The sequence below is a fragment of the Epinephelus lanceolatus genome, chromosome 24 (assembly GCF_041903045.1).
Source record: "Epinephelus lanceolatus isolate andai-2023 chromosome 24, ASM4190304v1, whole genome shotgun sequence".
Lineage (NCBI taxonomy): Eukaryota > Metazoa > Chordata > Actinopteri > Perciformes > Serranidae > Epinephelus > Epinephelus lanceolatus.
Window position 1 is genome coordinate 5,655,888 of NC_135757.1, and position 117,946 is coordinate 5,773,833.

At 41.1% G+C, this 117,946-nt stretch overlaps 2 protein-coding genes across 3 annotated transcripts; one reads left to right on the forward strand and one right to left on the reverse strand.

Moving 5' to 3' along the window:
- The first annotated feature begins 8,048 nt into the window (after window positions 1–8,048).
- Window positions 8,049–99,336, forward strand: LOC117250242 (inactive dipeptidyl peptidase 10-like). 2 transcript variants are annotated; one of them, XM_078165934.1, is made up of 27 exons: window positions 8,049–8,413; window positions 45,692–45,806; window positions 45,922–46,017; window positions 62,094–62,188; window positions 66,251–66,325; window positions 74,360–74,412; window positions 74,516–74,597; window positions 77,448–77,568; window positions 80,553–80,707; window positions 83,030–83,127; window positions 83,204–83,327; window positions 83,472–83,510; window positions 83,666–83,773; window positions 83,890–83,981; window positions 84,240–84,287; window positions 84,404–84,522; window positions 87,810–87,857; window positions 88,537–88,635; window positions 88,737–88,806; window positions 91,457–91,585; window positions 91,683–91,748; window positions 92,827–92,881; window positions 93,088–93,187; window positions 93,689–93,747; window positions 97,287–97,359; window positions 97,605–97,678; window positions 97,897–99,336. In XM_078165934.1, exons 1-27 carry the CDS (start codon window positions 8,354–8,356, stop codon window positions 98,029–98,031), a joined length of 2,388 nt encoding a protein of 795 aa, XP_078022060.1. In that variant the 5' UTR covers window positions 8,049–8,353; the 3' UTR covers window positions 98,032–99,336. The 2 variants fall into 2 exon arrangements, with proteins under 2 accessions (XP_078022060.1, XP_078022061.1); XM_078165935.1 differs by lacking the exon at window positions 8,049–8,413 and adding an exon at window positions 35,874–36,011.
- Window positions 99,337–107,656: 8,320 nt separating this feature from the next.
- Window positions 107,657–115,103, reverse strand: LOC117249918 (tubulin alpha-1C chain-like). The gene is made up of 4 exons (XM_033615783.2): window positions 114,951–115,103; window positions 110,627–110,849; window positions 109,161–109,309; window positions 107,657–108,890 (listed from the first exon to the last, which is right to left on the reverse strand). Exons 1-4 carry the CDS (start codon window positions 114,951–114,953, stop codon window positions 107,916–107,918), a joined length of 1,350 nt encoding a protein of 449 aa, XP_033471674.1. The 5' UTR covers window positions 114,954–115,103; the 3' UTR covers window positions 107,657–107,915.
- Window positions 115,104–117,946: the final 2,843 nt, after the last annotated feature.

A 117,946-nucleotide genomic window follows, 5' to 3' on the forward strand; every position in this document is an offset into this window, starting at 1 on the left:
TTTTTTAACATTTATTGGGACCTGACCTTGTAACAGGCCTCTTGTTAAAGTATCAAAATGGCTATTATAAATAATTATAAATTATTATTGAAAATAATAATTATTATCAATTATGTTAAATAATGTGACTTAATTCACATTAAATCACCTCATGGTAGCCAGTTAATGATGTCAGTGTCATAAAATACACTAAACTATCAATGTGGAACTCTGATTAATAGTTGAATTAAAAACTATTAAAGACTATTATTCACTCTTGTACAATATTAAACGGCCAGCAGGTATGATTCCACTGAACACACAAATTCTAACTAACTCTCTACGTACAAGCATGGGTGTGTATATGTGTGTGTGGGTGTGTATATGCGAGAGAGAGGGAGACAAAAAGGTGGGTGTGTGAAACAAAGCGCCGTCTGGCCTACAAAATAAAATGGTTGACAACAATTTCTGTTTTTCTAATGATATTTGCTAAGTATAAAAACAGTATTGGTAGCGTGCTGTAAATCTGAGCACATGTGATGGGGACACAGCACCTCTGCTCCACCTCTGCCTCGTTCTCCTCTTGCTCCTCGTCTTTGTCCTCCTCTTCCTCTAACGCTCTCTCCAAAACTGTCCTCCACTGTTGTGCACAGAGCCGAGCTATGGGAAAACTAATAAACGGACAAGGCCAAGCGAGGCCAAGGCAGCTGTCATTGTTCGGCAGCTCAAAAAAGGTTTGGAAATTGTGTAAAGCCAATGAAAAAGTGTTGAGAAGTTTGTAAGAGACGACTTGTGCTGCGCTAAAAAGGTGAGTTAGATCAAGTGGATCCTAGATTCACAAAGCGTTTCTTAGCAATCGCAAAAAACTGCAGGTCCAGGTCTATTTTATTCACCGTTATTTGGTTAGAAATTAACAGTTCAGAGCTTCACAGACGTGCAACACAACAGTTACACTTATTATTAGAGCTTATTAGTGATGCACTCCTCTCTGTCTCTCTGAAACTGTATCTGCTCTCTGACTGTGCATCAGCTCAATGCATAAAACCAAATCTAATTTGGCTCCAGCTGATGATGCTGTTTTCCTCATCAGATGGAAATCTTCATCCCATCCTAATCGCCGACTAACTTAATGTCAACAGCAATAAGGAAACATTTCAGCAACATTCACTCTTCATTGCTCTCACCTCCTCTTATCAGCGACGAGAGGAAGGAGGCGCCTCTGCCCGGGGAGACGTTCCTGGCTGCTGATGTGAGGAAAATGCTCGACATCCTGTCAAAGAACATGTACAAGATCAGACAGAAGGTGACCTCACGTGCAGGAGAAACTTTCCAGTGCAAAAGAAACACATTAGATAAAGGTGTCACACCACAGCCCAGTTTGTAGTGCCAAAGCTGGGTGTTTTTAATGGCACGTCTGGGCATTTTCCAGCAGCGTTTGAGGTGCTGAACCTGGACATTTTTAGCAGCACATCCTGGTGTTTTCCAGCAGCGTTTGCGGCGCTGAACCTGGACATTTTTAGCAGCGCATCCTGGTGTTTTCCAGCAGCGTTTGAGGCGCTGAACCTGGACATTTTTAGCAGCACATCCTGGTGTTTTCCAGCTGCATTTACAGCACTGAACCTGGACATTTTTAGCAGCACATCCTGGTGTTTTCCAGCTGCATTTACAGCACTGAACCTGGACATTTTTAGCAGCACATCCTGGTGTTTTCCAGCTGCATTTACAGCATTGAACCTGGACATTTTTAGCAGCACATCCTGGTGTTTTCCAGCTGCATTTGCAGCGCTGAACCTGGACATTTTTAGCAGCACATCCTGGTGTTTTCCAGCAGCATTTGCGGCACTGAACCTGGACATTTTTAGCAGCACATCCTGGTGTTTTCCAGCAGCGTTTGAGGCGCTGAGCCTGGACATTTTTAGCAGCACATCCTGGTGTTTTCCAGCTGCATTTACAGCACTGAACCTGGACATTTTTAGCAGCACATCCTGGTGTTTTCCAGCTGCATTTACAGCACTGAACCTGGACATTTTTAGCAGCACATCCTGGTGTTTTCCAGCTGCATTTACAGCACTGAACCTGGACATTTTTAGCAGCACATCCTGGTGTTTTCCAGCAGTGTTTGCGGCGCTGAACCTGGACATTTTTAGCAGCACATCCTGGTGTTTTCCAGCTGCATTTGCAGCACTGAACCTGGACATTTTTAGCAGCACATCCTGGTGTTTTCCAGCAGCATTTGCGGCGCTGAACCTGGACATTTTTAGCAGCACATCCTGGTGTTTTCCAGCTGCATTTACAGCACTGAACCTGGACATTTTTAGCAGCACATCCTGGTGTTTTCCAGCAGCGTTTGAGGCGCTGAACCTGGACATTTTTAGCAGCACATCCTGGTGTTTTCCAGCTGCATTTACAGCACTGAACCTGGACATTTTTAGCAGCACATCCTGGTGTTTTCCAGCAGCGTTTGAGGCGCTGAGCCTGGACATTTTTAGCAGCACATCCTGGTGTTTTCCAGCTGCATTTACAGCACTGAACCTGGACATTTTTAGCAGCACATCCTGGTGTTTTCCAGCTGCATTTACAGCACTGAACCTGGACATTTTTAGCAGCACATCCTGGTGTTTTCCAGCTGCATTTACAGCACTGAACCTGGACATTTTTAGCAGCACATCCTGGTGTTTTCCAGCAGTGTTTGCGGCGCTGAACCTGGACATTTTTAGCAGCACATCCTGGTGTTTTCCAGCTGCATTTGCAGCACTGAACCTGGACATTTTTAGCAGCACATCCTGGTGTTTTCCAGCAGCATTTGCGGCGCTGAACCTGGACATTTTTAGCAGCACATCCTGGTGTTTTCCAGCTGCATTTACAGCACTGAACCTGGACATTTTTAGCAGCACATCCTGGTGTTTTCCAGCAGCGTTTGAGGCGCTGAACCTGGACATTTTTAGCAGCACATCCTGGTGTTTTCCAGCAGCGTTTGAGGCGCTGAGCCTGGACATTTTTAGCAGCACATCCTGGTGTTTTCCAGCTGCATTTGCAGCACTGAGCCTGGACATTTTTAGCAGCACATCCTGGTGTTTTCCAGCTGCATTTACAGCACTGAACCTGGACATTTTTAGCAGCACATCCTGGTGTTTTCCAGCAGCGTTTGCGGCGCTGAACCTGGACATTTTTAGCAGCACATCCTGGTGTTTTCCAGCAGCGTTTGAGGCGCTGAACCTGGACATTTTTAGCAGCACATCCTGGTGTTTTCCAGCTGCATTTGCAGCACTGAACCTGGGTGTTTTAAGTAGCATATTGCAGTGTTTTCTAGACACCAAACCTGGGTGTTTTTGGTGGCATATTGTGGTATTTCCCAGCACAGTTTGTGGCACCGAACCTGTGTGTTTTTTGAGGCACATTGCTGCATTTCCCAGTGGCGTTAGATGTACTGAACCTGGGTGTTTTTAATGTCCCTCAACAATGTCTGAGGCACTGAGCCTTGGTCTTTTTTTGCCACTAAACTCAGCTCATACACATGTAATCTGACCTTCAGAAACATTGATATGATGCGCATGAAATGTGGTTTGCAGACACGTACAATGCCAGCATTTAATTCTGCAGGCTGAGAGATTTTTTACAGTGTACTCATGGTCGCAGGCCCCATTTTGTCTTGGCATTTCTTGCAAATTGTTGTCTATGAACTAACAAGGAGCAAAAGCAGCTCCTCATGAACTGAACTGTCCCCAGCAGCCTGCAGGCTCATTGCCCTCCACTCTGCTTTGGAAAGTGTTTGTCTTGATTACTCTGCTCAGCTGCTCTGATTAAAGATGCTCCACTGCGATTAGTGGCATTTCATTATTTACTTAAAATCACCACAGTATGAAATTAACTGATTTTGTGAATGGGTAAAGAATAAAATGAACTCATGATGAATGCACACATTTGAAATATCACGATTAGTGGAACTTATGCTGATAAATATGCCAGATAGAGCAGAGGAGAGAGCTGCTACAGTGACTTTATGTGGTCCATGTACGGCCATTTGTCTGTGTCAGTTAATCTGTCCACAGACATTTATTTTGAAGGTTTATTAGTGTGCCTGATTAAAAGAGGATGGAAATGCCTCAATTCTCATCTTCATTTCCCCAAACTGAGGTAAAGTTTCACGTAAAGGAGTTCTGAAGTTGTAGAGACGCATAAGAAGATGCTGGTAAGAAGCTATGGAAAAAACTCTTCAGTAAATACTGGAGGGAAAATTCACAAGGGCTACCGAGCAGGATGGAAATGTCTGGCACAGCAGTGGAGTTATGACCACGCTTATATGGAGGGAGAAGGTCCAGTTGATCAAAATATTTTCTTAAAACACATTTTTACACCTATAGATATCCACAAACTGCTATTACGTTGTTTCAAATATTCATATTTCTCCTCATATTATCCATATTTTCATTTAGAAATGCCAGTTCCTTCCTATCACTATAATGGCTTAACTCCTGACCTTTTGATTGACACCTTATTTGAGCCAATAGGAGCCTCAATGCTCTCCTTTTAGGCTACAATAGCCAACAAGGGCTTGTCTTTAAACACACTGGGCCTGTCCCATTATGCGCGCTTGATCACAGTTACGCACTTGGACACTTGACGTGCGCGTCCATGTGCTTAGTGTAAGTGCGCAAGTGTATCCCATTTCTACGACGACCAAAAGTGCAGTGCGCTTGATTTGTACATTACCCACGCTTACGGTAAGAAGGAATGGAATTATTTACGAACCACAGAATTGATCTGAAATAGGGACCACGGAACAAACGTTTCAATTCGGGAAACGATTACCTGTTTACCGGGGCTAAAAATACTGCAGCTGATGGATACAGGTGAGTAGTTTGCTCCGTCATTTCTTTTGACTGATGTCTTTATTTTGAACAGTAGTTAACTTAATTAACCCTACCCCTTTTATTCACTAATTAATAACCTTTAACTTTCCTTTAGATATCCAACGTAGTGTTATATATGCTTATACATGTTAGAATCGACAATGTATGCAGTTTTAACATTGCAAAATAACATCAGAGCTGTCCTGGCTGATGTCCGTTTTATCTCCATGGTAACATATATATGCGTAATAGGGTCAAAGTTTAAGGTATAAAGTTACGAGACAGTACAGTGTTCTATTTGTGCAGTACGTACTTTTTAGGGCAGCTGTAATACATACTAAAAGTAAAAAGCAAAAGTATGCGATTCAGAATGCACCCAAAGGGCCTGCCTTATTTTCTGAGGCCTCATAGCCTATCAATAGCCAGCGACTGGCCCAGTGGCTTATGGGTCTTGTAGTCAATGGCACTCCTGACCTCCAGAGGCGTTTGTAACTCTTTCTTGGCATCACAGGCTGTTATAACCTTATATAAACGATAAACAAATGGTTCCTCTGTTGTCTCAAGAGACAAAAAAGTCTTCTTATAAGCTCCGAAATGGACATTTCTATCTGTTTTGATGAGTTTGACTGACAGAAGCGTTTATTGAACCAGCTATGGTTGTATCCTGAACTGGTCTGCATCAATCGAGCGTAGCTTTCGAGGGCTGGGTTGTATTTGAGGCAGAACTTTCTTTTATCGGAGATTAAACGAACAAGTTTGACAAATAAAAATGTGAAATCCAAAGCCTCATATTCACCAAACCCTCACTAAAATGAACTTTCATGTGCACCTATTTCCATATCTTTTAATATAAAGACTCCACACCAGCATCTGATCAATTAACTGTACACTTATCAATAAAGATCTGGAAATAGAACATCGGAGATCTGATAGAAAGTGGGCCGATGAGACTTTCTAATGTTAAAAGTGCTCAATGAAAGCAGTCATCCTCGACAATAAATATGATTTGCGGCACGGAAAATATAGCCGGCTCATCAAATATGAATAATGGTCATACATTTTTAATGGGGGCAACATTTTACTGAAACAAATGAGTACAAGTCTGAGAAATGGGATGGAGATTTAACATGTGCGCACGTGTGAGGCTTGTAGTCCACAGGGACAACCGGAGGGTTGTCGGCAGCGATTTTTGACAGGCAAATGCAGCTGTTGTATCACTGCCAGACTCCATTGAAAAAAACAGTAATTTTGGCTCACTGAACACAGGAGCTGCTGGTCTACTGCTGCCTCTATCAGTTAGTTTGTGTGTGCTACTGTGTGACTTTGGTGTTTCAAGGGGTTCATTCGAACTCACCAAAGTCCCGAAATAACTGAAACAAACTAACCAACTGAGGCAGCAGCTTCTGTGGTCAGCGAGCCAAAGTAGCTGTTTTTGTCAGTGGAGTCTGGTGGCTTTGATCAGCGCAAAGACGACGACCTGAAGCCGTTAATGGCTTTCGAACAGGCCGTCTGACAGAAATAAATACTCTCAATACAGCGTACACTTAAAGTGATATTGATTTTATTAGTTTAGCGTCTGTGTTGGCCACTTCTTTCCAAACTGAGGGCACGCTGACCGCCATCTACTGTAGGTAACATGCTGACATGAGTACGCCATACACGCCATCCCTTAGAGAGAAGACTTTATTGATCCCAGGAGCTAAATTCACCCAGCTAAAGCTACCCAGCAGTACTGTAGAGCCGTTACATGAGCTGCACCTTTACCATCTGCAACATTAGAGTGATGAACACATAAAAGCATCAATAATTAGAATCCAATAGTAAATATTATTCTGAAATGTTCCATTCTGCACGATGAGTATTATATTCTCCTCACTGACTTGGTCAATCCATGTGAAATTTGGCACAGTGGTAGAGGGTCATGGAGGATGCCAATGAAGCAATATTACATCAATTGGCCAAAGGGGGGCGCTATAGCAACCGATTGAAATGTCAAACTTTGAATGGGCATATCTCATGCCCCGTATGTCGTAGAGACATGAAACTTTGCACAGAGATGCCTCTCCTCATGAGGAACACATTTGCCTCAAGAACCCATAACTTCCGCTTATATAGATTTTCCGCCATTTTGAATGTTTTGAAAAACACTTCAAATGGATCTCTTCTTATGAAGTTTGAGCGATCTGCATGAAACTGGGTGAACATAATCTAGGGACCAATATCTAAAGTTCCCTCTTGGCAAAAGTCGGAAAACTTACTAAAACTGAGCTTCTATAAGGCAATGAATATTGCGGAGGGCGTGGCTCATCACATAAAGGTGTATAACATCTCAAGGGTTTCACCCATCACCACGCAACTTTGTAGGCATATGACCACACATAATCTGAGGGGACCCCTCCATTATTGACCCCATCAAACAAAATGGGGGCGCTAGAGAGCTCATTTCTTATCTAGGCCTAACCACCATATGGATTTTTACTAAACTTGGTAGATATGTAGAACAGGACGCCTCAAGGTGACTGGAGAAATTTAACTCTAATTGGCAACTGGGTGGCGCTATAACAACAGAAAAATGCTTCAAAATGGCTAAAATGCGACCGATCGCTGTGGCTCCCCCTGTGGACCAATGTTGTTGTTTTCTTCTAATTTTTGGTATGACTAAGTCATGGTATGGTATGCTGTACATAATCACAGAAACTGTCAGTGTGTCATTCTGTCTGTCCCACGTTTTTCTACTCACTGACGTGGTCAATCTATGTGAAACTGCACATAGGCATTGAGGATTGGCATAGGTAGAAGGTGACAAAGCTACCAATGGGTATGGACTAGTTGTATATGAAGTAAAAGATCTGAGTATTTTCTCCGTCACTGTGCATAAAAATCTCTTCCAATTAACTAATTTCTCCCTTGATGCTTTTTAATAGAACAAACAGCAGCAGGCTCTTTTAGGGTCAAGGTTTGAGCTCAACATTCATTCATCAGTGTGAACTCCTGTCAAAACATCTTTCATCCAAACACTAAACCTCCTGCTGCTGAGACACTTTTGAGTAAAGAACGTCAGCTTTCAGATGTAAAAAAAAAAAAAAGCTCAAACCAAACACCTGCAAATATCTTTGCCTCGGGCACATTTGCATTTTGATGAAGAACCGTCTTGGTATGTGGGAGGCACTGGCAAACATCCTGGTTTATGAACTGTCTGTCAGCTGCATATGAAGCAGCGCACACTCGCTTTAGTGGGGAAGAAGAAGAGGAAGAAGAGAGGGACGAAGAGAGAGCATTTACAGCCAGAGAGAGAGAGACAAAGGAGGGAAAACAGATTGTGTGTTTGAATGCATCGCCTCTGGTGGAGCCTCAATAAGGACGAGGAAGAGCAGCTCTGCAGTCTTTAGTGTGACAGCATCACTTTCTGCTTCGGCCAGTTTGGAGCAGAGGAGCAGGAGGAAGTCAGAGGAAAACTTTAAGCAGCTTTGGGGATTTTATTTGATCAGATAAAAGGAGCATCTCGCTGAAACTGAGGAGCAAAGATGAACCAAACTGCGTCCGTCTCTCATCAGATTGAGTGTCAGCCAATCAAGGATACCAAGGTAGAATGGATTTGATCATGTTGTGGCTCCTCTCCCACACTGCACCACAAACAGCATGTTAACAAAGTTTTGATTTTATTTGAGCTTTTACAGTCTTTAAATCGTCTGTGTATGATGTCTGACATTTGGTTACTGCTTCTCACAAGGCTTGTGAACCAATAGTATAATAGTATCACGTGCTACGTTGGCGTCGTCAGCGTTCAAGAGTCTTCATAGTCGTAGTTTTTGATCCATGGAGGTTGTATATTTTTAAAACGTTTCTCAAGCTGAGAAAAGCGTCTTTAAAATCCAGGACGTCATCACAAGTCTGTAAGGCGGGCGAGAGCTCACGGGCGGGGCCAGTGGGAGAAACTCGGACTTTCACCCCCTTAACTTACGTTCTTGTCCCACCACATTTCCCCCTGACGCTGCTCGGCGCAGTTACACAATAACAGTGACGGGCTGTGTATCACGCTGACATGAAAGGACAGCTTTCTTGTCTGTGTCTGACGCCGGAAGTCACTGCCACTGCGTCAGGATTTGATGACTGGGTTGTGAGAAGAGTAGCTTTCGAATGATATATTATATGAGTAAGCACGTGGTTGGGTTTAGGCAACAGAATCACGTCGTTAGGTTGAGGAAAAAAGAACAGGGTTTGGCTTTAGAACCTTACAGGACACAAACACCGCTCTCCTGGGTGAAAGCTGGTGGTTGTTGGACCTATCCACTACCCGTCCCGCCCACCATACTCAGACTTTCGCAACCTTAACTTTAGTTGTTGTCCTGCCACGTTTCCCCCTGACGCCCGCCAGGCACCGTTAAACTATAATGGCGACCGACCGCGTATCATGCCGACATTAAAGCTGCGTTCAAGCCCGGAAAAGCCCCTACTTCCGGAAGAAGTGCGTTTGCCGCCTCACATCAGATCTTGGACGTAAACAAACACAGCTGTACAAGGCTATCTTTGTTGTAGCCCAATGGAGCTGGACTGATGTTGTTAGCCTTTTTGGCTAAATGAAGACGTTTTGCTAATGTATGGTGTTGGCAACTTCTGCGTGTAATTATACACGGAATGTTCAAATTATGTGTAGCAGTGGAGAATTTGCTTAAAGACGTCTTTGGGATGCATTTTTTTTACCTAAGAAAAATTATTTGACTCGCCGGTAGCGAAGGGGGGCGCCATTGCTGTAATGTCATACCACGTCAACTCGGGGAACTCGTGTTGCTACACTTGCGCACGATGTTCCAAGCAAAAAATTCTGCTCCGACCATGTATTCAAAGCACTTTGAATGGAGTTAATGGTCGGGACCTTGGAACCTCCGACCTTATGAACGCCGCTTAAAGGATGGCTTTTTTCGTCAGTGTGTGACGCTGCAAGTCACGGCCCAAGCGCTGGATTTTGACGACTTCGGAGTGAGACTGGGTTGCCTAAAATGTCCAACATTTTATGTCCACTGTATTTGACAGGTTGGGCCGAGAACGCATTGGGTAATGTGAGTACAATGGAAAGGGTTGGCGGAGTGCGACATCTAGTGGCCAATGTTAGCATCATTAAAAAGGCTTAAAAGTAAATGTTCAGTAAATACCTACGTGTTAAACTGGGTATTTTTTTTCATAGGATGAAAATACCTTATTGTTTTATACAGTTTATGGATCTCTGCTTTTAACAGCTCTTATTGGAGTGATGAATTACACAGCACTATATTCACCACTCTTTTATTTATTACCTCACAGGGAAACTGATCAATAAAATAATTAAGAAATTGAAATAGGATGAATATTTATCAAACTGGATCATCAACCATTGTGACAGATCAAAGAATATTTATGGACTTTGTGACCTCTTCATGTTTTATGGATGATATTAACAGTAAAATACAGAGACACAGTGACAGCAGTGAGCAGAATAAAGGCTCCGACATTAAAGAGCTTCGTTATTGCTCACAGTTTATGCAAAGCTGCAAGACAGGAAGACGAAAGCCTAATCCCGTACAATCTTGTGCTGCAGCAGGACAGGAATAATCTGGCAGAAGCGAGCTTCCATAACTCATGCAAAGAAAACATTACACTTTTGAAGGCTGTTTTTTGGCGCGTGAGGGACTCTTTGCTTTCATCCATTGCCTTTTGAAGAACTTAAAGGCTTAGGAAATCACCCCAAAATAGCTATAAAACAAACAGGGATGCTTTGTTGTTTTTCATGTGCATTATTTAGTGAGAGGGTTTAGCCGTGTCATAAATCACAGCTCGATAATTCACCGTCTGGTTTCAGCTGCTTTATAAATAAGCCGCTGCCTCCTGAGATACATTAGCTGCATATGAGAATTTACCCACCACAAGGCTGTTGATGCTAATGACTAGATTTTTGTTGTTGTTGGATTTGTTGGTGGGGATTTAAGCCTTCCCCTGATGTACTGTAATACTGGCACTGACATTGTTTTTATCAGCAAATTAGCATCATTTTGTGCTGGTGTTTAATCGCTTTAATCCGGACCATGTTTGTGCTGAAACAATATGATACAGTGTTGTCAGTCGGTCATTGGCGGAGACTAAAACTTTCTTTTCTTTTTCAGTTTCTTTAACTGCAGATGTTCAACTCCTGATCAGATTTTAAACACCTTTTCTCATTTTATGACTCTTTAACGTCCACTTTTGCTGCCATTTCTTAGCAGTCACCATTATTATCACTTGAGGCAACCCAAGTTGCAAGTTGCTGCTTTGAGACTCCTGCTTCACAGGCTCTCCTTGCCAGATTGTTCTTTGTCACTCAGATGCAAGACTTTCCAGCATTTATTCCTGGACTGCTTCCTCGTGTCCGACCTCGCCTGCCTCTGACTCTCCTGCTTTGTGTGCTCCCCGGTAAACCACTCAGCCTTCTGTCCCCAACCGAGAGCTTTGCTTCTACGCTCCTGGTTTGCCTGTTCCCTGTGGCTGTGTGGAGGGACTGCCAGTCAACTCTACGTTGTGAGTTTACCTGTATCTGCTGCGTGGGATTTCCTGTGCTGTGGATTACAGATGTGTAATTTGTGTGCTCCTAGTTACGGACTTCCTGCTCATCAGCCTGAAAGCCCGGTGCATCTCATACAGATGCTAAAGGCTGCATTGTGTGTTCATGTGTGACCCTGAAGGCCACTTCCCAAGCCGTGTTTTTCAACACCCTAGGAGTGAGACTACACTACCTGCAAGGTGTAAAACACATTTTGGGGACATTACATATCCCCTCCAGACATGCTTTGAGGCATATAGTTTCTGGGAAACATCACCAGATAAAGAAAAACCAAGGTAAAAGAAAACTGAAAAGAAAAAAGGAATGAAAAGCATTTGAAGGCAATATAAATGTTTCCATTCAGGATGTGTCGAGCTGTCTGCCCACACAGGACCTGCTGGGGTTGAAAAGTGTCCCCCGAGTTAATTCACCTCCTGTGAACGCTGCACACTGAAAACAGAGCAGCTGTATTGACCCTCGATTCATTAGCCGCCACAAAAACAGCCACCAAACAGCTTTGCAGCATGTCAATCATCTCACTCAACACAAATCAAAAGGTGCTCTGGAGGCGTGAAATCTAAACATAGTCATCGCTTAAGCAGACATAGCAAATGGAAACTGATCCAGACTCAACTAAGGATAAGAAACATGGCAAACTGTCACATTTCAAAGGCTGGAAACAGCAAACATTTTGGATTTTTCCTTGATAAATGACTTAAATGAATATTTTGTAAGATTAAAATTGCCCATTGCCACTGACCTGTAGTTTCCCCAAAGCTTTAAACGTGAGGCCATAGATGCAGTTTCACCGTGGGTCTGATTATCGTCCAAATCATGGCTAAGAATTATACATTTTTCCTTTGAGACAAGACTTTTGATGTGTTGTACATATGAAGCTGTCATTTTCTGTCCTGTCTATACCATACAATCCACAATAGACACAACACAAGAATCACTATTTAAAATCAATGCATATTCATGAAGATATAGTAGAATAGAAATACTAAACGTGTGAAAAGATCCATTCATTATGGTCATCTCTCCCTCCTCCTTCTGTTGCAGTTGCTGCCATCATCATGCTGGTTGTTGCTAAGTAACTTGTTATTCCAGGAAACTTGTATCATACATATATGTGTAGTGTGTACTTATACCGTGTGCTCGTACGCTAGTGTTTGCAGCACTGTTTTAAAATGTCACAACATGCTCATTCGCCAAAACGTCTCCTTTCATCTCCGCAGATATACTATGGAAATTTTGGTGTCAATCTATTGACATCCTAAACTGGGATGCATGATTTAAAAAGAGCCTAAAATTGTCTTTTAAAAAAGTTTTACCTTGAACTCAAAGATTGAATCATAACACAGAATAGAGACAGTAAGATTAAATGTATGTACGAACTGTGCAATGCAGTAGCAGCCAATGAGTTAAAGGTAACCTGGGGGGTGGGGGTGGGGGGGGGGGCATTAAAAGGTCCATGGTTGAGCCTTAAATTGGATGAAGTACAATAATTTACTTACTGATTTAAATCACTGACAATAAAAGTTACATGTGCCATCTGATACTCCCACCCCCCCCCCCCGCAGGTGTTGTGAAATGGCGTGGTCTATCTGGCATGGGTCAGGTGCCTGATGTGCAGAGCTCACAAGTGCTGCTAATGTCGGAGTCAGAGTGCCTCACCCAAAATCAGGGGCTCCTAAAGGAAAAGTCAGGGTACACAGAGAACAAGAAAAAGGAGCATTTTTTAAGTAAATGAAACCCTCTGTATCAGACTCAGTGTGTCAAGTGAAGATACAGGTATCATATAGGACCTGATGCATCCATAACCATGTTGTGTTATCGTATTGGAAAGGTGGCCAAATAATGCTCCAAAGTTACACTTAATATTGGTGAGGGAAAAAGGAATTATGGAATTATTACCAGTATATTATGCTTATGGCTGTCTCGCTCCTGGGGGAACTCAGAGTGCGGGGACAGAGTTTGAGGAAGACAGTGAAGGAAATGTCAGATGAAGCAGCTAGATCTGGTCAGTGGATTTGGATGAGGAGGAATAATGTCAGTTGGGAGCCAGCAGGGGGAACTACTAAGCAGGGTACATAACTCCTTGAGATCAGGGTGAGAGATCCACCAATCAGTCCTCTCAGGAGAAAATCCAGGAAGAGGAAGGTTATTTAAGTGTGGGAGTGGCCTATTTGAATCCCTTTTGTTTGAGACCATGCTGCAAGGTGAGTGTGTTTGCTGATTCTGTGAGTTATCTATCTCCTTTAACTTTTGCTTATACTGGAGTTATGCTATGTAGCGTGTGAAATAGAGTATGGTGAATGTGCTAGGAAAGGTAGTATCAGCACGGTCGCTACCTGGAGCTCGCATAAACGGAGCCTGGGTTTGTTGAAGGTGGCAGTGCTGTTTGGGCTGAGAAAGCCTGTGAGTTTATCTTCTCTATCTCCTTTAACTTCAGCTTATATTGGAGTTATGATATGTAGCGTGTGAAATAGAGTATGGTGAATGTGCTAGGAAAGGTAGTATCGGCATTGTCTCTACCTGGAGCTCGCATAAACGGAGCCTGGGTTTGTTGAAGGTGGCAGTGCTGTTTGGGCTGAGAAAGCCTGTGAGTTTATCTTCTCTATCTCCTTTAACTTCAGCTTATATTGGAGTTATGATATGTAGCGTGTGAAATAGAGTGTGGTGAATGTGCTAGGAAAGGTAGTATCGGCACTGTCACTACCTGGAGCTCGCATAAACGGAGCCTGGGTTTGTTGAAGGTGGCAGTGCTGTTTGGGCTGAGAAAGCCATGTGTAAGTAAGGTAAAGGCGGTTGTTGGGTTGGTGCGGACCTGGCATTAGGGGAGTGTCTCTGGGACGCCAGAGATCACTGTCTAGCCTCCTGGAGGTGTCGTGGGACCAACTAGACGAAACACTGGTGAAAGGAGGTTCCCACCTGATGACCCCAAAGACGTGTTAGTTATCACTGCTTACTGGTCTGTATAGTAAAGCTTTGCCATAATAGCTTATCATAGGGCTTAGGAGGCTATTCACTGAGCACTGATCCTTTCTCTAGAGCACAAACTTTTTGTGTTTATTTGAACTTAAAGTTTTTCAGCCCAGGACACCTGTCTACCTCTGTTTTTCAAAATAAGATGACAAGGTCTTAACAGTTGATACAAGTACAAGTAGATACAAAATACATGTGGAAGTATGATTAATTGGACTATATTCGCAGGAATGAGGGGCCCTGTTTTGAAAATGTCCCTGCCCCTAAAGTTACACACAGAGCCTTTAAGTTACAAACTGAAAATGCAAAATATTGAAACCGCTTCCTGTCTTTTGACACGTTTTATCCTTTTGAAGCAACAGCTGACCCTAAACCTGTGAAACTCAACAGATTGTCACCACAACAGGGTTTAGCAACCTGTTCAGGTTCCAATCACAGTCAGAAATCACTGAATATTAATATTGTGTTGTCACTGCCATCTGTTACCGTGGAGATGGATGTGGAGTAAAGAAGATCATAGCATGTTAGCTGTGAGCATTCATATGCATCAGTTTCTTATTTAACCCCCGTCCCACTTACTCCGCAAAACAGATAACCTTAAGCAATACTGTATTATAATACATGTATTGAATGCTTCAGTGAGTCAGATTTGTTGTGTAGAAATGCTAAATGCAGAGCGGAGCCGGTTGCATTTGCACAGCCTACACTGGTATGAAAGCCAGGCTGTGTGTGAGAGGAGACATCACGCTGCCAAATTTCAAACTTGGCTAACTACCACTTTACATGACCACGAATCTCTAAAAAAAATATTCATTATATTTATTCATCACATTTCATACATTATTCATCAGTTAATCTTTCCAGTCATGCCTGGTTTTCTTTTGTGCTTCTCCATATCTATGCATATTCATGGGTGTATGTATTACATGTGCACAGTCAATAATATATGATATATCAGGTTGAGATTGAGAACTCTAATCTTTGGTTGTGAACTTTGGGTTGTGACTGAAAGAATGAGATTGCAGACACAAGTTCTGGTGAGCACCACAAACTAACCTGTGTTACATGTTACAGTTGAACTACAGTCAGATTAAGTGGTGATGCTGGCATGTATGGTTTCTATGACAATCTGGACACTTGAACAGATGGCGATGGGGAGAACTTGTTACATACAATCTGTGCTCTCAACACTGCTGACAGTTGATTTTGTATTTATATGTTGGCGTGTGTGGGTGGGACGGCTTGTCAATCTGAGATGTGTACTAGAAGGGAACATCATAGATTTTTTTTTTTTCAAACATTTGTCCAGAGGACAGAATTACTGTATTTTTACTGGGATAAGACACTCTGTATAATCCTCTGCTGAAATAATCACTCTTGAGTGGTTACTCTTACAACACGGCAATCTTAACCAAATATGTTTTATCAAAATTGACAGACGATTTTGCTGTCATAGGTCATGGTCACTGTGACCTCATCAGTCTCGTTGTCTTGAACACAATTTCTCAAGAATGCCTGGAGCATTTAAAAGAACAACAACAACAACAACTTGTCTTTTAATTTTAGTTTGGCACAAATTTAAACTATGAATCAAGGACGACCTGATTAGACTTGTGGTCAAAGGTCATGGTCACTGTGACCTCATCAGTCTCATTCACTTGAACACAATTTCTCAAGAATGCCTGGAGCGTTTCTTTTTTTAAAAAATCTTTTTTATTTTATTTTAGTTTGGCACAAATTTATACTATGAATCAAGAATGACCTGATTAGACTCTTGTGGCCAAAGGTCAAGGTCACTGTGACCTCATCAGTCTCATTGTCTTGAACAGAATTTCTCAAGAATGCCTGGAGTGTTTTTTTTTTTCTTTTTAATTTGGCACAAATTTAAACTATGAATCAAGGATGACCTGATTAGACTCTTGCGGTCAAAGGTCATGGTCACTGTGACCTCATCAGTCACATTGTCTTGAACACAATTTCTCAAGAATGCCTGGAGTGTTTTTTTTTTCTTTTTAATTTGGCACAAATTTATACTATGAATCAAGGATGACCTGATTAGACTCTTGCAGTCAAAGGTCAAGGTCACTGTGACCTCATCAGTCTCATTGTCTTGAGCACAATTTCTCAAGAATGCCTGGAGCATTTTTTTTTAATCTTTTTTTTTTTTTTTTTTTAGTTTGGCACAAATTTATACTATGAATCAAGGATGACCTGATTAGACTCTTGTGGCCAAAGGTCAAGGTCACTGTGACCTCATCAGTCTCATTGCCTTGAACACAATTTCTCAAGAATGCCTGGAGCGTTTCTTTTTTTTTTTTTTTTCGTCTTTATTTTTCTTTCAGTTTGGCACAGAATTATACTATGAATCACGGATGACCTGATTAGATTCTTGTTGTCAAAGGTCAAGATCACTGTGACCTTGCATCCTTCTCATTCTCGTAAATGCAATATCTCAAGAATGCCTTGCGGAAATTTCTTTAAATTTAGCCCAAACTTCCAGTTTAATTAAACAATGACCTGATAAGTTTTTGGCGGTGGAAGGTTTAGGTCACTGTGACCTTGTCTGTCTCATTCTTGTAAACACATTATCTCACAAATACCTTGTGGGATATTTTTTTTTCAAATTGAGCATTTCAATCAGAAGAGACTCGTTTTGAAAGAAGAGAATATTTATTTACATGTACACATGAGAAATATGAAAAGTCTTTGGCGATTAGACCCCATCGTAATGTCATATATTCTAGGAGGGTGGTAAAGACATGGTAGATTTGAGAAGCCCCACATGGAGTCTGGACGCTGGTGGTGGTAATGGTGGTGATGACGTGAGATGAAGAGCAAGCTGAGGATGAATGGGGTGAAAAAGAAGAAGAAGGGGTGAAGAAGGGCGCGACATTTTGACATGGCAATCTTAGGGCAAACTGTTCTTTTGGATCATATTCTGCAGAGTAGATAACTCAAATTACTAAAAAACTAACTGACACTTAATAAATCTGCAGCTTTTAGGAGCCCTGATGGACAATGTGGCTACATTCATTTACAATCAGAGCATGCAGTCTATAGATGACTGTAAGTCCATGTTTTTTCCACTAGAGAGCAGTCTTACACAATAAAAGTCTGCGCTACTGCCAAGGCGTGTGGATGTGCTTGTTCTGGCATCCTGTGACGTAAGGAGAAATTGCAAATGCAGTCAGTGTAGAGACAGAAAGAGTTAACAGAAAACATTTTGCTTCATATCACTTAATAGTTGTCATAAATAGATATTTTACTCAAGATACTGGCAATACTGCAGTGTAGAAATATTGCACTCAAAATGTTACTTGCAATACAAAAGCATATTCATTAAAATATCATGTAACCTGTGCAGAAAATCCCATTTATAATCACAAATAAGGCAACCATGGATATAAAACCAAGGATTTCCTTTTAAAACTCCAGCATGCTCCCCACCTTTATATATTGCAGTAACCTAGAAATCTCTTAAATACAGTTTTGTTTTATTAATTTACTTGAAATGATGTTCTAGTTGCACATGCCGGCGTTCACTCAGATGTGCTTTTTTTTCGTGGCACACATCCCTACACAGGGAGAAACTCCTGTATTTCTCTTCATTCAGCTACAGCTGCTACACTCTCGCATGTAACAGAATATCAGGCCTGTAGAGTGGATAAGTCGTAGTCAAGGTCAAGGTTGCTTTTATTGTTTCCCAAAAGAAAAACTTGTCATTAATTGTGTATGTATTTAAATGCGTGTGTATTTTTTTTTTCAATCTAATACAGTAGCATACTGTAAATTTGTATTTTAGACCTCAGGAAAATCATGTCTCCCCTCTCCAAAGACACTGAAGATTACATTTTTTCTTGCAGCAATTAACAGCTATTAACATACAGTGAAAAGCATCATTAGCAATGTAAGCATTCATCACTGAAAACAGCGGGTGCCTTCAATTTGTTAATTGGGTCTTTATCACCACAAGATTAACCTCATTTCAATCAGGAGAGACTCGTTTTTTATAGTAAAAGGCTATTTTTTAACATGTGCCCATAGGAATGCAAAATGTGAAAGGTTTATTGGCGATTAGACCCCGTAGAGATGGTATGATTTAAGGAGAGAGATTAGGGCATTTCCAGCTGTGTTTGTAGCGACAAAAGTGGGAATTTTGAAACGAAAATTGATCATTTTTCAAGAGAGTACAGAATGTTATCAGCAGTTTCTGTAGCAACAAAAGCGTGTTATATTTGATAACAGTTGAGAACAATTCCAGCCGTGTTTGTAGCAAAACAGTGCTTTCTTAAAATGTATTTTATTATTTTTGTATGAGAGTTTGGGACATTTCCAGCTGTGTTTGTAACAACAAAAGTGGGTATTTTTTAATGAGAGGTCGGGGCATTTCCAGCTGTGTTTGCAGTGACAAAATTGAGATTTTTTTTCTTTTATGAGAGTTTGGGACATTTCCAGCTGTGTTTGTAACAACAAAAGCAGGTATTTTAAAAGAGAGGTTGGGATATTTCCAGCCGCGTTTGTAGCAAAAAAACATTTTTTATTTTATTTTATTTTATTATTTTGGTATGAGAGTTTGGGACATTTCCAGCTGTGTTTGTAACAACAAAAGCAGGTATTTTTTCATGAGAGATTGGGACCTTTCTAGCTGTATTTGTACCGACAAAAGCCGATATTTTTAGACGACAGTTCAGGACATTTCCAGACATGTTTGAAGCGACAAAAGTGGGTATTTTTTAATGAGAGGTCGGGGCATTTCCAGCTGTGTTTGTAGTGTTACAACCCGGCTCTTAGGCTGCAACAAAAAACGGGAGGGAAGACGAGGTTCAAACTAATCAATGCGTTTATTAACATAAACTTAAGAAATACGTGAGAATCAGTGTCAGTAATCAGTAGTGTAGGCGTGTGTGGATGCGTGTGTGTGTGTGTGTAAGCGTGCCAAAACAAAAGCAACAGAAAAGGCCCCAGGTGCAGCGCATCAGCTGATGACAGTCCCTCCTGAAAGACAAAGCAGACCAACCAGCAACCAGCAAGCCCACACACCTCCAGAGTAAAGGGAGGGGCCATCACAGTAGTGACAAAATTGAGATTTTTTTTTTCTTTTACGAGAGTTTGGGACATTTCCAGCTGTGTTTGTAACAACAAAAGCAGGTATTTTTTTCAGGAGAGATTGGAACCTTTCTAGCTGTGTTTGTAGCGACAAAAGCCAATATTTTTAGACGACAGTTCAGGACATTTCCAGACATGTTTGACGCGACAAAAGTGGGTATTTTTTAATGAGAGGTCGGGGCATTTCCAGCTGTGTTTGCAGTGACAAAATTGAGACTTTTTTTTTTTCTTTTACGAGAGTTTGGGACATTTCCAGCTGTGTTTGTAACAACAAAAGCAGGTATTTTTTTCATGAGAGATTGGGACCTTTGTAGCTGTGTTTGTAGCGACAAAAGCAGATATTTTTAGACGACAGTTCAGGACATTTCCAGACATGTTTGACGCAACAAAAGTGGGTATTTTTTAATGAGAGTTTGGGACATTTCCAGCTGTGTTTGTAACAATAAAAGCAGGTATTTTTTCATGAGAGTTTGGGACCTTTCTAGCTGTGTTTGTAGCGACAAAAGCCGATATTTGTAGACAACAGTTGAGGACATTTCCAGACATGTTTGACGCGACAAAAGTGGGTATTTTTTAATGAGAGGTCAGGGCATTTCCAGCTCTGTTTGCAGTGACAAAATTGCGATTTTTCTTTTTTTGTATGACAGTTTGGGACATTTCCAGCTGTTAGTAACAACAAAAGCAGGTATATTAAATGAGAGGTTGGGATATTTCCAGCCATGTTTGTAGCAAGAAGTGTTTTTTATTTTATTTTATTAGTTTTGTACAACAGTTTGGGACATTTCCAGCTGTGTATTTTAGACAAAAGCAGAAATATTTTAACAGGGTTCGGGACATCTCCAGATGTATTTGTAGCATCAAAAAATAGGTATTTTGCAAGAGTGCAGGATATTTCCAGCGGTTACTGAAAGTGACAAAAGCAGGTATATTTTGACAAGAGTATGGAACATTTCTTGCCATGTTTGTAGCGACAAAAGGTAATATTTTTTAATGAGAGGTCGGGGCATTTCCAGCTGAGTTTGTAACAACAAAAGTGGGCATTCTTCAAGAGAGTACAGGATATTTCCAACGGTTTTTGTAGTGGCACTGGTTTAGATTGAAGAACAGTTCAGGACATTTCCAGCTGTGTTTTTAGAAACAAAAGCAGGTATTATAAAGGAAGGCATGATGTTTTCATAACCCTAACCAAAGGGTTTATGTGCCTAAACCTAACCATGTGTTAACCACAGCTTTGATATGTAGAGAAACTACAGACACAGTTTCAGCATATCTGCTACATACAATACCAACATTTTTTTCTGGCACTTAGGTACCAAAATAAAACAGAAAACCTTGAAGATAATGAGATTTACAAAACAAATTGCATTGTTTCTGGAGTTTCTTCTGTTTGTTGAGTGTGGAAGCACATATGGAGAAAGCTGGAAAAAGAACAAGCAGATGTTCAGTTAATTGCCACTGGTGGTCAGTCACAGTTGGTTCAGTGTGGAACTAAATAAAAAGCACTGAGCGAGAGATAAGGGAGGTCTGAGCAGCTTTGTAAAGCCCTCGACTAATAAAAGCTTTTCTCTTAATCAGTAATGAACCCTGTGATCCATGGCGTCCCTCCAGGTGGTAATATAGGATGTTGGAGAGTAAATGTGAAAATGTGGAGACAGTGAAGAGCACTTACTGTGAAAAAGTAATTTCACATTTTTAAATCCTGCTCACCCAGAAGCTTTGATTACACCTTGTTTGACATTGAAGAAATCTTCACTTTCTTGCTGAGAATTTGCTGAAAAGATTTTTTACAACAGTCACATATGTTTGGCCTTGTAAACATTTGTTTTGCTTTTCTTATATTTATTTTTTTTGCAAGTTGCAGACAGCTTCATCACAGAGTGTGGGGCTTTATAGGTGACTTTAAGAGTCTAATGGGCTTTAATTCATACAGGCTTTAGTTCATGGTGTCTCCTCCGGCGCAGCAGCACCTCTTACTTTAATTTTAATCTGTCTAAGCAGGTTGAGTTGACTTTGAACTCCTGCTGTGCTGCAGAGTCGAGGGTATGGTTTGAATCCCTCCCTCCAGGCTGAAACTGTCTGTCAACCTTCCGTCTGCTCGCTGATGATTTATAGATGTCAGAAAATGTGCAGCTCTTAATCTTCTTACAGGCAAATTTAGATCTTTGAACAGCGGGTTTATGCTGTATCATGCATAGGGTTCGGTCTCATAAAGGTCCAGTGTGTAGGATTTAAGGGGGGTATATTTGGCCCTGTTGCTAAGTATGATGCATTCTTTTAACAGATGTGATTGGCTGACAGGTGAGGCCATGCAGCTGAAATAAAACGAACTGTCATTGTCATTGTTGGTGTGATGATCACTCTGCTGACAGAAGGTCGAGACAGATCCAAGTCATCACTGCTGCACCGTTGCATTTTTCCCGTTCTCCAAATATCTTACTTTTGTGATCATGTTATTTCTGGTGTTACAGCTGTATTGCGTTGGGTGGGAGATATGAGTGCATCTCTTATGAGATCCACCACAAATATTATCCCGTGGCATTTCATTTACTCACTGTCATAGAGTGTTAAGACTTTTAAGCCCCGAAGTCTTCAACTTGCCAACCTAGGAGCTCTTTTAAAGGCTAAGATGCTTTGTGAATAACTTTTATCGGTAACACTTTACTTGAAAGTATCTACATAAGAGTGACATGACACTGTCATAACTATGACATAACACGGTCATGAACCTGTCATGAACATTATGTACATGTCATAAACTTTTATGACTGCTGTCATTAAGTGTCATTCAGTTTTTGTAATGACAAGTTGACATTGTTTGGGTTGTCTTGACAATGACAACTTGACATTAACCAGGATGACATTACTAGAAGATGTCTTTATCTTAATATCAAGTTGTCATAATAAGGACATCCCAAACAAATTTAATGTCAACTTGTCATGACAAAGACAACTTCTGGTAATGTCATCCTGGTTAATGTCAAGTTGTCATTATAAGGACATCCCAAACAAATTTAATGTCAACTTGTCATGACAAAGACAACTTCTGGTAATATCATCCTGGTTAATGCCAAGTTGTCATTATAAGGACATCCCAAACAAATTTAATGTCAACTTGTCATGACAAAGACAACTTCTGGTAATGTCATCCTGGTTAATGCCAAGTTGTCATTATAAGGACATCCCAAACAAATTTAATGTCAACTTGTCATGACAAAGACAACTTCTGGTAATGTCATCCTGGTTAATGTCAAGTTGTCATTATAAGGACATCCCAAACAAATTTAATGTCAACTTGTCATGACAAAGACAACTTCTGGTAATGTCACTTTGATTAATGTCAAGTTGTCATTATAAGGACATCCCAAACAAATTTAATGTCAACTTGTCATTACAAAGACAACTTCTGGTAATGTCATCCTGGTTAATGCCAAGTTGTCATAATCAAGACAACCCAAACAATGTCAACTTGTCATTACGAAAACCGAATGACACTTAATGACAGCAGTCATAAACATTTATGACAGGTACATAATGTTTATGACAGGTTCATGACCGTGTCATGTCATAGTTATGACAGTGTCATGTTTTTTTTTGCATAAAAGAGATTATAACATTATTTTTCCTGACAAACAAAAGCAAAGAAATACTTGAATAAGAAGAAAACGTCTTTTTTCTTCTTCTTTTTGAACCCACTCAAACCTGATTGTCCTTTATAACCCAGAAATAGCTAATATCAGCTTAGTGGGCCTCAGTGTCACCAGCAGGCAAATTCCCCCCGACACAGAATTAGATTATCAGACTAACGACGCCAAGTGAAACTGGGTTGACTGATTTTTACTCATGAATGACACCATTTTTTAAGTAGTAAAATCGGAACAGTGGGGTTTTGTGAGTGTGTGCATGTGTGTATGTGTGTCAGACGTCTGTTTATTCTGAAGAGAAAAGCCAGACAGACAGACAGACCCGCTGGTAGCAAGAGCAGGAGAGGACGCTATCTTTTCCCTGCTTATTGTGTTTTTGCAGCAAGAATGCATTTTTTATTGTTTTTGGACAATATTGCCCACTTTTAAGGGCGAACGTCTCGCTGCTGCCTGAGTTTGATGCTTCACATTTCAGTGTTCTGACTGGAGAGACATCAACATGATGGAGCCAGAGCTCAGGTACCCAGAGGTGAGGTGTCAATACGTCCGTATTTATAGAAACCACAACAGTGTGGCTCTTATGGAAGGTGGTGAGTGAGTGTTTTGACATGTTGGGCCTTCAGCGGTGGCTGAATATTTTCAACAAAAACATCCTAAAGCTTGCGTTTGTGGCTGGAGAATCAATGGAGAGGAGTGAAGTTTGTGTTTTATCATATAGCCCCAGGAGTGTGTGTGTCGCCTCCTGTGAGAGTGGAGGCTCTGAGAAACAGACGCATCCTCTGGGATTTAAAGTGAGTCAGGCTGTTGTATGTTGAGTGAGCGTTGAATGGGCTGTTGAGTGTGCTTTTGAGAGATTTTAATACAGGACGCTGAAGTTGCACGGTGCACAGTTTAGCCAATGGAAAAACAGGAAACTCTTGCCTCAGACGGCTTTTGTTTTTGAGCTAAAAAGATGCTTTTTTGAGGAGATAATGGAGTAATAATATGAAAATGAAGAAAAATAAAACCTGTACCCCAAGGATATGAGAGATGATGTTTCAGAGGAGAGACACTGTGTCCGATAAAATGTTAGTTGTTCGTCTATGAAGTGTCAAAAAAGTAAAAAATGACCAGAGTGACATGTTTAATTTACTTATTTTGTCCGACCAATGCTCCAAAACCTTCAGACTTTGGCGTTATAAGATAACAAAAAAAAGGCAGAACTGAAAAACTGAAATTGTGCAGTCTTTGGTATTTTTGCTTAAAAATGATTAATAATTGATAAAAAATTGTTTCCAATAATTTTTATTAATTGATCTTGAATGCCTTTGGGTCCAACGAAGCAGCCCGGTTGCCTGAAGAAAATGTTGGCATTGTACGTGTCTGCAACCCACCTAGACGTTACATTGCGTGTTCCATACGTATCATATCAGCTTTTCAAAATGAATGTAGTATATGAGCTGACTTTGACATCAAGAGGTGGTGGGGATGGTGGATGGCATGACACCTAAGTGAGATGTTTGCCAAGCTGCAGACAACTGGTCAAGGCCAACAAACGACAGAACCGGTTGCGATTTAGCGAGTCATTGCTGTGTTTCACACAGCTTTTTAGGCTCTAAACGTGGGTGTTTTTCCTCAACACCCACGGCATGAAATGCTGGTGTTTTGTAGGGACCTGTCAGTGTTTTTCCAGCTGCTTTTAAGGCCCCAAACTTGTTTGTTTTGTGGTGACTCATCAGTGTTTTTCCAGAGGCTTTTTAGGCATGAAATGCTGACACAAATGTGGGTGATTTGTAGCAACTCTTCTGTGTTTTCCAGCTGCTTTCAAGGCCCCAAACTTGTTTGTTTTGTGGTGACTCGTCTGTTTTTCCAGAAGCTTTTTAGGCATGAAATGCTGATACAAATGTGGGTGATTTGTAGCAACTCCTCTGTGTTTTTCCAGCTGCTTTTAAGGCCCCAAAGTTGTTTGTTTTGTGGTGACTCATCAGTGTTTTTCCAGAGGCTTTTAGGCATGAAATGCTGACACAAATGTGAGTGATTTGTAGCAACTCTTCTGTGTTTTTCCAGCTGCTTTTAAGGCCCCAAAGTTGTTTGTTTTGTGGTGACTAGTCAGTGTTTTTCCAGAGGCTTTTTGGGTTCCAGACATGGGTGCTCTGTAGCAAGCCATCACTGTTTTTCCAGCAGTATTTTTAGGCTCCACACAGGGGTGTTTTGTAGCAGTCTGTCCGTGTTTTTCCAGAGGATTCTTAGGCCACAAACATGGGTGTTTTGTAGCAACTCTTCTGTGTTTTTCCAGCTGCTTTTAAGGCCCCAAACTTGTTTGTTTTGTGGTGACTCGTCAATGTTTTTCCAGAGGCTTTTTAGGCATGAAATGCTGACACAAATGTGGGTGATTTGTAGCAACTCTTCTGTGTTTTTCCAGCTGCTTTTCGGCCCCAAACTTGTTTGTTTTGTGGTGACTCGTCTGTTTTTCCAGAAGCTTTTTAGACATGAAATGCTGATACAAATGTGGGTGATTTGTAGCAACTCCTCTGTGTTTTTCCAGCTGCTTTTAAGGCCCCAAACTTGTTTGTTTTGTGGTGACTCGTCAGTGTTTTTCCAGAGGCTTTTTAGGCATGAAATGCTGACACAAATGTGGGTGATTTGTAGCAACTCGTCTGTGTTTTTCCAGAGGCTTTTTGGGTTCCAGACATGGGTGCTCTGTAGCAAGCCATCACTGTTTTTCCAGCAGTATTTTTAGGCTCCACACAGGGGTGTTTTGTAGCAGTCTGTCCGTGTTTTTCCAGAGGATTCTTAGGCCACAAACATGGGTGTTTTGTAGCAACTCTTCTGTGTTTTTCCAGCTGCTTTCAAGGCCCCAAACTTGTTTGTTTTGTGGTGACTCGTCAGTGTTTTTCCAGAGGCTTTTTAGGCATGAAATGCTGCCACAAATGTGGGTGATTTGTAGCAACTCTTCTGTGTTTTTCCAGCTGCTTTTAAGGCCCCAAAGTTGTTTGTTTTGTGATGACTCGTCAGTGTTTTTCCAGAGGCTTTTTAGGCATGAAATGCTGACACAAATGTGGGTGATTTGTAGCAACTCTTCTGTGTTTTTCCAGCTGCTTTTCAGCCCCAAACTTGTTTGTTTTGTGGTGACTCGTCTGTTTTTCCAGAAGCTTTTTAGGCATGAAATGCTGATACAAATGTGGGTGATTTGTAGCAACTCTTCTGTGTTTTTCCAGCTGCTTTTCGGCCCCAAACTTGTTTGTTTTGTGGTGACTCGTCTGTTTTTCCAGAAGCTTTTTAGGCATGAAATGCTGATACAAATGTGGGTGATTTGTAGCAACTCCTCTGTGTTTTTCCAGCTGGTTTTAGGCCCCAAAGTTATGTTTTGTGGTGACTCGTCAGTGTTTTTCCAGAGGCTTTTAGGCATGAAATGCTGATACAAATGTGGGTGATTTGTAGCAACTCCTCTGTGTTTTTCCAGCTGGTTTTAGGCCCCAAAGTTATGTTTTGTGGTGACTCGTCAGTGTTTTTCCAGAGGCTTTTTGGGTTCCCAACATGGGTGCTCTGTAGCAACCCATCACTGTTTTTCCAGCAGTATTTTTAGGCTCCACACAGGGGTGTTTTGTCGCAGTCTGTCTGTGTTTTTCCAGCAGCTTTCAGGCCCCAAGCTTGTTTGTTTTGTGGCGACTCATCAGTGTTTTTCTGGTGGCTTTTTAGGTTCCAAACATGGGTGTTTGCTGGCAGGATAATGTCATGAAAATCGATTGTTTTATGTCCAAACATTGCTGCGTTTCCTGGTGGGATAGTGCCCACAAATCATGATCTTTTCCCAACCATAAGAAGTTGTTGGAATCTAACTACATAGATTTACTCAAGTACTGCACTTAAGTACAAATTTAATGTGCTTTTACTTGACTTGAGTATTTTAATTTCATGCCACTTTCCACTTCTATGTGTCCACTAAATGATAGCATCCAAATGCAATATATCTGTGGTTTGCAGGAACGTACAATGCAACTTTTTACTGGCGACTGGGTTAAACAACTGTAGTCACCCTCTTATGAAACTGTAATGACTCAGGAGTCTCTCCAGGTGAAGACGACACACACTGAAACACCACCGGCACAGTTCACAGCCCTGTAGTTTGTTTGTTGTTGCCTCTCTGAGGATGCTGGGCTGACTGAAAGGCATACAGGCTGGTTATTGGGTCAGTCAGTAAACCCTGGCCTACTTCTTTTCCCAGCTCAAGGTAGTGGATCTTCCACTTTTCAGTCCACAGACTGTTTTGCCTGGTGTGTCCTGGCCTAATGAAGATTAGATTTCAATTTGTCTTTTCATCATGAAAGCTTTTCATAACTATCGTGTAACAGTGACAGATTTATTTTTGACCTAGAAAGCTGTCTGTGTCATTCACATGCAGTGTGTTTTGGAAAACCTGTGTATAAATTAAAGCGTATTGTCATGAAGATGACTCATATGTTTTGCAGGTGCATCGCTTTTATCCACCAGCTGCACTACACTCCCACACACCACTTATTGTCTCTGTACCTGTGCGTCTGCAGTTTTGCATTTCTATAAATGGACATTTTGGCCTTGAGGTGGTTTTAAGCATCTGCACAGTTCAGTGTTTGCTGCAAAACACACTAAAAAATGAAAAGGTATTCTTTTATTATGTTTTTTTTTTTACAGGTTGGTCCTTGAGTTTATTTCTTTAATGTATGACCGGTAAGACACTCATGTTTCTTTTGAGAAACTGAGGGAGAAATGGGCACCTCTGTGTCACCAAGTGGCTCCAAGAAGGATGCTGTGAATTTAAAATGATCTCAAAAAAAAAATGTATTCCTCTTAGTATCGATTTTTTGAAAAGTTGTGCAGAAAGAAATGTTCTCCAAAGTTTGGAAAATCAGCGATAGAGAGCAAAATCTCATTCACAAACTGCTCCAAACTTGCAAAACCACAAAAATGGCTGAACTTTATGTCAGTACTCATGATTATACCCAAAAAACTAGACTCGACCCTTCATGTAACCACAGTTTCTTTCCAAGCTCAAGCCAAGGCTGCGTACCAATAAATAGACGCATTTCTACGATTTTAATCTTTAAATTTATTACAAGGGAAAGTCCACTAAAGAAACTGTACATTCCCTGTGAAAACAGAAGTGTATTTTGAAAAGACACAGAGCGTAGATTGACGCGCTGTCCCTGCACGTCCAAAACAGGTGCAGGAGGGTACCTTATCCTCAGTTCTTCCAGACATTAACCTGCTCTTATCAAGAACTCACCTTTCTGGGTCAATTCACCCACTCAGGAGCCTTCCTTATCTAAAACACTTTTCACCCAAACCTCAGTGGCTCCAAACTCAGAGCCCTGCAGGTTTCCAGCCAGGCAGCAGGTTAATTACATTCACCTGGCGTCCCAGGTGGAAATCAGTCCCTGATTAGGCAGCAGAGGTTAAACCCAGAAGGGTTCGGGAATCCATTTTGGCTTGTGACCTGCTCAGACAAAGTGTTGTCTGCTTGCTGCCTCTGGTACAGGCTGCACCACGTTGGCAAAAACTAGAAATAAGAGCTGGAAGATGATGCACCTGAGTGCTGAACCCAGTGATCAAAGGTTTAGGTTAGTGGTAAAACTGAGCATGTCTACACAGTGGTGGAAAGAAAACATCCTCAGGTTGTGTTGTTTCAGGAGGCCAAGAGGTGCCAAACTGCTCAGTACTTTACAAGGAAAAAACATCATAAAATAAAACTTCAGACCAAAGATTTGAGGCAAGAGAAGCTGAAACCTGCAACTGCTTGCAATGCGGCGGTCTGTTCTGAAAACCTGCCAGGTTAGTGTGAAAGGACGAGGTGGTGTATCCTCTCCATCTCTACCTCTGAGTTCCAGCTTTTCAGGATTATTTTGTAGATGGATACAATTTGTAGGTTCTTAAAATATGAATGACAGTGAGATGGTTGCTACAGTTGCATCTCTAGTCGTGATAAAACAGGGAAAACAGCTATAGCAAGCAAACGTTCCGCTGAGTCACAGGTGACACCATGATGCTGTGTTCACAGGAGTGACACAGCAGCAGGCTACAAGTCATTGAAAATGGAAGCCGGAGGAAATGGGACCGAGTCATTATTTTGTAAGACTAAACTCTTTGCACTCAAGTCCAAAGTTAAGTCCTGAGTCAAGACGGGCAAGTCCCAACAAAGGTGGAGCAGACAAGACTAATGGTGCGTTCGTTTTGTACTCGGAGGTCGGAAGTTGGAGGTGGGAATGACGCCACCTCCGAGTTGACAACAGTTTGTAGACAAGTCGGAAAAAAACATGGACGCCCGCAAGAAAGCCTTTGTTGCTCTCGCACTTTCGGAGTATAGACAGCTTCAAAACCATCATGCAGTGCAACTGATGAACGCCGCAGATGAGGATAAAACACAGAGAAGGTAGCAACCCGCAGCCATCTTGAAATTGTAAGTCGGCGTTGATGCGGTTGCTCCAAGTTTCCGAGCTGGAAATCCGATCTCAGGGTGCGTTCAGGTTTAAACTTCCAACTGGGAAATGGGAATTTCCAACCCCCCGAGTACAAAATGAACGCACCATAATACAGAACAGGGAACAGGGAAGGACTAATGAGACAGGTGTGGCGGAAAACAGGAAGGAAGTAAAACCAGACACGACACATGAGGAGAAAGCCTACAAAATAAAACAGGAAGCAGATGAAATATAAGCTAAAAAACATGAAACAAGCAACACAATCAATGTCCACAAGATAACAGAAAATGAAAACGTTATTATTAAAATTAATGAGAGACGCATTTGGCTCTGCGGTCTCCATGCCGACAGTGTAGCAAATGCAAATGCACAGACAAACATGTGTCTTTGTGTGTTTGCACAAGTCTGAACTCTGACAGGCACCGAGGCTGGTGCACAAATATATACAGTGCAAACATGCACAAATGCTCGAGCGAGTTATGCAGATGTGTGCAGATGAACGAGCTCAGCTGTGGTCTCAAGATTTCTGCCTCGGGGACATCAGTGAACTTCCCAAACGGCAGTAGAGGTCAGAGAGAGAGAGAGAGGGGGAGATCATTTCCATGTGGTCTCCGATTCCGCTTGTTAAATATTTAATAAGAGAAGAGAGTCCAGCGCAAGCTTTGAGGCTCCTTCCCTCGCTCTCTTTACTACTACAGCCTCTCAATGTCCATCCGTCCGTACGCTCTTTACTTCTTCCCTCTGCTTTCCACTGGATTTTCGATCCACCGCCATTTTCCCCCCTCGCTCGCTCCCTGCTCATTGACCTGGAGCCTTTCTTCCAGCCTTTGCTGCTCATTCAGTTTCCATCAAGCACACACGCTCCTGATTTACACTCACTGCTACCCTTAACCCTTGAACGTGAAGAGTTCTCAATTTAAAAATGCACTAAGCTGTAGCAGGGTGACTCAGTATAATCCAATGATGCAACACGTTATTCTAAGATGAGCCATTCTGCATAATGAGGACTTTTTTTGGGCACTTTATAAGAAATACTTTACCCTTAAAATGGCCATTGTTTCAAGAAGCTAATGAGGAATTATCTATTTCAAATTGAGACAACAAGGAAATAACTCAAGTTCCTCATATTAAATTCTAATTAATTGGTATCTTGAGCAGAGTTCATTCACTGACCAATCATTCTTGTCATTTAAGCTTACACTACAGTCTAATCTTTCCTTATATTATGTACTGTAATTCTGTTTGGGGCGCTACATGCTCTACCTATCTTAAGATAGGAACGTGACGCAATGGGCGCGATAGACGCGTAGGCGCGGCGCGATAGCTGCGAAATTCGCGTCAATCGCGTCATCACTCAAGTTGAAAATATTGAACTTTTGAGACGAATTCGCGTGACGCTGTGCCGCGAAAGCCAGTCAGCGTTGAGATTCTCCCGAATTCACCGACGTCCTGACGTCCAGTTGTTGACACAACAATAAACTGCTACTCACTGGAGACAGATGGACAGACGCTCCGCAGCTGAAATGGAGCCTGTAGTTGGTGTCCTGCCGGGAGATCCTGGCACCAACCCTAGCTAGCAGGTCTTCAAACTGGACAGCAGTCAGCCTGAAGTACTGCTGGAACCGACCGGCGTCCAGGCGGAGCTCCTGTAGGAGACGGTGGAACTCGCAGAGCTCAGTGCGCCTCCACAGGGCATCATGCACCCAGAACTGACGGCGGCGTTTGGCCCTCAGACGACTCTGGCACCTCCAGAGGAGGCAGCGATCGTGGTGATCTCGCCATGGTCGATGAGAGAAAGAAATGGCGGAAGTAATGTTGTTGTTATCTAGTGAAAATGGGCGGGCTCGTACTCGTGCGTCTGACGCGATAACGCGAATTTTACATAAATGGCCCAGCGTCCAAACTTGAGCGAGTAGCGTGATGAATTTTCATTTACTCGCGCGAGTCAATCGCATTCATCGTGTTATACACCTTTATGTGATGAGCCACGCCCTCCGCAATATTCATTGCCTTATAGAAGCTCAGTTTTAGTAAGTTTTCCAACTTTTGCCAAGAGGGAACTTTAGATATTGGTCCCTAGATTATGTTCACCCAGTTTCATGCAGATCGCTCAAACTTCCTAGGAAGAGATCCATTTGAAGTGTTTTTCAAAAAATTCAAAATGGCAGAAAATCTATATAAGCGGAAGTTATGGGTTCTTGAGGCAAATGTGTTCCTCATGAGGAGAGGCATCTCTGTGCAAAGTTTCATGTCTCTACGACATACGGGGCATGAGATATGCCCATTCAAAGTTTGACATTTCAATCGGTTGCTATAGCGCCCCCCTTTGGCCAATTGATGTAATATTGCTTCATTGGCATCCTCCCATGACCCTCTACCACTGTGCCAAATTTCACATGGATTGACCAAGTCAGTGAGGAGAAAAACGTGGAACAGACAGACACACACAGAGTTTTCGTCATGACATAGTAAGACTCCACGAGACAGTCCAAAGACATTCATCGCCCTTTTCGTCGGACTTCCCTTCCTCAGTTTTCACTGAGTTATAGAGGACCATCTCTCTGGAACAACCTATCACCATCTCTTAAAGCATCATCTTCACTGGCAATCTTCAAAAATCAAATGATAAAGTATTTAATTAATCAACTTTAATGTGGTATTATCATTTTTTTCCTTGTTTGGATTGTCCTTGTTTTTGGTCTGACTATTTCTTAGCTGTTTGTTCATTGTCTAACACGTAATCTTATATTGATTTTGTTCATTTGATTTGCTACCTGTCTTTTTTCGTCTTGATTTTTTTTTAACTCTCCCGAATTTGAGATCCTTCCACGTCCAAGAGAACTTTCTCTTCTCAACTGAGGTGGGGTTGCCTTGTGCCAGGGTGGTCTGCTTCCTCCCTTCCTTATTGCACATGTCCAGCTATATCCTGGTGTTTAAGGGCTGAGTTTGCCTGTTGCATAGCTGCAGAAAGCAGAAAGTGCTTAAATAAAGTCACGATAAGACGTTAAGGAAAAGTTAAGGGAGCATTTGGACCTCAGAGGTGCAGACATACAAGAATCTCCACACAAAAGGAGACTAATATCCGCAGGCTGGTTTGTCTTTTGCTGTCCGCTCCTCCATCTTTAATTTTCTTTTCATTTCCCCACCTCTTGTTATCATCATTATTTTTGGATAGTGGGCAGGCGTGGTATATGTGTGTGTGTTGGTCGGGGGTTTGCGTCTCCTGGGCTTTCTATATGACACCTATCAGTTTGCATCCAGTCACTTGGCAGCAGGGGAGGCCAGCTGATTACTGATCTGCACGATTGTCTCGCTTCACTCCCCTCTGAAGGGATCTCAGCCTCGGTCTGGTTCATTCTCCGGTGACACACAGCGCTATAATCCTTTAACTTATTTCCAAGGCATATTCTAATACTAGATATCACAGCGGAGCTCTTGAGTCCCTGAAGTGATACTGTAGGAGTAGTAGAGTGACATCATCAGGGGTAAAAATACCATAGAGTGCAAGACACAGGCGCACAGTGAGTCCCTGTGGGAATATTACACTGCTATACAAAAAACTGAATCACGGGAAAACTATAAATATCATATCCATGTGATGAAGTGATTTTTTTTTTTTATTCAACTAAGGCAGCATCATTTGTCAGTAAATAGACATGATGTTTAGTTTAATCAATGACTAAAATAATCAGGGATTTTTAAGTTTTAAATTTAAATGAGAATGTTTTTAGATTACCTTTATGAATCCAACATAAGGGAAATAATGATTTCTTAATTTTTACAGCTCTTTAGAAACTTTAATATGCATTACATTATATGAAACAGTGTAACATGGCAGATAATGGACAGCGCTCCATCCACTAACATGGACTCAGTGTTTCAGCACCATGGACAGCTCCATCCACTAACATGGACTCAGTGTTTCAGCACCATGGACAGCTCCATCCACTAACATGGACTCAGTGTTTCAGCACCATGGACAGCTCCATCCACTAACATGGACTCAGTGTTACAGCACCATGGACAGCTCCATCCACTAACATGGACTCAGTGTTTCAGCACCATGGACAGCTCCATCCACTAACATGGACTCAGTGTTTCAGCACCATGGACAGCTCCATCCACTAACATGGACTCAGTGTTACAGCACCATGGACAGCTCCATCCACTAACATGGACTCAGTGTTTCAGCACCATGGACAGCTCCATCCACTAACATGGACTCAGTGTTTCAGCACCATGGACAGCTCCATCCACTAACATGGACTCAGTGTGTCAGCACCATGGACAGCGCTCCATCCACTAACATGGACTCAGTGTTACAGCACCATGGACAGCTCCATCCACTAACATGGACTCAGTGTGTCAGCACCATGGACAGCGCTCCATCCACTAACATGGACTCAGTGTTACAGCACCATGGACAGCGCTCCATTCACTTAAGGTGTGTTCACACCGGACCTGTTTTTTTTTTTCTAGCGACGAGTTCCAGGGGGGTGCTTGACTGTCATGACATGTCAGCTTCATTAAAAGTATAGCTGCAAATTAAAAGCAACAATACATGTAAAACACACAGAGACAATGCATTTGTGATCACTTCCCTAATTTAATTTTAACAACTTTTTCAATCTTCTCCAATTTCTCGTTTTATTTTATGGAAGTGATCAATGTAAGTGCACTTGTCCTAGAGCCGCCAAGACAGTTTATATGATGCAAATAACTCTGTTTAGATCAAACCTACAAGCTTCTCTTCCTATGACTTTTCCTAAAAATGTGTCTTGTATGTTTTCTGAAGCCTTTAAGTTACAAAAATGAAACACACTAGACTTCTGAGCATTTATACCACCGACCGAAATTATACATTTTGATACATATAGGACATATTGCAAAACTCTGTAAAAGTACACCAAAGCATACATTTTCGTTTCCAAATATTTTTTTTTTTTGCTGCTGAGCTGCTGCTGCTGCACTGTGTCTCCAGTTGAAAGTGGTGATTTGCTAAATACATTCTACAATAATAAATTAGATTAACTTTTGGGCTATAATACTGTTGGCTATATTACGCATTTTAATGAAAAAAAAAAAAGAATAAAAGAAATAAACACTGAAATAATTAGTGGAAAAATTTTTTTTATTGATACTCCTCCTCTCTGACATACTAACAACACACACACACACACACACACACACACACACACACACACACTGAACACGCGATTGAATGAATGAATGAACATTGGAAGCGGTTCAGCCGCAGTGAATGGTTTCGCTTTCAAATAAATATTTGGAAACGAAAATGTATGCCTTGGTGTACTTTTACAGAGTTTTGCAATATGTATACCTGTATGTATCAAAATGTATAAATTTCAGCAAATTTTAATTTCGCAACAGCGAAAAAAACCCAACAAAAGACAGGTCCGGTGTGAACACACCTTAACATAGACTCAGTGTTTCAGCACCATGGACAGCGCTCCTTTCACTTACGTAGTGTGTCTCGAATCACATACTTCCGTCAGCACACTTCCATGTAGTATACTATGTGCACTATGTACTTATTGGCGTAGTGCACGAATTTCAACAGGGTAGTGTTGTCTCAAACCAAACACAGCGTTGTGCTTTTACCGGAAATGACAACCACAAATTAGCTAGTTAGCAATTCGCGTTATCGTTCATGGCACCAAATCATTACAGACTGCTAAATTAACCCAATAAACCAGTGCAAAAAAACACATGTATTTGTATAATGCAGCGACGTTCACGGTCGCACAGTCCTCGGACGTTATTTCCAGTTTGAAAAGTGGACTCTCCCCTTCCGCTACGTAGCCAAGATGGCGACCACTGAGGGCGAGAAGTGTCCATAGTTCCACACTCAACTTCTTGACTGTTTTGAGTGCACCATCCAGGTACTCATAGTGCACTGCATTGTTCCATACTTCTCAGTGTGAACGCACTTCTGCACTCACAATATTAAGTTTTATCCTCGTTCTCATCACACATGTGTCTCATGTTAGTTTTAGCTGGAAATAGTGCCCTGGAAATATTTCATATACTCTACTGACCTCTGGAATATATAAAGTGACACCGGATATTTATGTGTAGGTATCATTTAACAAAATAAAAGCCCGTGACAAAGAATGTTTCTAAATTAAATCCTAATTACTGTGGAGTGGATTTTATAAACCGGGTGTGTTTCTATTCCTCCACAACAACAACACCAGTATATAGCAGAGCTATAAAAACAATTATGTGGTTGATTTAGTGGCGACAGAAACACTGACTACTTTGAAAGTCACACCGGAAGTCGTCTTCGTCGTGATTCCGTCCAGCTTGCCGCTCCTGCTGCTAAATTGACGCGCCGACAGGTTTGGATGTTATTACCGGGAGAGAGAAGGACCGTGGCTCCGGTGCAATGACAGCGTCCAAAGATCCGACCAAGAAGAAACCGAAAGAGGGGCAGCAGGATGAGGTATCTGAAAACAGACGGAGACAAACATGTGTTTGTTTTAGTCCATTCAGCTGTGAGGCGATAAATGTGCGTGTGGACAGTGGGTGCTGTGAGACGTGTTGGACGGACGTTACGGGGAAACTATGGTTACTGGATGCGCTCCGCTGGCGCTCGTGCTCGCTGAGAAATGCAGTAAAGTACAGCACAGTTTGCCTCAGATTTGTTGCATGTAAACATTGATTTAAGGTCTGAAACTGTGGGTTGATCCTCGCTCAGTGGGCGCGAATAACGCACGGACTGTATGCTAGAATTTACAGGATGTGAAAGTGTGATTCTTTCCTTGGAGTAAACTCAGTTTTATTATCTAAAACTGCTGTGCCAGAGTTGAGCTTTGTCTCCAGGAAGTCCGCTGCTGCTGGTGATTCTGTGAGTGTCAGAGCAGGTGTGACATCTATAATCTCTCTAATCTCATATTGTGTGATTGGGACTCAGATAAAGTCATTATCTGTCACAGAGGAAGGAGCACGCGCAGCTGGCTCTTTCCAAAGCACGTTTATTTTTGCAGCGTAACTATAATAACAACACCATATAAAAGGATTAATGTGCTTCACTGTAAACCTTTAATGAAGCTAGAAGCAATCAGCCGCAGAAAATAATTACAAACAGAATATATGCGCAGGATTTTAATGTATTTTGACAGTGAAATGATTAATTATATTGATGAGGAGAAACACAGTCATGTCATGGTGTTTGAGTTCTTTAAACAGGCTAATGAGGCATTATATAAGACATAAGATATTAAAGCAACACAAGGTGATATTAAGGATCCTTGTACTTGTATTTCTTACATTCTTGCCTTATTTGTAAGTTTTGAGTATGACACATTTGCATTTTTGTTCTGCCTCTCTCTTGAAAAGTAAGATAAGATAATCCGTAAGATATCCATTATTCGTCCTACAGTGGGGGAAGCTGCAACATTACAGCAGCAAAAGGACGGTGCAGGGATGGAAATCTATGGAGTTAGATTTGTGTCTTTATTACATGCGAGAAAATAAATGATATGAGAGGAAAAAAAATATTTGAGAGAAAAAGTTTTCACACTGATAGCAAAAAATAATAATATTTGAGACTAAAAAAAGTTTTGAGAGAAAGTATTTTGTCATAGAATATAAAAAATAAAATAATTTGGGATTTAAAAAATGATTTCCGAGGAAAAAAAAACTCGCTCAAAACACTTTTTTTTACTCTCAAATATTATTTTGTTGCTATCAGTGCAAAAACCTCTTTGCTCTCGCGTCAGGATTTTGCTTTCGCTGCGAAAATAATGTCATGGGCGGGGCCACGTTCCTATTGGCCAGTCTCAATCGAATTGATAGCTGGGTGAGGATCATCTTGGGAGTTGAATTCAACTGAATCATTCATCATGTGTGTCATCATCTTACCCAAACATTGGAGTCTCCGCTCCCAAATAACGCAGCGCATCTATGCCGGTGAATCGACCATGGTGAGAGCAAAATCCTGACACGAGAGCAAAGACTTCGGTTTTGAGAGAGAGAAGAAAAATGTTTTGACACAAACAAATTTTTTTTTTGAGAGAAAATGTTTTCACACTGACAGCAAAAAAATAATATTTGAGAGTAAAAAAAATTTGAGAGTTTTTTTTTTCTCGGAAATCGTTTTTTAAATCTCAAATTATTTTTTTTTATATTCTGACAAAATACTTTCTCTCAAAACTTTTCTCAGTCTCAAGTATTATTATTTTTTGCTATCAGCGTGAAAACTTTTTCTCTCAGACATTTTTTTCTCTCATATCATTTATTTTCTCGCATGTAATAAAGACACAAATCTAACTCCATAAAAGCAAGATTGATTTATTATATATGCATCATGTTGTTCTATATTTATGTTTGACATGCTTTAATCTTGTTGTTTTGTTTTATTTTGATATTTTGATTGGAGGAAGATCGAGATTAATCTTGTTTCATCACGTCTTTAATCATCTTATGTAGTTTTTTTTTTTTTTTTTTTTCTGGGAGGAAAACCTAGAAATGACGATGTGATTTTTGAGTCCGCGCCAAACAAGCCAACACACTCTCACTCCGACCTCGTTTGGTCATGGACTTTCAACGTCCAGATACGACGTGCAAGGTACCCTGGGTGTGTTGGTTGTTGTCGTTTTGGGACGCCGTGTCAAGTTCTGTCTGTTACATGCATTGCCTTCTTTCAAAATACACTTCCGTTTTCACAGGAAATTTAACGTTTACATGGAGTCTCTTTCAGAATAAAGGCACTACGTCAGTACAGTACGTTTTGGTTCCTTCAAAAACTAAAGCACGTGGTACGCAAACACCACTCTCTCAGGTGAAAGTCGGTGTCTGTTGGATCCATCCACCTCCCCTCCTGCACACTTGTCCCACTCGGACTTTCGGCGCCTGAACTTTTGTTCTAGTCTCGCCGCGTTTCCCCCTGACACCACGAGCGCCGTTAAACTATAACAGTGACCTGCTGTATCTCATGCCAGTGTGAAAGGATGGCTTTTTTCATCAATGTCTGACGCCGGAAAGCCCAAGCGCAGTATTTCGACGACTTCAGAGTGAGAACAGCTTTATTTCATCCTATTTCTCATAGCCTGAGATGTTGTTTGAGTCTTTTTTGTTTCAGCCAGGGTTAGGTTGGTATACGTAAGCAGGTTCAGTCCACCCTCCTTTGTGTCTCAGACCATCGACAGCCAAGTTTAAACAGATTGTCGCTGTAATCTTTAGTCCTGGACGTACATTTATTTATGCCTTTGTTTTAGTTAAAACCTGTGTGGATTTCCTTGACATCAACCTCTTGGTCTTGGATGGTTTTCTGTGTCTATATCGCTTTAACACTGATACACACACACACACACACACACACGGTTTCCTTGCTTGCTTTCCTTCCCATTGAGTCCGATCAACAGACTGTTGCAGCGAACTGTGTCTGCTAAAGCTTGCTTTTACTCACACACACACACTCACACACTTACACACACAGTCAGCAGTGGGTGGAGCATTCTTTGCACACCACTGGGCCATCGACTGCTCTGAGTATTAGTTCAACATCTTGGAGCTAATTCTCTGCGTGCTAGCTCTGTGTGTGTGTGCGCGTGTGTGTAAATCAGTTTTTCCTGCTTCATTAATTACACCGTGTCCTCCTCACTCAGCAGTGCATATGATAAAGATTGCTCTGGACACATTTGTGCCTCTTATCTTGATGATTATAGTATCCTTCACTTACACTTAATCAGTACTATATAGGCATAATGCTGTAGTGAATCTACTGTGTATGTGATGGTGATGTTCTTTAACAGTCAGTATCTTTAAAACTTTTCTAATGACTTAGAGCACCAGCGCAGTCACCAGAATGAAATGCTGGCATTGTACATTGTAAAAGCAAACCATGGATATGATACAATCGCAGGTTTTATGCACATGACATATTTCAGATCACATGTATACGAGCTGAGTTTCTCATCAGGGGGAGGGGATGGTGGATGGTGTGACACCTACATGTAGGTGAGATGGCTGCCCAACAGCCAACAGCAGCAGACCACTGTTGGAGACCAACAAAAGCAGGTGTTTCTAAAAGTGGGTTTTGCAACGACAGTTTGGGACATCTCCAGGCGTATTTGTAGCGATAAAAGTGGTTATTTTGTAACAAAAGTTTGAGACATTTCCCACCCTGTTTGTAGGGAAAAAAAACAAGTATTTTTTAACGAGAGGTCAGGACATTTCCAGCCATGTCTGTAGCAACAAAAGCAGGTATTTTTAATGACAGTTCAGGGCATTTCCAACTATGTTTAAAGTGAACAAAGCTCATATTTTATAAGGAGAGTTTGGGACATTTCCAGCCGTGTTTGTAGCGCCAAAAGTGGTTATTTTTAACAAGAGGTCAGGACATTTCCAGCCATGTTTGTAGCAACAAAAGCAGATATCTTTTAACGAGAGGTTGGGACATTTCTAGACATGTTTAAGCAACAAAAGCAGGTGTTTTTTATTGACAGTTTGGGACATTGCTAGCCAAGTTTGTAGCGACAAAAGGGAGCAGTTTAACCAGAGGTTGGGACATTTCCAGCCATGTTTGTAGCAACAAAAGCAGGTATTTTTAATGACAGTTCAGGGCATTTCCAACTATGTTTAAAGCGAACAAAGCTAATTTTTTATAAGGAGAGTTTGGGACATTTCCGGCCGTGTTTGTAGCGTCACAAGTGGTTATTTTTTAACGAGAGGTTGGGACATTTCCAGCCATATTTGTAGTGATAAAAGCGTTTTTTTTATATTTTTATTTTTAACAAGAGTTTGAGAAATTTCTTAGCGTGTTTGTCAAAACAAAAGTGAGAATTTTTTCTCAAGTTCAGGACATTTTACAGCCGTGCTTGTAGCGCCAAAAGTGGTTATTTTTTAACAAGAGGTCAGGACATTGCCAGTCATGTTTGTAGCAACAAAAGCAGATATCTTTTAACGAGAGGTTGGGACATTTCTAGACATGTTTAAAGCAACAATAGCAGGTGTTTTTTATTGACATTTTGGGACATTGCTAGCCAAGTTTGTAGCGACAAAAGGGAGCAGTTTAACCAGAGGTTGGGACATTTGTAGCAACAAAAGCAGGTATTTTTAATGACAGTTCAGGGCATTTCCAACTATGTTTAAAGTGAACAAAGCTCATATTTTATAAGGAGAGTTTGGGACATTGCCAGTCATGTTTGTAGCAACAAAAGCAGATATCTTTTAACGAGAGGTTGGGACATTTCCAGGGCATTTACAACTATGTTTAAAGTGAACAAAGCTAATTTTTTTATAAGGAGAGTTTGGGACATTTCCGGCCGTGTTTGTGCGTCAAAAGTCCACAATTTCCAGTTGTGTTTGTAGAGACGAAAGCAAGACTTTTTTAATGATATTTTGGGACATTTCCAGTCATTTGAACCGATAGAAGCAGATATTTTTTAACAAGATTTCAGGACATTTTCCAGATGTGTTTGCAGCATCAAGAGGGGATATTTTTAACAAGAGTTTGGGACATTTCCAGCCATATTTGTAGCGATAAAAGTGGTTATTTTTTAACGAGAGGTTGGGACATTGTCAGCCATTTTGTAGCAGCAAAACTTTTTTTTCTTTTCCTTTTTTATTTTTACTAAGAGTTTGAGAAATTTCTCAGCGTGTTTGTCGAAACAAAAGCGAGAATTTTTTCTCAAGTTCAGGACATTTTCCAGACGTGTTTGTAGCGTCAAAAGTGGTTATTTTTTAACAAGAGGTCAGGACATTGCCAGTCATGTTTGTAGCAACAAAAGCAGATATCTTTTAATGAGAGGTTGGGACATTTCCAGACAGAAGCGGATATTTTTTTAACAAGATTTCAGGACATTTTCCAGACATGTTTGTAGCCATAAAAGCAGGTATTTATAATGACAGTTTGGGACATTTCCAGACGTATTTGTAGCGATTAAGTTTTTTTTAATGAGAGGTCAGAACATTGCCAGTCATGTTTGTAGCAACAAAAGCAGATATCCTTTAATGAGAGGTTGGGTCATTTCTAGACATGTTTAAAGCAACAAAAGCAGGTGTTTTTTATTGACAGTTTGGGACATTTCTAGACATGTTTAAAGCAACAAAAGCAGGTGTTTTTTATTGACAGTTTGGGACATTGCTAGCCAAGTTTGTAGCAACAAAAGCAGATATCTTTTAACCAGAGGTTGGGACATTTCCAGACAGAAGCGGATATTTTTTGAACAAGATTTCAGGACATTTTCCAGATGTGTTTGTAGCAACAAAAGCAGGTATTTTTAATGACAGTTCAGGGCATTTCCAACTATGTTTAAAGCGAACAAAGCTAATTTTTTTATAAGGAGAGTTTGGGACATTTCCGGCCGTGTTTGTAGCATCAAAAGTGGTTATTTTTTAACGAGAGGTTGGGACATTTCCATTTGTGTTTGTAGAGACGAAAGCAAGACTTTTTTAATAATATTTTGGGACATTTCCAGTCATTTGAACCGATAGAAGCAGATATTTTTTAACAAGATTTCAGGACATTTTCCAGATGTGTTTGCAGCATCAAGAGGGGATATTTTTAATAAGAGTTTGGGACATTTCCAGCCATATTTATAGCGATAAAAGTGGTTATTTTTTTAACGAGAGGTTGGGACATTGTCAGCCATTTTGTAGCAGCAAAAGCTTTTCTTTTTCTTTTTTTCCCCCTTTTTTATTTTTAACAAGAGTTTGAGAAATTTCTCAGCTTGTTTGTCAAAGTAAAAGCGAGATTTTTTTCTCAAGTTCAGGACATTTTTCAGCCGTGCTTGTAGCACCAAAAGTGGTTATTTTTTAACAAGAGGTCAGGACATTTCCAGCCATGTTTGTAGCAACAAAAGCAGATATCTTTAAAGAGAGATTGGGACATTTCCAGACAGAAGCGGATATTTTTTGAACAAGATTTCAGGACATTTTCCAGACGTGTTTGTAGCAATAAAAGCAGGTTTTTTTAATGACAGTTTCGGACATAGCCAGTTGTGTTTGTGGCAACGAAAATGGATATTTTGTGCAGGGGTTTTGACATTTCCAGCCAAGTTTGTAGAGATAAAAGTGGATATTTTTAACGAGAGGTTGGGACATTGTGAGCCATATTTGTAGCAACAAAAATAACTATCTTTTAATGGGGGTGGTTTTTGTGATGATATAATCAAAGTTTTCTGTGTTTTATTTGTCTGTGAATTGGTTCCAGTGGTTCTGCCTCTTTCTGCAATAACAAATCCCAGGCCTTGAATGCAACATGTGACTCTTACTCACGTCTCTAAAACCACAACAAGAAACAAGCGGCGCAGGTGGAAAAGTCAACATTAAACCTGACACATTTGATGTGTGCAAGAGGCTTCACACTGTCTTCTTTGATGTATCACTCTGTCTTTTTCTCAAGCTCTGAAGAATGGTGAGCTAAACACCATATGACAGCTACCTATTACAGTTCCCTGCAGTGTCGCTGCTGGAAACCTCTTCCACGCGTTTTTTTGTTGTTGCCGAATCCGGGGTTGAACTAAAAGCCCTCCTTGCATCAGTTTCTCCTTTTTAAAGTCTACAGGTAACTTTCATCATCCTCGCCTGGAGTCAGAGTGAAAAGATGAGTCCGGCGAAATGATGTAACACTGTAACTTCTTGACAGGTGGGGCAGAGATGTCATCACATTACAGAGTTGGACGTCTTTTAAAAGCATCATCTGAAAGGCTGTAAAATCAAAACCTCAAATTACATTTTTCATGTCAAGCCCAAGTGTTTTCTTTATGTGTGTGTGTGTGTGTGTGCGCAGAAAAAGCTTTATACTCCGATGGCTCTTTTGGTGGATAATAACTGCTCTGTCTAGACAGGATAAGCTGCATAAGTGTCTGTCTCCTTTCACCGTCCAGTTCTAAGAAGAGCTGGACTACAAAATTCAAAAATCAATTCATCTGGTAGTCGTGTACTTGGAACGACTGCTAACAAGTCTGCCTGAATCATCATGTTTTATGTCTTCTGTCACATAAAAACATGAAATATGTTCTCTTTCATAAATCAAGTTGACCTTTATTTCATTGTATTTTTCTAGACACTGGTTTTATAATCGGACATCAGTTTTTAAATATGATGTACAAGCTGTTCTCACTGTGGAGTTTGGGAGAGGTAATACAGGATTGGAATAATCTGTCAACCAAAACAGAATGTACTGTACAAACTGGAAAGAAGAGGAAACACAAGTCAATGCTTTACAGTTTTTCTTTTTCTCCTCCAAAACACTAGTCAGCGGTGGAGGACTGTGTTCAGTCCTGTAAAGTTTAGTTCAAATCAAGCTTTATTTATATAGTTGATTCAAAACACACATTAAACACACATTAAACATGGCTTAATAGAGACTATTTCAAACACAAGTACACAAATCAGCTTCACTATAACTCGCAGCATTCACAGACAAACACTTGTCTTTATCTGGACACATTTCCCCCACAAATACAACATGCTAACGTTATTAGCACAAGCCTATGGCATTTTACATTGTATAAATTAGCCTAGCAGCTAACGGACTTTTCCTCTTCTCATATAAAACCAGGGACAACAGCAACATCTAACAAAGATAACTGCACATAATTTGCTCCATTACAGCTCACAAGGTTCACTGACAAAACAACTGTCTTATACTAAACACGTTTTCCAAACAAATACAACATGCTAACATTATTAGCACAAGCCTATGGCATTTTACACTGTATAAATTAGCCTAGCAGCTAGCGGACTTTTTCTTTAGTCAAGTGAAGCCTAATCTCTCAAGACAGATTCTGCAATTTACATTGTAGAATCTGTCAGCAGCCCTGTGTGAAAGACGACTAGAGAGGGGGGAGAGGGCGGGGCTTTGAGTTTGAACGATGCTGCACTTTAGCCAATCACAAGGGAGGGGGCGTGGCCGAGACGTGCAGGTGTCCCCAGGAAATGTGTACCTACAGAAACAGCAAGCTCCGCGTTCATAGCGACTGCTCCACCCAAAACGCCGTCTCGTCAACGTGAATTTTTTTTTTTTTTCCCAGCGGATGTCACAACATGATTGAGCTAACTGGAGTAGTTTCATGTCGTATCCAACAACGGGAGGCTTTTAACAGATGACGTCTTGATGTTAGCTTTGCTAACTGTCCCTGTCAGCTGCAGCCACTGATGCTTTCTAGACATCGTGATTTCCCATAACTGAATAAATACCACACATAGCAACACAAAACTGCTTTGCTAGCTCAATCATGTTGTAACTAAGATATCCGCTGGAAAAAATATTTTATTCACGGACCGTTTATTGAGTTATTACCTTATTTGTATACAGTCTATGGTTATTACAGACACCGCTAATGGCTAACGTTAACAGCTAACGGTTAGCCCAGCTAATCTACGATGTTATTATTGTTATTATTTACAAAACGTGCACACAGAAATAGTAATGTTTGTTCAATCATTGTGTTTATTGACTTAACAAACATCAGATTAGTCTACACGGTGATATAGTGACGTGAAAAATGTGATATATAGCTAAACTCTGCTGGTTTTCTACCCGAAGTATTTGTAAACAACACGGCGATTCCCTGGGGGCACTGCCGGAAGTGAAGGGTGTGAGCAATCGCTGAGGCCCCTGCACTTCCGTTAGTCGAAAAACTCCGGGCTGTGCCTCCAGAGGTAAAGGAAGAAAATTTTTTTTTTTTTTTTTTTTTTTACCGATGGATTTCCAGATTGTATGAACCCAGGATAAATCCGAAGTATAGCACTTATTAAAGTAACACGGCGATTATTTGACCAATGAGAATTTGGTTGGAGCATAGCGACCAAATAATCGACAAGTCGACCAGGTCTCCTCAACGAAAATGAAGCATAGCTTTCATCTTAGTTTTTATTATCAGGATCTATCTTTTGCTCGTCATTGTCTTGTTTTCGTCATGGAAAAAAGGTTGTTGATGAACGATTTTCATCAACGAAATCAACACTGCTTTTGTATTTGTGAGGTTGCTAATCTAGCTATCTCTCAGATTTTAGGGAAGTGCGCAAACGTCGCCCCCTTCAGTAGAGGAGTGTGAAAACACCTCTGTCGCGACAAACTTTGCACAGTTCGTATAGTCCGTATCGTCAAGGTCAGACATTTTAGGGGTTCGATGCAACAATGCTAACTCCTTTTTGCGTTTGTATCTGCAGGAGTTCGTGGACGTCAGCCCACCGCAGAGGAACTGGAAGGGCATTGCCATCTCCCTGCTGGTGATCGTGGTGGTCTGCTCGCTCATCACCATGTCGGTGGTCGTCCTCACACCTGGTATGCATGTATAGGTGCTAACGTGCTGCTTTTCAGTCTTCAGTTTGTTGTCGCTAGCGATGAAGGTGTAAAAACAGGCTGGATTTGACTTTAAGGTGACTGTGTTTTCTCCCAGCGGAGCTCCCCAGCAGCAGCAAGTCCGGGCTGACTGTGGCTGATCTGTACAAAGCGGAGTTCAGCGTCCATGACCCCGAGGCCACATGGATCAGTGGTGAGTAGCGCAAGGAAAACATTACAGCACATTTTATTTATATACAAATAATTCTGGCTTGGAAGGCAGGCAAAAAAAATTGCAGGCGTTCTCATAAATACTGACTGTATCTGACATGTGGTGACTCTGCTGAAAGCTTGAACTACAATTCCCAGAATCCATCTGAACAGGCTCCAGAAAACGGCTGTGAACTTGTATAGCTTTCAGCTGTATGTGAACGTGTAGTTTTTCTGGTCAAGAAAAAAGTAGCTGCTGTGCATTCTGGGTGATTTCAGGCCGAGTGAACTGAGCAGCAGTGCGTTTTGTTGCTTGTAAATTCAGCTTCTTATTCACAAGTCAGCGGGTGTTGCTTTAAATGATGAAACTGATGAGAAATGTGTCAGGAAATCAGTTTAAAATCTTCTTCTGTCAATGTTTCCTGTCTAAAAAGGGGCTTCTGATTGCGAGGCAAACTCATGCAGAGACTCGCCTGCTGTGTCACAAGTCTGCCAAGAGGGAGAGACACGGAGGTGATGTATCTCAGGTAGAGAATCAGGAGGTGAGGACAGCGTGACATTGCGAGGAAGCGGTGACGGTGATGTAACAGAGGGGAACAAAACAGTGTGACTTTGAGAAGAAAGTAGGCAGGTGACGTTTGTGAGCACAGTTTGGTATTTTTATCCCCTGAAAATGAAATATGTGCGCTCTTTTGTCGGCTGTTCTTCAGCTTGGATGGAACAGCTGGTCGTGTCTGGCAGCTACAGAAATTCAAAACACTCTCAGGTTGGACAGCCGGTTTGAAATCAGCGGGGTTTTAACACCTTTACGCTCGTTTCTCACTGAGAACAACTGCTTCAGTGTTGGAGGAGGCAGAGTTTGAACTCACCGAAATAAAGATCTTCAGACTGGCATGAAACATCAACTGGATTCACCTTGATATGTAAGGAAGGAAAAACATGTTCTCTTCTGGTGAAATGTTCAGAGCACTGTGGGAAGTGCATTAATAGAAAATGAGAATTCCTCCACCCGTGGTTTCATTACAGGTGGGCAGTGTTAAATCCATATAAATTAAAACCATTAATTCACCAAGGTGTTGGCCTATAAAAGGAGCTGCTGTGAAGTTACAGTGAATTCTGATAATTTCATATACAAGGAAGGAAAACTCACTTTCCTTTGTCTTGCTCCATTAACAATGCTCTTCACTTTGTTAATGACAGAAAAGCTAATCATATTAAATGTAAATTATATATAGGGGATTTTTTTTTAAAATATAGATTGAGTTAGCAGTATAACAAGTACATTTTAATTATTTATCTAATTAATGTTTCAGTTAAATTACCTGAAAAAAACTCCCTGCATTGAATTAAAAATTTAATTGTATCATTTGATAAATTAAATCAGATTTAAATAAAGAAACAAAATGTATAAATAAATAAAATCAAAACTTTAATGAAATCAAACATAAACTGTAAATAATTTACAGGCTAAAACAAGCTAAATAAAAAACAGTCTGTTTTTAAAAAATAAATATAATAAAAAAATTATCAGATTAATTACATTTTTAAATGAATAAGTTATCATCTAAAATGTAAATATTAAAAAAAAAACATCAAATAATAAATTAAATTAGATTTAAATAAATAATGAAATACAATTTAAAAATTCAATGGAATAAAACAAAAAATGTATCCTATTTGGATTAAATATTAATCAATTAAAAATTAAACCATAAATGAAATTAAGAACTAAAACTTAACACGTTACATTTTAAAAAGTAAAATAATGACAAATTGAATTGCTTTTATAATTATTGTGATACAATTAAATTTAAAAATAAATAAATATAAATTTAAATATTAATTAAAAATGAAAAATAAATAGTATTAAATAAATTAAGAATTGAATAAAAAAATCAAAAAGAAGTCAAATTCAAATTCAGTTACATTTTGAGTTAGTTTAAGAATTATATTTAATTAAAATACATAGAAAGAAATGTAATTTATTTTAATTAAATGTTTCACATGTATAAAACAAAGTAAAATATTGAGTTTCTAAGTCAGGAGCTTTTTTTTTAGGATGTTCAGGATGTCATTTTTTTCCTGAAACATATCTCAATTATTTATCATAACACATGCATGACGTGCATAAATTGCTGCTGACCTGCATGTCCTGCATGTCCAGATGGCCTCACAGTGTCACATTGAATCAACAGCCTGCAGTGACTCAGGTCAGACATCCTCCCACCCTGTGAGAAGCATATTCAAGCAATGATGATAATAATAATAATAATAATAACAATAATAATAATAATAATACATGTGTGGCACCACCACTGCACCACGTTCAGTCCTCAAGTAGATTGAATTAAATGTGAAATCCCAGCCATTAAATAATGAAAGCCAGTAAAGATAAATCTTTAAATAAGAGCTGAATAACAATGAGCCGGATGATCGGATCTTTTCTGCTAAATTATTCCGAGTCTTCAGCTCCTTCAGATGCAAATCCACAGCATGCATAAAATGTACCCAATAAAATCTCCTAATCAACCTTAAATTTTTTACTGGAAGCTGGAGCAGTTAGAGTGCTGCATTAGAGCAGCGGGACGTGGATTAACCTGCGTATTCATGCACCATAAACTGCATCCATTTTCTTATGTGTGATTCTGCAACTTTCCCTCCCATTAATATGTAATTTTTATTTGTCAGAGAACACTATTTATGTTAAATAAGCATATTAAATACATGCTTGCACCTCGTGTACAGGCACTTTTTGGATGCACTTTATTGGGTTTAGTCACTCTCCGACCAAAATATGTTCAGCAACCCTGTCACCAAATGTCAACAAATTAAATGTCAGCAAATATATTTTGCAAAGATCATAATTCTACATGGATTTCTGTTTTAAGCGACATATTTAAAGGTCCAGTGTGTAGGATTTAGAGGGACATATTGGCAGAAATTAAACATAATAAGTATGTTTTCTTAAGTGTTTAAACACCTGAAAAATGATTATGATTTATTATCTTAGGATGATCTGTTTATATCTACACAGGGAGTGGGTCCTTGTTATGCACCTCCATGTTTCTACATTAGCCCGGAATGGACAAACCAAACACTGGCTCCAGATAGGGATATCACATGTTCACATTGGCCACTGTATTTAGCCCCTCCAGGATCCAAGAGCGGATATTTCAGCTCCTGGTGAAAACCTCCCGAACGACTGGATCTTAAAGGGGATAGATATAGGTTTCATACTTCCCGCTCTCGCTCCATTCTTCAATTCTGCAGGTTGCCACCTAAACAAATCATAATATTGACATATTATGGGCCCGTAAAAATTTCTAACACAATTATTTCTCTACTGTAATTATTTTTTTCAGGAAAATATAGAATTTAATTCTACACCTTTCTAGACGTTCTGTGGATGTATTATTTTTGAAAAAATATTCGTTTTGATGAAACAGCTATACATATGAAGTTAAAAAAGAAAAAAAGATGAGAGCGCACATTAGCAGGTGCACATCAAATACTGTATAATACGAACAGCTGATTTGTAATGTGTCATGTGTGTCACACACGTCACGTGACATCCTATATTGTGTAGTTAAAATAACGTTAACGTTGACTTTTGGTCTCACATAGGCCATGAGTAGAGGTCTCCTTGGTCAAAGTCGTGTGTTTGTTTGATCCCTCCATCTCTCTGCCTTTTTGCCTTCTGTCTTGATGAGCGCCCTTTTTGCAAGACATATTTTTGTCCATGTCTTTTAATAAGTTTATATTTTAGTTTTTAAAATTGGTCCATGGCATTAAATCCCAAAGAAAAGTGTGTTGTATGCCCAATAGTCTCTATATACAGACTCTACATTCAGTGAATGTAGAGTCTGTAGGCAAACCCCGGAGATCTTGCCTCCGGAAGAAGAGCAGAAGAGCCCTGGTTTCCAGTTGTAGGCTGTTTGTAGTCCGCGTGATATTGACCAATCACGTTTGAGCCGGCTGCAGTTGTTGCCAGGTTAAACGCTCCGTGCGGTGAACTAACGAGACGGAACATAATTGGCGTCACTGCAAACTCTGAATCCATTGCAATGGTTCAGCATTTTTACTTATTTATAAACGGAAGTCGGAAACGGAAATTCACCTCCTCCACCCAAATCAAACTGGAATGCCAAAAAATCGGGGGTCTGCCCCCAGAGGCTGTATCGCCGTCTGCCGGAAGTCAGACGCTGAATACAGCCGATGGGTTCCGAGAATGTATGCCCAACAACTGCATTTGAATTTAAACCGTGGTCAGTTAGCACGCCCTGCAGGAGTGCTGTGTTTACATGGCAACTCACGCGAGACTAGCTGATGGCTAGTGGTGGTGCTAGTTCTCGCTAACTGACCACGGTGAGAAATGATGCTATAAAAGTGGAGTAAATTACGTCTTTTCAAGTCAGTTTTGCATGCCGAGGCTTCAGGGCACTTGGATTACGACGGACGAGCCGTTCTGATGTTTTTGAAATGCATTAGCAGAGTTTTATTAGATTTTCAAAATGTGGGTTCCATGCACTTCAAGTGTATGGAAAAATCCGGCTAGCTGTTATCCTCCGATACCCCGAACGAGGTTTGTGGATTCAAAAGCTACACTGGACTTCTTGCAGGCATGAGGGTCAGTAAGTACTGTCTGTGTTTTCATTCTAAAGTGGTCATTTCCTTTAACCTTACCTTGTGTCAGCTGCACACAAATCAAGTGCCCTGCAGAGCAGCATCACGTCACCCCCCGATCTGCCTTCACGGACAGCCACAGTAATGACAGTGTCTACCTTCGACTCTGCCAGATTCTTGCTCACCAGCTGCCTAGTGCGAGCAAAGACAGATGCCGAACAAATAACTTTCCTACTCGCACGTGTCTTTTTCAACCAAAACTCAGCTTGAAATAATGTTCAATGTCTCCCACGTTGTGTCTGATAATTAAATTAAACTAAACTGACGTGCAGTTTGGGGCTGCACTGCATGAAGAGGAGGAGTGCCGAGCTGTACACGTCTGTTCTCTGGAATTCTTTAACAATATTTATTTACCTTTTTTTCTAAACCTAAACAGGCAGTTTTGTTGACTCTGACTGCGTCATATTTTGGAGGAGGACATTTGCACAGCGGCTGTAACGGCATCACATTCTCTTCACTTTGAGCAAAGGCTTCAGATAGATGTAATAACAGCAGTAAATTCTCAGCTGCCCAACATTTCTTCCCCTCACAGCAGGGGAAATGTTTCTTCCACTTGAGTTCTCTGACCTTCCTCCCCAGTCTTCCTCCGGGCCACATCGCCAACACCTCCTCATTACATTTCATTCACATGTTACATAAGACGGAGGTGTTACAGCCTCGATCTGTGACCGAGGGATTTATTTTGTCACCATGCACAGAGCGCCATTCCTCCACATGTTCTCGTATTCAAGTGCAAATGTGGAGAATCTCAAATATCCGTGTTGTTTAACTGGCGCCTTGACAGCGTGACAGATTGTGTTTGCGTCTTGGAGAAGGGGGAAAAAGGAGATTAAGGAGGAAAGAGAAAGAAAATAGCAGCTATAGCTGGAGGAGCCGAGCAGAGAGAAGGTTTGTTGACAACACGACGGCTAAATTGTAGCTTTAATGGTAAACTCAGGGAAGCAGATGACTAAATATATCCACAACGCCTTCCTGGAGACTTGCAGGGAGTGACAGAAGGACAGAGGTGGAGGGAGACAGTGAGATATGGCCCTCCTGCTCTGGATATGAAACAGAGATCCACTGCCTGCCGTGTCCTTCGCTTCCACAGGGAGATAATACTAATGACTAGTCCTGTGGCCTGTGGCTTCTCATTATGGGCTCTGGTGGGGACATCACACACACACAGACACACACACACACACACACACACACACACACACACACACAGATTTAGGTGTAAGTGTGCTTGTGAGGACCTTATTTCACTCCCTAAAAGCGGGGACACGTTGGATCTGAACAATAGATCACAAATGAATCCGTTTCAGTCTTGAGCAGTTTTAGCTCGTGTCATTTAAAACAACTATAAACAACATATTTATTTAACCAATGGGTCACATGACTATTTGCATGACCCCACAAAGAATTTTTATGACGCATTTTTAGCATCTTTGAGCCAATTGTTTTGGTGTTTCAGCCCACAACTGGCAGCTGTTTCCCGCAAAAAATGCTCTGAAAAGCAACTGTATATTTCCTACTGAGCACCAGCAGATAGAAACTAGCTGGTGAACATAGCCGAGTATTCATCAGCTAAAGAGCCAGATATTTCATCCGCATCAGCTTCAAAATTAATAAGACAAGTCCCCATACCCACTGAGTACAGCATACCATACCATGACTTAGTCATACCAAACATTGGTCCACAGGGGGAGCCACAGCGATCGGTCACATTTTAGCCATTTTGAAGCATTTTTCTGTTGTTATAGCGCCACCCAGTTGCCAATTAGAGTTAAATTTCTCCAGGCACCTTGAGGCGTCCTGTTCTACATATCTACCAAGTTTAGTAAAAATCCATATGGCGGTTAGGCCTAGATAAGAAATGAGCTCTCTAGCGCCCCCATTTTGTTTGATGGGGTCAATAATGGAGGGGTCCCCTCAGATTATGTGTGGTCATATGCCTACAAAGTTGCGTGGTGATGGGTGAAACCCTTGAGATGTTATACACCTTTATGTGATGAGCCACGCCCTCCGCAATATTCATTGCCTTATAGAAGCTCAGTTTTAGTAAGTTTTCCAACTTTTGCCAAGAGGGAACTTTAGATATTGGTCCCTAGATTATGTTCACCCAGTTTCATGCAGATCGCTCAAACTTCCTAGGAAGAGATCCATTTGAAGTGTTTTTCAAAAAATTCAAAATGGTGGAAAAGCTATATAAGCAGAAGTTATGGGTTCTTGAGGCAAATGTGTTCCTCATGAGGAGAGGCATCTCTGTGCAAAGTTTCATGTCTCTACGACATACGGGGCATGAGATATGCCCATTCAAAGTTTGCAATTTCAATCGGTTGCTATAGCGCCCCCCTTTGGCCAACTGATGCAATATTGCTTCATTCACATCCTCCCATGACCCTCTACCACTGTGCCAAATTTCACATGGATTGACCAAGTCAGTGAGGAGAAAAACGTGGAACACACACACACACACACACACAGTTTTCGTCATTATATAGTAAGATAATGTCAAGTCATGTCTAGAAAATCCCAGCAACCACTGGGCCCTTCACACACTTAGCTGTCCTATCCATTAAACTAAAGGACTGCTGCTGGTGGCTTTACATTGCATTGATGTACAGACATGAGAGTGGGATCAGCCACATAAAGAATGTGTGTCCACACCTTTATTTGATATATAGTTAGTGTGCACATGAGATACACGATCAATCAGACCAGATAGATTAGTCATGAAGTGACAGATTGACTGTGTAGCTGTTAGCTGAGGTGTGTATTACATTACCTGGGAGGATGAGTCGTAACTTGTTTTGTGCCACAATAATAAATTTTTCAACCCAACAGGGTCAGCCGTCCCATTATTAGCCGTTTTATTGAGATCGATGATGAAGTTGGGAAATTACCAGCTGACATGTTGTGTGGTGTAAATCAACCCTACACGGGCTGCGATGAGAGCCCGAGTAGATGAACATGGTCTGGGGGTTGGATTTACTGCCGGGCCTCCTGGAGGTGTTGTCGGCGTAATTCAAACATGTCCGTAATAGAAATTGCTTCCTTGACAACCTCCAGCTCATTTCCTCCTCTCTCCTCTCACATCCGCGTCAGGCTTCAATCGCTGCTCATCCCTAATTTAACAGCACAAGAGGCGCTCGCAGAGGAGAGAGGCAGGTGATCCTCAGGATGTCAAAATCACAGCCATATACTTTTTTAAAAAACTACAAAAATATAAGAAATAATTAGGATGTGAGATTGTGGCGCCTTGAGTTAAAACAAGGGCTGAATAATATCGAGACAATATTCCCAAAGCCGTCAGGAAAGCAAAGCAAAACAATCAATCAGCCGCCAAATCTCTTCTTGACTGCACACTGCACGTTCTTTAAACTTAGCACAAACACAGATGAGGGATGAATGCTGATAAATGAGACGGATCAGATCCCGAGTATTTATATTTTCTCAAAGATATAGAACATGTGTTTGAATTTCAGATTTTGTTTACAGTTTGAAATTCTGTTCACTTTCTTGCTAAGAGTTCAATGAAAAGATCGATACAAGTCTCATACAAGTGTGTATTTGGTTAATACAGCAGCAAGGTCCAGGGCTGAATTTAAAGCTGACGCTGAAGTGCCGAAAACTGCAGTTCCTCTTGTTCCTCATGCTAAAATGTCCTGCTTACTATATGTTTACAGAGCTGGTGCAAAAAAAGTTTTAGTCCCTATAGCTAATTTTATTCCATGACAAATGTACGGCGGGTTATTTTGTAGAACTCACATGTTTAAATGATATGCAAGATCTGCAAAATGAAGGGCAGGAACACACTGAGTGACAGGTGGGTGCTGTCCGTTGACACGACGCTACCACGGCTAAAGTGTTGGTTGCTAACATGACCATGACGTAACCCCAGATTCACAGAGTGAAGACTACAGCTGGCGCTGTATCAGTGTGTTTTCAGGGTCGGGTCGGGTGTTCAGTTTTTCCGATTTTTAACGGTTTTAAGCCTCTTTTTTGCAGAAGAAAACTAGCATTAACATTAGTACTGTACAGTTAACTACACTGACTGTAAATGGACTGAGCTAACCAAGCACATCAACAAGCTGCTCGCCTTAGGGTTAAGCCTAAGCATTTGCGTCGTAATCGTATCGTAGTCTTTTGAGTGTTCATATCTGGTGATGTGTGTTTCTGTCAGCGGGAGTCTCGCCAACTGCGTTACAATCTGTGTGTGCACACCACAAGATTTCTCCACCGGTGACATCACCAAACTTGGAGACGACACATCGTAAAGATTCTGGGTCCAAACACAACGCACTCCCCATGATCCTGTGGACGCCGCCGTTGTTGGTGCTTGCCGGCTTGTCCTCCTCACATTCTTCCGTCCTCCTGCGTGCTGACGTGGGACGTATCCCGCCTCTCATTGGCTGATGCTCTTTGTCAGTCGTGTCAGACTTCTCCAGTTTTCTAGCATGCCAGATATCCAGTCCCAGTCACAGACGAGGGGGCGACTTGCTCGTAGGCTTGTTCACACACGAGGACTCGTCGTGACAGACTATCTGCCGACTCGCCTCCGACCCAAGGTGGCTCTCAAGAGCTCCACCCTCTCATCCAAATATGGTCACTCCAGACCTTTATTGGAGGCTTTAAAATCAGAGTCCAGTGACTTCCTGGTATGTCCATTGTTTTACTCAGTCTATGGGTACATCTGCAGCCATCACCAGCAGCTGGTTAGCTTAACTAAGCAGAGTTATTTTGTCAACAAACATAACAATATGTCTCGCTGTGTTGACTCAGGAAGCAGTATTATGGGTATTTTATTTTGCTCTGATTTTCTTGCATCATCATCAGCATTATGTATGCCACACTGATTTGTGACCCATGTAATCACCTTTCACTCGATTTGGTTTCATTACTCATTATTAATGTTGACATTCCTGTGCGCTGTATATTCACAGGGTCACTGTTTCAATGAATTATTCATGTGTGTCTTTAAGGTATCGTTAATGTGAAGCAGAGCTTGTTTACATCAGATTAAGTCGAAGACAGCATCCACGTGCTTACATAAGAGAGGAAGATTGTGTGTGTGTGTATATGTGTGTGTGTGTCCCATCAGAGCGTGTTATGGATGAGTGCTTCACGCTGCTTGGCTCGTCATACATGATTGCTAATGAGGTTTGCGCAAACAATAGGCTACATCTTCAGCCGTGACCCATATGAGTGAAACAACATGAATAATGCATTACTTATCATGTTATGTAAAATATGCGGAGAAGCATAAATACCGAGAGGAGAGTCCTCTCTTCAGCTACTCTATTAGTGATACACAGGGGATTCCAGTTAGTTTTCATTGAGCTTCTCGGTGTTGGGAATGTTAATCATCAGGATCATTTAAAAAAAATCAGCTCAAGACATTTTGTGACTTTTCAAAACATCAAAATAAATGAAAAGGAATTGCCAAATATTGCTGTCTGTGCCAGTGTAAAGTTGCTCCATGTTTTATTTTAGTCTGATGCATCCTTCACATGAACCTCACCTTCATGCTCTGACATCAACATTTTACTTTTTAGCACTCCTTTATTAATGCACATTTAAAGCCTGAAAGCTGCGTGCTCTAATGCAGCAGCGAGTGATTTCCTCCCCTGCAATCAGCCACAAATTCACTCCAAATGAGTTTCAGGAGGTTGGTGGGGAGGGAATGGAGACGCAGCTGCTCCTGGTTCAGTTTGATGAGGACGCTCAGAATTCGAAACAGTCGGTGATTTAAAGTCAAACATTGCATACTTGCAGAAAGAGCTTGGAAGTAAAGCAGATGCACCAGAATTGTTAAATCAAATCAAACATTGAAAGAAATCCTGTTTGCCTTCACAAGCCCTCTCAGCAGCATCTATTTCTCTTACAGTTTATTTTCTTCTGTCATTGTGGGTTTTAATATTTCTGCAACACATGAACTAAAACAGCAATAAACACACGCTCTTCAAACGTTGTTATGTAGTGGATACACTGAAACCTGGATCAACATCTCTTTTCTTGTACTGTGTTCAGATGACTAAACATTTAAGCAAAAAAAATTGTTGTGACTTCTCTAGAAAACTCGGGGAAAAGGCAATGAGCATAGTTAGAAAAGTGTTATTAGAAAATGATAAAAAAAAATTAAATATATTTAAAAATATCTATTTAAAAGTGTGTTTTTTACTTTTCTTTTTTACTTATTTTCCACGTAATTTTCTTTTTTTTCTGCTTTTCCTTTTTGGCTCAATTTGGGTATTTTCTTAGTTACTAGAGTTACTAGAGTCACAATGTTTTAATATCTTGCTAATTTGGGCCAATTCATACATTTCTCAATGCCTTCATACCATGTTTTTGGAAAAAAAAAAAAAAAAAAAAATTAAGCCAATTCAGTTTCAAAGGGTTAATGTGTGGTTAGGTTTACGCACAAAAAACACTTTGTTATAGGTGACTGAAATACTAGTTTTAGGGGGCACAATCCTGCCAAGAAATGCAGCAATGTGTAGGTAAAAAAAATAAAAAATGCTTTTTGGGAACTGTCCTGGCAGGAAATGCAGTGAAATGTAACAATATCTCTGTAAAAACAACCACTCTTTCTGCCACTACCTTGGCAGAAAATGTCATGGTAGAAATGGCCGCTTTTGGGCCACTATCCCGACAGGAAATGCAGTGATGTCTTTGTAGAAGCAACTGCTTTTATGATACTATCCTGGCAGGAAATATAACCATTTTTCTGGCCACTGTCCCCGCAGGAAATGCAGTGATGTCTCAGTAAAAAACAAACAATTTTCATGCCAGTAACTCAGCAGGAAATGTAGCAATGTCTCGATAAAAACCAACTGCTTTTCCCGCCACTATCCTGGCAGGAAATGCAGTGATGTCTTGGTAAAAGCAACTGCTTTTCCAGCCACGACCCTGACAGGAAATGCAGTGATGTCTTGGTAAAAGCAAATGCTTTTCCAGCCACTATCCTGACAGGAAATGCAGTGATGTCTTGGTAAAAGCAACCGCTTTTCCAGCCACTATCCTGGCAGGAAATGCAGTGATGTCTCGGTAAAAAGCAACCGCTTTTCCAGCCACTATCCTGGCAGGAAATGCAGTGATGTCTCGGTAAAAGCAACCGCTTTTCCAGCCACGACCCTGACAGGAAATGCAGTGACGTCTCGGTAAAAGCAAATGCTTTTCCAGCCACGACCCTGACAGGAAATGCAGTGATGTCTCGGTAAAAGCAAATGCTTTTCCAGCCACTATCCTGACAGGAAATGCAGTGATGTCTTGGTAAAAGCAACCGCTTTTCCAGCCACTATCCTGGCAGGAAATGCAGTGATGTCTTGGTAAAAGCAACCGCTTTTCCAGCCACTATCCTGGCAGGAAATGCAGCGATGTCTTGGTAAAAGCAAATGCTTTTCCAGCCACGACCCTGACAGGAAATGCAGTGATGTCTCAGTTGTCTGTGGTCTGCAGCTTGTCAGGTGTTTCACCATCCACCATCTCCTCCACTTCCCAATGACATAGTCAGTAGGGGTGTAGCTATACACTGATCCACATCGATACATCGATTCATTGATTAACGATCTGATTATATCGATGCAAAATGAAAACATCGATCCATATCGTCATCTTAAAGATACACATTTATTTTGAAATTCACATGTCACGTCTGTGTCACCATTTCTGGGCAAGCGCGCCTCCGCTCAAACAACAAACAGAGCTCAGAAATAAAATGGTCAAATCATATTCTAGTTGTTTTTGTGAGCTGATGTAAATGATTGTGTTAGATGGGCATATGATATCACGTCATATCGATCGCAGGCTCCTGAATTGAATCGAATCAAAATCGTATCGTGACAGACTTTGTGACATTTGTGACAACATCGTATCGTCATCCAAACAAATCGATATAATATCGTATCGGGATGAAGCTGGTGATTTACACCCCTATTAGTCAGGTCATATACGACATCACTTCAGAAATGTTGATATGACACGTATGAAACTTGCAAATGTAACATTGTGATTTGCACAAACCTAAAACGCCAACATTTTACTTTGGCAAAAGAAAGAGACCACTGGTTCCTTTGGTATGTACATATAGATAGAAATATTTGTACAGAAAATAAATATTCTGCCATCTCTATGACATTTTTTGCAGTGTAAAGGAAATCCATGTATAAAATTAAGAAAGTCATCTTTCATTTTATTATCTGCAGCTGTGCTTTTTCTTCAGAGACCTATATTGTGCACAGCTTTACATCTTATGAATGACATTAAAAATGTAGACCTTGATCAAATATGCATGCATACATGTGTAAGTCAGTGTCAAGTTCATGCTTGTGTCTCGTGCTGGACGTTTAGAATTTTAGTTTCTCTTTAATTTGGCATCAACAGGTCTAAAACACACAAAAACGTACACGTACATGAAGCAGCAGCCTCTTTGTTGTTCTGCAGGATCTCAGACACGAGGTGAATTAATGTGACAGCAGGTTTGGAAGTTGCAGCTTTGACCTCGGTACGATAAGAGGAATCCAGGACAGAATGTGTGTGTGTGGTTACATGGCCGCTTGCATGGCTTTTTGTGTGTTGCTGTGAATTACAAATGTTCCCAGTGGACAGACAGTTCAGAGCGTCGGCGAATTAAACTGAATCCCCAGTGTGATGGAAATCAGAGAGGAGCGCAGTCTTTTTCTTCTTCTGCAGCTGCTTCCTGTTTTTTTTTTTTTTTTATTTGCTAGATAAGAAGGATAATACCCACAGGAGTAGCATTAATTATCATATGCCTGACCTCTCCTGCTGATTGATGTCATTTTCAATTTACACATTTAGCTAATCAAGTCTCCAGAGGCCACTGGGAGATACTGTAGATATTGAAAACGCCACATTTCTTGCTCCTGTTCAACATGTGAATCGATGCATTAGTGGCAGTTTAGTCATTTAAAAACAATGAAAAACTGTTACATGGATTTATTTACCATCAGCAGGGCACATTATGGCCACACACGGGTGTTTTCACACTTTCTGCCTAATTAGACGAGCAGATAATTAACTGATTACGTTGACCTTTGTTTTCAACAGACTATTGTTGCAGAGACATTTCTGGGCATATTTAGTGCAGGATACTGTATGGGGTGAGCTTCTAGTCAGGTGGAGAGGATGCTGGTGAGATGGCTGTCAAGTGACCAACAAAAGTGATGTTTTTAATCAAGGTCGGGGCATATATAGCTGCTTTTTAATGAAGGGTTGGGACATTTCCTACTGTGTTTCTACTGAGAAAAGCAAGTATTCTGTGATAAAATTTTGGGATATTTCCAGCCATGTTTGTAGCATCACAGCTGGTATTTTTTAACAGAAGTTTGGGACATATCCAGCCATGTTTGTAGCACCAGAAGCACATAATTTTGACGAGAGGTCGGGACATTTCCAGTCATGTTTATAGCTACAAAAGCAGGCATATTTTTAATGACAGGTTTGGACATTTTTTGACCATGTTTGTAGCTACAAAAGCAGGTAAAAACACAGCTGGGACATTTCCAGCTGCCTTTCTACAGACTAAAGCACGTACTTTCTGACAAAAGTTTGGGACATATCCAGCCATATTTGTAGCACCAGAGGCGCGTCATTTTAACGAGAGGTCGGGACATTTCCAGCTTTGACTGTAGCATCAAAAGCAGATACTTTTAACCTGAGTTTGGGACATATCCAGTCATATTTGTAGCACCAGAGGCACGTCATTTTAACGAGAGGTTGGGACATTTCCAGCTGTGATTGTAGCATCAAAAGCAGATACTTTTAACATGAGTTTGGGACATATCCAGCCATATTTGTAGCACAAGAAGCACATCATTTTTAACAAGAGGTCGGGACATTTCCAGCTGCGATTGCTGTATCAAAAGCGGATACTTTTAACATGAGTTTGGGACATATCCAGCCATATTTGTAGCACCAGAGGCCCGTCATTTTAACGAGAAGTTGGGACATTTCCAGCTGTGATTGTAGCATCAAAAGCAGATACTTTTAACATGAGTTTGGGACGTATCCAGCCATGTTTGTAGCACCAGAAACACATCATTTTAACGAGAGGTTGGGACATTTCCAGCTGTGATTGTAGCATCAAAAGCAGATACTTTTAACATGAGTTTGGGACATATCCAGCCATGTTTGTAGCACCAGAAACACATCATTTTAACGAGAGGTCGGGACATTTCCAGCTGTGATTGTAGCATCAAAAGCAGATACTTTTAACATGAGTTTGGGACATATCCAGACATGTTTGTAGCACCAGAAGCACGTAATTTTAACGAGAGGTCGGGACATTTCCAGCTTTGATTGTAGCATCAAAAGCAGATACTTTTAACACGAGTTTGGGACATATCCAGCCATATTTGTAGCACCAGAAGCACGTAATTTTAACGAGAGATCGGGACATTTCCAGCTGTGATTGTAGCATCAAAAGCAGATACTTTTAACACGAGTTTGGGACATATCCAGCCATATTTGTAGCACCAGAAGCACGTAATTTTAACGAGAGGTCGGGACATTTCCAGCTTTGATTGTAGCATCAAAAGCAGATACTTTTAACATGAGTTTGGGACATATCCAGCCATGTTTGTAGCACCAGAAGCACGTAATTTTAACAAGAGGTCAGGACATTTCCCCTGTTTGTAGCTACAAAAGTGTGTATTTTTAATGAGAAGTCAGGATATTTTCAGCTATGTTTATACCAACTAAAGTGAGTATTTTTTAAACCAGAGGTTGGGACATTTCCAGTCATGTGTATAGCAACAAAGGGGGGTAACCCTAGCCTGTTTACCAAGAGTTTGGGACATTTTCAGTGTGTCAACAAACCAGATATTTAAAGCCATGTTTGCCAAACCCTAACTGATTTTTTCCCCCCTAAACCTAACCACAGCGTTGTCACAACATAAAATCGAAAAGTGCATGCCAAAATTTATCCTGTATAATCTTCTTCCATTTTGTACTAGCTCCCTTCAGTTTCGACTCTGTCAAGCAATAGTTTAGTGTTTACAAAGTCCATAAAATTAACTCAGTGTGAAAGTACCGTGCAAATGTATTTCATCTCTACAACCTAATTCAAATTACTTTGACATTTTTAGGTCACATATGTGCTCGTTTGACCAGATTCTAACGTGTAACATGAATGCACTTAACTTCAACAGGAGCAGAAGTTAACGTCCTCACATGTGTGCGTATTGATTGCATGATTTTATTTGTAAATAGGTTCCTGTGGTTTAGCTTCACCTCCACCTGTTGCGGTTCAGCTCTCTGCAGTGTCACAGAAATCTCATTCTGCATCTTACTTCACCTTTGCTTTTATATTTTTCACAGGTCAGTTCAGTTCTTCTTCATGCTGCTGTTTGTGTTTATCTGCTGCCATGAATGTTTGTGTGTTTGCTCTCTCAGATTCAGAGGTGGTGTACAGGAACCGCGACGGTCACGTGATCAAGTTCAACTTTGACTCCAACGAGACGGAAGTCATTCTGACCAACAGCACGTTTGTATGTATTTTCCCCCTATTTTTAAGCTGTTTTAGCTGCTGTTATTTTTCTGTTATTATTCTTTTAATTTAAGCTGACACGTGTGGGGTTGCATTTCTGCTTCCATAGCACATGAATGCAAAAATTAAATACATACCCATTTGGAGTGACAGCCATATATTCAGTCAGTTTAAAGGAACACTTGATTCAAGAAGAAAACTTTCTTGTACGCCTCCACGGGGTACAAAGAATCCAAAAATGGTGGTAATTCTTGATGAATGAAGACATAAGGGTAACACGGGGTGAGTAATGGCTACCAGCTCAGTTTAGGACGAGATGTTTCAATCCCTTAATGCACATACTGAGACTGTGAGTGGGAGTGATAGTGCTGTCTGGGGCTTTCTAAGTTGGAGCCAAAGAGTTACGGTTAGATTTATAGAAAAGTAGGAAAGAGCTAAGGTAGATAGAAAAGTAAGAGAGGTTCAGGGAGATGAATAGCTTGATTTGGCTTATCTTATTCACTGCTGTTTCGATGATAGACCCACAACACCTCCTAGCGCCCCAGGTGCGCCCCCCCTCTGCTTTTACTCCCTTGAACCCTGCTGTTGTGAGGGGTATTTCGAGGCCCGAGCAGTGTCTTTCCTCTTAATCCATAGCCACCGGCCTGCCTGTTTCGGCTGATACATAAATTGTCATTTTGGGGGTGAAGTATTCCTTGAAGATAAAGTGGATCAAAATGTGTTCGAAAATTGCTTCTCTTATTTCATAGGAGAAAATGCCCTCTATGCATCCAACTGAGAGCTATAAAAAACAGATCAGTATTTGGATTTTCTGCAACTTTTTTGTGCAGGATTGTCGATATTTTAGGTACACAGAAGACTCCTCTGAAGATTCCTCCAGTTTTAAAGTTACAGATCTTCCTCATCACTGTTACCTGCAGATTCTCAATATGATAATATCCTGCTGAGAGGGTTGTGTACGCTGAGCTTTAAGCCCACTACCTCACCTCAACTCACCTCAGTTTGAAATGCGTTTGCGCATTACGCAATCAAATCATTGAACAGTCAGTGAAATGATCACATTTGCCTTTTGATCACCTTGTCTCTAAAAACCAGCCGGATGTGAACCAAAATGGCTGCATCTGTAATCTGATTATCCTTTCAATGCTTCATCCAACCAGGAATGTTTATTAATAGCAGGCCAAATTTAGGCGTTTGCTAATTGCATCACTGTAATCCGGCTCTTCCATAACACTCGTACTGTAAAAAGAAATCATAAACCTGTTATTGCTCTCCTCCCGCCCTCCCCGTGAAGCACCCTTTTTGACAAACAGGAGGGTCTTTTCATTTTGCAGGAATTTAGCGGAATCGCTGTGCTTTTAATGGTTGCATAAGGGGATTTGATGAGGATTTCTGGCCCTGCTGTAAGCTCGTCAAACTATGCAAATGAAACCAAAAAGCAGAGGTGGCCTCATAGTTAGGAAATCTGATTTTAACCCCCCCAAAAATTGCAAACAACACCAGCTGCATCACCCAAACTGAACAATCCCACTGTCTGGCTGCACAGCTTTCATAAGTCGATCCACAACTAGCCGAATTATGGACTTTTTTAAATTTCTATTGCACAAAAAAGCACCACAAGAATCTCAGAACTTGAGAATGAGGGTCTGACTAATTGTGTCACTGCAGAACAACATTTCTCAGATGTCCTCTGTGCACCGCGTCCTCTCTTAGAAATGTCAAAACCCGCTGCAGCTCCCTTGTGGTTTTATGGCCTTTAGTTGCTAGATTAGTCTTGGCCGGCTGCGTTCCTAGTCATTGTCATGTTGATGAAAGCTGGAAGTATGAACAATGTTTGCTGACACAAAAGAGCAATCATAACCTGTCAGATATAAATCAGTTCACACAGAGATTTTCTCCTTGGTTCTCCTGTCTTCCTTCTTTCAGGTCAGGAAGTATTAGGACTTGTCTGCATGTATATACAGATATTTATGAAAATGGTTGCCGTCTTAGTTTAAAGAAAGAAATTCTGTCCACATGACCTTCATTTTACTAAATATCTCCAACCATAAGATACACAGACTGACACAGGACAAAGGGAAACACACAGGTATACATGCACAGAAGACTAATCACAAGGACGAGACGCAGCTGAAGGAGGAAGACAAGGGTGGAGCAGGCGAGACTGATACAGAACAGGTGTGAAGGGAAGACTCAGGGAACAGGGAAGGACTAACGAGACAGGTGTGGCAGAAAACAGGCGGGAAAACACACAAAGACAGGAAGTAAAACCAGACACGACACATGAGGAGAGAACCTACAAAATAAAACAGGAAGCAGATTAAATATGAGCTAAACAACATAAAACAAGCTTCTGTACAGGTGGCAGGTGTCATTGATATGTTAACTAATACTTACTGTGTGTCGGGTCAAAACTGTGTATTTATCAATATATTTGTAAATTAAAAAGATATCCCAGAATTATGGAAACAAGATTATCTTACTATATAATGACGAAAACTCTGTCTGTGTGTCTGTGTTCCACGTTTTTCTCCTCACTGACTTGGTCAATCCATGTGAAATTTGGCACAGTGGTAGAGGGTCATGGGAGGATGTGAATGAAGCAATATTACATCAATTGGCCAAAGGGGGGCGCTATAGCAACCGATTGAAATGTCAAAAGAACCCATAACTTTTAACGATTTTCCGCCATTTTGAATTTTTTGAAAAACACTTCAAATGGATCTCTTCCTAGGAAGTTTGAGCGATCTGCATGAAACTGGGTGAACATAATCTAGGGACCAATATCTAAAGTTCCCTCTTGGCAAAAGTTGGAAAACTTACTAAAACTGAGCTTCTATAAGGCAATGAATATTGCGGAGGGCGTGGCTCATCACATAAAGGTGTATAACATCTCAAGGGTTTCACCCATCACCACGCAACTTTGTAGGCATATGACCACACATAATCTGAGGGGACCCCTCCATTATTGACCCCATCAAACAAAATGGGGGCGCTAGAGAGCTCATTTCTTATCCAGGCCTAACCGCCATATGGATTTTTACTAAACTTGGTAGATATGTAGAACAGGATGCCTCAAGGTGACTGGAGAAATTTAACTCTAATTGGCAACTGGGTGGCGCTATAACAACAGTAAAATGCTTAAAAATGGCTAAAATGCAACCGATCGCTGTGGCTCCCCCTGTGGACCAGTGTTTGGTATGACTAAGTCATGGTATAGTATGCTGTACTCAATGGGTATCGGCTAGTTATCATTAATTCAGAAAGACAGGGCAAGTAAATGCATCATGATTCTGTGGGTTACAGTGAAATTTGGTTTAAAAAACAAAAAACAAACAAAAGAACTCCACAAATGTATTTCAGTGTGATCACATCACTACTTGTCATATCTTGCTGCATGGGATGGCCTTTAGCGTTGAATCTTGACGCAAAAGGGGTCAGTGTTAAGATAGGCAGTTCGGTTTAGGCTTCTCGTGGCACAAACACCTCTATCAGTGTTGTTGTCTGTTGATCTTGAGCACGGGACTCCTGGGACAAAGTCAGGTTTTAGTGCCCTGAGTGGACTTTCACGCTCTTTAAACTCCAACTGTTGCTTTGAGCGTCGAATAATGATGCGGATGGGTTTACAATACAGTTGGTGGAAAGCCTGGTGTGTCTCACACAGACGCTAAACGATGTCCCGGTGGAGTATTTTGACCAAACTACCTGCAAAAACTCATTAGCCTTAGCTTTACTTTGCGTTTAGTACAAATGTTAGCATGCTAACTCACTCAAACTAAGATATTAAACATGGTAAACCTAGCCGAATATTTATTATGTCTAAGTAATTTTTGAATATTCACCAGTGTGTTATTTTATCTGCTTAATCCTCTCATCGTTTACTTCTTTATTGCATTACACTACTTGCCTTCAGTTTCTGTTACTGAGCACCTAAATGTTGCTTTGCACAACTTTATCAGTTTGTTTGTGCAACTACGTCAATACACGTCTTTGAGGGGCCATTGTGGGGTAAAGAAAAGTCTGGAGACCTTCTGTGGTTCAGCTTATTTTTCTTGTTTATTAGGTGGCCTTCAAGGTGGTAAAGTACTCGCTCTCTGCAGATCTGAAGTATGCGCTTTTCGCCTACGACGTCAAACAGGTGAGTTTTGAATGAAAACGCATCCTTGAATCAAATCTGCGTGTAAACATGTTTACGTTATTGATCACAAAAGCATTGTTTTTTATTTGCGGCCACACTTTTTGCCTTTTGTTTATTTCCTGGCAGGCTGTTATTTACATCGTGCTCCAGTGCAACACTCAAGGGAGCTGTCACTCACTCATGTGCATGCACAAACTAGGGATGTAACGATATGGAAAATTTCTCGATTGTAGTGACCAAATTATCACGGTAAACGATAATATTGCGATATTTTTTAAGCACTGTGAAATGTCCAAAAAAATAGATACATTGAATTAACTTCACTAAATCTTGTAACTTCCTTATCATACTAAAATGTTAACAGCCAAAATCTTATATGAAAATGAAACTTTCACATTAAAGGGCAGCAACAGAAAAATTTATTTTAAATGAACAAAATATGTAAACACATTACAGGAGCAAAGCTTATTTGTCCGGTGCATTTTAACAGTCAGTAAAATATGTAAACAATTTATATATTAATTATTTATTTATTAGCACGAGAGGAAACGTATATATAAAACAAAACAATGCAAGAGTAGAACAAAAGACATACAATATATAGAATAGATATCACAAATGTGCAGGAGAAACCAAAAAAACCCTAAGGGCAATGGTCATCACTACACAGAAAAATTCACACATTAGAAGTGTGCATGTGAGTCAGAGGATTACATGTATGAGAAAAGGAGTGCATGGTCTCGGTCAAAGGTTAACACGGCAGCGTTTTATGTTGTTTCCTTGAGCTTATGTCGAGAAAGCATAACTGGCCGTCTATATCGATTCTAGCTCGCCATACAATAACCATAATCAGTGATTCAATCATAGTTGATCTCAATTAGCGCTACGTTACGTCGGTTTATATTCTGTCGGCTCCACTCAGTGTTTTCAGCTCTGTTTCGTTTTGAAACACTTAGCAACATAGCTGCTAATACGGCTATTAGCTACTCAGCTAGTATTAGCTCCTAAGTGTCTTAAACGAAAACGGAAAACCTAGTCGCCGTTTAGGAGGACAGATACGGCTCAAATGTCCCACATACGTCGAGAGTTACACATTATGACAATCTTAGTAAAACCCAAGTCCCTCACACAATAACTGACGTTTGCATAGCATAACTTGCATTGGCTGTAAAGCTGTGGATGGCGGTCACGGAGATGAGCCAGCAGGTTTGTAGTGTTGCTACCCTTGGCAGCAACTTTCTTTGTGCATGTTCTGCACACAGGATAGTTGTCCTCCACCAGCTGTCCCTCGGCATTCTTCAGAAACCCAAAGTACGCCCAGACCTCAGACTTTGTGCGTTTAGTTGGGGGGGGGGGGGGGGGGGGATGTCCTGAGTGCCGCTATCACCACCTTCTGCCATGTTTTCATTTTGTGTTTACACATGCTACGCATTCACGCAGTGAGATAATGCAATTAATTTAAACATAAACGGTAATTCTTACCGTGTAAAAATGAACCGAGATTTACCGTAATATCGGTAATTGTTACATCCCCAGCACAAACACACCCACACACACACAGGCTCCGTCTGTGTGTCCTCAGGTTTGGGATGTGCTTGTTTTTATTGGTTTGTTTTGTTCTCTGAAGAGCACTTTGCTGCTCTGCATCTCTTCAAATTGGAATTGAGTTGAATTGAAAAGATAAGCTTTGATGCTTTTTGGATAATTCGGATGATTCGTAGTCGAGGGCTGGACCGAGCGCACACCAAGGCAAGAATTCTCCGCGCTCACACAAACAAAACAAATTGCACCACCTGCACTGAACAGGTGTGGATTTATTTGTTGTGTTTCTGTTTCGCTAGCTTTTATATGTGTGTGGGTTTGTGCATTTTCACTTAGTGTTTCCAGGCATAGTGTGTGTGCGCGCTGTGTGTTATTACTCAGTCATCCGTAGTGAGGCTTTCGTCTCTCCTCAGTCAAGGCCTCCTCCATTGATTTTTAGATTTGTTTGCAAACAGATGCATCCAGGCTCCGGTTTAGAAACCAGAGGAGGACGTCTGTGTGTCCTGCAAGCGTGCACCTTAAAAACCCTCTGTGTATATATATAGACACATTGATTTCTTGAGCATTATGTTCTGCACATTTCACTTCATTCTCTGCATATTAAAGCTTAATTGATTGCACTCCACTTTTATTTGTTGCCAGGGCAACGTGCAATCCCCTGGAGGTACGACTAAAAGGACTCACTGAGAAGTTTAGTTGCTTTCAGTTGAATGGGTGCAGGGAAGGTGGTTGTGAGGGATTCTTTGGCTTTTACTTTCTTTAGGTATGTCTGAATTTGGGGAAGTTAGTATGAAATGATACATGAGACATGTTTTCATTTGATGTAGTGGAGTGTAAATATTTAATTCAGTGTAAACAGGTAGACCTGGAACAAACTGATGCCAAATATACAGTTGCTCACAGGCTTGTGTGTCTGCTTGAAAGCACCTCAACTGAACGTCATCTAAAATTTGTATTTGGTCTTTAAAATATTTATGCTTCTGATCAATGTCTGAGCCCCATTTTAACATCACATTTTGCTGCCCTGTGTGCACATAAAGCTAGCATAGCATCAGCCAACTTAGGTAAATAACACACTGCCACAGGTAGAAATTAATTTATTGAATCTGTTCTTTCTTTTAATGTCATTTGTTGGCTCGGCCATCTCAGTCTCAAAAATAAGAACAAATTGGAAAAGATGGTCAAGCTGTGTTCTAAGACCTCAGGGGTTAAAGGGATAGTGCAACCAAAAATGAAAATCTAGCCATTATCTACTCACCCATATGCCGATGGAGGCTCAGGTGAAGTTTTAGAGTCCTCACAACACTTGCAGAGATCCGAGGGGAGAGGAGGTAGCAACACAACTCCACCTAATGGAGGCTGATGGCGCCCCAGATTCAAATGTCACTATGGACGAGGAGTATGGAGATATTTTGTGGTTTCAATTACCGTATTTTTCCAAATAGTAGCCCGGGCGTTTATTTCACAAAATCGATTTTGACCCCAGACGTTTAAAAGAACCAGGCGGCTATTTGCTCAAGGCTTTTATTTTTTTTACACCGACCTGCACCAGGCTGTTATTTGGTTACAGTTCCTGTCCAGTATTTTTTTTGTGCAAAAATACTGTATAATGTAGGGGTGAGTTTGTGTACAAAAATCTCTAAACATTTAGAGTGGGTCATTTTTTTTCGTGTACACGGGTTTCACTGCTGGGTGGTGCTATTGCATTATACCAGTAAAGCCCCAGTTATCCGAATACCAACCGAACGGGCCATTTAAGCAACAGTTACAGGCCGCCACACCGAAATATCGCCATTCCAACGGTCCGCCATCCCGAATTCTGGTCCCTGAGTCCTGACAGTAAGCTATGGCGAGCCTGTAGAAGCTGTATTTCCCATGCATGTCAGCGATTTTCACCGAAGACACACGTGAGTAATTCAGGCTGACATTACCTGTTTTTCAGCGAACTCCTCTGGTAATTTTATTAAAAGGCATGGCATATACAGTACAGGCCAAAAGTTTGGACACGCCTTCTCATTCAATGCGTTTTCTTTATTTTCATGACTATTTACATTGTAGATTCTCACTGAAGGCATCAAAACTATGAATGAACACATGTGGAGTTATGTACTTAACAAAAAAAGGTGAAATAACTGAAAACATGTTTTATATTCTAGTTTCTTCAAAATAGCCACCCTTTGCTCTGATTACTGCTTTGCACACTCTTGGCATTCTCTCCATGAGCTTCAAGAGGTAGTCACCTGAAATGGTTTTCCAACAGTCTTGAAGGAGTTCCCAGAGGTGTTTAGCACTTGTTGGCCCCTTTGCCTTCACTCTGCGGTCCAGCTCACCCCAAACCATCTGGATTGGGTTCAGGTCCGGTGACTGTGGAGGCCAGGTCATCTGCCGCAGCACTCCATCACTCTCCTTCTTGGTCAAATAGCCCTTACACAGCCTGGAGGTGTGTTTGGGGTCATTGTCCTGTTGAAAAATAAATGATCGTCCAACTAAACGCAAACCGGATGGGATGGCATGTCGCTGCAGGATGCTGTAGTAGCCATGCTGGTTCAGTGTGCCTTCAATTTTGAATAAATCCCCAACAGTGTCACCAGCAAAACACCCCCACACCATCACACCTCCTCCTCCATGCTTCACAGTGGGAACCAGGCATGTGGAATCCATCCGTTCACCTTTTCTGCGTCTCACAAAGACACGGCGGTTGGAACCAAAGATCTCAAATTTGGACTCATCAGACCAAAGCACAGATTTCCACTGGTCTAATGTCCATTCCTTGTGTTTCTTGGCCCAAACAAATCTCTTCTGCTTGTTGCCTCTCCTTAGCAGTGGTTTCCTAGCAGCTATTTGACCATGAAGGCCTGATTGGCGCAGTCTCCTCTTAACAGTTGTTCTAGAGATGGGTCTGCTGCTAGAACTCTGTGTGGCATTCATCTGGTCTCTGATCTGAGCTGCTGTTAACTTGCGATTTCTGAGGCTGGTGACTCGGATGAACTTATCCTCAGAAGCAGAGGTGACTCTTGGTCTTCCTTTCCTGGGTCGGTCCTCATGTGTGCCAGTTTCGTTGTAGCGCTTGATGGTTTTTGCGACTCCACTTGGGGACACATTTAAAGTTTTTGCAATTTTCTGGACTGACTGACCTTCATTTCTTAAAGTAATGATGGCCACTGGTTTTTCTTTAGTTAGCTGATTGGTTCTTGCCATAATATGAGTTTTAACAGTTGTCCAATAGGGCTGTCGGCTGTGTATTAACCTGACTTCTGCACAACACAACTGATGGTCCCAACCCCATTGATAAAGCAAGAAATTCCACTAATTAACCCTGATAAGGCACACCTGTGAAGTGGAAACCATTTCAGGTGACTACCTCTTGAAGCTCATGGAGAGAATGCCAAGAGTGTGCAAAGCAGTAATCAGAGCAAAGGGTGGCTATTTTGAAGAAACTAGAATATAAAACATGTTTTCAGTTATTTCACCTTTTTTTGTTAAGTACATAACTCCACATGTGTTCATTCATAGTTTTGATGCCTTCAGTGAGAATCTACAATGTAAATAGTCATGAAAATAAAGAAAACGCATTGAATGAGAAGGTGTGTCCAAACTTTTGGCCTGTACTGTAGGTCCACAGTAACTTATTATTATTATTATTATTACTTATAAGAGTGGGCAGCAATGAGTACTGGGCCATCAAATCACAGCATCCGCGGTGAGAGGACACGGAATTGTGTGCGCGAGGCGATCACGGATATTTGATGTGGAAAAGATGTAGCCAGATGTATTACCTGTTTTAGATACGTGCATAGGTGTTTCTAGCCCACTTTTGGGGGTGCTGAAGCACCCCTAAATTGAATCCCAGCACCCCTAAAATTTGAGAGATTTTTTTTTATTTTTTTATTTTTTTTTACTGTATGTCCTTTTTAACAAGCTAGAAAAGTGTCAAAACCATACAGTACTTGGTTGAAACGTAATATTTTAACAACAAAACTACAGAAAAAAATAAGCCCAAGGTCCATTTTTGGTATTTTTGGTACTCACTATAGGGGGCTGGTTTACTCCAGAAACATACATACTGTTTATGTGTATGTTGAGGAGCTGCTGTATCAAAATGAGTTGTCTTTCCCCAGAAATTAGGGTTACGATATGTTTCTTTTATGATTCCAATCCATTCCTCTTTTGCTGTGGCTCAGCATTTAAATAACCTTTATCAAATCTGATGGTTTAGTCACAGACTTTCCCAAAAAGTGTTTTTCTTTCACAAATGTGGGAATGAAATTGCATTAAAATGTACAAAACACTGAAATTTATCTTGCCTGGCCGGGCAGCTCTCTGGGTGCTCAGCACCCCTAAACCTCTGATCCTAGAATCGCCCCTGGATACGTGGCTGTCTGTCCGTCCGTCCGTCCGTAGCACGAGTCATGTGCACCACTTCACCACCGTGCGTAAAAGCGCAAACAGTCCCTCAAGGAAGGACAGCCATGAGGCAATGAATGAGGAAATAATCGCCCGGGCTTTTAATTGGACCGGCGTTTAATACGCAAAATGGGGTCAAACCCCCGGCGGCTATTTGCCACCTACAGTACGGTATGTGTTTTTGGGTGTTTGAATCTGGGGCGCCGTCAGCCTCCATTAGGTGGAGTTGTGTTGCTACCCACTCTCCCCTTGGATCTCCGCAAGTGTTGTGAGGACTCTAAAACTTCACCTGAGCCTCCCTCGGCATATGGGTGAGTAGATAATGGCTGAATTTTCATTTCTGGGTGCACTATTCCTTTAACCTAAAACACAACTTTATGAGGAGAGGCGCATGTCAAGGGCTCAGTCCATCGAGTTTCAGCTGCTTCCTTCAGGGCGGAGGTTTATCCTCTCAAAATGCTCTACCAGTAGTTACAGATATTCCTTTGTCCCATTGATGCCAGGTCATGTTTCTTGTCCTGTGTGTGGTCTTGGTGTTGTGTATGTGAGCTGTATTGTCATATTGTATTGTTGTGTCTCCCTTTACTGACTGCAAACCAACTTGCCCTACAGGGACATTAGAGTTTTACCTTACCTTAACTTACCTTACCTTACCTTACCTTACATGTTGTTACCTATAAGGTGAATCACATCTTCATGTTCACGATAAAGTAAAATATTGCTGCGTTTGGCTTCATATTTATTCACTACAATGTGGTGTTACGGCAGGGTTCCATGAACCGTTGCGTTTGGTGGGTTCATCTTGGTGGCAGGTGCACTTTGTAGTGGCACATATTTAAATGTTGTCACCCACCAGTGGGAGCGTTTCTTCTTTCTCTGTTTTCTCTAGTCATGTAGCAGCAATTCAAAAAGTATTTGTGTGTTTTATATAAAAAGACCATCTTCCCAGCAGTGAAATACGTCTTTAACCCGAGAACTCTAACGTCGGGTGATTTTCACCCGTGCGATTGTGATCATGCGATTTTCATTGTGTTGCTTTTGTCTGAGTTGTGTGGGTCCTTGCGTAGCTTCATCCTGCTCAAAGACGTCATTGAAGGTAGTTGTGTGTCTCTGCTCCCATACCTGGTTTTTTCAACAGGCAGGTGTTTGGGTGATTTTCACCCGATGTTAGTGTTTGAGGGTCAAATATGTTTTGGCTGGATTTTAGCTGAAGTTAGTGTTTTTTGTATTAATTATCATGCCAACAAGTCCTTTACGTTGGCAATCATTAGCTATATTTCTTCTTTGATACGAAAGCTAAGTTATCCCTAATTTTTCACTAATTTTTATACTTTCCCCCCATGATACCCTTTCTGTTTTATGATACGTTGTATAGGAGGAAATATAAGAAGAGTACTTCAATTTGCTGTGTATTGTTGAACTTAATTGGATGAGAAGTACATTTTATTGGGTAAAATATACCCAACGTTAGTGATGGTGTTACTAATTGTAACGTTAGTGTTCTAGGGTTAAGTGTCGTTTTATAAAGCTAGGTTTGGGAACAAAGACCACTGCACATCAACACGTCTCATTTCCATCTAAAACTATTGACGCAGCATCCTTAATCCATCATATGCAATGAACCATTCTAAATGTTTATCGTACTGGAATGGTCTTTGTCAGTGAATCATTAATTTCAGTCAGTTTGCCCCGTATTAGAAATGTCTTCAAACAATAATCAGAAGTACATAATAAAACTTCCTCTAGTAAGAAGAAATAAGGAAAGACAAGACTTATCAAGTTGTGTTCTGGAGAGTGTAGAATGTTATTTTTATTTTTTGAAGTTTCAGAATTTTTGGGCTTTTTTATCATGAAAAAATCTGGAAAAATGCAAGTATGGTATGCTATTCTTCTGTCATTTTCGTGTTATCTTTCTGCTTTTTGTTAGTTATCATCTGCTCCAGTGATTTGTCTACTGATACAGATGTCTTATGTTTGGTATTGTTTGTTGTTTTCTTGACGAAAGATAAACTGTTATAAATTCTGACATTGCCATGAGGCACCAGAAATAGATCACTGTTTGCATTATATGATGAACTCTCGTTGCAGATGTACAGATATTCATACACAGCGTCCTACATTGTTTACAACATCTACACCAGGTAAGCAAGGCATTTCAGCACCTGATGCACGCTCACGGTGGCATTCAGAAACAGATGGTGGCTGTTATGTATAATATATACTGTATATGTGTTTTTGCATCAGGGAGGTAAGGGAGCTCAACCCTCCGGAGGTTCACAACGCAGTGCTCCAACATGCATCTTGGGGAAGACAAGGACAACAGCTGGTGAGTGTTTGTTAATGCGATCCAGTCTTTCTGTTGCTTCTCCATCTTCTCTCCTCGCTGTCATTTTATGACTTCATGTAGCCTCACCTCTCTGCAGGGATTTCTTCTTCTTCTTCTTCTTCTTCTTCTTCTTGTTATAGTTTACAGTATAGACTCTGTTTACATCCACACTGTGCTGCGTCTGCCTGTTTGTCTGCCTCTGACCTAATTCACGCTGTGACACTTTTTACATTACATTACTCTCAGGGTGCCTATTATACACGAGTGAGGACCTCTGCAGCAGACTTATTAGTCGAGTCAGTATAGGTTACACTTTTCATCATAATTTCCTGGAGAGGAGTAGATGTAGAAGATGAAGGTCTCTGGAAAAATAATTTATTCCAATATTGTTTTCTGGTAGTGTAACTTTTAAAGAAATACATCACCCTCTAATGACCATTTGTATGTCAATTAGACATAGAGAACATCTGTTAACAAACTCGTCCAAATCCAAATCTCATTTATCCAGTTGTATGTTCAGTCCCAAAGTCAGCCCTCTCTGATAAAACTAAGTAAAACTAATCTATGCTCTTTTCAAAACCAGATTCCACTGACAAGAACAGTAATTTGACCTTGCTGAACACAGGAGCTGCTGGTCTGCTGCTGCCTCAATCACTTTGTCTTGTTGGTAACACTTTACTTGAAGGTATCTACATAAGGGTGACATGACACTGTCATAACTATGACATGACAGTGTCATGAACTTACATAAACATTATGTACATGGCCTAAATGTTTATGACTGCTGTCAAGTGTCATTTGGTTTTTGTAATGACAAGTTAACATTGTTTGGGCTGTCTTGACTATGACAAGTTGACATTAATCAAAGTGACATTACCAGAAGTTGTCTTTGTCATGACAAGTTGACATTATATTTGTTTGGGATGTCCTTATAATGACAAGTTGACATTAACCAGGGTGACATTACCAGAAGATGTCTTTGTCATGACAAGTTGACATTAAATTTGTTTGGGATGTCCTTATAATGACAATTTGACATTAATCAAAGTGACATTACCAGAAGTTGTCTTTGTCGCGACAAGTTGACATTAAACTTGTTTGGGATGTCCTTATTATGACAACTTGACATTAACCAGGATGACATTACCAGAAGTTGTCTTTGTCATGACAAGTTGACATTTAATTTGTTTGGGATGTCCTTATAATGACAACTTGACATTAACCAGGATGACATTACCAGAAGTTGTCTTTGTCATGACAAGTTGACATTTAATTTGTTTGGGATGTCCTTATTATGACAACTTGACATTAACATAAAGACATCTTCTGGTAATGTCATCCTGGTTAATGTCAAGTTGTCATTATAAGGACATCCCAAACAAGTTTAATGTCAACTTGTCATGACAAAGACAACTCCTGGTAATGTCACTTTGATTAATGTCAAGTTGTCATAATCAAGACAACCCAAACAATGACAACTTGTCATGACAAAAACCGAATGACACCTAATGACAGCAGTCATAAACGTTTATGACATGTACATAATGTTGATGACATTTGTCGTTTTGGGTATGTTACTGTGTCACTTTGCTGAATCTGAATTAACCCTTTAAAACACTAAAGTCACACAATAACACAAACTAACTAACAGATGGAGGCAGTGGTAGACCAGCAGCTCCTGTGTTCCTGTGTAAAATTACTGTTTTTATCAATGGAGCCTGGGTTTAAAGTGAACATAGATAAGCACTGCAGGATGTTGTGACTGCAAAAATTAAGGTATTCTCAACCAATCACTATGAATTCTGCACAGCCTTGCAATTTTCTCCAATCACTGCAACTCTGCAAATTTGACCAATCATCATAGTTTCCTGTGAATTTCAGCAATCAGAGCAGTCCTCTGTGTAACATCATAAAACTCTTTTCCTTGTCTCTGGTTGTCAAGATATAGACATTTGTACCAAGGACACTCACTGCTAAAGACTGTGCAAGGCTTTCGCATCAACACTGGGGGTCAACTCTTTTGGACTGTGTGCAACATTGTGACGTAACACAGACGACACTGATTGATTGAACACTTTTCTGCCACAAAACACACCCAGAAAATGGCTGAAACATGTTGACAACAGACAAGATAAATCACCATGACGGGGTGCATCCAGATCACATTCTCACTCTGACCTGCTCACATATGGATGTTTGGTCATGGACTTTCTTTTTGGACCTATTATGTGTTTAGTTCTTATTGGATAATTTGGCAAAGATTCAGACACTCAGACTCTTCCTGTGAGTCACTGTTACAGTTTTCATTCTGCTGATCCAGCATATTCATATGATAAATGTTTAATTTGATGCCACCAGCATTTGCTTGACATGTCCTCAGGTATGCAGCAGTAAGACAGAGCTGAGTTGCTGCAGGTGAAGTTTTCCAACTCAGAATGGCTGCTGAGTGACTAATGGATATTCAGAACAGAGCAAGGGAAAATAAATAAATAACTCCACAAAAAAGGGGAGCAAAATAAAATCAGGAGGACTCAGGATATTGGTGAACCTGCAGGATGTGCCGGGCTGATCCTGTTTGTTTTTGCAAATGCAAATATTAAAAAACACTGATGAAAGACGGAAAACAAACACACGTGTTTTGCAGCGTGGTGAGATAAAACCAGGGGCTTTAATATGGAAAAACAAAATCTCATCAGAGAGGAAATCAAAAGGAAAAGCACATTGAAAGCAGCAGAAAGAAAAAGTTGAGGAGAAAAAAAAACAGCTGCAAGGACCACAGCTTATAAATAAATATCATATATGTGCGTGAGTGTACCATCAATATCTTCTCTCTCTCCTCTTCTTCCTTAGATCTACATCTTTGAGAACAACATCTACTACCAGTCAGACGTGAAGAGTAACTCTCTGAGAATCACCTCCTCTGGGATGGAGGGAGTCATCTTTAATGGACTGGCCGACTGGCTGTATGAAGGTGCGTTTGTGTCTGACAAATGAGATTTTTCAGCCCAGTCACAGGAGGAAAATGTTGACATTGTATGTTCGTGCAAACCTCGAGTATGTTACATTTGTACGTTTCATATCAGCTGTCCTGAAGTGACATAATATATGAGCTGACTTTGTCACCTGGACGTGGGCGTGTGATGTCTTGGCGAGACACTTGCCAAGCTGCAGACTGCTGTTTGAGACCAATAACCAACAAAACCAGTTGTGTGTCCGAGTCCTGATTGTACAACCAAATCCAGGTATTTTACCACAGTGTTGTTGGAACATTCAAATTTCAACGTATCCCCTAATGTACAAATGTAATATGTCCATGGTTTGCAGAAATGTACAACACCAACATTTATTCTTTATTTATTCAACATTTAATCTATAAATTTGATTGATTGTAGGCATCAAAAATGAGATTATCAGAGATTGTTTCAATCTTAAAATTAAATCTTTCCAACAGTTACATTCTTGACATTTACAGGAAGTTACTGTGAATGCTGCTGCATCATTAAAAGTGGTCACAAAACACTTGCTAGCTTTTATTGTGAAGCTAAGTGCGTTGCAATCACAATCAGAATGATTTTTTTTTTCATTCAGCAACATCTTATCTCATCATTACAACATCGGCATCTCGTAATGAGGTCATTAGGATCTCATACGAAAACATCAAGATCTCATAACGACGACATCTTATGTTGCACCAGAAAACAACACAATGTATTGGTCACAAAAATTAGCGCTTATGTTTATTTATTTGTAAATGATTTAATGGTGTTTGAAACAACTGTCTGAGTCGTCAGTGGTGGAATGGAATTGCATACTGTAGCCTACTTTTGACACACAATTTTGACATACTCATACTTTACTCGAGTATTTCCATCTTAAGCGTCTACATACATCAGCTTCTCTGCATTTATATGACAATTTTTACATAAAAAACATATTATGCAGTATTGTACTAGTAATCTAAACAAAGTATTTCAACATTCAGTGACGATATAACACTTTGAAAAAGCCAACTTTTGTTACTTGATGTACATTTTATTGAGCTTTACTTTTACTTAAGTAACATTTTGAATTCAGGACTTTTACTTGTAAAGAAGTTTTTGTGGAGGTACTCAGGGGCGATTCTAGGATCAGAGGTTTAGGGGTCAATTCCATTCCCACATTTGTGAAAGAAAAGCACAACACTTTTTGGGAAAGTCTGTGACTAAACCATCAGATTTGATAAAGGTTATTTAAATGCTGAGCCACAGCAAAAGAGGAATGGATTGGAATCATAAAAGAAACATATCGTAACCCTAATTTCTGGGGGAAGACAACTCATTTTGATACAGCAGCTCCTCAACATACACATAAACAGTATGTATGTTTCTGGAGTAAACCAGCCCCCTATAGTGAGCACCAAAAATACCAAAAATGGACCTTGGACTTATTTTTTGGACTTTTATTTGAAATGAAATGCACAACATGTAACATTAACACATTAACAGTAATTGACTTTTCAATATTTGTCTCTGCCTTTTTCCTTCTTGTCACAATAGGAGTTATAATGTTAATGGGCATCCAGTCAGTTAGCTAGTCAGTAGCACCTTGGCTTTAATATTAACACATGCACATGACACAACAGCTAGCTTCTCTCATTCCAATTCAAACAGAGGACAGTGGTTCTGACCACCTGTAACGTTTCCTAGCTAGAAAAAACGTCAGCTAACCTCTACCTAACAACATGAACAGTGACCTACGATTAAATGCAGCAAAAATGAGGACTGGTAATGATAATAATGTGTTGGTATTGAGTGGTAGAAGTTAAGAAATGTGCCACATATCCTAGTTTAAGCCAGGTACTTACACCACTACTGCATATCACCCACTCTGGAAGGCAGCGCATTGCTCTGTGCAGATAGAGCGCTCAGAGCCCGAGTCACATTTTTGTTGTTAAAATATTACATTGCAACCAAGTACTGTATGGTTTTGACACTTTTCTAGCTTGTTTAAAAAGGACATACAGTAAAAAAAAAAAAAAAAACCTCTCAAATTTTAGGGGTGCTGAGATTCAATTTAGGGGTGCTTCAGCACCCCCAAAAATGGGCTAGAAACGCCTATGGAGGTACTCCTGCCAGCTTCTCTTAAGTACCTTAAAGAACCCCTCTTCAAAAAATCTGTACTATCCCTTTAAGTAAAGGATTTAATGTTACACCACTGTAGTCGTACTCGTCATGTAATGAGCAGTTTTTTTTCATGAATCTCTTGATGATAAAAAACAACAACCTGTTGAACAGGTTTATACATTCTGGTGTCTTCAGGCTCCAGTCTGGAAGCTTTTGTGTGACTCAACACTTGAGGATGTAGTTTCAGGAGTACACTGTGCATCCTCTGTTCAGCTGTTTCAAATGTTTCAAAGATTTGTCTTTTGCCTTAAATGAAACGACGCCGGGCGGACGAGACAAACCCTGCAGAACGGCGATGAAAAATCAACAACACGCCTCTACAATCCATTAAGTCGCTTTGCAAACAAATTCAGTAATGTGGTGATGGTCCCTGCACAAACACAGAATGGGGCAGATGGGGAACATTATAGAATCATTTCTGTTTGTAGATTTACTGCGAGCTGTGTGTGTGCTTTTTCCTTCTGATTTGCATTTACTTTAGACTGTAACCATTTGGCTGATGTTTTGACAGTGAAGGAAAGAGCAGAATAAATCCCATTTCATCAATAAACTGAGCAACCAGGCAGCCTTTTCCCTGTCAAAGTGTCTGTTGTCTGATTTTTAAGGTATTTTAAACCAGTTTGTATGAGATTTAATCCAACATGTAGTGTCCTACAGAGAAGCATTTGACTGCAGATGATCAAAAAACACAAGCACATATGTCGGCATCTGTGAGCGTTGTCGAGTCAGAAACAGAAGTAAAAAGGATAAACTGTGACACAAATGTTGATTATTTGTGTGTTTTTCTTCCCAGAGGAGATTCTGCGCTCACACTTGGCTCACTGGTGGTCGCCTGACGGAGAGCGACTGGCTTTCCTCACCATCAACGACACCTTGGTTCCCAACATGATTCTGCCCCAGTTCACTGGCAGCACCTACCCCAAAGGACTGCAGTACCCTTATCCTATGGTAAGTCTGCTGCAAGTGGATTGTGGGAAATAAAGTCCTGACATCATGCATGAAGTTCCAGAGAAATACAAAAAAAAAAAACATATAACAGTTGTTTCCTGCCTATATTCTTACCTGCTTTAATTTTGTTAGTTTCTCTCATTAGCTTCACCAAGCGGAAGCTAGTTTGCAGCTAATCATGCAAACTATTGGACCAATCATCCTAATATTCTGCGTTCACATTTATGAGTGTATGCTCAGTGATTCACCATTGTTGAGAAACCTCTTTAATTGACTGTTGTATACTGTCCATGACTGCTGACTCATCACTCCTATTAATCGTGGCTGGAAGTTTTACGGAAGTTGGCTATAAACAACAATCTTACCGTCTGGTACAGGCTGCGTCTACTCGAATCGCAACCCAGTTTAGATCTCCACGCCCACTTCCGCATACGCAGAGCCCTGACGGAAAACTCCGACCACCTCTGAGCTACTGCAAATAAGGGGGGCTAGTCAGCCAGCTAGCTAACATAGCCTGTTTTGGTTTACCCCGTTACATCAATATACAACTACTTGTAAATTTAGTACTGCCGCAAATCTATTAAATGACTACTTGACTACTTATCACCGCCACAAATATACGCTACATTCAGAACACTAGAATGCCCCACAAAACAGCTGCTATCATGTTAGTTCAATGAAATTGGTCTTCTCTTCTGCTAGATCTATCCTTCGGTAAAGTTGACCAGATGTAAAGAGGTGGACACATCTGGATTCGCACGGGGTAATCGTGATCTCTGTCTGATTAAACCATGGATGTATGAGGAAATAAACTGGATTTGCGGTAGCTCGGAGGTGGTCGGAGGTTTCCGTCAGGGCTCTCCGAATGCGGAAGTGGGCGTGGCAATCTAAACTAGGTTGCGATTCGAGTAGACGCTTACAGGCCAAACTTTGACCTCTTTTGTGTCACAAAAACTGACAAACTGACAACTGAACGAGAGCACCTGCAGATTATTGCCATATGCAATACGAAATGATCCTCTTAAGTTAGGCATGATATGAAATTAATTAACCCCTGTTTTTGTTATTTTTGCCGCCATCTTGACTGTAAGGAAGCCAGGAGGGACAGTTCCAACTGGTTCTGCCACATGGCTTCGTACCCCACCAGGAGCGTTTTGCTTGCCCGATATTGTAGACTTACAGATTTCGTTTATGTTATCATTTTTCTTGATATTTGTGCTTCATGTACTGCTTGCAAATTACATGTCATATCCGAGTCCTTCTTTCCTTCCGTGCTAAAAATTACAAATATGTCCCAACGTTTGATTTGAACACAGACGGCGCATCTCTGATTTCTTCCTTTGGTACCTCCATCTTTGTTTTGATGAACTTCCTGCCAAATGCCACTGACTGAGACCTCTGCTGACCTCACCGGAAAAAAACAAAACATCAGCACCATCTAGTGGACTGAAAAAGCAACTGATTGTATTATTCTAGCACCAAATGTTGTATTAAAATATGTATTTGCAAAAATGAAAAGATGGATTCTTGGTGTCTATGTATCGATACAATATCACCACGCAAAATATTGCGATACTGATTTTTTTCCCCACCGCTAGTGACACACTATTCACTATTCTACGACAGCATACGAACACAACCGATTTCACACGGCAGCTTTATAATATTTTACTTGAAACCCCAGAAACTAACTCCAATGTAGAGCTAAAGAAACTTGGATTTTCTTTTATTTAAAACAACTGTGAAATTTGTCCTCATATGAGCGTACAATTTAAATAAATGTGTACGGAGTCAAAAGTTGATAAATTAGTCTCTTAGGCTCTTTGCTGCACGTCATCCCTCCTCTCTCTCGCCTTTCATGTCTATCTTCAGCTGTTCTATTAAATAAAGGCAAAAGCAAAATAAATAAAATTAAAAAAAGGTTGATACACGAGTATTTATTTGGGTTTAAATTGAGTTTTTCTCTCAAAGACACCCATTTTCTCCTGATAAATGGTGCCAAATTACAGAGTTCTTCTCAGGAAAACTTCAAAGCAAAAGCATGAGACATCAGATATGTAATTAATTTTAACCTGTAAAATTAACTGCCACTGATTTTTTTTCCTGCTTTAATTGAAAAAAAAAAAAAAAAAAGATTAAACTAAAACATGCACACAGGAGATTCAAAATGTAATTTTCTAGCTGTAGCAGTTATAAACTAAAATTATATTAGCATTCTGAGAACAAACTTGCCTCTGGCACACTCACAGAAATGGTATAGTGATGTATTGATTTCCAAATACATGTGATAATAAGATTCTAATGTGTGTTTGACACTTTCAGGCCGGTCAGGCGAACCCTGCCATCAAGCTGTCGGTGGTCAACCTGTTCGGAGCGACACACACTCAAGAACTGCAGCCTCCTGAGCAGCTCAGGCTCAGGTGACACACACACACACACATGTGAGAACATCCGCAGTAAAAACAAAGACGCAAAGTCTGACTGTCCTCTCTGCAGGGATTTCTACGTCACCATGGTGAAGTGGATCAGTGATACTCACCTCACAGTACGGTGGGTCAACCGACCCCAGAATGCTTCGCTGCTGACGGTGTGTGACGCGACCCTTGGAGTCTGTCTGCAGGTGGGTGACACTGCTGACTATGTGACACTGTGTTGTTCAGATGGACTATCCTGTATACCACTTATTTGAAATTTCCTCAGCTACTCAACAGCATGTATATCGTATAAATGTGTTTCAAGTCGGATTTTCTTGTGTTTAATTCAGAGACACGAGGACTCTTCAGAGACGTGGCTCTCCCTGCAGGTAAACCTCAATACAGTCCTTCCTCATAACATCACTGCACCGACTTTATATACTGTGTTATGCTCACAGCAATATCTATATGTGACATTATTAAGGGAAGAACAGAGCGGGAGGCATTCATGCATAAAGTGTGTCACCTCTGTTTGTCTCTGCAGAGACAGGAGCCGCTGTTCTCCAAGGACAGGAGCAGGTTTTTCCTCACACTGCCCGTGAAACAAGGAGGTCAGGGAGATTTCCACCACATCACAATGTTCACCAAAAAGGTGACTCCAGAAGGACTTTTTGTTGTCGTCTCCGTGCGGAAAATGTTCATCTAATAAGTGACTATACGAAGCACAGCAGCAAAGGATAAGTGGTGTATTTTATTTTCTGGTTTCAGTTACGAAGTGATCAGGACGAAGTTCGACACTTGACGTCAGGAGACTGGGAGGTGACAAAAATCGTAGCGTACGATGAAAACAACCAGATCATGTACGTCTTGGTTTTGCTTCTCACATCAACAAACCACTTTAATCAAATTGGTAAAGTAAAAAAAAAAAAGTGCTTAAAGGGATAGTTCAGGGACCGGTTGCACAAAACTCCTTAAGTTTTCTCCTTACTTGCGAGCCCTGGGGTTCATGACTGTAAATCTGTGTTTACTGTTTCTGCCACAGTAGCGAAGAGAGTCGTGACGTATAATGGATCTCTGACCTTGTCCTACTTTAGCTGCTCTGCTTTCTCCCCACACAGATACTTTCTGAGCACAGAGGACTCTGCACAACAGAGACATTTATACAGGTAAAAATACCCTCAACAAATTAATCACTGTATTTTTAAAAGTCGTTTGCTCATTATTTCTCCAGCGGTTTCCTCTGTTGTGTGTGATGCATAATGTTGTGTCTGTCCTCCGACAGTGTGTCCACTCTCGGCCTGTTTCCACGACGATGCCTCACCTGTGGACTGAAGGAGGACTGTTCGTTCTTTGACGCCGACGTCAGCACCGATGCACAGCACGCTATCCTGCACTGCAGAGGTCGGGGACAGTCAAAGAAATCAGCCAAGTGACCAGAAGAAAATGTTGGCTTTTAATGTTTCTGCAAACCACAGATATGTTATAGAAGTATCATATCAACGTTCCTAAAGAGACATAGATCTGATTACGGAGCCAGCTGCCAAGCTGCAGACCACACATCCATACCACCAACAAACACACAGTCAAGGCAATTGTGCCACCTAAAGCTGTTGGTTTTTAGCAAGTCATCACTGCATTTACACCGACGACTGTGTGGCCAAAGGTGGAGTGTTTTCTCGTGAGCCATTGCTGCTTTTCCAGCTGCAATTGCGCCACCAAAGGCAGGTTTTTTTGGTGAGCCATTGCTGATTTTCAAACGGGGATTATGCCACCAAAAGCCAGTATTTTTTAATTGAGTCATCACTGCATTTCCAGCGGGGATTGTTTTTGAGGGAGACATCACTACTCTTCCAAAGGCAACTGTGTTATCCAAAGCATTTTTTTACTGAGTTATCACTGCATTTCCAGCAATGATTGTGTGACTGAAGCTAGGTCTTTTTTTAGTGGATCATCACTGCATTTCCAGCGGTGATTGTGCTACCAAAATCATTTGTTTTTAAGGGCGACATCACTGTTCTTCCAAAGGCTATTGTGCTATCTAAAGCATTTTTCTAGCGAGTCATCACTGCATTTCCAGCAATGATTGCGCGACCAAAAGTAGGTCTTTTTTTCCTGAGCCATTGCTGCTTTTCCAACAGTAATTACGCCACTAAAAGCCAGTATTTTTTTAGTGAGTCATCACTGCATTTCCAGCGGGGATTGTTTTTGAGGGAGACATCACTGCTCTTCCAAAGGCAATTGTGTTATCCAAAGCATTTTTTTACTGAGTTATCACTGCATTTCCAGCAATGATTGTGTGACTGAAGGTAGGTCTTTTATTTTAGTGGATCATCACTGCATTTCCAGCAGTGATTGTGCTACCAAAATCATTTGTTTTTAAGGGAGACATCACTGTTCTTCCAAAGGCTATTGTGCTATCTAAAGCATTTTTCTAGCGAGTCATCACTGCATTTCCAGCAATGATTGCGCGACCAAAAGTAGGTCTTTGTTTCCTGAGCCATTGCTGCTTTTCCAACGGTAATTACGCCACTAAAAGCCAGTATTTTTTTAGTGAGTCATCACTGCATTTTCAGTGGTGACTGTGCCATCCACTGCAGGCATTTTTTAGCAATCACAGCTGCATTTCCAGCAGAGATTGTGCTACAAAAATCATTTGTTTTTAAGGGACACATCACTGTTCTTCCAAAGGCAACTGTGCTATCCAAAGCATTTTTTACTGAATTATCACTGCATTTCCAGCAATGATTGCGCGACTAAAGGAAGGTGTTTTTTGTGAGCCATTGCTGCTTTTCCAACAGCAACTGTGCCAACAAAAGCAGGTGGTTTTTAGCAAGTTATTGCCATATTTCCAATGGCAAATGTGCCACCAATAGTGGGTGTTTTTTAGTGAGACATCCCTGCATTTCCAACGGCAATTGTGCCACCAAAAGCCAGTTTTTTTTAGTGAGTCATCACTGCATTTCCAGTGGTGATTGTGCTACCAAAATCATTTGTTTTTAAGGGAGACATCACTGCTCTTCCAAAGGCAATTGTGCTATCCAAAGCATGTTTTCACCAAGTTATCACTGCATTTCCAGCAATGATTGCATGACTAAAGGTAAGTGTTTTTTTCATGAGCCACTGCTGTTTTTCCAGCAGCGATTGTGCCACCAAAAGCCAATCTATTTTCATGAGTCATCACGACATTGCAAGCAGTTATTATGCCACCAAAGGCGGGTGTTTTGTAATAAGCCATCATTGCTTTCCAACAGTGACTGTGCCAACAAAAGCGGGTGGTTATTAGCAAGTTATTGCTGCATTTCCAACAGCAATTGTGTCGCCAAAAGTATTTATTTTTAAGTGAGACATCACTGTTCTTTCAAGGGCAATTGTCCCACCCAAAGTGGGTGTTTTTTAGTTAGCCATCAGTGTTAGCCACCAAAAGCCATTTTTTTTAATTGAGTCACCACTGCATTTCCAGTGGTGATTGTGCAAACCAAAACCCCATGTTTTTCATGAGCTATCGCTGCTTTAACAGCCACAATTGTGCTACCAAAGGCAGGTGTTTTTTGTGAGCCATTGCTGCTTTTCCAACAGCGACTGTGCCACCAAAAGCCAGTCTTTGTTAGTGAGTCATCACCACATTGCAAGCAGTTATTAAGCCATTATTGCTTTTCCATCAGTGATTTTGCCAACAAAAGCGGGTGGTTATTAGCAAGTTATTGCTGCATTTCCAACAGTGATTGTGCTGCCAAAAGTATTTATTTTTAAGTGAGACATCACTGTTCTTTCAAAGGTTACTGTCCTATCCACGGTGGGTGTTTTTTAATGAGCCATTGCTGCTTTTCCAATGGTGAGTGTGCCACCAAAATCAGGTGCTTTTTAATGAAACATCACTAACGGCTATTTTGTCACAAAAAGTGGATGTTTTTTTAGTGAGCCATGGCTGTATTTCTGGTGATGTTTGTGCCAAACAAGTTGGGTGTTTTTTTTGCAAGTCATTGCTGTATTTCCAATGGCAAATGTGCCACCAATAGTGAGTGTTTTTTAGTGAGACATCACTGCATTTCCAACGGCGATTGTGCCACCAAAAGTGGATGTTTCTTAGCAAGTCATTGTTGCATTGACAGTGGCAAATGTGCCACCAATAGCGGGTGCTTACTAGTGAGACTTAAGTGCATTTTATGCAACAATTGTGCCATGTAAGGCGGGTGTGTTTCAGCTGGCCATTGCTGCATTTCCAGCAGTGATTGTGTCACGAAAACCGGTGGTTTTAAGCCAACTATAAATGGGTTTTCTGCCCTACACATAACCTCAAGTTGCCAACAGCATTCTTGGTATGTAAAGAAAAGAAAAGTTTCAACATATCACTGACATAATAACATACAAATGTTGCATATCTGTGGTTTGCAGAAATAACGCACAATGCCAGCGTTTATTCTGGTGAATGGGTTGAAGAAATGAAAAATGCTATTTCCTATGTCTGAGTCAATCTAGTAGATAACAAGTAATTCTAAAATGTGTTATTATTCTTTCCAGAATTAGGGTAGTATAACCAAAAGAAGAAATGCTATGTAAACCTCTGTATTAATGTCTCTTAACCTCGCAAATAAGTCGGAAATGTAGCTTTAAAAGGTGGAGATAAATCAACATATCTTATTATATTCATTAAAACAGCTAAAACAATGTTTTATTCCCTCCCTTTGCAGGTCCTGGAGTTCCAGCTGTGCTGCTTCTGAGTTTTGATGACGTGGACTGTGAGCGGTCTTTATTCTCCGTCACATGAAACCACTTTGTGTTTATGTGATGTTTGTGTGGGCAGGCAGATGTGCCTTTCCTCGAAAATGGAAAGCTGTGTGCAGCAATTAAGCATCATCATCTCATTTGTATGAAAACATCAGCAGCTGTTGGATCTGACGCCGTGCCAAACCGCACAGGCAATTTGGGCATTTCAAGATGTGTTTTGTATCGCACTTTAAATATTCATCATCTATTCATCTCCACAATTGTTTATTTTAAGATGGCGAACAGTTGGTACTCCTGTGCACGCTGACAAAGAGGAAAATTATGTTGAAAAAAATCTGTGAAAATATGACAGGCTGCTGATTCATATCCAAGAAACACTCAGCTCCAAGGTGATGCAGCGAGAGCCTCAGATATTGAAGAGTACAGTACGTGTACAGTATAGAAAACCTGCCAACTATGTGGATTAGTGGTTATAAAATAAAAATGGAGGCATGCCCTTCCATCGCTGCAGCCTCTGCTGAATATTTTATGTGATGTTATCTTGTCCATATTGTCTTTATTCTTGTATCACTGAGAGAAAACATGAACACATAAGAAATATCAATGTTTAGGCCTCACACAAGTAATAAATACTGATCCAGTATCGTCCACAAAAGAAGTTTCAATCTCTGATGATTTTTCATTTCACAGCGTACTTCATCTTAGAGAACAACCTCCCTCTGCGGTCGGCGCTGGAGACTAAAAAGAGGATTCAGAGTGAAATCCGGATGATCGCTAATGACAACTTTGGTACAAATAATCTGCACTAATGAACGATATGAGTGTGTTTGCACCTGTCTGTCCTCTGCTTCACCTCTCCTTCCGCTAATGTTTCTGCCTCGTCCTCCCAGAGCTGCCTCTGAAGCTCATCTATCCTCCTGACTTCTCCGAGTCCTACCTCTACGGCCTTCTCCTTATTGTGTAAGCCCATTCCACTTTATTACATTTACATTTTTGTACCATTTACATTCACCGCAGCACTGTGAGCTTGAGAGGACGGCTCAAAGTGAGATGCTTCTTTTTCTACAGGAGTTAGAAATGGAAATAAAAAGCATGTTAGATGATAAAATGTAAATGTAGCACAACGTTTCGCAGTTTAAGAAACTTCTTGAATGTCCTATTACCTTTTTCTGTATGCAGTTTCTGCAAACCAAATTTTATTTCCATGTTTTATACGTATCATATCAATGGTTTTAAAGTGACGTAGTGTCTGAGCTGACTGTCTTTGTGATGTGGAGGGATGGTGTGGCACCTAGGCAAGATGCCTGCCAAGCTGCAGACCACTGTTCTAGAGCAACAACCAACAAAACCAATTGTTTTGTTGGTTGTTGCTGTGTTTCCTGTGGCCCTTCAGCCCCCTAACGCTGCTGTATTTTAGGGAAGGGCAGCTCTTTTCCAGAAGCTTTTCAGCCCCCAAACGCAGATGTTTTTTAGCAACCTGTCACTGTGTTTCCTGTGGCCCTTTAGCCCCTGAACGTAGATGATTTTTGGTAACCTGTTGCTGTGTTTCCTTTGGTCCTTTGGTGCCCAAAACATAGATTTTATTTAGCAACCTGTCACTGTGTTTCCTGTGGCCCTTTAGCCCCTGAACGTAGATGATTTTTGGTAACCTGTTGCTGTGTTTCCTTTGGTCCTTTGGTGCCCAAAACATAGATTTTATTTAGCAACCTGTCACTGTGTTTCCTGTGGCCCTTTGGCCCCAAAACACTGGTGTGTTTTTTAGGAAAGGGCAGCTCTTTTCCAGAAGCTTTTGAGCCCCCAAACGTAGATGTATTTTAGCAACCCGTCACTGTGTTTCCTGTGGCCTTTTAGCCCCCAAACATTGGTGTTCTTTAGGGACCTGTGATTCTTTTCCAGCAGCTTCTCAGCCTTGAAACATCGATGTCATTTGGTAGCCTGTCGCTGTGTTTCCTGTGGCCCTTTAGCCCCCAAATGCTGGTGTATTTTAGGGAAGGGCAGCTCTTTTCCAGAAGCTTTTCAGCCCCCAATCGCAGATGTTTTTTAGCAGCCTGTCACTGTGTTTCCTGTGGCCCTTTGGCCCCAAAACACTGGTGTTTTTTAGGGGAAGGGCAGCTATTTTCCAGAAGGTTTCAGCCCCCAAACATTGATGTTTTTTTAGCAACCTGTCGCTGTGTTTCCTGTGGCTCTTCGTGTGTCTTTTTTAGCGACCTGTGACTGTGTTTCCTGTGGCCCTTTAGCCCCAAAACACTAGTGTTATTTTAGGGAAGGGCAGCTCTTTTCCAGAAGCTTTTGAGCCCCCAAACGTAGATGTTTTTTTAGCAACCTGTCACTGTGTTTCCTGTGACCCTTTAGCCCCCAAATGCTGGTGTTTTTAGGGAAGGGCAGCTCCTTTCCAGAAGCTTTTCAGCCCCCAAATGTTGATGATTTTGGTCACCTGTCACTGTGTTGCTCTTCTGCCCCCAAACGTGTGTCTCTTTTAGCGACCTGTCACTATGTTTCCTGTGGCCCTTTGGCCCCAAAACACAAGTGTTATTTTGGGGAAGGGCAGCTCTTTTCCAGAAGCTTTTCAGCCCCCAATCGCAGATGTTTTTTTAGCAACCTGTCACTGTGTTTCCTGTGGCCTTTTAGCCCCCAAATGCTGCTGCTTTTCAGGGAAGGGCAGCTCTTTTCCAGAGGGTTTCAGCCCCCAAACGTAGATGATTTTTGGTAACCTGTCGCTGTGTTTCCTGTGGCCCTTTGGCCCCAAAACACTGGTGTTTTTTAGGGAAGGGCAGCTCTTTTCCAGAAGCTTTTCAGCCCCCAAACGTAGATGTTTTTTTAGCAACCTGTCGTTGTGTTTCCTGTGGTCTCAGCTCTTTTCCAGAAGCTTTTCAGCCCCCAAATGTTGATGTTTTTTGGCGACCTGTCGTTGTGTTGCCTGTGGTCCTTTAGCCCCCAAACCATAGATTTTTTTTCGCAACCTGTGACTGTGTTTCCTGTGGCCCTTTAGCTACCAAACACTGGTGTTTCTTAGGGGAAAGGCAGCTCTTTTCCAGAAGCTTTTCAGCCCCCAAACGCAGATTTTTTTTAGCAACCTGTTGCTGTGTTTCCTGTGGCCCTTTAGCTCCCAAACGTGGGTGTTCTTTAGGGATGCATCTCCTTTCCATCAGCTTTTCTGTCGCCAAACACAGATGTTTTCTAGTAACCTGTTGCTGTGTTTCCTGTGCCCCTTTACCCCCAAAATATTGGTGTTTTTAAAGCAACCTGTGGGTCTTTTGGCAATAGCATCGTTTTCAGGTGTTTGCCACATCAAACCTTGCATTCTTTTTACCCAAAATACCGTGGTGACAGGCCCACTGGCTCAAATGTATTTACTCTGGGGAGAATGGTATCTGTGACTGCTGCAGGTTAAGCACAAGGCAATTTACAGAGGACTGTTTCAGTAACTCAATGGACCATACAATGGGCCAACCTGACTATTCCATCACAAATCTAACCCTTTTCCAAAAAGTGCTTCACATTTACAAAAAAAAAAGATGATGAAAATCATTTGAACCAACAACAACGTTTTAAACAAGAGTTTATCGGTAAATAATAAAACAATCTGTTTATTCTGTGTTTATTGTCACAGCGGCAGTGCTCTAGGCGGCCAGGCGGTGACAGAGGAGTTCAGGCTGGACTGGGACTCAGTGCTGGTGGAGTCAGAGCAGGTCATTGTAGCTCGACTCGACGGCAGAGGATCCAGGTTCAGAGGGCAAAGGTGCTGAACATTCACATGTATATGTTTCAATGTGTTAAGTACTTTTAGAAGTCTTTCTTTTGTCTGACTTTCATCCTTTTTACTTGTCACCTCACAGGGTTTTACAACAGGTCCATCACAGGCTCGGCACGGTGGACGCAGAGGACCAGTTAGCGGCTCTGGAGTATGTGACACATTTTGTCCAGTCTGAGTGCATTATTTTAAGCTCACTGGGAGTTACTTTGTGTCTGGTTTGCAGTAAAAATGTTATTTTTAAAGCTGATTTTTGGCTCAGCTGCGAAGTCGGCAGGTGGCCGCTTGCTCTGCTGCCATTCAGCGGCTAACGAGCGGAGCTACATGCAAACAGCCACCGCTGCAACTAACAACTTACACAGATCCATTCAACAGCTCCACCATGTACAGTCAGACTCACACGGCTGATTATAATATGTACAGCTGAATTATAGCTCACAACTCGTACCAACGGCTACCGCTGCGCCGGTGTGTCACGTCTCGTCTCATCCAACAAAAACAAAACACAGATTTCGTCTTTATTCTACTTTCGTTTTTATTATTAAGACCTATCCTTAGCTCGTCATCGTCTCGTTTTCGTCAAATTTCCGTCATAGTTTTAGTGAATGAACTGCAGAAGATACTTTAGAGTGAAGATGAGCTTTATTTGTGTTTAGAATAAGGAATATGTTCTGTGCCTAGACAGAAAAGTCTGCCGGTTTCAGGTTGTTAAAAAGTTTGAAAATTGCTCAACAGAACTACTTTGAAGAGCAAAACAAGTTGTGTTATTGCACCGCTTTTTATCTTATTTTTTTCTTGTAGAATTATTGTCACACATTTGGATTGTTATAGACAACAGAAAGTCTTTTGAAAGAGAAACCCTGGATTCAGTCTGGCAAGTTGCAGTGGGTATTGAAAATGAATTTAGTCTGCAGAATGAAAAAGTAAACGTGTGTGTGTGTGTGTGGAGATGGGAGGCCTCCTGATTGTCAAGACGAGGAAAATAGATTCTGTCTGAGAAGTACGATTCTTCTCGCTGTCACGGTAAACATTAAAGATCAAGATCAGATTCAAGAATAAAGTTGCAAAACACACAAGTGCAAAATGCTGTTTTTTAGGTAACATAGTAGTTGGTGCTTTTTCCCAGCAGTTATTGTCAGTAATTCCTTGTGTCTGTGACCTTTGGCTTCCTCACACTGACCACTCAACTCATGTTATGTGTGTTAAAATGAATTCTCTGTGTGCCTCAGGTACCTGGCGAAGCTGCCGTTCATCGATCGCACTCGTGTGGGAGTCTTTGGAGAGGTTGGTCTGTTACACTGTGATTTGATCACATCATTAATCATCATCATCAGTCATTAATGTACACGGGATAATTTGTAAAGACCATAGAAAAGTCTTTAAAATAAACCTAACTGTGTGCAGTAGGAATATGTGTTTCTGCTGTCCTCTAACTCAGAGCATATTTTTATATATTCAGTCATCAAAACAGTTTTCCGTTCCTCCAACAGGACTACGGCGGCTTCCTCACACTGACGATGCTCAAGTCGACTGAGAAGCTGATCAGATGTGCCGCGGCTCAGGCTCCTGTCACTGACTGGTCCATGTACGGTGAGCGAAGAGTCGAATTAAAATCACATATCTCCTCTTCTTTAATTCACACAGCAGGAACATGGAAATATTTATTACTTCTGCCGCTGCGATGTCTTCATCCTACATGCTGTATTGTCTGGGTAATGTGACTTTAATTATCCTATGGTTCCACTTTCGGGAATTCAGGCTTATTGAATTTTTAGAATGAAAAGCTTTCTTCATTTCTGGGAGCTTCGGCCGAGTATCGCTGCTCAGCGGCTGTCTGTGATTATAGTTTAATAGACTAAAGTGTGTCTGTGAATCTTCTGCTTCCTGTGTTTCTAACAGAGCAGGAAAATGATTTAACTCAGTGTTTGGATGCTCGAGGCACACATTTGGAACAGTTTCTCTCATGCTACATGTAAAAATCTCTTTAAAGGCAGACTGAACATAAAGAATAATCTGTATTTAAGTTTCTAAAGTGTCAGCTTTTGTTTTTCTTCCATAAATCTACACATCGTATCCTCTTCTCTCTTCCAGCTTCTGCGTTTTCGGAGAGATACCTCGGCTCACCTTCGACTGAGGAGAACAGATACCAAGTGAGCTGCTTTTACTCATCATCCATCTGCTGCTGGGCTTTGTTTTATTTGTCCCAGATCATATCAGCAGCCAGGTGCATACAATTTGGTGTAGATTCAAGACACAACTCTAAATCAACTTAAAAGAATATAGTTTATGAGAAAATGACAAATCTTTTCTGTTTGCTCTGGTGCCCTGGTCTCGCCCCACTTCTTGTCCCCTTTTGCACTGTCTGACATAAAGCGCATCACTTCCGGTGCACCTGCACGGTAAAGTCGCCACAGACACCAGAACTCCCGTTTACAGAGGAATACAGAGAGCTTTCCCTGGTGGCATAGACTTAGGACCCGTCCCAATACCCCCCTTAGCCCTACCCCTAGATTTGTGCGTTCCCGCGAGGGGTAGTGGTGTCCCAATTTCTTTTTGCGTGTAGGGGTAGGGGGCATAACGAGGGGTAGTGGGTATGAAACTAGCCCTTTGGAGCGAGGGATTTCAGATGCTGACTTGCCAGAGAGGGGTAGATGTCGCCATGGCTACCACCGAGCAAGCGACGGGGGAAAAAAGTTTTTATTGCTATTCACGATGTCTAGATTGGAGTTGACAGAAAGCTAGCCAGCTAGCTAACATTACCGTCATCAGGGGGAACTGCCCATTGGTCCGACATCCCATTGTTCCAACCATATTAAACCCATTGTTCCGAAGTCCCGTTGTTTTCCGAGATCATCATGATGCCCTGTGGTTAAGGTCTGGTTAGGTTTAGGCACAAAAACCACTTGGTTAGGGTCAGGAAAAGATCATGGTGTGGGTTAAAATGAAAAAGAAAGTGGCTAACACATAAGCCGTGAGCCTGCTCCGCCTCAAGCCTTTCCCAGCTGACCCACAGCCGGTCGCGGCACATCATCAAGGTAGAAATACGCCCGCCGGGACTGTCGGACTAATGGGATGTCGGACCAATGACATGGACCCGTCGTCAGGTTGCTTGTTTGCTAGCTAGCTAGCTAGCTAGCACTATCCGGCGTCTGTCATCTGTCATGTTCTGCAAAATTGTCGGATTTTTCACATTACGATAAAACGCCAACTAGGTAGCTAGCAGAAGTCCCCTGTCGTACATATCATTTTGTCGTCTGTCATTCATCAAACAAAGCGTGATGAATACAGCAAACGCGATCGGTAGGATGAACTCAGCTGGAGACTCCATTGTAGATGCCGGTTGGATATGTAGCTACCCTCTACCCCTCGTTGCTTCATTTCGAGGGCCAAGGGCTAAGGGGTAGTGGACAACGGGGGGTATTGGGATTGGGCCTTAATCAGCAAAGCGTGAACTCGTTTGGCAAAGGCTTAAATGTACACTACACTGCTCTCCAGCTTTAATCTAATCAGTTTATCTGACAAAGTGTAATGGCTGAGCGAGTTATAATACCTGAATTACGTCAGTTAATTTAGCATTTTGACAGAGAAGTTCGTTCTTGCATTGCCACCACCACACAGTGTAAAAATATTCAAGTTGTTTTTTTAAGAAACAAGCAAAGAATCATGATTTTTATGTAGCAGAGGTTTTCGTTTGGCTTCTTTTCCATCCTGAAAATCATCTGAGACCCCTCAGGTTTATCTCATGACCTTTTGGAGAGGACCTGACCCACAGTTTGTAAATCATTGCCTTGGAGAAATAAATCAGAGTGCACGGGAAACCATGTTGGGTCATATACTTGAATGGAGCCATGACAAAAAGACCACTGGTGTGCAGTTTAAAAATTAAAAACTCCAAATATTAGTTTAAATTCCTTAAAAAATTACTTTTCCTCCTACAAAATCTCTCTTCCTTTATGGCGAAGAGGTCACACAGCCTTCTAAATCTCACTCTGCTTTGGTTCACTTCACAAATAAAAAGGAAAATGTTGCCACCAGCAGTTCAGGCAGTGCTCCAAATCCTGTCCTTTGCAGCAACAAGGAAAAACACACAAAAATGAAAAATAGAAAATTGCCAGAGGTGGAGGCTAAAAGAAATCACACAATTGTCCTCTACGTGAAGGTTGCAGTCAGAGTGTATTTTTCTAAGTGGGTTGCCTATAACTGGGCCGGCTATTTTTGTGACTCTCACAGCAGGAGGGGAGGTGGGGGTCTGCTTTTAAATGACATCTCGAGAAGAAGGAGAAATGTGGCACAATCTGATCAGACAATAATCAGCAGGCCCATTGTCACTTGTCCCCTGAGACTAACGGAGCAGCAGACTGGTTATAAAATGTCCAGTTGTTGATGTGTGCTGGCTGACAAACTGGAAAAATCTTCCTGGTTTGAATCCCAGCGGGGGAGAAACAGTGAATGACGAGATAAAGAGGTTGAGATATTCTCTAATATAACAGCTAGCATCCACACTCCCCTGAGCAATACATCTAAATTCAATCTGGCTGCTTGTTGCAGAGAATAAAATACAAGATACTCACCAGCTTCTCTGCAAATGTGAGCGTGAAGTACACATTTTTATTTCTAGTCAGGCTGCTTCACACTGGAAAGGCTGAGTTGCTCTCGAATCATCCGTCCATGACCTCTCCAGGACCTATTTTCTGTCCTTAGAGTTTCACAATCACATGAGGAAGTACTATGTTTGTGTACTTGAGTATTTCCATTTCGTGCTACATTATACTCCTGCTGTGCTACATTTGACAGCTGTAGTTATTTTTCACATTTAAAGAGTACTTTGACATTTAAGGAAACTTAGCTTAGCTTAGCATGAAGACTGGAAGTCTTTACGTGTGTGTGTCCAAGGCTGTTCATTTAGTCTAAATTACATTTTCAGAGTAACTTGCCCAACACTGTTAACAGCAGGGCAAACATTTGTAAGCAACAATTTTGCATTTTATGGAAGGTTATGGATGGGACTATATCCTGGCTTGGACCATTCACATTCAGCCTGTTCTCATTCCCAACTCGCCAAACAGCGCCACACATTTCCTGGAGGTATGATACGCTGCCAGCCAGGCAACGCTGGGTTGTAACACCGCTAATGTAAAGAGCTGGAAAGTCCCTATGGTGTTGGATCTATGACTATGTTTCCATCTTGTTCTCATGAGCGCAATACCTCAAGAACACCTTGGGGAATTTCTTCAAATTTGGCACAAACGCTCACCTGGACTCAAGAATGAACTGATTAGAATCTGATGGTCAAAGGTCACTGTGACTATGTGTCCATCTTCTTCTCATGAGTGCGATACCTCAAGAACACCTTGGGGAATTTCTTCAAATTTGGCACAAACGCTCACCTGGACTCAAGAATGAACTGATTAGAATTTGATGGTCAAAAGTCACTGTGACTATGTGTCCATCTTGTTCTCATGAGTGCGATACCTCAAGAACACCTTGGGGAATTTCTTCAAATTTGGCACAAACGTCCACTTGGACTCAAGATTGGTTGAAGGTCAAAGTTCACCATGACCTCACAAAACATGTTTTTGGCCACAACTCAAGAATTAATTTGCTGATTGTGACAGAAAATGTCCATTTTACATACAAAATATGATGAGGTTATTAAATATAATGCATTGATAGAGAATTTATCTTCCAGGCATCCAAAGTCCTGACCAACATGAAAGGTCTGCAGGGAGGAACTCTGTTTCTGGCTCACGGCACTGCTGACGGTACACACACCTCCCTCTGTTCCCCTCATGTGACAGTTTTCATTGTAAGAGACAGGTTGTAATTTTCACAGTAACTTGTGATGTGTGTTATTAAAGGTAGGCTGGTGGTTGAGTCCTTTTTTAAATGAGCCACTTCATGATGCAGAGCATGAAAACCTGACCCTGATGAGAGCCATAGCTTTTATATCCAGCAGTGTGAATTAACCCTGTCGACACTTATTAGCATGTCTTGTTTTACTCCACAGCCAACGTTCACTTCCAGCACTCGGCAGAGCTCATTAAACACTTGATAAAGATCGGAGCCAACTATACTATGCAGGTAAATAAAAAAACAACTTCAGTCTGTAACACTGTTTCAGTACACTGGCATATATGTGGCGGTAGTAGTATGTTGCAGAAGATACTTTGCAGTCTTGAATCATGAAGAATATCCTGTTCCAAACTGCATTGGGAAAACTGTATTTTTAAGAAAATCACCTCGTAAAAAGCACTGTTTTATATCGCCTGTTTTTGTTTCTTTTGTTGTTTTCGGAACAGATCTACCCAGACGAGGGACACTTTCTGTCAAGACGCAGCCGGATTCAGCTGACTCACTCCCTAATTGCCTATTTCCGAGGATGTCTGCTTGACGCATCATCATTACTCGACCAACAACAGCGGGATGACGAGTGAGAGGCAGCGTGGTTGTTATAACTGGACCGTGTGTGTTTAAGAGTGTATGTGCCCCTGGTAGACTGAGCGTGTGTGTGTGTGTGTGTGTGTGTGTGTTTTATACCTGTAGCACAACATTTGATGGACAAAACAAGCTTCTTCTCAACATATCAGTTATAGTTTCTATCACTCATCAGCTCAGTAGAATAAAGCTCCTATAATTGGCTCTGCTGTCAGGTGTCATGATGACAATAGAGGTTTATCAGAGAGATGTTGAGTATGTGAAATGTTGCCTCTGTCTCGCTGACAGAACATTGAAAGTGTTAAGGTTTTTGGTTTGATGGCGAGATTTTAAAATTCTGCAGAATGTGGGGGAGGTTTGGAAGAGGAGGTCATAAAATCTGAAAAGTGATTAACTTGCACAGGAAAGTACATCTGTGAAATACAGCAGCTTGGTCAGAAGCCCTACGCTTCAAACTGTGACACCCTAGGTACCCCTCTAGCATTAGTTTTGGATCCACAGGGACAGCGGGTCAGTTTCTGCTCATTAGGCCCAGTTCAAACCAAAGATTTTAGAACATTGCAGAGAAAAGTTGAAGCAGTGTGAGCGGTCTCAAGCCGGCTGATGGTGTCATCTGCAACTCAGCTGGTCAAACACGCCGACAGCTGCACGTCACCTGTTTCGACAGCCAATAAGCCTGTAATGGAGATGCTCGTTTTGTTTGACGTTTCATCACTTCTACAAATGCAGCTGTAGCCAGTATCTCACTATCGCTATCCTCATTCATATTTTAAGAAGCTACAAATTATATTCAGCCACAAAATAAACAAATCAGAACAGAAGTACAGAGAGTTGTTGCATAGCGATGATACACCATCTTATCTAGTTGCATTGGTGTGAACCGGCAGGTTTTTATAACGTTGCAGAACGGCGCATTGCAAGTAGTTGCCTGTTTCAACTTATCCTGTTGCAAATGTTTGTTCTGAACTGGGCATTACATGCATAGTGTCTTTTCAAAATAAAAGTCCATGGTCACAGGTAAAGTAGGTTCCATCACCAAAACTACTTCAGGTTTAGGCAACAAAACTACTTGGTTAGGAAAACAATAAAAAAGCGGTGGGTACCTTATTAAAAAATCCATTCTCAAGTAAAAATGCAGTTACTCTCTTAACCCTTTGAAACCGGAGAAAATTGTCTTGATTTATTTTAAAAACATGGGAAGAAAGCAGCAAGCAATAAAGGACGAAATGACTCCCAAAAAATTTGCAAGAAATTAGTGAAAAGAGAAAATCAAAAACAAGAAAATCTGAAAAAAAACAAGAAAATTAGTAGAAAAAAAAGTTAAAAATTAACAAACAAGAAAATGTAAAATAAAATAATTATCTAACATCAATTAAAATGTAATAATAATTATAATATAGTTTCCCCCCAATGTTTATATAATTTTCTTTTTTTGTGATCAAATTTTTTCTTTATTCAAGAAATCTTTATACAAAAAGGAGAAAAGAAAATGAGAACAAACATGTCATAAAATTAAAAGCAGATACACTGGAATGTAGCACATAAAATAATTAGCAAGATCAAATAAACAGAAAATAATAATGAAATCCTTGAAAATAATCAACAACTTAAACTAAATCTGAAATCATATAAATAAACCCTCCCACCCACCCCCTACCTCAGGGACCTGGACATTTATATAATTTTCTAAATCAATTTTAATTTAATTTAATTTAATTTAATTTAATTTTAAAAAATGGGTGAGAGCCTGTCAGCAAATATTTTGTAGGGCACGGGGAAACAGAGATCTGTGTGGGTACATGAGACCCGAAAAACAAGCGTGGGTCATGGGGAGTACCACCAGTTGGTCCAGGAGCTTCTCCTCCATGATGGTCGTTTCTAGGCATATTTTAGGATGACTTGGGGGCAGTTTGACAACCTGCTGTCTATCTTCAAGCCTAGCATAACAAAAATTAATATTAACTACGGGAATTCCGTAACAAAATTATTTGCTTATTCTATATAAACTATAAAAACTGGCAAGAGAGAAAAACAAACAGGGGTTATACACGAATTACTGGCATATAATTACATGAGATAGATACAAATTTTGGTGTTACTTTTCATCGATATATGTACCAGCAGTGCATGAGAACATACAGATGCTAAAGGGTGCCTTGTGCGTCGACTGCTACTGACCAAGCTACTGTATTTGTTGCCATGAGAACAAGAACAGGCTGACAAAAAAAAAAAAAAACAGTCCTGGTTCACTCAAAATAAGAAAACCAGTGTGTCACGTTAAGTCTTGTATATTAACGCGGGGCAGCTTACCTGTTTTACAGATATGGTGACAGATGTGTGAAGTCATTAAACCTTTAATTAGGCAGCAATAGAGTTAAACACGTGCAGTATTTATTACACTGTCTCCTTGTCAGTATTAGCTGAGATTTATTTATTCTTTTATTTTTTTAACATTTCACACCAACTTTTTTTCTCAAGGTTAAGCTTAAAGGGGCAATTGATTTTTGTTGTCCCATAGCGCAAAATGGTCACTATCGATCTGCAGTAGCTTAATGACATTGTTGATGAATATGTTTGTACCTTATTCGTAAAACAAATCTGCAGCCGATTATTTTTCTTTTTTTTTTTAAATGACGATTTATTGTACAGCTTTGACACCTGGAGTTCGCATTCTGCTGTAATGTACTCATATCTCGTGCAAATGCCATTTCATGTTATAATAGTTGCCTGGTATTATTCACAGTTTAATTTTCTATGGTTTTATATTTTCTACTGGACGCCAAAATGTTTCTGTCCTTCGCTGGAAAAAAAAAAAAAGTATTAATATTATTTTGGTTTTGTAGACTTGATTTGAAACTCATGTCCTAATTTATGAATAAAAAATGTGTCTTGATGAATTAGTGCCATTGCTCCTCACTTGTGCATTTCCACCAGGGATGTCAGTCTCAGTTATTTTTGCTTTTGAAAGGCCATTAACCAATTACTAACCGGTTAATTTTCAAGAAAAAAAAAAAAAAGACGTGAAATACGAGAGGTTTTTTCTTTTAGTCTAGAGCTCCTCTGGTCTTTTGGCTGTTCTGCACTGACCACGACCGTGGTCGGGAGGTAGCTATGGCTGAATGAGCGTCGCTGCAAGCTAGCTACCTCCAACCATTCCACTGTTTGGCCACTCTGACAATTGGCTGCAAAACTCGGCGTGCTTCCAGACCTGGTCACACTCCGAAGTCATCGAAATACAGCGCTTGGGCAGTGACTTGCAGCATCCCCTATGTCGGGGAAACACTGCAGGACATGAATGCAAGTAAAGGCAACAAAAGTCCGAGTAGGGCTGGTGGATGGGTCCAACAAACCCTAACTTTCACCCAGGAGAGCGCTGTTCGTGTCCTATAAGATTATAAAGCCAAACCCTGTTCTTTTTTCCCAAACCTAACCACTTGCTTTTGTTGCCTAAACCCAACCACATGCGTTAGTTATTGAAGGCAAAAAATATTCCATTCTCAGTGTTGTACCGACGCTTTTATTTTGAAAGAGACTGAATGCAAACTGTACATCACCTGTGAAAACAGAGGTGTATTTTGAAAGAAGACAATGCATGTAACGGGCTGAAGTTGACACGGCGTCCCAGGAAGACAACATTCAACACACCCACGGTACGTTTTACGTCATATCTGAAACTGGAAAATCCATGACTGAACGTCAATATGTGACGAGGTCGGAGCGAGAATGTGTGAAGCTAAATTAACCTATAGACCGACATGAGCAACCAGTCAGAAATATTCTCAGTTTTTTAATAGTTCCTAATTTCCACCAACTCAGAGTTTTGTTTGGAAACACTCCCAGGTTATCGTGTTACCCAGGAAGCAGTGCAAAAACAGGCATCATAAAAAATGTCCCTCATATTTGCAGACAATTAACTATCGGCCATTAATCTCAGCGATAAGAGGCCTGATGCTTTCAGAGGAGCTCACACGTGCTCAGTGTCTCGACTTTAATTTTTAAACCATAAATAACACATGAAAAGAAAAACTGTCCATCTCAGATTATGATAATCCCCGAACGCACAGCTATCGGTTGCCATGCCAACGTGTTGGGTAGCCTCGGATACTCTCGGGCTGCTGATGCAGCGTCTTCAAAGGCGTGTGTCTGCTGAGCCGCAAAGAAACCCACCCGCTGAAGCGTCCCACTGCCTGTGCTCTGTAACATGTGACGCCACCATTGAGGCCAATTTATAGAAGCAGTCTGTGAAGTTATGGTTATTGTTTCTTTTGGGGTTTGTTCTGTGAGTTTGACTAGATTTTTTTTTGTTTTTCTGGGGGGAAACCTTGTGGGTGAGGGGGGATTAAAGAAAAGCTTTCTGTATTTATTGGCTGTTTTGATATTAAAGAACAGTGAATGAGCCACGAAGCCTTTTATGAGTCTTATTTTGGACGTTTTTAGGAACAGAATCCTGGATTGTTATGGACATTTATGTGATTAGATACTTATATCCTTTACTTAAGTTTCCCACTTCCTAGTGCTGAGAGTTGCTCCTTGTGATGAAAAAAAATCTTATATATCTTACTCTAAATTCTTATACAAACCTTTATTTAATCACTGAGATGGAGATCTATTTTCAGGAAACCGCAGTGTATAAATCAGTGATCAACAAATCTTAAAAATAGCCTTATAAAAGTAATTTAATACAATAATAAGGCAGTTTAAACAAGCTGAAAAACAATCTTGATTGGAACCACAGTATCACACAGTTAAATTTCTTCCAAATACACTATAGACACATATATGACTTAATTTAGTGTTCACATTATCAGTTTGCCCCTCCCCTCCTGTCCTGCAGGTGTTTCCCATCTCCCGTCATCACCTGACTCCCTCACCTGCTCCCAATCCGCTCGTTAGTGTCCCAACCACCGTGCATGCTCACCACCCTCCTTCAGTTCTCCACCAGATATGAAACCTCTCTTTTTCCTGAGTGGCCCTTTTCTCACCAGTTTAGACTCATTAAGCATTCATTGTGTCCTTATGCTGAAAAGTGACAATGGCATATCCTGCTGTGTTTGTTGCAATCCAAGCAGGTATTTTTTTAACAAGAAGCCAGGACATTTCCAGCCGTGTTAGTGGCGATAAACGCATAAATTTTAATGAGTATTTGGGACATTTTCAGGTGTTTCTTGTGACCAAACTGGGCATTTTCTAAGGACAATTTCCAGCCATGTTTATAATGGCAAAAGTGTATATTTCTTTTAATGCAAGGGACATAAAGCAGATATCTTAACAAGAGTTTAGCAGGCTTCTGGCAATGTTTGTAGCAACAGAAGTGAGTATTTTTTAACAAGAGTTCAGAACATGTCCAGCCGTATTTGTGCCGAAAAAAGTGAATCGTTTTTAATCAGAGTTTGGGACATTTACAGCTGTGTTTGGAGCAACGAGCGTTTATTTTTTTTTAATAGGGTTCGGGACATTTTCTATCATGTTTGTAGTGACCAAACTGGGCATTTTTAACAAGAGTTCGGGACATTTCTGGTCATATTTGTAGCAACAAAAGCAGGGATTTTTTATGACAGTTTGGGACATTTCCAGTCGTGTTTATGGCACCAAATGCGGGTATTTTTAACAACACATCAGTGCATTTCCAGCTGTGTTTGTAGTGACCAAACTGGGCATTTTTTATCAAGAGTTTGGGACATTTCTGGTCGTATTTGTAGCAACAAAAGCAGCGATTTTTTTACGACAGTTTGGGACATTTCCAGTCGTGTTTATGGCACCACATGCGGGTATTTTTAACAACACATCAGTGCATTTCCAGCTGTGTTTGTAGTGACCAAACTGGGCATTTTTTAACCAGAGTTTGGGACATTTCTGGTCGTAGTTGTAGCAACAAAAGCAGGGATTTTTACCAACACGTCAGTGCATTTCCAGCTGTATTTATGGCAACCAAACCTGGATTTTTAAGCCAAAACCTTATGTTTTCCTAACACCAAGTGGTGTCTGTGCCGTAACCTAACCACAAGTTAACCACGGCATTGTCCTTGTTAGCAGAAAGGCCAACATTTATTCTGGTGATGGGTTTGCAACTGTTTCTTGTACACCAACTCCAAAAATACAGTATACTACGGGCCTAGATGTAGTAATGGGGTAGGGACACTGTGCTGATGCAGATGTGCACGGCAGCTTTTGTAACCTACAAGTTCTGACTACAAGTGCTAATATCATCATGCAAAGGCTGTTTGTTGCACCCAAAGCTCCACCTTATGCATTAAATTTTTGGTATTGTCAAAGGGTTTTTTTCATCCAGCACAATCCACTCAAATAATAGAGCCTTTTCTGCCAGATCTACCTGTAAAAACCACCTGTTGTGACCCTGCTAACGCTATTCATTGATAGCCTTTATTCTCCCTTTGTCGTACTGAGTAGCTGCTGTTTTTGCCTCGCAGCATGTCATCCTGTGAGCAGTGTGAAACCGCCTCACCATCATGTTCTTTTTCAACCCAATCTGAGCAGAAAACGTCATGAAATAGCCGACAAGAAACATTTATCTTTCTCTCTGTCCTTCGTGACCTTTATAAATCCCCTGTCCATGCCGCCTAGACTGTGCTCAAATTGAGCCTTAATTACATCAAAGCAATTACAGAGCCAATATGAAGGCCGCATCCGCTGAGGAAGGGGAGGAAAAAGTCCAGCGGTAAACTTTAGAAACTATGAGTTAAGACCTGAAGCGGGAAATAAGTCTGTCTCTGGTGGTTCTGCACAGAAAATCGTTATAGGATGTTTTTGTACATTTTGTACTGGAGCAATATTTTGTACTGCAGCAAGAGAAATCTGCATTAGTTTCAAACCAGCTTTGCCTCAGAGCATCCACAGCAATTAGTCAGTGCAAAACACAGGTTTTAGCTGCACATTGAACTGGAGCTTTGCAGAAAGACAGTCAAAAACATGCATATTTTATCATTTATTTGGTCAGAGTTGTTCACATGTTTTTGGCCAGATAGTGCATGTATGTGAGTGTGTCTGTGTCTGTGTGTGTGTGTGTTTCTAACACTTGAGGATGTCATCTACCTCAGGGCCAAGCTGGTGGCCTCGAGATTTCTCCATTCATGTCTTCTTTTCTGTTATCGTCCCTTCAGTGTGGATGTAATGAGCTCTCTCTCACAGTAACACCACACTGCCATCTAGTGGTGGAACACCCACATCTCACCCAAATGTAACAGCATGTTAGCTAGAGGGTTAACCCTTTGAAAGCTGGAGCGACATCACTTTTTCTGTGTTGCTTTCAGGCGCCTTTCGCAAGAATTTTAACCTTTGAACCCTGAGCATGGAGAAAAAGGCAATGAGCAACTTGGTAAAAAAATAAAATAAAAAAAAAAAAAAGTCCCAAAAATTGCAAAAAAAAAAAGAAAGAAAAGAAATTGATTTAGAAAATTCTGAAGAAAAAAAAAACGTGGAAAAAAGGCAATGAGCCCACAAATAAAATTAAAAAAATTTTTAATTAAATTAAATTAAATCAAATTAAATTAAAAAAGATAAACATTGGTGAAAAACTATATTATTATTATTACATTTTAAAATGATGTTGCATAATTATTAGAATTTTTAAGGCCATTTTCTTGTTTGTTAGTTTTTAACTTTTTTTTTCTACTAATTTTCTTTTTTTTCAGATTTTCTTGCTTTTAATTTTCTCTTTTCACTAATTTCTTGCAAATTTTTTGGAGGGGTCATTTCATCTTTTATTGCACGCTGTTTTCTTCCCATGTTTTTAAAACAAATCAAGACAATTTTCAAGCGGTTAAACACAATGTCGAAGAGCAAAGTGAACCTGGACACACATGGAAACAATTAACCTTTTCTGGAGCTGGCGCCACATCCCTGGTACCGTGTTTCCACTGATTTATTTTATGTTCTTCACCATTTCTAACATTCAAATGAGTTTTATGTGCTGTAGCAAAGCCAGGAAGTTGTTTTAGTAGCAGCCTGGGGGCATTAAAGTAGAAACAATAGACAAAAGCTCAGGCTGGTGATAGATTTTGGAGGGAAAGTATGCAGATGCAACAGGCACACTGTGATTCTCAAAGGAGGAGCACTTCAGATAGCACTCATAGTTCTTATGTAAAATACTGCTTGTCTTTTTCTATAGAATACACTAGTAATAATAGTAATTATGCCTTCATACTCACCATTGTGCTGCTCTGTAATGAGTCCTTCTAAAACGGTAATGCAGCTTATAGCCACTAGATGGAGCCCTTAACATGTTGATTTTGTGTGCAGGTTACCTGTAGCTCTACACTACTGTATACAGTCTGCACTATGATGAAGAGGAACTATCCTCAGCCTCTTCCCAATGCAGATTACTCTGTACCCAAAGAGTGTACTTCATTCTAAATGAACAGGTGACAGTTTTTGTTTCACTCTTTCAAGAATCCCAGAAATTTGTGGTCCATTAATGCTTCATACTCAAAGAAACTTGTGCATGTTTTGTTTGTTTTTCTGACACTTACAAATGTGTGGTCACACCTGTTAAGTTGTTTTATGTGTTAATTTGAGAAAGAGGCCACGTGAACATGTTTTACAGTGGTTTTGAAGTGGCTTTTTGAAGGTGCAGTTGCTCACTTCCGACACCAGGGGGTGTATCCACCCAGATAAGTTGTAGTTAGGCTTCAGGAGGCCTCTGGACATACACACCACACCTGTTATGGGCAACACAAGACACGAGGCAGTATGTTTTCGGGTTGCCCGTCCGTGTCATTCTCATGAGCACACTGTCTCAAAAACACCTTGAGGGAATTTCTTTACATTTGGCACAAAGTTTCACTTGGAATCAATGACGAACATTAGATTTGGTGGTCAAAGGTCAAGGTCTGTCTCATTCTTGTGAACACCAAGGTTCCCATGGTCTTGAAAAACCGAAAAGTAATGGACTTTCACAAAGACATTTTCCAGGCCTGGAAAAGTCATGGAAGTAATAAAAACGGATAAATTGGGCAAGAAAGTTTTTTTTTATTGACAGGTCCTTGAAACGTCGTGGTTTGAAGAATTCTTACGCTAATTATGACAAAATTTCACGCAAATATTTAACAGAATAAGATGATGAAGTGATGACATATTATATCCAAAAAGTCAAAGGTCAATTTAGCTGTGACATCATAATGTTCTGCATAAAACACTTTTCTGGGCATTACTCAACGTTTTTTATGAGACATGTTTCTGGCGACCAAACTGAGCATTTCTTGTCGTGTTTGGAGTGACAAAATTGGTCATTTTTTAATGAGATTTCAGGACATTTACATTCATATTCATAGCAACAAAAGTGGGTGATATTTAAGAGAGTTCCAGACATTTCCACTTTGAGATATGACATGCATCCTCGTGCATGCCTTCCACCTCAGGGCCAAGCTGGTGGCCTCAAGATTTCTCAGTCCATGTCTTCTTCCCTTCAGTGTGGATGGAATGAGCTTTCTCTCACAGTAGCACCACACTGCCATCTAGTGGTCGAACACCCACATCTCACCCAAATGTATTCAGGGAAAACTTCACCCCCAAAATGATCATTAGTATTAGTTACTCACCTTTTTTTCTGTATTCTGATTCTGTTTCCAAACATCAAATAAAGAAACAATTACTCTTAGAAGTCAAGAGAACTTTGTGTAAACAGCTTTATTTAGAAAAGGAGATAAAGGCACCTCTCTAACTGGAGAGTCATTATTCAATATACCAAACACCATGAGATTGAGCTCGGATAAACTGCTGCTCGGCAGTAACGTTAGTGTTCATCAGAGGTCGTTAAACGGCACGTTAACACTCAGACTGCCTCTGGAGGAGATTTAACATGTTGAATACTGATCGAACTTTACCCTTTCCTTTAAAACGGCTCTAGTTTTAACATTATTCTTCTTATTTAATACTCCTCCCCCTCTTCATCTTCTTCAAATGAGTCAATGCCAACCTCTTCGTAATCCTTCTCCAGAGCGGCCATGTCCTCTCTGGCCTCTGAGAACTCTCCCTCCTCCATGCCCTCTCCAACATACCAGTGGACGAAGGCCCTCTTGGCGTACATGAGATCAAACTTGTGGTCGAGACGAGCCCAGGCCTCTGCGATGGCGGTGGTGTTGCTCAGCATGCACACGGCCCTCTGCACCTTAGCCAGGTCTCCTCCGGGGACCACAGTGGGTGGCTGGTAGTTGATGCCCACCTTGAAGCCAGTGGGACACCAGTCCACAAACTGGATGGAGCGCTTGGTTTTGATGTTGCTGATGGCGACGTTGACGTCTTTGGGCACCACGTCTCCACGGTACAGCAGGCAGCAGGCCATGTATTTACCATGGCGGGGGTCACATTTCACCATCTGATTGGCTGGCTCAAAGCAGGAGTTGGTGATTTCAGCCACAGTGAGCTGCTCGTGGTAGGCCTTCTCTGCTGAGATGACGGGGGCGTAGGTGGCCAGAGGGAAGTGGATGCGAGGGTAGGGCACCAAGTTGGTCTGGAACTCCGTCAGGTCCACGTTCAAGGCGCCGTCGAATCTCAAAGAGGCGGTGATGGAGGAGACGATCTGGCTGATGAGACGATTGAGGTTGGTGTATGACGGGCGCTCAATGTCCAGGTTCCTGCGGCAGATGTCGTAGATGGCCTCGTTGTCCACCATGAAGGCGCAGTCGGAGTGCTCCAGGGTGGTGTGTGTGGTCAGGATGGAGTTGTAGGGCTCCACCACGGCTGTGGACACCTGAGGAGCAGGGTAGATGGCAAACTCCAGCTTGGACTTCTTGCCAAAGTCGACTGAGAGGCGCTCCATCAGGAGGGAGGTGAAGCCAGAGCCGGTTCCTCCACCGAAGGAGTGGAAGACCAGGAAACCTTGCAGCCCGGTGCACTGGTCAGACTGGACGAGAAAGAAAGAATTTACTGTTAAAGAAGTTTTGAAACAGACTAAAGAAGATACTTGTGATAGGGTTATATTAAAGGTCCAGTGTGTAGGATTCAGGAGGATATATAGACCCTTTTAGGGCTGATGTTACTGATGATGTCATTTCATTAGCTGGAGGCAAAACAACTCTCCACGACAGGGCTGTAGGCTACATAGGTCAAGCCCAACCTCTTATCAATAATGACTTACAAAACAAACATGCTTAAATTTTAACCCTTTTCTTACCAGTTTGCGGATTCTGTCGAGCACAGAGTCAATGTGCTCCTTTCCGACGGTGTAGTGACCCCGGGCGTAGTTGTTGGCAGCATCCTCCTTCCCTGAGATCAGCTGCTCGGGGTGGAAAAGCTGTCTGTAGGTGCCTGTACGAACCTCATCTGGAGGGGAGAGAAGAGACAGTTTGATAGCATGTTAATACTGTACTTTTATCCACACTGAGGGTGCGCCATGAGACAAACGTTTGGTTTGGGGATATAGATAAAAATTTGAATTGAATTTTTTATCCAAAGCAACCCACGACATTAAGTTCCAATTAAAGTAAAGACGCTATTAGACATGAATTCCCACCAGGTGGCGCATTGGACACAATGCGAAATACGCAAAATACACAAATTAAGCAACACGAACGAAGCTAGTAGCGCCATTTTGTGTCATATGTTTATTCATGAGAGTTGAAAAATATAAACTTCAGCAACCAATTTACGCCATGATAGCCAATCAGCACTGAGATCCTCCGGGGACATATGATGGCATGGACGTGTCAGTGGAAGGTCATTCATCGATTCAGCAATTTCACGCGCATTTGACGCGAGTTAAGGCCTTTGCGCACGGAGTACATTTATTTGTCAAAAATTGTCACATATCCAAAAATAAATCTGACCTAACATTGTGTCAATCACGTTTGCACACTGAGCCCGTGCGTTTTATTTTGGCACATGTTGTGAATTTTCACAACAAATACAACAATAAAACACATCATAATCAGTGTGCAATGTTTCTGTGCCTAACAATATTTTTTCACGTGACAGATCAAAAAAATGCATCCAGAAAAAAACTGCTTGTAAAGGCCTTTAGTCACACTTATGAGGCAAGTCAAAAAAATATTCTACCAACGTGAAAATTTGCATCACGTTTGGTGTGAACACAACATGAATTTTAGGCAACAAAAGTCATCATCATGGTTTGGCTTAAAAAAAATAGGCCTACCGTTCTTATTAATGTAATGTCACGTCACGTCACTGAGTTTTGGTTTCACATGGGAAATGAACAGCTGTCTCTCGGGTGAAAGTCCGGCGTTTGTTTGCCCAATAGAATTTGGCGAATAGTTTGAATGTTGTTGGACTACACATTTGAAAATAAGAACATACTTTGTTGTTTCCAAACTTGGAGTGAAAAGTGAGCTTTTGAGATCTGATTGGCTGATTCAAACGGGAGTGGGCGTGGCCAAAAAACGACTGACCATAATACTTTAATTGGTTAAAATGAACTTTGGTCAAAATATAAACTCATATGAATGGCCCACTGTCTAGCCAACTAGTTAATATGTGATCAGCTAGTTTATAGCTTTATTGTCTCTAGCTTCCTTCTCTCCTAAAATCTCAAGTTTTTATCTTACTCGAGCAACACCCTTATCTCCCAAACACGAGCTCCCAGGTAAAAGAATGTGAAACAGAAGGTTGGATGAAACTCCTCACCAATCACAGTGGGCTCCAGGTCGACAAAGATGGCCCTGGGGACGTACTTCCCCGTGCCGGTCTCACTGAAGAAGGTGGTGAAGGAGTCGTCGTAGCCCGTGGAGGGCTTGTCGGTGGGCATGTGGCCGTCAGGCTGGATGCCGTGCTCCAGACAGTACAGCTCCCAGCAGGTGTTGCCCATCTGGACCCCAGCCTGGCCGACGTGGATAGAGATACACTCACGCTGTGGAGGAGAAAGGAAAAGATTTCATTTAACTGTTTGAATTCAACATGATTTTGGGAAATTTATCGCTGAAGTCATCATGTAAACCAAACCCCATTTAAATTCAGACATACTCAACACCCATTCTTGAGAACTGGGGCAAATCATGTACTACCGAAAGAAAAAAACATTTTGAAAGAATAACATAAATGAAATAAATATCCATCCATCCATTTTCATCCACTTATCCAGGGCCGAGTTGCAGGGGCAGCAGGCCAAGCAAAGTACCCCAGACATCCTTCTCCCCAGAAACACTTTCTAGCTCCTCCTGGGGGACTCCAAGGCTGGGTCTGCCCCGGGGCCTCCTGACTTGCCCGGAACACCTCTAACAGGAGGTGCCCATCCTGATCAAATGTCCAAACCACCTCAACTGACCCCTTTCGACGCTAAGGAGGAGCGGCTCCTCCGAGAACCGCCACCTTAACGTGGTAGAGGGGTTTTCGTGTCCCTGTGAACCTGGGAGCTGTGTTGTCCAGGGCTAATAGCCCTTGATAGGGCCTCCGAGGCATAGTGGTCCCAAGGGGAGGGGCCAGACTAAGAGCGATTCAAGAAGACCTTGATGAAACGGCATATTCGGACTTTGAGGACCTCACCCAGTTTGGGGACACCAAAGCGGTGTAGGGATGTTGAATGCCATCCAGCTACAAAATGTATCCCCGAATTCATTTAAGCCAACCCTTTGCCCTGGGTAGTTTAATGCAAACATTGCTGCCTTTAAACCTGTCTTGACCTGCTGGAAATGACAGTTGAGCACGAGGGTGGGGGAAACGGACAGGGTTGTGAACTTTTCAGCCTCTTTTTCTCTTTAAAATTATTTCCACATTATTGCCCCAGCCAGATTTTTGTGTGGACTTTGCAGAAACCTCTCAGGTTTTCACATTATCACGCGAGTCGGATGTGACACGTCACCGATCTAAATAAGGGGTCAGCGGCGATTAACATACTCTTGTCAGAGTATCTGTAGGGGCCAAAGTGCTTCCACACCCTCCTGAGGTATTTCTAGATCCTTGTAAAGGATGTGGGTGGGGGGGGTCGCGGGTGGAGGCATTGGGTGCATGCTTGCAGGGGACTGGAACAAGTTTGGTCTCATCATTAGAGAGTAAATTTGTCCCGAGGGAGTTTAGGATACAACGTCATCTTTCCTGTTTAGTTAACTGACCCTTTAGAGCGCAAATGACAGGGAGCAGTGCGCAAAAAACGTTGCTTTAAAAATTGTGACATCAATGCATCAGATGGATTTCTGCTGCTTTGTCTCACCACTATTGCGGCAGTTTGTCTGTCAACAGAAGGCCAGCTGTCAGCGGGAACACGAGAACACAAACAACCCCTGTTATATGTATGTAATAAATAATTCCACCTTTACAAGGCGCTAAAAGAGGCTGCAGCTGACCTCTGACCCTATTCCCAACGGGAACACGTGGGCCAGTAAAATATTCATGTTGTTGTGAGATTCCTGAGGAGTCAGTCTGACAGGACGGGACAGCTTGTCATGTTTTTCCAGTGCGACGTCTTGATAGCAACGCAAACAGCTCCCAGTGAGGATCTGTCAATTCAGTCTGTTAAGTGTTTTACTTAAAGATGATGAAACTGCCTCTCAGGCATATTGTTAATGTGAGTGACATGCGATTTTGATAAAGTGGGGTGACCTAGTTTCTTTCAGCTTAGGCACATTCCTCAGGAAACTGATGTCTCAACAATTTGAACCACACAAACTGGTGTTACCCGATGAAACTAATTCGCTAAATGTAAGATATATGGTTTAAATAGTGAGCCAAATGTAGATCTGTTTCAAATATGAACTCAATTGCCAGCTAATTTGATAATTGCTTCATCAGTTTGAGTCAAAACTTTCTGATTCCAGCTTCTCAAATGCAAATATTTCCTGGTTTCTTTACGTCTAAATGACAGTAAACTTAATTTCTTTGGGTTGTGGACAAAACAAGACGAAACAAGTGCACAGGGTTGCCTTAAATTTTTAAGTTGGCTGAATTTGAGAAGGCATGAGTGATATAATACTTGTTTTCTCAAATCGAGTCAACTTAAAATTTGAAGGCAGCCTGAACAGTTAAGTTTTTTTTACAGTATTTTCACGTGATTTCAGGGCACTTCAATCGGCATATGCACGGCTGCACGTGAACAGTAAGGGGGCAAAAATGGAATATTTTGTGCATGTAAACCAGGGCTAGGTGTCGCCTGTGATTTCCTGAATCGATTCGACTCTTATTCAATTTGATGTAAAATCAATTAGGATATTTCTGTTCCACCAATTTTGCTTTAATCTTAAAGAGATACTCAAAGAACTAATGCTGCAAATGGAACAAGGAACTACCTTGCACATGGCGAATTTGCACATCTTGTTCTCTTAGGACTCAGCTCTCTTTCTGGTCACACTGTAGCCCGTAGTTTTGTTTGCACTTTGACGTGGCGCTGCAGTGCGATTATGAAGCCCCTCGCTTTCAGACGAGCTTAAAACTGGGGGAGAACGTGCTGCAGACTGTTGCTGTTTAATGTATTCTACATTCCACATCTGGAGACGTGCAGTGTCTTCCGTGGACCAAGCTACTCCTCATCCTGCGTCCTTGCAAGCCAATGTGGTTTCATCTGCTTTCTCAAGCATCCCAGCAACAGCGTGTGATTTAGAGGGCTGAATACAATGCATTAAAGTTGACACTAATCTTTCTGTAGTGGGCTTTTGTTTTGAATTTTGATCCTTTGACCTCCCCCCTCCCCCCTAAACCAGCCTGTGATAAGGGCGGAGGAGGGGAGGGGGCATGGTGATACGGGAGCTGCCAAGTATGGCGATGGCAGCCAGCTCAGCACACAGCTATTTTGAGTGACGCTTCACTCAGACATCTACCCTACTAACCTGTTTGGACTGCAGCTTATCTCATGGAAATAACACGCTGTCAGTGCCGAGCGCTCCTATTGTTGGAGCAAGAAAACAAAGCACAAATATATGCAGACAGAACTTGGTGCCGTTTTGTAGCCCAAAGAGCTTCGACAGGATATGAGAAAAAGTGGGAGTGGTGTTGGTGTTGCAACATGCCACACTGGTTCATGCCTTCAAGACACACGCAGCTTGTGAAAGTTCCACTTCCTGGCATCTGGGTGACTATCTGCTTCCTGTATCTTGTCCTCAAACTACGTCACGGCTGACATTAAGGCCTCAGCATGGGAGAGCAAACACAGTGGAGCATTGTGTTGTAAGCCTGTGGTGGAGTAACCCCAAAAAAATGTGTGATTTTAAATTTATCCCAGCTGAAAGGGAGCTGGAGGGATAAATGTAGCGACTCTGATGGCAGCGTGACTGCCCACACCTCCTCTTCTTTCTTGCTGTATCACAAATGGCCCAACAGGAAGTGTCAGCAGACCTAAAACCAACAGGGGGAAACAGTCTTTTCTCGTCGTCAACGCTTTACCAAACTACTTTTCCTCAGTTCTGACTTTCCAAACGACCTGTTACGACACTCTCACTGTTTGCTCTGATGACGGGAATAAAGTGAAAAGGGGAAGGTCAACGTCCTGAAATCATGTCGACGACTTAAGACTCTTTAGCTCTTGTAAAAATGTTGATCCACAGCTACGAGGGTTTATCGTCATGCGCCTGAGCTCATAGCCGTCAGGAATAGAAATGTAAAACACACAAGGGGCCTCTGGAAGCCACATCAGCATTCCCAAAACCAGCCGGGCAAACAAGCACGCCCTCCTGACAGACACACATATGGAAACAGTTAACCTTTACTAGAGCTGGAGCCACATGCCTGGTACTGTGTCTCCACTGATTTTACTTTATGTTCTTCACTTTCTAACAATTAAATGAGTTTTAAGTGCTGTAGCAAAGCCAGGAAGTTGTTTTAGTAGCAGCCTGGGGGCATTTAAGTAGAAGCAAAAGACACAAGCTCAGGCTGGTGATAGATTTTGGAGGGAAAGTATGCAGATGCAACAGGAACACTGTGATTCTCAAAGGAGGAACACTTCAGATAGCACTCATAGTTCTTATGTAACACACTGCATGTCACTTTCTATGGAATACACTAGTAATAATTATGCTGCCATACTCACCATTGTGCTGCTCTGATTGTCCTTTTAGGAGAAGAGGTTCAAACTTGCAGGCTCTCACAGGGCGCCTATAATGAGATCTCTGTGAGTGAAGTGCTATCAGTGTGTGTCACAGACATTTTTATAGTTACTACAGGGGGAGGAGGAGGGGGTGGAGGAAGAGGAGGAGCCAGCAACAGCTGCAGCTTTGTTCTCTTCATAACTATTTTTTTTTTTCCACAGTAAGATGTGGCTTCCTGTTTGACGTTTTCAGAGTAAGAGCAGCACCCGAGGCGCTCACATGATGTGAAGTTTATTTGAAGTGGGGGGAAAGGGAGCGTTGTGATCTTAGGTATTTCAGACAGAGGGAAATAAAGTACTTTATAAAAACTTTTTAAAAACTTTGTACTGCATTTGACTGACAGCTGGAGCTGCTTTTCAGTGTAAGATTTAATACATAAAACATATGGTCAGAAAGGATATGATGCAACACATTCAGCGCCCCAGGCAAACCTTCCCCCAACTCCCCCTCCCCCAGCTATTATTATTATCACTGTGTTTGTATTTGTTGCATTTATTCCTTACTCCTCAAATAAGCCCAAAACATTCTGATGGACACCCAGCATTTGTTTGAGCTGCTGCCCTCGGGCAGAAGATGCAGGACAGGTAAATCAAGGACAAACATACATGCAACACCTGAGCTAACAGCCAACTACGCTGTAATAACAAACAATAAGAGAATATGTTCTGTGCAGATTTGGTCTTCTTGTTTTCGTACTGCATCCCAAATACGGCTGCAACTAACGATTATTTTCATTGTCGACTAATCTGTCGATTATTTCTTCGATTAGTCGACGAATCATTTTATGGAAAAATGTGTTAAAATGTTGAAAAATGTCGGTCTGTCTCTCCAAAACCCCAAAATGATGTCATCTAATGTCTTGTTTCGTACTCACGCTACTCACATTCTAGTTCACCGTCATGGGAGAGTGTGTAAAGCTGCCAATATTTGAACCTAAGAAGCTGCAATAAGAGTATTTTGGGGTATTTTTATAGTACTTTTCTATGAGAAATGACTCAAACCAATTAGTCGCCTACGAAAATAGTCACCAATTACTTTAATAGTCGATTAGTCATCGATTAGTCGACTAATCGTTGCAGCCAGGGGGTCACTTTATTCAACAGAGTCACACTTGAGAAATCCTGTCCCTCGATAATCAATGAAGGGAGGTGAGAAGGGGCGACCACATAGGGGAGTGTATTTAATTGAAAAAAAAAGAAGCAGTTTGGATACTTTAAATTACTTTATCATATTGTTTACTGTTGCATTGGAGATCGAATTTGGCGCTGAATTCCTCAAAGGGTAAGACACCGCCGGTTTCGTCTAACAAATGACAAACATCTGTTTTTGGAAAGGATGAATCTACATTTCCAGAAAAGTTATGTATATGCACAAACAGTTCTACACGGATGCTGTGTCTCAAATCGCGTACTTCTGTACTTATGCTTAATATTGTGAGTGCATAAGTGCGTTCACACTGAGAAGTATGGAAAAATGCAGTGCACTATGAGTACCTGGATGGTGCGCTCAAAACAGTCAAGAGCTGTGTTCGAAACCGTCCACTCACTCACTCACTCACTCACTATTCCCTATGTCGTGTTTACTATATAGTGCACTACATGGGGAACGACTGAACGAGATTTCGGACACTAACTGAAATTTTCTGAACGTCGTTGCGTCAGTAGCTGCGCTGCATACTCCTGTGACGCAAGTGGATGCGCCGAGCTTCATGTAAACAAACCAGGCGCTTTGAGGATGATCGAACTGGATGGTGGTTGTACTTTTTGTCAATAAATTGCTGAAATGTCAATGGTGTGGACGTTTGGTTTTGTCAGCTACGGTTGTGTGTCTGCATTGTGAGCTGTAATAGCCCACGATAGTGCACGAGCTACAAGCTACCTGGCTCGTGCGAGCTAAGTGGCTATTGTTAGCTCGTGAGCTAACGTTACCGGCTAGCATCCTATTCGTTTCTTTTCTTTTTGTGCCATCTTTGCGGTTGTTCTTCTTCTCCTCTGGCAAAAGACGACCGCATTACATTGTGGTATACGGGAGTAAAATGTAGGGTACATCGTTTGTTCACTCACATTTGCTGTGCATTGTGGGTATTTTATAGTCCACTATATAGTGAATGAAATTAACCGCGGAGAATTCGAACAACACTACAAAATGGCGAACACACTATATAGTGCACTATATCCGTGATAGGTTGAGTGTGGAACTATGGACACTTCTCGCCCTCAATGGTCGCCATCTTGGCTACGAAGCGGAAGGGGAGGGGCCACTTTTCAAACTGGAAATGGACTCCGCGACTGTACAAATACATGTGTTTTGCACTAAGCACTACTATACTGTTGTCGGGTATAAGCTAGCAGTATGTTTATTGGGTTAATGTAGCAGTCTGTAATGATTTGGTACCGTGAACGATAACGCGAATGCTAATGCTAGTTTGCTAACTAGCTAATTTGCAGTCATCATTTCCGGTGAGTGCACAACGGTCGTGTTTGGTTTGAGACAACACTACCCTGTCGAAATTTGCGCACTACGCCAATAAGTACATAGTGCACATAGTATACTGCATGGAAGTGTGCTAACAGAAGTATGTGATTTGAGACACACCAACAGATCCTGTTTCACCTTTTAAGGATAAACAGGTCAGTTTTAACATTCAGTTCAAACTTTATAGTTCATTTTGTATGTTTTCTTAAAAATATTATTTCTATTTTACTGTGAGCTGTGAAATTAAAAGTAATTAAAAGTTGTTTAACCTTCACATCCTTGCATTTATTCTGCTCATTTGTGTCATAGGCCCCCATGTAGTGATGTCAAAATGAAGAGCACTAGTTGTATTTGCTGAACCCACTAGATGGCGCTCTTAGTGGCCCCTTTCCCCTCCCTTCGTTTGATACAGAGCTGCATGCAGTTTTCTACGATTTCACCTTTGTTGCCTTCTCTTAAAGTC

Bases quoted from the DNA above. Each gene is read 5' to 3' on its own strand.
- LOC117249918 (XM_033615783.2), bottom strand. The intron at 109,310-110,626 runs GTGAGGAGTTTC...TCTCCCCTCCAG, and splicing joins CCTGGAGCCCACTGTGATTG to ATGAGGTTCGTACAGGCACC. The intron at 108,891-109,160 runs GTAAGAAAAGGG...TTTCTCGTCCAG, and splicing joins TCGACAGAATCCGCAAACTG to TCTGACCAGTGCACCGGGCT.
- LOC117250242 (XM_078165934.1), top strand. From the start codon at position 8,354: ATGAACCAAACTGCGTCCGTCTCTCATCAGATTGAGTGTCAGCCAATC. The intron at 77,569-80,552 runs GTGCGTTTGTGT...TTTTCTTCCCAG, and splicing joins GGCCGACTGGCTGTATGAAG to AGGAGATTCTGCGCTCACAC. The intron at 88,807-91,456 runs GTAAGCCCATTC...TTATTGTCACAG, and splicing joins TACGGCCTTCTCCTTATTGT to CGGCAGTGCTCTAGGCGGCC.